Consider the following 143073-nt stretch of genomic DNA (forward strand, 5'->3'; position numbering starts at 1 on the left):
TAGCAAATAATATTTAACCCACTGCAAGAAACAGAAATCTCAGATGATCTTTGAGGCTTAATAGAGAGCAAATACTAACAGTTGAAGGTAAAGCACATATTTTGCATCTTTTACAGCTAAATCCCAAAGTCAGGCTAGTTGGCTGTATGACAGCAAACTACAATAGTTACAGAGTGATACTGGTCTACCATGCCATTTTAGCTTGTGGTATTGAGTCTAGTGAAGAATATGTACCCATGTATATGCTCATATTTTGTTCCCCAATGTACTGAGTGGCAATAAGTAACACTCCTAACTTAAGGCAATTGTAGCATTTACTCATCACTAAGAATTTTTCTTTCTGAATATTAACTTTAGATGTTCTCTTTAATATTGGCTACTGGAAACTTGTTACTGCAGTTAATTTAAAGATGTTTGATTAATTTTGCTCAATATTTTCCTCAAGAATATATTACTTAGGTAATATAATCAGTTTCTGCTCTTTAAACACTATGGTTTATATACAGTGTGTTTGCTTAGTATCACTAACAATTAAATTATTCAACATACTAATAATGAAACCATATCCATGCTGTTCCAGTTTTTGTCTGGGATAGAGTTATCTATGAGGGCTGTCTTTCGAATTTGTGTTGGAAACAGTGTTGATGACACAGGGATCCTTTCAATACTGCTGAGCAGGGCTTAAGCAGTGTCAGGCCTTTTCTGCTCCTGACAGCACCCTACCAGTGAGTGGGCTGGGGATGCACAAGGAGCTGGGAGAGGACACAGCTGGGACAGCTGGCCCCAAATGACCAAAGGGATATTCCAGACCATATGGCATCATGCTCAGCATAGAGAGCTGGGAGAAGGAGAAAGAAGGATTCTTCACCCACAGCTACCATCCTTTCAGGACCAAACCTGCTCCAACATTGCCTTACCTGTGGCTAAATACTCTCTCATGGGGCATACCTACTCTCCCTGGCTACACACATTGAGATGCTCCAACAGTGAATAACTTCAAGGTGTTCTTGCCGCAGCATGGATTAATCCCTGAGCCACAGTTCTCTCAGAAGTGTCTCTGCAGTGGTACACACACAACCATGGCCACAGATGCTTCAAGCTGTACAGACTGTGGCACAGGCATATCCATGCCACAGACACTCTGGGGTGCCCTGATCCCTCCTGTGTGTACTCACTCACGGGTCACAGTGCCTCTCAGCTGATTTTGCAGTGGAGTTCCAGCCTGCCCAGTACAGTAGCACAGAATGAGCAGTGATGCCCTGGCCATCTGCCAGCCCACGCACATCATCATGGCTGTTATCAGAATCCCAGGCCCAGCAGAATAACATGATCAGCAGCACAGCCCAATGGCAAGCAGTGAAAGCAAAAAGCAGTCATTAATAAGCACTAGACTCTAATTTACAGCCGGGCAACTCAGCCCCATGGCAAGCACAGGAGCCTGTTGATTAATAGCTAAGTAGCATAACTGCTATAAATTCAATCTAGCATTTTCCAATCAAACATTATCTTGCATCCTTTAATACTCATGCTGGGTGACAAAAGTGCTATTGTGGTTTAACCCCAGCCATCAACTAGGCCCCACACAGCTATTGGCTTACTACCCTACATCAGGACTGGGGGCAGAATCAGAACTATAAAAGTGAGAAAACTCATGGGTTTGCAACAACAATGATTTAAACAATAAAGCAGAAGCTGCACATGCAAGCAAAGCAAAACAAGGAATTCAATCATCACCTCGAGTGGGTAGGAAAAAGCTCATCTATCCCCAAGAAAGCAGGCCTCCATCATATGTGATGATGGCTAGGGAAAACAAAGACAATCACTAAGAACATTTCTTGTTTGTTCACCTCCTGCCCCAGCTCTATATGCTCAGCCTGACACCATATGATCTGGGATATCTTTTGGGTCAGTGGCATTCAGCAGTCTGGATGTTTTCCCTTCCAGCTCCTTGTGCACCCTCAGCCTTCTTGCTGGTGGGGTGGGGTGAGGAACAGTAAAGGCCTTGACGCTGTGTAATAAAACCAGTAATAAAGCATCCTTGACTTATCAACATGTTTCCACCATAAATCCAAAAGATAACCCCATAGTGGCTGTTACAAAGAAAATTAACTCCATCCAAGCTGAAACAAGAACCAGTGTTTTAATTGGTTGTTGACATGTTGTCATCTTTTCTATCCTGTTTCACTTGTTAAAAATGACAAAGTGTGAAATGTTTTTTATATTTCAAATGTCACCTGTTCCCAACTGCAATTAGCATTTAAAAGTTTAACATCCATTTTCATTCAAATATGCCGCCTCTGTAGTCATGGTAACTTCCTCATCAGCTTTATCTTCCAGCTTTAGAAGGTACTGCTGGGATACTTAGAGATGTTATTATTTAGGATTTTTCGACTCCCTTCTCCTTCCCTTTCCAACACAAAAAACACTTCTGTGCTTGCTTTCATCAAGTCTAAGGTTTACAACAGCAACAAAACAAAAATCCTCCTCTAAAAACAAAAAACCCAAACAAACAAACAAAAGTTTTACCTCTTGGAGCTTCCTGGAAACAGGAATTGGTAAAAAACAGTGGCTTATGAATTCAGATGACTCCTCACACATGTTGCAGTAAACCACAGATAAAGTATTAAAAAGCATATATTCAGCACAAATATAAATAAAAATGAAAACCTAGTCACACCCTCATATGTGAAGGAGTAGAATCCAAATACTTAGCAGAGGTGCCTTCTCTCCTCTCTTTAAAGCAGAAACATTGAACAGCTGTGAGGCAAATGTTGTTCCACTCAAATAATTTAGTTGTTCTGAATTTAACTAGGATATACTCTGATGTTTAATTTTGTGAGAAAAAAAAAAGGATTTCTTTTATTGTTATTATCCTTCTTATACTAATGTAACAGTGCTTATTTAATTCTCTCCTGATTAGTAGGCAGCATTTATATGAGGATGGGTCAGCTGATTCAAAATGCTGAAGTCACTGGTAGAGATACCCATCTGTGAGCCACATAATTTTTGTTACAGATATTGTTGTCCCTGGCATGCAACACATTTTTATTGTTGGAAGAAAAATCTTTGCAACTACAGAGAAACAGATAGATACTAGAATTCAGTATCTATCTGTGGACTTTCAGATATTAGATAATATCATTATAGGGAATATAATAGCATTACTATAGGGGATTTTCTACATATTCTCCCTGTGGTCATTTATAAAAGTCACCTACTTCCAATTTTTAATTCATTTGGGATACTATGCACATATCTCAGCCTGCCTCTGGACCATCTGTGAAGCTGTAAAACCATTTTTGATATTTTTCAAATGTCCGCTTCTCATAGACTGCAAGCCAACAATTTAGCAGTCACAAGAAATTTTATTAGCATACCTACCCTTAATCCCTATCCCACTGCAGAACAGGCACAGGTTGAACATTTAAGATGCATCTACTTTATTTAGGTCTTGCGTATGTGGATACAGAAGTAAATCTGCATTTTAATTCTTATCTATGTGGAGCCTCTAGAAGCATGGTTAAAAGCAATCTCTACATGTGTCCTTGCATCATCCTGAGACTCGACAAAGGCAAGTCGTGATAATCAACAAGCCCCTCCATCAACTGCCAGCCACTAATGACCACCTCCCAGTATGAAACATGAAATAAAAGTGCATTGCACGAGCAGACTCTGCCCTTAATGCACACTTTGTCTGCGTGACTCAGCTGTGGCTCTTACTAGAAACCACTGAAATTTTGGCAATAACGTTCTCTGTAACATTCTACATCTCTTTTGTGGCCACATAGTTTCAAAGATGAATGCTGTACTTTGGTGTGTCCCATTTTGCCATCTCCTAAGTCTTTAGAACTTATGAATTTCCCATTAATTCCAAGGCCAAACCAAACAGCCCAGGTCCTACAAAATGCCAGTGTAGAAATATAAAGAGACTGCGCATGCCAGGCTTACTCTAACAGTCTTTAATTTTCATGTGATGTCCTAATAATACCTATAATTTCAGTGTATTATCACTTAAGATAAACTCTCACATTTTTGTATTCTTTGTGAAGCATCAATTAAGAGTTATTTTCTGTTTGCCAAAGGACGAAATCAGAGTTCAAAATGAAGAAAGTAGAAACTGTAAGAGGTTATTATTTTCCCCAAAGAGACTGAGAGTTCATCTCTTGTAGTAGGGCTTTTCAGAATGTGCAAAGTATGTCATTGAAAGCAGAGAAGTGTTAGTGAGCTCTTTACCAAACTTTCCCAGACCTCAATGGTTGCTCTTACCCAGCCGAGAGCAAATATCCTTGCTTTTGTCTGGGCACTGCATTTTTCAAGAACTTCCACATGAAGTTCTTCTTAAACAGCCCTGAACCAATCAGAGTCTTCCTGGGATGTTGGGCCGCCTACACTGGATTACTTTGGTTTATCCATGGATTACCAAGTAGGTTATTTTAACAATGGCATAGAGGAGGAATGCAACTGGTATGTCAAAAGAGCATCACCTGTGTACTCTAATAGATCTCCAGCATACATCACAGGAAATTAGCTATGGCAGAGCTGCATTTGTAACTGTTTCAATATTTGTGAATTTTGAAGCATTTACTTAATGAAGCGCAGCTTATTGGGGAAATACTAATGTTGAAAACAGAAGATTAAAATAGAAGGGGACAGCTCTGGCTAAGGAATTCTCCTGTTTTCATGTGTGTACAGGGCATCTTTATTGTTCTCTTCGGCAACTTTGAAATGCAGTTTGAAGAAATTTCTGTTCAGCAGTAAATTAATCATAACAAATAACTTAATCATGGATGTGTTGTCATCCTTAAATCAAATCCAAAATGAAACGTCCTTATCTTTCTTGTCCTGATTTCCTTTCATTTGGCATAAAGGATATTTTGACCAGAAGGCCTCACCTTTTTAAAAGAGCCCCGCTCTTCGAGGCTTATTATCTTGCTAGATGCGCTAAATTTTATCTCGCTTAAAACGGCGCCAGCTAACCCAGAGTGAAGGGGAAAAATAAAAGAAATAAATTCCTTGCCCCCCTTGCTTGGCCAGCAACCCAAGTCCCGTGGGGGCGCGGCGGGCGGGGGCGGGGCGCCGCCTGCCCCGCCTGCAGGGGCGGGTCCCGCTGCCGCCGCCCGCCGCAGTCGGTGCCGCGGGGCTGCGCTCGGGCCGCCCGTGCCCGTGCCCGTGCCCGTCCCCGCCGCGCTCCCTCCGCGCCCCTGCCGAGCGGCCGCGGGCCGGCGCGCAGCGCAGCGCAGCTCCGGGTGAGCGCCGGCGGAGTGCGGGGCGGGGGCTGGGCTGCGGCGGTGCGGGGACTCCCATCCGCAAATTCCCGCCTCCATGGGCGGTACCGGCTGCCGAGTAGGGGCCACCGGTGCCCCGAGCCCCCGGTCGGTGCCTGCGCGGCTCTCCGCTCTTGCGGCTGGACCCTCTCCCCTTTCGGAGGTGGAAAAAGTTTGTGCGGCGTGGAGCGGAGCGCGGCGGAGCGGTGCGAACTTGGGCTGAGTTAGGCGAGGCTCTGCGGCATCTCCGCGGGGGCACGGGGACGAAGGCGGGGCGGCGGGGGGCTGCGCTGCGCTCCGTCGGGTCTGGGGTCCGCCGTGTCGGGAGCGGTCTGGCCGAGCTGTGCCGCGGAGTGCCAGGGCAGGGGACAGCAGGAGCGCTTCTCCTGTATCCCGTTCGCGTAATGGCCAAGGGAGCGCGGACACCGGCCCGTGGCCGCCGACTGTGCACGGCAGCGGTGGTGGTGCCGTTCCGGTATCTTTCCTGTTAAATGTTTTTGTGGCAGTCCGTCGAGTGTTAACTCTAGGGTGGAAGATAAATATCTCTGCCGTGCTGCTGCATCTTGCGGATGAAGTATGTCTCTATGACATCTTAGTGTGGAAACTGTTTGAAAAAATCAGGAGAAACTGAGAATGACTTAATAACTTCTAGAGAGATAACTGCATGTAATAGCTGTAATCCTGTATTTGGGAATACAAAGTCAGTTATTCTGCTGATTGATAGAATGTTCAGAATTTAGCTACTGCTACAAATGACTTGAATAAGAGATGTAACAAAGTATTTTTGGGCAGTAATTGCAAAGACTAACATTCAGTTTGATTCAGAAAGTATCTTACATTTTGTTTCATATAAAATACAACTAACTGTGAAAGACACATATGTAACTAACTTTTACATTACAAATCTTCAAATTCCTTAAGCAAAATACCTGCTATTATCTACAGATTTTTTTTCCTGTGTTAAAAGGGCTGTTAGTCAAGAAAGCTCATCTCTGGCATATATGAATTGTAATTCTTGCATAATTCCTTACCGTTTCATTTGTTTCAGGATCAACTCTTGTGTAAATTGAAACAATTTTCTTAAGTATTAGTAAGAGGAGCACTTTTAAAAAGTATCACATAGGTATTCTTAGTAACATCCTACATTTATTCCTGAATGCATGACATAAATCAAAACAGAATGAGGGGAGACTGGAAATTTTGTCTTGACTCATCCAAGACAGTGTCCTAGCTCTGATCAGAAGGAAACCAAGTTCTCTCTGTAAACCTGAGTTGATTTTACAGTGGAGATAAAGAAACTCCCATTTCAATCCTGTTCCAGCATCAGAGTGTTCTACTTACACATCAATGACTGTTGCTCTGTGCATACGTAACATTTCAATTAATGCTGCCTCAGCTGTCTAAATGTCTGATGAGATGCTTGTTAGCACTTTGATTGCTTTTCCTGGCACTATTGTCCCTGCATTTGGGATTTGGACATTACATGTTCATAGTGGAAAGTAATTACAGCAGGTAATAATCTGTGGTGTATCCATTAAAATAATAGTTTCCTCATTTTTGCACAACATCTGGGGACAGTTTTTACCTTCCACTAGGATTTTTTTTTTAATTTTTTTTTTTTTGTCGGCAACTGAGGAGAGCAGTGGCTCAGATGCATATGAGATGCATAAAATGAGTATTGGTAAACTGTTATCCACAGGGTTACTGCATAAACAAACATATAATTGCTGTGTCCGGTGGGATGTGACAGAGGTTTATGTTACATATTCTGCTTCAGATTTTAAATGTAACCCAGTCTGTAAAATGCTTTCATAAGTTTCTAATCACTTCCTGTTTCACTAATGTCAATGTTTGTCCTTTTAAGACTAATGAAGAAAATACATCCTGTGAAGAGTAAAAGTACTTGATTCTGGGAAGACTCTTACAGCACTTCTAACTTCAAAGCTGGAGAAAAGTATGAAGGAACAGTCTGTCTGACTCCCTCAGCGTCTCTCACAGAACACAAAATGGCTCTTCAGAAAAAAACTGTTGTTGGTGTCTTGGAGGAGTGGTGTTTGGCGGAACCGCTGTTCGGTTGCAGGTGGCACCAGAATGTCAGGAAAAAACTGAGACTGATACGAATTGTAGGGCTCCTTGTCAGTGTAGTGGCCATTAGTACTTTCTCACTTTCAATGAGTGCCTTTTTCAAGACGGAACCACATAGCATGGCGCTGGTCAGCAGCCTAGATAGCCAAAAGCTGGTGCATGGGCATCAAAGAACTCTCTTGGATTTCACAGAACAGAATGAAATTGGCACTCCAGATCCACATGCTTCTATGAAATATGAAGCTGGGCAAGACAATGAAACAGGTGATCATGCAAAGGGAGAGTACCCTGAGGACCTTTTCTCTCTTGAGGAGAGAAGACAGGGAGCAGTGATCCTCCATATAATTGGAATGATTTACATGTTTATAGCCTTAGCCATAGTTTGTGATGAGTTCTTTGTTCCTTCCTTGACTGTCATCACTGAAAAACTGGCCATTTCTGATGATGTGGCAGGGGCAACCTTCATGGCTGCTGGTGGGTCAGCCCCAGAACTCTTCACTTCTTTGATAGGAGTGTTTATATCCCACAGCAACGTTGGCATTGGTACAATAGTGGGATCTGCCGTGTTCAATATCCTTTTTGTTATTGGAATGTGTGCTTTATTTTCTAAAGAGATCTTGAACCTTACTTGGTGGCCACTCTTTCGAGACATGTCCTTTTACATCATTGACTTGATCTTGCTAATCATCTTTTTTCTGGATAACTTCATAATGTGGTGGGAAAGCATAACACTCCTGACAGCATATTTTTTCTATGTGACATTTATGAAGTTCAATGTCCAAGTAGAAGAATTGGTGAAGAAATTTTTAAACAGGAACAAGGTTGAGAAGGTAACAACAGATGCTGAAGGAAAGGTTGGTCAATTTTTAGTTTAATTTTATGTACTAATGTCCTTATAAGTGCTAAGTCCTTCTATAGCATAAGGGTTCTAATACAGTGCAGTAGTCAATATAGAAAAGTTCCATGTTTTGCTCAAATGTTTTTTTGTTTAATCAAACTGATATTATTGAAAATAAAAAAACAAGCAGCCTTCTAGTAAATCAATAGCTTTTAACTCCAGAATTATCCTGATCACATAGAAAGCAAGAATTAAAATGACAGCAAAAAGACATAAACCTTTACTCAGCATTTTGGCACATTGATTAGGTCTGAGCTATTTTTTCCCTAAGCTTTTGGATTAAGCAGTGACAATATCTGGGTAGGATCTTGTGACAAAATTTGGCTTTCTAAAGACTTTCAATGCACTTTTTTCCTCAGAGAAGGTGCAAATAATTCAGAACAGTATAGAAAGGTATTTTTTATACATGCTTTTCATCTACTGATGATGATAATGCAACATTAACTTCCTGTTGTAATTAGTGGCACTTTCATGAATAAAACTCGTGAAAAGAGTGACCACAGTGGCAAAAGTCATAGGTTCTCTGTTTAAGGAGGATGGTTTCCCATATGCTATTTGCAACTGTGTAAACAATTTTTGTCCACAAGTAGATAATGAAATTAATGCATGGAGGGCTAGTTGAGTTTTCAGCAATTACAATAATCTTTTAAACAGCTTTCTTCTTAAAGCAAGCAATATTTAAGGGACCTCTGAAGCTGAGCTGCTTAATACTTATGCATGTAGCAATATGTTGGTTGGAATGTCTAGTTTTATATAATTTTGGGTGTATTCATCAGATAAGGTTTTATAATGCAGTAATTATTCAAATTATCAGGGACCTAGCCTCTCACTGTTCTTTTGTTTAGCAGTCATATATAAAGTGGTTCAGAAGAGGCACAATCCCATGCACAATATAAGTGCACAGGCACATAAACAGGAGGAGAGAGACATACCAGAGCTGAATATTTTAAAAGTTGTGACAGACACATTCAGTTTTAGGGCAAGCCACAAACCACCAAAATTAAAGCCCAAAAAAGTCTCATTTTTTCCCTTGTATTCTCTAACCAGGTTTAACAGCTGTACACTTACTTGTAACTTTATCTTTTCCTTTTTTTTTTTCCAAAATCATCATGCTTATCTTCACCTTTCTCAAAATGCATTATTGGGATTTTATAAGTAAATGAAAAGAAGGGTCAACACCAACAAAATACTTACCTTAATTAGCAAGGGGCTTCTATAACTACATTATAGTTGGTTTCTAAATAATCTAAGAGTTCATAGTGCACTGTAAGTCCTTTGACAGTTAGTACTAAAAATATGTCATGATCAAAAGACTCTGGTATATGTAGCAAACACATTCATCTGTCCAAAACTGGACAGAAAATATAAATCAGTAATTGGTCTGAAGCAATTATCAATATGAAAAGCAACTGCCTTGTGTTATCCAGGCTACAAGGAAAGGGAGAGTAGCTGTGTATCAAAGTATTTAATTATTTTTCACTGAACAGAAGAATAAATCATTTGCAAGCCGTATTGAACATTAGTTATATTTGAAGTACTCTAGATGGCCTTGATTTTAAAAGGATACCTTTAGAACCACTCATTTATTGTTTAACATTTTAATTACTTAGAATTTGTTTATAATACAGGTACACAGATTTCAGATGGGGTGAAAAAAATCAAAAATTGGCTACTGTTCCTAAAAACACAAGCTTTGCATGATATGTTTCATGAAAATAATTTTCCTGAATTAAATTTAATTAAAATGATAAAATAATGTATTCATTAATCTTTGAGGAGTGAAGAAAGATGAAAGGTGTTCTAATTTTGTTGCAGTTTAGCAAATACGTATTTTCTGCTTCCCGGGGAAAATGGCTTCTCAAGGTGTCAGACCATGTTTTTACTCTGTGAGCTATGCTGTAAAGGCATATTTTTTAATATTCCACTTACACTTTGAAATGATAAGTCATTATGAATTATTTTATTCTTCAGTTGAACAGCATTAAGCAGGATGAATGAAATTATTTTCTTATAGCAAGGATGTCACAGATTATGTTCATTGGATAAAATCTCAGTGAAGTTCTCTCTTAATTTACTTGCTATTATTAGATTGCTTTTTAAATTAAAAAATAGCAAAAAAACCCAAACCCCAAAACTATTACATGTAGTCCTAAGCCTGATAGAGATGCTTAGGACTTGAAGTTATTGTCTAAAGCAAAGAATAAAGTGCTTTTATAGTCTGAGGTCTGGTGCCTTGTAGTGAATGCAATGCATATGGATGTTTATTTCCTAAACACTGAGGTTTATAAGTATCACAGAATGATAGTCTTGGCTTTTGGTGGCAAAAAATATTTCATTCCTACAGTGTTAACTGTTAGCCTAGATTGCTCCCACTCATCAAGAGTGTGTATGTACAATTGTATGTATCAAATTAGTATACTGAACACAGAATTTGCAATCTCAGTTGTTTCTGATGGAAACTTTTTCACTCTCTTTTCCCCCACTGAGCCAGAGAATTGCTAGGCAGCTATCTGGAACTGGGTGTGTTAAAGTCTCTTGAAATATTTTAATTTTAGGACAGTAGAGAAAATTCTCTTTTCCTCTAACCAAAACTCCCTCTGCCTATCTGTTGTTGATTCTGCTGCTGCCAAACTGGCAAGAATTCTGCTAAAAAAGCATGTGTGTTGTATTTACCTTTAAGGCTGATGTAATCTGAAAGCAGCTCAACAAATTTGAGAAGTCTAAATAAGGCATCATAAAGCTGGATAGTGAAGGGTTAGGTGGCTTATTAGCAAATGAGTACCAAAGAGTAGAAAACTGATCAGATGAGAAACCTCTTGAGATACTAAAATGTGTTTTAATGTTCATTTCCATACTTTTTTTCTCAGTTGTCTTGAGAGGTTGAAGAAAGTTTTACATTCTCAAGGACAGTATTTCCCGTGAGAAAAGGCTTTAGATATGAATTGATTTTTTTGTCTAGCTTTCATTTGCTCTAGGTGTATTCATCAGGTTGCTGGAATGCATGTGTATCTCTAGATGCCTTTTAGATTTCTATCACCAAACTTAAAAATTAAAGTACATCTTTTTGTACTAGAAGACTGTGACTATTTGAACTTCTGATCTTATTTTCTTTAGTGTGTTGGTCGCTTGTACAAATGTGAATGCAGACAGAGTACTCTATATGAATTTTATTGTGCTCACTATTTTCCTTCACATGTTTTCAAATATGTGTAGTCTCAATTATTAAAGTATCAGGTTGAGAAAATCTGGTAGCTTTAGTTTTCGGAACAATTTTGTGGCACTGGTGAGAACAGACTACAAACCTTTTTGCATTTAGAGTGCATAGGGCTCATTGGCAAGGCTCTATTTGAACTGTGGATGTCTGTGCCTCATGCCACCCCCTAGGAAGCTTGATGGCAGTCTGATACTGATGAACTCCAGAGATCACTGTGAAAAGGATGAAAAAAAAGGAGGATAGATGAAAAAGCAGGACAGGATTAAAAGACAAGATAAAAACCAGATGGCTGAGTTCTACAGTGTAGGATGGCGTATGGAATATGCAGATCAAGATGTGTCCCTAACAAGTCACACTGAATGGGCCCTACAGTAGTAAGAGCCATCCCACTGCTGGATATCCCCAGAAGTCCCTTCCAGCTTAACCTATTCTATGGTGTGGTTTTCAGATTTTAGGTAGCTATCCTGTAAAGAACGGATAGGTAAGGACTGAGGTGGATTCAGCTGAACAAGGATATTTAAAAACATAAGCCTGAAATTGATTATAATAGGCAGGAAGAGGAAAACAGAAGAAGCTGATGTACAAACATCTTTAAAATAAGACTTTTTAAAATTTTCTGCTAAGATTTCAGTCTATTCTTCATCATCTGTGTTGGTGAAGGTATGTTGAATGTATTAAGTCACATTAAAACATCATGTGGAACTACATTTCAGTTTTAAGTACTTTTTTTCCTTTAATGTAGCATGAAAATCATTGCAGAAATGCTTGAATCTGATTGTTCAGTAAATAATTCAAAACAGTTCTGTTTGGCAACTAGGAGAACAGAATGTGGGTGGTGCAGGGATATTGTGCAATGACATCTGTTTCACTGACAGTACCATTTTAGATGAATAGCTTATGGTATATACAAGACAGTTGCAGTTTTTCTACATTTACAGAGAGCTGCATTTGGAAAATGAGCTATTTTTACCAACACAGTGTAACTATTATTTTATTGCCAATTTTGTTGTCTTAAGAAACTTGAATAGCTTATGTGTGATACTTAAAGATCCACAATGATCTCAAGTGTTGTCACAGTGTACTTAATGACAGTATTTGCATTCTAAAGGAAAGTAAGAGTATTTTAGGTACTTCTCTGCTTGGTGGTTGTATTAGCACTGCACATGTACATTCACTATTATAATGTCTGATCTAGTATGTGTTAAGGTAAAACACAAATAACCTGCATACAAGAAAAACCTGCATACAAGAAAAACGGAAACTTCCTTTTTCAGGACTTCTTCATTTTGAATCCACAGACCTAGTAACTGTAACTCTATCCATAGAATAACTTTCTTTTCTTTCTTTGTTTTCACTACCAATATTTTTTTTTTCTCATAGCTGTCATTGTTCATAGTGTTTCACTGTTCTTAGGAAGATTTGAATTTTATTCTAGAGACATTTCTCAGTCGGTCTACTTGTGCAAGCATGTGTGTGAATACAGAGCTATGAGTATCTGGATCTTGCAAAATAGGTGCATTGTTTTAAGTACACTTTTGAAACAAAAGCCTCAGCACTGACATTGAACCATCTCTTGTTTAGATCAATGTCTGGTTTTGTGTCATGTTTTATCTGCTTTTATTCTCTCAGAAAACTTTCAATCTACTCCTGTTTTAATTTAATGTTACTCCAGTAGCAGTAACTATGAGTTAATTTGCCTTGAGTTTTTAGCATTGTTGTTTCAATTTAGGACTATTAACTAACATAACCATAGGCTGATACTTTATACTGGAACCATTAGTACAGTGAAATGGATACTATTCTCAGTTTCTTTTAACGCTTCTTAGTAATTTATTGACCACAAATCAATGATTATAGTTTTCACCCCAGGAGTCTCTTGGTTATTTATGTATGTACTTTGGTAATGAGCAAAAAGTGACAGCATGCAAATGTAGCATAGATTAAATGCTCTTAATGCATGGCCATCCACTTAGATGCCACCCTTGTTAAGTATGATGGGAAAAAGAAGTCTAGAACAGTGCCACCATTAATTAATAGCAGGAGGACAAAATATCCATCAGTATATTTAAGAATAAAAAGCATATGTAATTAAAAAGAAGTCAAATGATACATCTTAGAAGCTGTTTTGGCAAATGTTCACCATGCTGTGTTTCAGAACTCCAGACATGGTTAAATTTGTTGTACCAGAAGCTGTACAAAGAGAGGAAATCAGGAGACTTTATAAAAGCTTTTCTGTCCGTTATCTCAGTTTTGGATACTTTGTTCCAAATCCTTCACAGAATGTGAGAGCTATGGGAGACTGTAGGGGGAATGTAAACCAAATCGGTTTATCAGACCTCAGAATCAACCAGTTTTGGGGTGCTTAATCTCTAGAGGAGCTTTACTTTAAAATCAAAAAGAGGTTCAGGATCTGTTTCTTGCTTAGAGGCTTGTTCAGAAATGCCAGACACAGGTGCATCATTATGGTACTGCTTTTCTGTCTGACCCATATTCCTCTACTTTCCCCTCCAAAATAGTTCTCCAAATTTACCTCTCAGATAAATATTTAACAAAATCCAAAGGCTTTTACAAAGCCTTGAGATTTTGGGGATGGAAGTGCTCAACTTTTATGAAATTACATGCAGATCTCCCACATTCCTGGCCCATTTTAAGTTGATGCTGCATTCCTCTTGTAGAATTTTTGAGAGGCAGGGCACAGCTGACTCCCCTACTTTTCTGGTCTTGTTTTAAAAGGCAGTAGTGACCACTTCACAATGTACGTTTTAGACTGGGGATGTGGAATGTGGGTTGTGGAAGCTGCCCTAGGGCAGTGCTTGTTGCAGTGTTGAGGGTGCCACATTTGGAGTGTGTGATGCTCTGAGCACCACTGACTTCAGAGTGACCTTGGCCTTTCTGAGTGGTGACAATTCCCCAGGCAGCCAGCACTACACTGCCAGGGCCACAGGCCAAAAAATTAGGTTTGATGAAGTGCTTTTTTCCTGCTAATGATCTGTGGGTTTTTTGGTTTTATTAGCAGGAGTCAGTTCTCCACTGCTAGCTGTTGAGGTGTGAAAAGAGGCTCTAGTGTGTCCTTTCTCCTCTGATTTTTTTTCCCCAAGAATTCATGGATTTTGCTTTTGTAACTAAGGAATAAGATTATAACAAATTTGAATTTTTTAGTGGTAAGGGGTAGTATGTTCACAACAAAGAGAGCCCTGCAACAAAAGTGATAAAAGAGTGGAGATCAGGAAAGTTCTTAAAAATAAAGTATGGGCCCATGCTTCTCTTGAAAAGATCTGTGTGGGATGAATGAGTATTAAAAGTGTTTTATACATGGCATATAGAACAGATGGGAAGATGTATCAGAGATGAGTGTAAATGAACAGCTGTAAAACCTGTAACTCTTAAGGCATTCTATCTAACAACCTCTTTTTTACTGTTTATAAAATAAACTTCAATAGAAAAAATAAGACTTCCTTATTTCTCCCCAGACATGCACCAAGTTTTGTCTAACCTGCAAATGGTGACTAGTGTGATGTTAATAATTCTGTAGATTAAATGGTGTTTCCTTCACCTTGGCCTAGATCAGCCATGTTCTGTTGTTTTTCAGCCAGCTTTTATTTAAACATCACTTTTTATTATTTTCCTTAATGGCCGCTTCCATTAATCTTTGCAGCTGTACTCGTGCTATTGGCACAAACCAGAGATTAAAATGCTTTCTTGGTACTGACAAGTTTTTTAGAAACTACAATGACAAGATTGACCAAATACTGGGTGATTATGATTAATTTATAGTGCACAGATATGTATGAGATATAGGTGTCTTAGAAAAAGAAAGGTGACTGGTTTTGTGGTTTGTTTTTTTTTTTAATTCAAAACTGCTCATTAAGTACTCCTGAAAATCACTGTCTTCCTTTATCAGTGGAAACAAAATACCTTAATAATACTTAGCTGTCCATTTCAAAATGCTGGAAATTTGGTCTCTCAAGAAGAATGCCTTACAGAACGCTCCTGAAACTTTTTTGTTCTGAGACAGGCACATATTTTTTTTACTATTTTTAATTTTCCTACCACAGTAATGGGATGATAACCTGGTCTCCCCTAGACTAGGTGCTTGGATAACTGTAGGAAATCACAGTTTCCTTCCTCAGTCGAAAGAAACTCATCATGGGAAAAAGATAAATGTGATTCACAGTACCTGATAAGTAGAATATGATTTGTCATGTATACAGCTTTATGTACGGTTAGCATACCATCAGTCTTTTCCTCCTCACCCAAGCTGTCATTGAGTTGCTGATTATTTATTAAACATAGATGTCCAAGAGGTGATTTAAAGAAGTAGTTTATTTCTCTGTATGAACTTGCAATAGATCTTCGCAAGTGTCATCAATGAAATATCTGGTAGAAGGCAGCACCTTTTCGTATTACAGGACCTAAGTCAAAACAGTACTGTTGATACTCTATTTTGGTTTTGGGGAAAATAGTCAGATCAGATGGTTTGGATTTACTTTGCTCTTGTTGTAAATTTGTGTATTTGAAATTCTTGCAGTTGTATTGTTAAGTGCAGGTCAGTGTCAGAGGCAAACTGAAAATCCTAAATTAGAGCAGACTTAGGGCATACTTTCGGCAAAAAAATTGCATCTGACAGATTATGTATTGTAGTACGTTACCACATTTTGTTATTTTGCAGGCAATACCTGTATCTTTGAGGAAATTAGTTATTTGCTCTCATTGGTGGTTTGTTCATTTACCTGTGTTCTGATCTGAAAAAAGGAAATGAAAAAAAATGCTGTGTTGGAATAGCCGCCACTGCCTTGCTGGCAAGAGAAGTGGGCCTCAGGGTGGGGGAGAGCAATGAGAATTCAGTGTGTTGATCATGTATTTGTTTCTACAGCAGGTGGAGGTTTTCAGAGCTCACGTTGCCTCTGAAGCAGCTTTATCTAGTGGTAAAGTACTGCCCTGCCCTAACCACTCACTCACTTTGGGTGATTTTGCCATACCTGTCAGGTACAATTTCATCCGGGCAGCTCAAAGAGCAATTACTGCGAAGTTACTGTGTTTTGCACTATTCCATAACCATTCCCTTGTTGTCCATATTGTGATTTACATGAACAGCCATAAATAGCTGTGATCTTGGATGACTTCCTTTAAGGTGAGTGTGTGAAAACAGGCTTAAAGGTGTGTCTGTGCAATGATATTAAAATTGCTATGAAGTCCTACTCTTAAGGGAATAACAGATTGGTGCAAAATGGTTTCCTGTATGAGGAAGAATAAAGGTAGCAGGGAATTTGTACTACAAACTATGCTGACAAATTAATAAAAAATTTTCCTCGGGAATTAATCCTGCTTTATCACCTCTTAACTGCTTAATGCTGCGAGTCTAGTCTGAAGTCAGCAGTAATACCAGTGACATTTATTGCATAACCAGCTAGTGTAAACTCTTCACCCTCTCACATTGCTGTAAAACAGCTCTAGCTGATATAGATCACTGAGGAAAAGGCACGTCTGCAGTCACAGCCTGTGTTTGGTGACCTTCAGGGCATCATTTGAGCCCTGTCTAGTTATGTAGACTTTTGCCCAAGGAAGAAGTTTGAAGTTTGCAGGGTTTGTAACATTAGAGGATTAGCACCTCTTTTGGGATTAATCAGATGTTAATTTTGTTGTTTGTTTGTGCTGCAAGCTTTTATCAAATTACTAATTAAAGTCCTTCTATTGCTACCAGCACAATAACAAAGTTATCATTTAACTAAAATTTATGGCAATCAAATGTTTGAGTGGAAAACCCCCAGATTTAGAACTCCAAAAATTTCTTTGTCCAGGAGTTGTTTGAAATAATTCATATTAGTTACTTATGGATTTTTAAAGTTAACTGAAATAATTTGAAAGCATCATGCTGTCTCACAGCTAATTTTGTTTCCATATATTTTTATTTAAATATTTCTGGTTTTCTACTTTATTCCTAGTATTAATTGTATTTATTTACTACAGTTTCTTTTCATTTAGAATGTTTCTATTTAGAAGCATATTCTGTTTGAAATCTTCATCTTGGCTGGATTTTTAAATGCTGCAGTGATATAAATATTATTAAATACTCTGCAAAGTCTGAGCTAAGAAGTGGTTAGTGTTTCCTCTTTATATTGCAAATTCTTTAAAGCTGTTAAGTTGTCCAGAACTGAGTTAATTTTTTGGAAGCAGATACAGCAATGCTAGTTTCTCTCCAGAAGTCACAGGCAGAATACCTGAGTCTCCTCTCAAAACCCTTGGCAAAATTCCTTTGAAATTTAGTCAGAGAATGATCCTATATTGCAGACTATATTGCAGAGGAATATCGTTGTTGTTTTTTGTGTTCCATTTCTGAAATAAAATCACTACTTGCTGCTGCTCCGAACCCTACTCTGGACATTATAATGAAGTGATTTTGTAGCCTTTTGATTGCCTCATTGTCAGTGTGTACTGGACATCTCCTGTTCATGTGTGTGCGGGCACACCTGCATGTACGTGTGCATGTGTGGGCGTGCATGTGTGCATGCATGTGTGCACACACTGTCAGTCTGAAAGGCGCCACACAGGAGGTGAACAAGAAATGGTGCTACTCTCTAGGATGGTCATTCGCCTGCTTCCTGCACCATCTCACCTGCCTTCTGCCTAGCAACCCTTTTCTGTAGGACTCACTCAAATATTTAGAGTTTGTGAGCAGCATGTTCCTCATAGGATTTTTCCAGGTTAGTTATTCAGAGAAAAATGTCTGTGTTTTCTTAAATATGTTCCAAGCAACAAATAACAATCCTGCCTGAGGCCGAGCACACAATGTACTGAACTATGGACATATTTTACTGTACCTAATGTATCACATTAATGATTCTTTATCCTGTACCTCTGCAGAGATAGAAACAGGAGGTCTACATCACTTTACTGGAATGATTTCTTGCTTTACAGTGAGGTATTCATGATTTGATTCTATCATGGGAATGGCCTATGGTGCTATTCTTTGCTGCATGACATTTCGTGCAGAGAAAAGGCATTTCATTTTCAGGTGAAAGGCCAACAGCTGTAATTACAGTAACTAAAATTTGTTACATAAGTAAGAAATTGTGCAGAAAGTTGGGGTAAGGATCTATTACTTTCTTCATTTAAAGTTGCCTGTAAAGTGTAAGTCCTTTTAAGCAAGGTAATAGAAATGTTTCTGCACTCATTCCTTAATTATCTCTTGCAATATGTTTGCAAATATATTAGTAATCATTTACAAATATAAATCTTAATAATCAGTATTTTCAAATAGATCAGTATTGAAATTACTTACCAAACTGTTTGGATAACTTCCTGAGTCCATTTTGTCCTTGCAAGAAACACCATAAGTGTTTCCATTAAGTATAGTGTTTGTATATTTAGCATTAACAAAAAAACCCCACCAAACCCAAAACAAAACATGCAGCCTCTTCTTTTTAGGGCTGTGGGAAATAAATGTTGATTTATAATCTCATACATAGACATGTGTGAAGAAATGCAGACTCTCATCTTAAAATAACAGCAATAGGCTTAGTAACAGGCTGGACTGAATTGCTAACTCATGCCTTAGCTTTGGATTTAAGGGTCAAGATGTGGTTCTCTCATTTAATTGTCTTAGAAACCTGTGGTTTTCAAGCATCATAGAACATTGTACAGTGTGCTGTAGGAAAGTTTTATTTCTGGTTGCTTGATTAGGTTACATTATGCAAGAAAAAAAAAAGATCAGTGTATTGATGGCAAAATGGTCTTGAGGCAAAGCAAGAGCATGGTGGCATCTGAGAAAGTGGTGGTCAGGCCTGGTGGAAAGAAATCAGATAGCATACACGAGGCTCTCATTTTGTATCATGCTGGTTTTCAAGCATCTTGATAAGCATATCCTCTTTGCCAAAGCTTTAAATGTTAGTACATTTTCTGCTTAAGAATTCTTCCCATCATTAGCATTATTGCCCATCCTTAAAATGTAAGGAAGGATAGTAGGGAAAAAAGTCAAATGGAGCTTGAATAAATCCTATATGTGCTGATTTTTATAATTTCTACAATTATTTTTTCTTCTTTTGTGAGGGAAAGGACTAAACTCAATGAAAGGTATCTTTGAAATTGATGACAAGTTTTCCTGTTGATTTTGATGAAAGTGAAATAAGCCCAAAAGTCAGGACATTGAGATTTATGATTGGATACTTCTCTGTTCTCTGTGTGCCACTGTATGATTCCAAGCTTCTGAGCTGCTCTCCTTCCATATTAAATCACCCCTGGCAAACAAAGAAAGCAATTTCTTTTGCACTTGTAGCAAGCAAAACTGGCTTTATCAGCTTTCTTTGCCCTTGGACTCAAACTGGAAAAGGGCATTCAGTGTATCACAGCATGATCTGTCCTGTCATGTGGATCATTGGTAAATATCAAAGCAATTATTGTGTGGTGGGATCACAATTGTCTTTTCCCAGACCACTGCTAGAAACCACTGCTGGTTTCATCCTTCTTAAGTGGTGTGTCTGTAAAGGGAAAGAGTGGGCATGGGAGAAGTTAGTTAATTCCTTTCTGAAAGGTAGGAAAAGCCATTACCTGTTTTGTTAATTAGGTACACATACAGGCACATTTTTGTGAGTGATCAAGTGGAAGAAAACTTTTCTCTGTGAATTACGTGCTCTTCACATAGAAAACTACTCCACAAAAATACAAAAACTAATTTTCAGATTTAGTTGATCTACGTTCAAAATTACCAATGAGAAGCTCAAGATGTAGACAATTGCAGAACTCAGCTCTTGGCCGCAGATTCACCTGGCTTAGCTGTGCTGCCTGACCTATGAATATAGTCTTCTCATGTTACTTATGTAATCACTGCAGAGAAATGGGCATTTTTATAGTGTCATAGATTCATTGAGGTTGGAAAAAGCACTTAAGATTACTGAGTCCAGCTATTAACATAACATTGTCAGGTCTACCAGTAAACCATGTCCCTAAGCACCGCATCTACACTGTTTTCAAATATCTCCAGGGATGATGGAGGCCTTCCCGGGCATCCTGTTCCAATGTCTGACCACCCTTTCAGTGAAGAAATTGTTCTTAGTACTCAGATGCAACTTGAGGCCATTTCCTATTGGCCTACCCATTGTTATTTGGGAGAATAAAATGGTCCCCACCTGGCTACAATCTCTTTCAGGCTATGTAGTGAGTAGTAAGGTCGTCCCTGATCCTCCTTTTCTCCAGACTGAACAACCTCAGCTCCCTGAGCCACTTCTCACAGGACTTGTGCTCCAGACCTTTCCCCAGCTCCGTTGCCCTTCTGTGGACACCCTCCAGCGTCTCAACATCTGTCCTGCAGTGAGGGGCCCAGAACTGATTTTGAGGTGTCTCAAAATTTGAGGTGTGGCCTCACCAGTGCTGAGTACATGGGGACAATCACTGCCCTGGTATTGCTGGCCACACTATTGTTGGTATAGGCCAGAATGCCTGTAGCCTTCTTGGCCACCTGGGCACACACTGGCTCATGTTCAAGTAGCTGTGGACCAATACTCCACCAATAGGATCTTTACTGTAATGTTTGATCCTCTCCTGACCTGGAACTGGGCAAAAATCTGGGCTACCACTTGCAGCAATAGATTGGTAAAACCTGAAAAGCTGTCTCCTGTGCTTTTATTGCAATACCATGAGTAATTACCATTGCTGCCTTTTCTAAAACCTGGAATTACATCAGGTTGTGTGAGGTGATAGCCTGGTGTCATTTAGCACAGGATCACCTTTGAGATAGAGGTAATTTAAAGTTACTGTTTTTCTATACCAGCAAACAAAATAAAATGCTTACATTTAAGTGTTAATCTAGTCTGTGAACATTTAATTTGCCCTCTTTCTATTCAGTTCAGTATGTAGATATTACATATGGCTCCAAACAGGTACTTCGGGCAAATAAGCTATTAAGTGAATCTTACTGTTATTTATAGAAAAGTTATTGGCACTGCAGCCACAGATACTGTTAACATACATATTTCATAGCAAATTGTTCTGGATTATCTTTTTTATAAAATGAGGCATCCTTTTAACATTCAGAGAATTACAGCAGCGGTTAACTACTTAATCCATTCTTTAATTGCTCAAATTTTTAACCTTCCATGTGGATAATGGAACATTTACAGCAAATTAATGAAATTGCATAGATCTCCTAAAATAGCAAGAAAATCCTTGTTAGGATCCAGCAGCTCCAGCTTCCAATGGAAAAAAGAGTGATTAATTATAAAAATTCAGATTATATTGTTCTTGCTCCATCTGCTTATAACTGCTTTTGGGTGTTTTTTCTTCACAATTAAATGGTAATTGTTGTTTTCAAATATTTCACAATTTAGTGTGGGAACAGAGTCTGCTGTAAGGAGGTGTGTACATACAGTCCTTAACAAAAGGAAATCAGTTTGCAGTCATGGCTCTTTCAAGCTTGTTTGTTGAATTTCAGCAAGTAATTGATTTCACAATGTCTCGGATCTCCTCACAGTTGTAAAATCCTATGCCTGCCTTATTCATTTGTGAAAAAGAATCCAAACCCTGAATGTCCTTGGATGTCGCCCGATTAAAATAATCAGTGTTACAACATCTGAGTGAAGCAAGAAAATGGTGGCATTTCATTGATGAAATGTAGAGCATCATCTGTTTCTTCCTGTTGCAGTGGTTCTGACCATCACCCAATTTTGACATTATGAATGAATGTCAAAGTAACGATTACACTGTTATATCAGTGTAAGGGTAGAAGAATAAGGCATAAGTGTAGGAGATTAGTATTGAGAAATGGTATTTTTAAAAGGCAAATTTCCTTCCATACAATAAGGATTTCATGCCACATTTCATTGTTATGCCTGTGTTACTTCATCCATGATACTGTGCCATACATATAAGTGTCCATTTGTCATGGAAAACCTAAAATGTACTGTCTTCCCTTTGCCAATCACCCCTTTGAGATATGAGTACCTTCCTTCTAAATGTAGAGGATGGGGTGCGGAGGATTGGCCAATTGTAAGCCTCAGTCCCTGCTCCCTGACCTCTTCTAGGGCCAGTGCTGGTTGCAATTTGTTCACCAAGCCTCTTAGAGGGAGGGAAGAATAAAAACCATCAGGTTCTCGTCAAGGAGCCATTACTGACCTGATTTCCTAATATGTTGACATTTCTGCTTCAATGTGTCAGCTTTGTCGGGTGCTGTCAGGGACTGAGATTGTTGCATTGCTCTTTCCCAAACTGTGAGCCAAGAAACGCTTTCTGGCAGCCTGTGAAAGACCACGTAGCAAAGTGCATCTTGACATCAAGAGCAAAAGAATCTGTTCTTTCAACTCCAAATGTCAGCCAGGGATCGTGCACTGCAGAGAGCTGAACAGCTGCATGGGATCGGCTTTCTGCTCACAGTAGATGGATATCAGCATTGTTGGTTTTAATGGGTTTTGGATAGATTCAAAGTGCTAGAAGGACTTTGTGTAATTGCAGCTTATTCTGTGCAGAAAGTGCTGACCATTATGACATTGTTTGGCATCAAACATTGCAGAAAAAGGAAGGAGTATTTTCTAACTCATCATGATGTCCTGTACCTTTCCGAGTTTTTGTATTGGAGGGGAGTTGTACTGCCCAATATTAACCCCTCCAGCAAGGAGAATTTTGATAGAAATAGTTTTTCTAGACTTGAACTATTACTATAATTTGCAGTGCTCCTGATATAAGAAACTTACTTAAGTTCATGAAAATATGTGGGGTGAATATAAAGCTGAGTGTTGAGCAGAACTGCTAATTTATATGATCAGAAATAACTATGGAGTGTATCTGTGTTTATGAATTTTACTTTTGATAAAATGCAGCACCATTTCCTGTGAAAAATGCTGCTGCCTTTTTCAGTTTAATTCCAAAGTATGGTGCTGCTCTAGTGTCTGCTGGGTGAATTTATTCCTTGTAAATGCAGGGCTCTCCCAGGCCTGTGATGGCTATTCTGTTGCTTTTTGTTAGTTCCACTTGGGTACTGAATATCCAGGGAGACATGAACTCTCCAAACTGGAATTTAGGAGAAAACCTTTTGTTCACATGACCAGTAACATTAGATACAATACCAAAAAGCTAGGCTCCTTATCAGCACAAATAGTCATGCTTCTGCTGTTAGCCAGTGTTTTTCTTCAGCAAGCTTGCTAGCTTCCCGAGTGCAGCACGTATGCCAATAATATACTTGTCATGAAGTAAACTTTCATTAATTCTGCTATCACATGAGTCTCGTTAAAGATTATGAAAAGGTGACTGCATTTTTTCAGAAAAAATTCAGTCAACCTTTTGTGGTTCAGGACTTCTTGTAACAATTCGCCATTTTCATCCAAAGTTCATGGCCTGTTTTTTTCCCTGTTTCAACATTTATGAGTTTGTTGAAGTATAAGATATAGTTAACAAAAAAATTGTGCTGTGAATGGGATATGTGAAAGCAAAAGAATAATTTACTGAGTCTATTTCTTTATTCTGTGAGTCAGGAAAGAACTGTTAGGCAGCTTGTATAAGCTTTCAACAAAGCTGTATCTGAATGATAAAAAACAGCTACAACCTTGAAGCATTAGCAAGTCTAAATTACTATTTTATATTATGCTTCTAACATGCTATAGAACTAATCATGACACACATATCAGGGGATCACAGATTAGTAGCCATAGAAATGAGGAATGGTTTTCTGTTGTAAATTACACATATCAGGAGTTGCTCAGAATATTTGTACATGCTGTGGCAATTAGGAGTGTTAAGGTTAATATTTCTGCTCATGTTGTTAAAAGATGAGCTGAGGACAATCAGGAGAGATTCAAATGCCAGCTTTCATAGTGTGCAGTATTTTTCTGATAGGTGTGCAGATGCGTTTTAATTGGGTCCAAGAAGCACCTTGGATATGCTGGCTGTCTGTTAGTATAATAGAGAAAAGTATTACAAGTATGCCTAGGGCTTTTAATCTCTCTGCAATGACGGCAGAGGGTTTCTGCTTACCAAAGAGGAAAAATCAACATAGGCAAATGTGTGTGTTCCTGCTGTGATGTGCTCCCATTACATGCTAGTCCTTGAGCAGAGAAATGCATAAATAACAGAACAGTCCGTACCTTTCCTCTTTTTGTGTCTGTATTTAAACCTGCAAAAGAACATCTAGTTCTCCGAGGACAGTTCCTTTGGAAGAACTTGTTACAGCTGCAGAGATTAAAACAGAGATGATACTTGTCACACTTGCCCCAAATAGATGTAATGCTACAGTAATAATAACACCAGTTCTTCCACAATTAAAAACTTTCTGTGTGAATTAAGAGACTGAAATGAGGATGACAATGTGTAATAGTGCCATCTGGTGACCTTCTTCCAGATTGTGCCGTGAAAATATGTGATTCAACATAAGACATTCCACTTAGAAATACAACAAGCCTTTGGTTTTTTTAATTCAAATTCCTTTGAAATTCGGAATTATCGAGAGGATATTTTATCAGCCCATTAGAGATAAATGAGGTTAAGCTGTTCAAGCATGTGTACAAAAAATTGGAGCATTTGTTTCTCTAGTGATACTGATATTGAAAAAATACAATTTTTACATATCCTGATAGGTGTATGTGTCTTCTTGCTTCAGCTGAGAACTGTACTACCCTTTCAGTTTGATAAGGAATTCAGATTATTCTTAATGCACTGTTTCTTCAGCAAGTCAAACGACACCTCCTGTACAGGCCAGCTTTGCTGTTGCTGATTAGAGCTGATCTATCATGGCATTTGTCATAGGGCTTAATCTCCTGTGGGAGCAGCAGATTCTCCACACTGCTGCAAGCTGTATGGCTCTCAGTCTCTCAGTCTCTTGCTTGATCCTGAGATAATAGGGCTGAAGATCCTTTTCAACTTCTCAGCTGCAAAGAGCCACAAAAAAAAAAAAAAAAATACAGCCCCTTGGCTTTGCAGATGGATCACCTGGAGATCTCTGGAGTACCCCTGCTGGCCCTACTTAGAGACAAGATAAGAAATCTGATAATGCATCAGATAATTGCTCAGTAGCAGTTGGAAAACAAAAGATCATCTTAAACTTTTTCCTAAATATGTTTCCCATTTTCTCCACCTTCTTGTTTCTGAAGCAGGGCAGAAGTAAAGGAGACACGGTTGAGACCTGAAGTAAAAGAAACTATTGCATGTACACTGTTATTACTATAAAATATGGTGTCATATTTCCTGCTCTGTAATTATAGTCATTTGTAATAGGAAATGTCATTCACCTGTCTATACAGATATTTAGTTAGCCACGCTTTAGGCCAGAAAGCACTAAGTCCCATCACAGATCAGCCATCAGGTGTATTGTGTGCAGCAAATAAGTTCACATAAAGGCCCAGATATATGTGGAGTGATTTTCAGTAGGTTACCAATGTTGCAAGTATGAACAGAAATGTGCAAATAAGAACTTTTAGCAGGCAAGACTATACTCACAAACACTATGATATTTTTTATGGCAGCAGTAAAAAAAGGTACACACCAGCAAAAGTATTTTGTCCTTCAAATCCTTAAATTCTAGAAGTCAGACACCTTTGTTAAATTTTGTAAACTTGAAAGACAAGATGAATGTAAGTTCTATTTTTAGCTTTCTTTTGTTACTGAAGGAGTTTGATTGAATATATTGCCCTTCTGAGCACAGAGACTGTAAGCAAGCTTATTGAAATAAACAGCTTTCATTAAAGTATCTCTAATGAGGTTCCCCATTTAGAATCACACCTGGGTTGAGGCTTACCTACCTCTGGAGATTGTCCAGACTCAGCCCACCTCAGGCAGCTCAACTACTATGGGTCATGTTGGGGCCATACCTGGTTGGACTTAGGAACCTCAAAGGAGAGAGGATCCACACTGCCTCAGAAAATCTGTACTTCTGTTTGACCACCCTTGTAGTTCAAAATAATTTTCTTCCAAAGGTTAAGAAAAAATTTCTTGTATTTCAGTCTGTGCCATTGCTTTCTGTCCTTTCCCTGGGCACTGCTGAGGGGGTCTGGCCCCTTTACACCCTCCTGTCAGGTGCTTTTGCACATGTGAAAGCTCTCCCTGAACCTGCTCTGCTCTAGACAGACCAGACAGTTCACTCAGCCTCTTTTCCTATGACATGATCTCTTCTGCCTACTACCCTGAACATCTAGAATGGGAGCAGGCAATTATTTTTTCTTTCCTATGGGCAAATTCAAGAGTTCTGCCTTTTTCCTGAGGCTAAAAACTGTCAGTATTTTAAGGAGTTGTTGTCATGTCTGAGTATTCATTTTCTGTGGTGTTTTGATCCCACCATTAATTTTATACAGAATGCCCTCACATTTGTTTTATATTTGAAATTAAAAGGAAGTAAGAAGGGAGATTAGGCTGAGTTACATGCACTTCATCAAAGTAACTAATTATGTATTAAGCAGAATTCTTGGTGGTAACCTCCAAGTCCAAAACCTCTACATTTTTAGCCAGGGCAACAACTGTTCACATATTATGTATTAAGTTTTACAGGTGTTCTTGCCTCAGATCAATGTTTTAGATTTTGCAGAATAAATTCATTTCAGTGAATTTCAGCTTAAATAACTTTGGAAAGGGCTAACTTGCTCTGAACAGCATGAGGTTTGGGGGAATGATATGAAGAGTTACTTTAATGTTGATCTAGACTTCTTGCTGCCTATTTGTGGTATCATCGCAAAAGCATCAAAAAATGTGTCTATGGAGAGGCAATAAAAGAACTCATTAACTGATGTCCATGAAGAACATGACATAAGCCAGAGGTGAACAGGTTGTCCTTTTGGTGCAGATGGAATGTGGATGAGTAGGGAATGCAGTACTTACAGGGCCAATAAGTAAAAGATGTTTGTTGAAAATGCTTAAGATATGCTACTTCTTAATAGCACAAACCTATTCCTGCAGGTCACTTTGGCTGTCTTGTCTGGGACAACCTCAAGGCTTTCTCTTGCTGAAGAAACCTTGAGTAGTGCAGAGATGAGTTGCTGAAAGAGATTGAGTTGAGATTGAGAGATTGATTTTCTGAACAAAAAACAAGGTGCCCTAAAGCACCACTAATGCCAAATTCTAGAACATCTGGCGTCCATTATAGTAATCTTTTTATATCTCTGTTCTGTTATTCCATGAGCCTGGTATGAGATATCCTTGCAATTATTACAAAACAAGTTTAACTGAGACTAAACCTACTTTTTTTTTTTTTTTTGTGCGGTTATATTTTAAAGCAGTCAGCCTAATGGCAGCATTGTGAAATTTTGCCTTTTTTAATTGTAGACACTTATATGAAATGGCAACAGTTAACATTTTGCTTGCAGAATCAGACCTTGGAGATATGGCCATAGGAGAAAAACAGATGAAACAATGATGTGACTGTGTTCTGTGAGCAATTTTTTTACCTACTCTCAAATCTTACAGAAAAATGTACCAATCTCTGCTGAAATTTTCTTCAGGCACAACATCAATAAGAACTGAATGAGCTATTTGATTACTTTGTACTGTCATGATGAGTGTCACAGTGGAAACCAAACACTTTCTCTGTGAACAATCTGAAGTATAAACTAGGATTAACTCAATAGGTCTGTTTTCCACAGAAATGACATCTCATTGAAAACTTGGACTTCCAAGCAGCTCTAAACAGTATTAAAATTCAGAGGTCTGCCCAACCTTCCCCCCATTTTTTTGTTGAAATTACTTGTAGAAGAGCTTGTTCCTGAGAAGGTGATATTTTTCTTATGATATGAAAATGAGTTTATTATCACCTTTATTTTATCAACTGTTTCTTCCTCAGTGTATTTATCCTCTGAGCCTCACAGATTAAAATACTTTATACTGTATATATTAAAACACTTTATATAAATTTATAATACATTATATTTACTCACAGTTACAGCAGCATTTGATTTTGGAAAGCAGTAAAAATATATAGAAAGCCACATGTACACTAAGATGAGATTTATCTGGCATAAGACTCTTCTAGTATGGATATTATGACCTGACTCTCTTTATAGTCCATGAATAGAAGTAAATGCATCTGCAGTGTGTATCTAGGAGAAAAATTCCTGTGTCGCACCAAGGACATGGTTTTTTATCTTGTGATATGCAAGGAAGCTATAAAGGTCCATCAGAGTTATATTACAAGATTTAAACTATCTCAGTGACCTGAGCAAAGTTTGTCTTTAATTATGTACTCTCTGCAAGGAATGAAACATTAATCAATTTCAGGGCTAACTTCAATTCATTGAATTGCCTTAGTATCAGCTGATTTCCAGTTACTGGACCATGTCTGACAGTCCCTGAATGTCCCTAAACATCCTTTGAAAGAGACAAATAATCAAGCAGATATATGAGACATGAGGTGGGGTGCTGCACACCACCTTTTTAAGGTCCACTTTTTCCCCAGGAAGACTCTTCAGACATGGCTTCATAAACAGTCCTGATCAAGGTTGCTAATACAGGATTGACCTGTGTCTGGGATCCTTTTAGCTAGCAACCAAATGGGCAGGTAGGACACGATTTTCTGGCTAATGTGTGGCAGGTATTAGAATCACATTGCCATGAACCCTTAAATCAGACTGAATTTCATTTATTGCAAGAAAGTGGTGAGTACCTTCAGTATCTAAATCACAGAGCCACAAGGATTTCAAGAAATTCGCAAAGATTTACCATCCCCTTTGTTCCCCAGCAGAAACCACATCACCACATCAGGAGGAGTAGAAAGGATTAAAATAATTGACTAGCAATGACTGCTGAATGCAAATTGTAAATTATCAAGAGGTGGAAGAGGGAGTAGAAAAATCAACTGGTAGATTGTTGTAGCATTGCTATTTTCTATCTTCTGTATGCTGATGTTAGAAAAATATCCTCAATCTTTGTGAAAATATAACTAGTTTACTGAAGAGTTAAACAAGATCAATGACAGCTGTCAATCAAAAGGGTTAATTTCAGTTTTAATGAGTTATTTGTGAATAGGCAGGAACAGGCAGTGGGTGTTGTCACCTTGGCTGAAATAGACACATACAATTTACTTATTTCAAGTTTTTCTACTCACAGCTTTATGCCTATGTCCTAAATACGGAGGTATTTATGAGAAATCGTCTATAGATACACCAGTGCTTAAACTTCCACAGATATGACAGCACACTATAAGCACCAGGACATGATGCTGAGAGCATGGAAACTGAGGTTTGCTTATGTCTATCTCACCAATATTCAGTGCACTATACTGGTTTCAGCTGTCTGCAGCAGCTTGTTGTGGCCTAGCAAGTGTTCTTTGCATTCAAGGGGCAATTTTAAAGCAATTGCCTTGTTCAAATGTGGTAAAATTTGAATTGTTCTAACAGGGAGATTTCTCTGTGTAGGAGGCCTTACTGAATTAGATCTAACTAGGCATGCTGCACAAATCACAGTGGGACCAAGTAATTTAGTAAAGGCCTCTATGGGGCTGTTATTCAGCAAGGGTGGCAGAAATGTATCTGTTCCACCACGCACTGTTGTAGTTCTGTGATGCAAGAAGACTTTGTGACAAGGCATACTTGCTGTTTATAAGAGCAGGTCCTTCTCTGGTAGCTTGTGCAGCCAGTGCCAGGGTGCCTCATGCTGATGAGCAGTGTGCAGTCACTCAAATATGATGTAAATGGGAGTATTGTTGGAAAAGCCTGCCCAAGAGCAGCTGTGCATCTGAGGATGCTTTGGCATTTTATCTTTATGTCTTACTATAAGATAAAGGCAATGGATGAGGGTAATGGTGAGCTAAGACTGTATGATTCCTGACAGAAAATGTTTGGGGAAAATTAATTCTTGGACAAGACCTAAGTACTGCTAGATCCTATGTTTATTTCTTCTTTCATGGAAATGCGGAAAATATCTATGAAGTAGGTTCTTACAAATACAAATAGGTAGAAGATAATCTTTCTGTCTTCACAGGCAGAGAGTGGTGTTTCACCCTGTATAAAGAACACAATATGAAAACAGAGACATTCCAAGCAATACTACCTTCCATTTGTGACCCCTACTAGACTTAATCTTTTTAGGCTCTTTAGGAGGTTATTAAGACTTGTGTATGATAGCTGAGACAGAATGAGGAGAATATAGAGGTGAAGACAACTTTATTATAAAGGTCCTTAAGGAGTCCTCATCTCTTAGTACAGGAAAGGAGTCCTCACACCCTGCATCATCATATTCTTTGTAAAAATCTGGGGAACATTGGTGAAAAATAGGTAATTAATTTTAAGGAAGCTAGCCAGCAAGGATGATGATCCCTCTGTCATATTAGAAGCATAGAAAGCCGAGTAATTACTTCAAATGAGTATCTACATGGCATCTAGAAATTCAAAGCTGAATTGCTTTATTAACCAGTAGTATCCACATACCTATCAGGTTAACTGGGAAGGGACGGAAGGGAAAATCATGTTTCACAGAATATCCAGTTCTGAAAAGGTCGGTGTGTCCTGGTGATTCAAAGCAAAGCTGTCTATTAACATGCCTTTGTCTTTCTGTAGAAACATCATTTATTCCAGCCATCCAGCAGGAAGCAGAAATACTTGATTTAGTATCATTTTAATCTCTTCCTACTTTAGGCACTGCTCTGCACCTTACACAGACTTAGCATTCATCAGCACTGTTATGTAAACTGAATTATACACAGCTTTGTTGACTGGAGCTCTGTAGAGCAGCTTGCAGCCACAGTTCCTGGTACCTGAACAAACACCGCATTCTGTAGGTTTAGCTTGGAATGGAATTGTTGACATTATGAGGAGCCGTTACTTGTTTCTTAATTAAAGTCTATATTTGGCAGCACTGTCAATTTGGAAGGGTGATTCTTTCAAAAAGTCAAACAGCTGTTTGAGTCTCTCAATAGAAGCAACAGAAACTACAGAGTCTGTCAATAGAAACAATGAAAATTTTAATTACTAAATTGCTGCATTACAGTATCTGTTATCTCATTTAGGTATTGTGCTGATTCTAACCATCAGATAAGCCAACAACAGCACTATGATTCCTTATATTCACGAGCTGATTTTTCTGGAAACTTCAATGTTTCACTTGTAGATGAGTGATGTTAGCCAAGAGCAAATTTCTAAATTACAGTGAATATTGTTAAGAGAGTTATTTATGTAGAAAAGTCTGCACCCCATCATTTTTTAATCCTTCATTGTTATGGACGTGGATGGAGAGGCAGAGGATGTGGGGAACCAGTGAAGTGAACACAAGGTCAGGGGGGCTGTTCTGCTGTATTGTTTATCCTGGGGACCTTGGCAGCAGTGGCAGTGGTGGTAGCATGGCGCCTGCAAACTCTGAAGTGCATTGCTGCACTATGGTGCTTCTGGGTGCTTCTGGAATGTGGGCAGCAGTAACAGAACTGGCTCTTGGCAGGCAGGAGCTTTCTCAGAGCCAGGGCTGACATTCAGGATCCAGCCATAAGCTGGGGCACAGAAGCAGAAAAGTGCATCTTCCTGCCACCTGGCAGGAAGGGTGAGGTACAAAGACTTTCTTCTGTCTGTGTCACCACACTCACCATGTCCTACTGTCTGTCCTAGAAGGTTTCCCGCTCATGAACATGGACTGACCAGGACTTCATTTTTGATGCGCTTGTTCCATGCACTGAATGTGAAGCCAGTAGGCCTCAGTTAGGAATTTGATTCCAGGTTTCTGTCCCTAAGGTCCTCTACTCATGTAAGACCCCACCTGGAGTATTGTGTTCAGCTCTGGAGTCCCCAGCAGAGAGAGGATATGGACCTGTTGGAGAGGGTCCAGAGGAAACCAGCAGGATGCTCAGAGGGCTGCAGCACCTCTTCCCTGTGGAAAGGCTGAGAGAGCTGGGATTGTTCATCCTGGAGATGAGAAGGCTTTGAAGTTACTTACCTGTACCCTGCCAGTACCTGAAGGGAGCCTGTAAGAAGAATGAGGAGAGACTTTTTAGCAGGGCCTGTTGTAATAGAACAAGGGGTAATGGTTTTAAACTAAAAGAGGGTAGATTTGGATTAGATATTAGAAGGCTTTTTAAAGTGAGAGTGGTGAAACCCTTGAACTGGATGCCCAGAGAAATTTTGCATGCCCCATCCCTGGAAACATTCATGGCCAGATGGGATGGGGCTCCGAGTAATGTGGTATAGTGGAAGATGTCCCTGCTGCTTTCAGGAGCATTCAACTCGATGACTTTTAAAAAGTCCCTTACAACCCGGACTGTTTGATAATTCTAAAATATGTTCAAAGGCCTGAAGACTTTTGGAGCTGTCCACAAGTCTCTGTAGTCTCAAGTATGCTTTTGCTCAGTGTTTATTGCAATACAGCTTGTTTGCTGTGCTCTGCATGATAGTAAGGAAAGATGTGGAAAGAGAGATTATTGAAAGTGACATTACATTCAGGAACCGATAGGCCTGCAGAGGAAGAGCTAAACAGATTTTTTTTCCTCATTCATTTAAAATAGGATGGTTTAATCAGGCCTCAAATAGCTCACAATGGCAGTTTTTGCTACAGTGTGACTTGCAAGATAGTTTAAATGAATACTCCTGTTCCAAGAAAATGAGATGACGTGTTTAACTCCAGAAGTTCTTGGCTCACTTGGAGGCAATAGTTTTAACTGAGGATTTTACAAATTCTGCAAAGAATTAATGGTATGCATCTCTATGAGTAATTCCTGTATGTCCAAAGTATAAGCAGAACTCTTGGTAAGATGTGAAAAAAAAAGCTATGCTTATATTGTATTTACTGTCAGAATTTATCTGATTTTATGATGTTTATTTTATTTCCGGGTCTTTTAAGTTTTCACTTATAATTCATCAACTCAGTTCACAAATGAAAAGTTTTCTGTTATTTAATGTTTTTGTTTGAATGTTCACTTCCTATATAGAGAATATTGTAGATGTTAGGTAAAATTATTTCATGCTAAAATCATTTTCCATATTAAGACACAGTGCTTCATGTGATTTTCCAATTTATATTAATTGCCTGTAGTAGATTTATGCAAGTAATTAACTGGCTGCTCCTGTTGAAACATTGGTCATAAAATATTCTTCTATTAATAAGACTACAATCTATTTTACTAGATAATAGGCTGCAATAATACAGTTGGTTAGAGTTTGACTGCTTTTATAAATTACATATTCAAAAAAATATTTAAATATCATTATATAAAACTGATTGGAAGTTAGTCAGCTGTTGTGGAAGTATTTAATTTTTAAAGATAATTTTTTTTATTAAGTGTTCTTTGGGATCTGTTAACCATTTAAAAATAATTTAAATTTAAAAGATTACTTTAAAATGGTAATACAGCAGACCCACAATAATCCACATATTTCTAATTCACAGAAAAATTGTCTGTGTCTCTCCTGTTCTCAGGAAAAGAGGAAAAAGACTTTCTCAGGAAAGACTTCTCATCAGGTTTCTCTAGCCAGGATTACTAATCCATTGTTTTTTACAATGTCTGTTTCATACAGCTGGTGCATTCTGATGTGTTACCATAAACAATTGCTGAACAGCATGTAATTCCTTGTGCCAGTGCTCTTTGTGGCACCTGTGCACCTGTGGAGGTACTGAGCTGTAGTTCCCTACACAGCTCCCCGTTACCAGCTCTGATGTTGAACTGGTTCATTTATTCTTCTTGAAATATGAAATCCTGTTTTTGCCAGCAACTGGAATAATTTCTGAGAATCCACATGAAAGGTTTCCTCCCCTTTCTGCTCAGATTTTTAGGCCTCAGGCATTGCAGAGAAACTGTATCACAGAACGGTTTGGTTTGAAAGGGACCTTAAAGATCATGGTATTCCAACCCCACTTGCATGGGCAGGGATGCTACTCACTCATTCACGCACTCACTCACTCACTCACTCACTCACTCACTCACTCACTCACTCACTCACTCTCACTCTCACATTCACTCACTCACTCACTCTCACATTCACTCACTCACTCACTCTCACTCTCACATTCACTCACTCACTCACTCTCACATTCACTCACTCACTCACTCACTCACTCACTCACTCACTCAACTCTCACATTCACTCACACTCACTCACTTACTCACTCACTCACTCACTCACTCACTCACTCACTCACTCACTCACTCACTCATTCTCACTCTCACTCTCACTCTCACTCTCACTCTCACTCACTCACTCACTCACTCATGCTGCTCAGGGCGCATCCAACCTGGCCTTGAACACCTCCAGGATGGGGCATCCACAGTTCTTCTGGGCAACCTGTTCCAGTGTCTCACTGCCCTGTTAGTAAATAATTTCTTCCTAACCTATTATCAAAATCTCTCTGTTTTTAGTTAAAAACCATTGCCCCATGTCCTATTGTTCTCTGCCTGTGTGAAAAGTCCCTGACCCTATTTTTTATGAAATGTATGTTTATAAAATATTGATGCTATTGATGTTAAAACCACAGGAAGGGAAATTATTTCCAATAATAATAAGACTAAGTTGTGTCTGTGCAGTATCAGATAGTGCTTGGAAGTGGTTGTATTTTATCTCACTTCATGCATTCTTATATTCAGGTGCAATAATGTGCAGTAGTTTTCATTAGCACATTTTATATCCCCTTATTTAAAATAACACTAATGAATTATTTGTTCCAATGATGCAACATTCTAGGGGTTTAATAATATTAGGAGGTCGCTACATGTGTCAGCAAAATGTCTCTGCTTGATCCGATGGGAGGTCCTAGGGGAAAGCCATAGAGCAGGCATCATCAGAAAACTGTTGCACAATGGCTAATTTGTGTCTGAGGCGCATTGTAAAAGTCATGAAATATAAATCAGGCTCTCTCACCAGACCTTGAAAAAGAAAAATAGGCATTCTAAACCATTATTTTTCTAAAAAAAACCCTTTCATAAGATATAATTTCTGATATGGTGATTTAATTCCTTCCTTCTCCTTGCTCCAGAGACATAACTGTTCACTGCTACAATCTATTCTAGCTTCCCCCCCCTCACCCCGCCCCATCTCTGTAATACCTTTATACATGCTTTTTGAAATTTTGAAATATTAAAGCAAAGGTCACAGTTTTATAGAAGTCCATGTCTCTGTCTTAGCCAAAAACTTACTACCATGCCACATAATCGCATTGCAATACTATTGCTGGCAAAATAATATAAAGGTAGAAGTAGTGAAAGAAGTAGATTGGCTATGCGTTTTTCCCAGGACTATATGTGTACGTTTTAAAAAGAGATTTAGCTGCTATTCTTGCTTAAATTTATTTTCAGTCAAGGATTAAAAGGAAATCAATTATACATTGAAATAACTCTGTAGGAATGCTATGAAAAAGTGAGTAGATGCCATTATCAAAAAAGCTTTTTTGCGGTAACTCCCTCTTTAAACAACAGCCAGACAAAACAATTGGAAAAAGGGATAGACACTGCTACGCAGTGAAGCCTTGCAGCAGGTAATCTCTGAGCTGCAGGGATTGAATTTTTTCTCCCTTCTGAAGAGGGGCGGAATAGAAAAAGGGGGGAATGGGAGGAGGAAAATTTTAGCCATAGTTAACGTTTTTTGTGATAAAACTTAACCCTTACTTTTTTATAACCTTATACCTGAGATATAAAACCTAAGAGACCAGTCTCTGAAGAAGTGGATTGGGACAAAAGAACATTTGGCCACTGGAAAAAGAAATACTCTCTTCTGGAATTTCATATCACATGTGCAGTTTTTCCCAAAGACACATCTGCTTGAACTTTCGTTGATCCCATTTCTAAAGGTTTGAAATTCTGCCTTATCAGAAGTTTTAGGGAAAACTGAATGAGGGTTTTTGAAGTAAGTGGCAGAGATAGGAAGATTTTTCAGTCAGTTTCCTTGCCTGTCTACTTCTTAAATCCTTAGCATCCACGGATTAGGCTACAGAAGTGTTTGTGAAGGAGTTTAAGGTACCTGCTGTGCAAGGCAAAATGGGACAATATCTCAAAGGTGTCTTCAGCCACCCAGGCTCCTTAAGGAACCTGAGCTTTTGTCGTTTTAAATGTCATCTTGTTTCCACAGTTTGATGCCTGCCAGACCCCAGCGCTATGACTCAGAACAGCACACTGAATGCTTGCATGAAAATAGGAAATGGAAGTTGGGGGGTTGTGGTGGGATTTTTAAATGGAAAAAAAATTAAGAAATGGTGACATCATCTTTTAGCACTCTTTTAAGGTACATTTTCTCAGCATCACTGGGACTTAAATCTAAGCATTTAAGCATTAGGTGCTTGCACACTTTAGCATTAGTGGTTTTGATGTTTCATAAAATTAGATAAAACTGACTCATTAGAACTAAATGGGGGGTTAGGAGTTGGAGTTTTTTGGCTTTGCTAACTCTTTTTAAAACCATGGACAGCAGAGTGCCAGTACCTGTGTATTACGCCAGGAATAAGGGGTTGTGACATTAGACTTTCAGCTGAAGGTTACCTAAATATTCTCATGTTCAAATTAGAGCATTCAAGGCAGTTGAATACTCCTGTTGTACATTTTACTTCTTATACTTCTTATTTTTGTTTAAAGGTCATTATTTCATATGAGAGCATAGTATATCAGTATGGCCACTTTGCTTTCAAATTAATAATTGCATTCTTTTTAAACCAAATATTTTTCTTTATAATACCCAAATTAAATAATCTGGTTTATTATTGAAGCATTCCATTAATATTTTTGGGGACTTCTTGTCATAATTTTTAGTTTGGCCATGTGGATTTATTTCACAAAATGTACTAGGTGGACTTCTCATTTGAACACAACAACTCAAAGTATTTTTGTCAAGATAAAAATTTCTAAGTAAATTAAGTTTGAATTTTAATTTTTGTTGTGACTTTTTAGTATTTTATCAATATAGCTAAATGTTTCAGTGGACAAATGTGATAAATTGAGTATAATATTACATTTATGCACTTGACTTAGTCAACCAAATTATTTCCAAGGAAATTATTACTGTTTCAACATATATACATATGTTCTGCCCTTAAAATTAAGTGCTAGTATAGCACAGTAAAGATGGCCTTTTGCAATTGCTATAATGGAAGGATTTAAAAGGCAATATGTATAAAGTCCCCTGCTGAGTCCTTTAGAAATAGTTGCTATCTTCCATGGCTTAAGCACAAAATATCCCATCTTGGTAGACATGAAATTAGATATAATTTTGAATTAATGCAAATTAATTGTCACTTCACATCTAATTCTAGTTTGTTCATAGTAATTCTGACTATAGTAAAAACTTGCAGAGGTTTTTGTTTCAAGTTGGTAATTTAGTGTACACAGAGAAAGCAACTATATGAACTTTATTACTCTTCCATCATGAAAATAAGCAGATTTCTCAAAGTGACACATGAGCATCACTGAGATGCAAAAATGTACTCACTTTCTGCCACTGAGATTTATTTTTGTAGATGACTACAAAGCTTTCTAAAATATCCTTTCTGTCCAGAGTTCCTTCCTTAGAAATAATTTACCTCAGTTTTTCAATCTTTCCTTCCCCATTACCATACTTTAAATGGGGAGCAGTGACAAGATCCCATCCTACCAGGAGTCTGCAGAAGTCTAAAAAGTGTTGAAGTGATGAATCACCAGTGAATTGTGTTGACTAGAAGACAATTCAGAAAAAGAAGGTTTTGCTTATTAAAATAAAATGTTGTATTACTAATAATAACAAGAAAAAGAACAACAACAATAACAACCTCCAAATCAAAACCACAAATTCTGCTTCATTCAGTATGTAGTGTTGGAGAGGGAGTGTCTACTTACATGTTTTGAATTTGCTTTTATGAATATCAGCTGTTAAAATTAACAAGAATTCTGCTACTTCCATATCACCAAGTCGATGAAATACTCTTTTGATAAGTCCTAGTAAAATTCAAATCTCTTCCTGGTTTTTCAGCAGGATGTGCTGCAAGTATTCATTGCAGAACCTGATGACATAGCGCTGGTGTGGATTTGTCCTGGTGCAATCAGAGGCAATTATTTTATGCTATCCTTTGTAAACATTTCTCAAAGCCACAGGAAAAAGGCAGATTCAAGTGTGGTTGCTCAGAATTTGACCATTCCTATATGCCAAGCCCCTTCTTCTTTCAAGATTGTTTCTACAACCAGCTTACAACCTTTTGTTCTGTCCTTGTTTCACTGATAAATTTTGGAAATGCCTTTGTGTTCTCATTCTCTCATTTTTCCTATATAGAGAAATAAAGCTTTGAAGCCTCCTCTTTTCTCCTGTTCACTGGCGCCCTTCCCAGCACGTGCCCTAGTCAGAACCCATATTTCCTCTAGGCATAAGACCAGAGCTGTTCACCATCTTGCAGTTGAACCTTTGTCAGTGCCTTTTTGAAGGGCTGCCAGTCTCTGCTGGAAACACTTTTTTGGCACATCCTAGCATTTGGCTTTTCCACAGTGAAAATGTACATGGCTCATCATCATCCTGTGACAGAAAACGACCTTTCTCCTTTTCTTCTATTTCTTACTGATAGTTTCTTGCAACGGTTATGTTGCTACTTAATGAACTGTGATTCCCTAGGTTTTGATCAGATCTGCCTAATTGAGGTAATGGAATGTCTTTATAAAACCCTTTCTCTATATGGACATAATTGTAGAGACCTATCCAAAATATGCAATCTCTTATTTACTTATCAATTTAATTTCAGTGACTTTCACTGTTCACTTACTGTAGGTGAATTCCAAAATTAGATGGCAATCCTTATTTTAACAGCAAGCTGCTGAAGCCAATGAAGTTCTTCTATGCACCAAAACATCATTAGAAAGCATACTAAAGAGTTCCATTATAGTTTTGCTGAATTTTAACAATGTTTAAAAAAACCCAAGACTACTAACAGTTCACAGATCTGTTTTGAATCAGGTTTAGCTTCATCAGTACTGAAGGGCATGAAAGTGCTTAGGCAGTGAGACAGGGACAATATATCTTGATTTGCAGCTTTCTGCCCCAGTAAGTGTCTAAGGACAGACATCATGAATAGACTTTTATTTTCTATTTTCTTCTCATAGGTGTTGTTGATGCCGTGTATTTTGTAACCAACATGTACTTTTTATAAGGTTGTAAATTAGGTTCTGTGAAATGATAAAAAGCTTTACAAATAATAAAAAAAGTCTAACTCATCTCTTAACTCATACACTCCCTTTTTCAGTGTCACAAAACAATTCAAGTGAAAAACAGCAATATCTAAGTATAACTGAGTATTTCAAGGCAACATTCAGTCTCTTTCTTTGACCTTTTGCTGTCCGTTGGGGAACATCTGTGCTGCTTTAATCAAACAAGGACAGACTTTAGTCCGTGTTGTCAGCCTTATCTCACAGCGAGAACCATATTATAACACATGCAGGGAACAACATGGACTGATTTCCAGCACATCATTGGTACAAAGAACTCATTAAATAACTGATACTACCAAATGCATTGCTTAAGCTTCAGTATTCTTCATGAAGTCTAACAAACCAGAAAATGATAAAAGACAGTTTTATCAGAAAAAAGCTGTAACGTTGTTTTGAGAGAATGAATAATCTACTTAGACAAAACAAACCAAAACAAAAATAAAGAACCTCCCAGTTTTGAGTTTTCTTAGCCTTAAGTCAGTAAGTAAAGCCAAAAAAACCCCTCGAACAATTGGAAGATGCACTATGCATACACCTGTGAATATAGTAGTTTGTGCAGAGCAAGAAACAGCTATGACCATGCACATACATTTTAGTAATTGAAAAGTATATATGTAAACTTCTGGAAAATGTGAAAAGAATGTTACACATATTTATTTCACCAGTCCGGTGATGATTCTGCCTCCATTGATTTGGTCCTGGCTTATAACAGGTTAACATGTTGGTTCATGCTTGCTGCTGTATTGTTACAGTATTGAAAGGAATGTTTGTTTTGCAAATTTCATACCATGAAAAATAAATATTTCTGAACATATTTCTAATATGAATTGAATATCTTCAAATTTATACATGCATTGCAACAATAAAAAGCATTCTAGGCATCACACAGAAATAGTAGTTTTTCAAATGTTTTTTTTCATCACTGACCAAAAAACGCTGCCCAAGATGCATGGGATTTAGGTAAAAGCAGATGGAATTAGAAATATCTATTAACAAGAGAGTAGTGAAGATGCTGGATGATTAATCCAATATTTAGTTCATTCTTTGCATTTTTTTGTGTGTGATGAGCTTTGGCAAAGCTCTTTGCAAAAATTCCATATTATTATCTTAAATTTGCAGATGGGGAAACAAACAGCAATACAGTACATCAAAGGGGTAGCCCTTTGGTGTCAGTAAATAGTGCTAGTTTATGGAAATGTGAAACTCTGTAGTTTGTTCTAAATCTGCAGCAATGGTACAACACTCTCCAGAAGGAAAATCATTCCAAAGGAGACAATTTTATCACTTGGCAGGTTGCTCTTGTTCTTGGAATATTTTCTGTGGCTAATAAAAAAGCTACACATTCATTGAGGACCTCCTTCACAAAGGTTCTTAAACACACATTTTAGTGGGATCAGAGATACTCTTAATAAGATTTTCAGTTTCAAAGTAGGCCCCTCAGTTTCCAGCATTTTGAGCAAGCATTTGCAGGGCTGCAGAGCCTGCACATGGAAAACAGAATTTGCCAGTTATAGGGAGAAGGCAGATTTGGTTTTAGGCTTCAGCTAACACTGTATGACCTGAATGTTTTACTGTATTTTGTTACAAATGTTTAACAAAATATCTAACAAAATTTATTTTCTTAGATATATAGATGCACTTGTAAATACCTCTGTTATCTTCTCCACCTCTGCTGGGACTGCCAAGGTCATCCAAATCTTACCTGTCTTAATAAACAATAAAGCTCTCAAAAAAGCCAGGATTCTCCTACTTTCGGTCACCATTGTCCTTGCAAGACAAGAAAAAGTGGCTATAGAATATTTTTAAACCTTCCATTTATTGGCAAATGAAGAGCTTAGATCAGCTTCAGCCTTAGAGGAATATAACCATATTGCCTCAGATAGTAATGCTCATCATTGAATCAATAGTGGCTTTTATTTTGCATTTTAATGAATTAAATAAATCCTTATAGAAATTCTACATAAGTGCCTGCTTAGATACTTTCAAACTGTAAAATGGAAGCTTTCAGTAGCTTGTATGACCATTTTCTGCCCTCAGAACTGTAGAAATTCTGTCCTTGCTTTTGCTTATAAAGGTTGAGAAATGATAGGACATACAAGATTCAGCAGCACTAACTGGTGCTGTGTGGATCTGTTTCATTTAAACCAAGAATTTAGCCACAGCATAAAAAATGTAATTCCATTTTCTGCCTAGAAACTGGAAAATAAGATCTAAATCTAGATCAAGAAGCTATGTTCTTCATTAGGTTTCACTTTTCTTTCTAGCTCTTCCTTATTGTGCATAATTGAGACCACTAACCTGCCCAAAATGAAGGAAATGCTAAAAATGCAAACCTATAAAGCACTGGTATGAAGTGCTGTTGCTGCACTCCTTGCAGCCGCTTTAGGGCTTTGTCTAACCATTCTCCCAGCTGACAAATCTATGACTCTGCCTTCACTTGTAAACAGCTTGGACCAAAATGTATAGACTGACAGGAGAGTACCCCCTTTTTAAAGAAGATGTTAGTAAGATTAGTGCACTGAGCCACATTCTGTGACTGTCGTGGGAAATCAGAGGCTGCTTTACTGAGGTGAATGGGATTCCTCTGTGCACAGTTTTCTGGCATCTAAGTAAAATTGTGAGTTAACACTGTTTAAATAAAAATGTGGGTATATTGAGGGGAAGAGACCTTTCTTCATATGGAGCTAACATTAGGATCCCTTGTCTCCCAGCAGACCAGAAATGTAGATACATAAGTCTATAAGAAATCGTGGTGGGGGAGTAACTTTTGTCTTTAAAAAGTATGTGAATAAGTTTTGAGGCTTTTAACAGAAAAGTGCTAGCACAGACCTGTGCTAGTACACTTGGGAGATGTCCAGGTATAAATACATTCTTGTTCTAATAGAAGAAATGAAAGTAAGGTGTTGTTCCCTCTCATCTGCCAGGCAAAGTTACGCCCCAACTCTGTCCCAGCAAATCTCAGGGAGGAAAGAGATGTCACAAACTTGTCTGGTCAAATACCAGATCCTGATTATCCTTTCCATTTGCATAAGGGACAGCACAGCTGATCTAAGCTGACTGTAAAGCACCTCTGGTAAGAGTGATTTGGATAGCCTAAGGATCTTATATTTAAATGCGACTTAAGTCCACTACTAATTTTATTCCATTTGAAGGAAAGATATTTATGCAAAATTACTTAGAACTTGTCTAGCTTGTCCAGCACAGCAGAATCCACATACAGATGCAAGTGGGATTTCATCTCACATCATCATTGTTTCTGTGGTTCCTGCAAAGAACTGTAGAAACAGTTTGCAGTTTTCTTCACTAACCCTGCTATTCCCCTTCAGTGCTCGTCATCTGTGTGGAAGAAGCAGCAGATCAGTGTTTGCCACAAGTCCATAGAGGACTACCCCTGTTCTCACTTCAGTGGTTTATAGTCAACTGCAGTAAAAAAGCCTTAGCCAAATTTCTGGTTTGTTGGTCTAATCTGGTGATCTACACAGACATTCATTATATTTAGATGTAGGAGGGGACACAACAAGGAGAATTATGTGACTCCTGCCTTTGGTTGTGTGTAGCTGTTCTGAGGATGCTGTGAAAATCAGTACACAGCCAGGAAAGAAGCCTCATCAATCACAGTGTGGACGTGGGCTTCCACTGAGATTTGGGTTAGTCTTCCTGGAACTTATGTAAAAGTCTTTTAATAATAAAATATTGGAAGGAGCAATTCATGTTATCCAGAAAAAGATTCAGTATGAGGAACACTGTAAAATAGATGTAGAGTACCTCACAAACCACTTGACAGATGGGCAAAATTCAGGTGAAACGCAGGAGCCATGTGACAGCATACTACAGCAGTGTGCGAAAATGTAAATAAAAATGAAGAAAACTGTCACACTCTTCAATAAATATTCAATATAGACAAATAGCCCTGCTTTTCTCAAGTGGTTTTTATCCTCTCTCTCTGTCTCAAATTACTGTGCTGTTTTACAGTGAACTCTAGCTGTCTTTCAGAGAGAAGGAAAGGGATTTTCTTTGATAGACAGAGAGTAGTAAAGGTGTTAAAGTCAGTAGAAGTTTAACTTCAGGAGCAGACTTAGTGGTTTTCAGTCTGCTCTTTCAAAAATGGTTTGTAAAATAAACACAATCATTACATTACTTACATAAGGTTTAAAAGATACAAAATGACTGAAATTTCAATGTTACAGTCTCTTCTCCTGAAAGCTTTCTGAACAAATCAAAGGCTTGGTGTTGGGATATGGGTACTTTATTTTACCTTGCACTGTAAATATATTTTTATTAATTTTGTGTGGTTGAGACCAAACCTGGAATATCTATATCTGAAAAATATGAAAACCATCTAACAGTACACTTAACAAGTGCTTATAATATATCCTCAGGAAGTCCAAACTCACCATGCTCAGTTTTCCTGAATACTACTCAAATGTTCAGATGGTGAGCACTATTTAGTGGCAATAAAAATTATAAATATGGTAAAGGAATTATTTTTGTGTCTGCTAAGTTCATCCTCCAAACAAATGGTCTGAACCACTAGTCTTTGTCCTGTAAGACTTTCTGACACATACTGTCATTTGACATGGTGTGTTGTTACAATATCAGCTGGCCTGAAAAAAGTAAAGAGGAAAAATAGTAAAACCAGTGTTACTTGAGAAGATCATCCCTGGCATGTTGTTGGAGTCAGGCAAAAGATGACTTAAGTGCAGGTTTTGTTTATTGCTGCAGTACCCATGTCTAATATGGTAGTTACATTTTACCATGGAAACAGACTCATCTTTTTATTTCCAATCATAATCAGTATAGTATTGTTTGGTTGACTTATCTGTAAAGCATTTCTAATTGTTATTTTTGGATTATAATTGCACATGGTCTTGAAAGTTAAGCTTTCCCAGATTTGGGAAAGGAAAGGAAAGGCAGTTAAAATTAAAGAAAATGTAAAGAAATAGTTTGCCAAAATGGGCCCTTCCCAATTAAGTGACAAACAGTACATAATTTTACTGAATGGCTTCATTTTAACCACATTTACTAAAAGGACAAAAGAATGGCATTTCTGTGACTCTGGAATAATAAATTTTTAGAGATGAGAAATACCAAACGTATTTCTGCCATGAATGCTGCAGAAATTAATGAGTGGCATTGCAGTGATGAATACATTACCATTTTTCCTGTCATTTGATTATGATTATTTTGAGATATGCGTATGAAATCTCAAGTCTGAGAATACAATTTCACATTTATAAAACCAGTGCTGTAAACCATTTTCATTCAGAGGCATGAAAGTTAGGTTTTCAATATAAATTAATTGACTGCCATTGAGGGTAGCAAATGTCCACCTATTTGCTTATGGCAGAAAAGCTAGAATTATTGCTTCTGATGTTAGCACATGACACTCAATAAAAAATGATAAGAAATGTATTCTAAGCTAGCCTAACCTCTGTGATTGGCCCTACTTGATGTACCAAAAGAAGACAAAGGCTGAGGACATGAACACTTCACTGAGTTAAAACAAAATAGCTAGGATGCAAAATGGCAACCTCCAAAGAACATTAGCTAAACAGTTCCTTTTAATTTAATTTTGTTGAACTTGCCTGTTATGATCAGCACAGAAACTTGTCTTTAAGCAGATTCTGAATGAAAGTGAGAAGAATAAAAAGGAAACAAATGCTTGTGGAGAACATCCAAAAAAGAGTGTGGAGCAGTAGTCACAATTAGAGCAGAGATGGCCATGGGAGTAGTGTGTCTGATGCATTTTGCAGCAGGTGAAATAGTGCAAACAAGTAAAAATATAAATAGGCTAAAGGAAGCCTATTTATCCTCTGGCTTAATGAACAAAGCATCATTTTAACAGAGAAGACATTTTCAAATATTTAAAATATGACACTGATATAACGTGTAAGAACGGAAGAAGTTTCTGGGATTTATATTCTTTTCTAACAGAAGCTAAAACATGAAAAATTGTCTTACAGAGAATGATTTCTTCAGTCTTCTTTATATCACTAAGGAGGCTTCATGCTGAGCATTTAGATTGGAGACAGATCAAAATGCAGATTCTTTATTTGGTTACCTTAATAGCTTAATAGGCTTTATGGATTATTACTCTCAGAAGCCTTTTTGAGCTTATAAAATCCTAATGTATTTGCTATTAGAAATTATGAGCTCAGGCCCAAAAACTCTTACTTGTATGAGACCCTTGGTGACTTGCCTGATATTTAAGGGTCTGCAAGATGGCCATTCTGTAGTTACAAAAATACTGCAGAAGACAGAAAGTGTAAGAAATTCCCAAGGGGAGCCAGTTAGCCTATAAAACTACCTCATTCCACTCCGCTCAGTCCCATGCTAAGGATTTTTGCTTCATTTGCATTCATGCTAACCAAAAAACAAATGGATTTGTGCGGTAGATGTTAATCAAAACTGTACTTATTTTAAAACTGTGGGTTTCGGTGACACTGATAAGGAAGAGGAGTCATCACCTAGAGTAGGAATATCAGGCTACAAAGTCTGTTCAATGGCATTTGAATTCTGAAATCCAGCTCTTCACATGCAGACACAAATCTGCTCTAGAATACATCTCTCCTGGTTTGCCATGGTTTTCCCAGGGATAAAGTTGTGCTGCTGTTATCCCCTAAACTGCTGGGTGACCTTCTGTTTGTGTATTCTAGCCTTGCTGTCTGTTTTGTTTTATGATTTTGATATTTTTTATACTAGACCAAGGCCCCTTGGCCTTGAAGTTGATATCAAGTCCCTTTATATTGTCTTCCTTGGTTCAAAATTGATGTTTATCAGAGTTTTGCCATATGACTACACTTCTGGCTGGAGCTACTACACCAAAAGTCTTAAAACATCTTGGAGTGGAGTTACTTGAAGATGTGTAATGAAGAGTTAGTTATGAGAACTAGATATGAAACTTGATAATTCTTCAGTGTTCAGGGCTCTCTAGTTGACAAGCTGCTTTTTTGGTTTAACACTGACAAGTGTTTGTTCTTTGGATATTTTAATAGGGTTTTTTTTCCCATATGTTTCTTTGACTCAGTGGTGTAGTTCAGGGAGGAGAGAATGACTAACCATTGCTGCAGGATGTTCTGGCTCAAGTAGCATGAACGTGTACATTTTAGGGTGAACCAACAGGGGTTACAATTGCATCTCTCCATGAGGCTTATTCAGGTCAAATTCAGCAGACAAATTTACTGCCAGCAGAGTAGTTCAGTCAATCTCTTTTGAAGAAGTGACATTTGCACTGCTTTTCCCACCCAGGTATTTAAAGTTATGTCACATATTTCTGACCACAGCAATGGTCATATGTAACTTTTAGTCCTAAAATCATTGACAGACTTTGCAGAAAATCTGGCAGTTTTACAGAGAAGTGCAAGACAAGACAAGTGAATATGTTAATGCTATAAAAATTACAAACGAAAAAGTAAGAAAGAAATGAGATTGAATCACAAAGTGTTGAGGGGGAAAAAAATAACACAATTAATTGGTCCTTCTTCTGAGAGTATCAGACTGAAGACCAAAACCAAACTAGACTAAGAATCCTGAATGAAGCCTTTTCTGCAGAAGATTCTGAAACCTTTTTCATTAAGCATGTGGAATGGGAGTATTTATGTTTAAGACCCTAAAACTGTAATTCTCTTTAAAGAATTTTAAAAAGGCATAGGAAAAGTTAATTTTTTGTTCATACGCAAGAGTGAGTCACAGACTACTGAAAGCTGAAGTTTCCCTTAGAAGAACCTAAGAAACTAAGAAAAAGTAGCTATGAAGAAGCCAATACCTTTTACCCATAACCTTTTAAGGAGCCATTGCTCTTGGTGCAGTTATTGCTGAAAAGGTTTGCTGATAGTTTGGGGGAGATAAATACAAAAATATGGGATATAATATATAAGAAGAAGGTTTCCTTCTCAGAGTATACTAGAGTAGGTCTTGCATGTTGCCACGCCACCATGCTCAGCTCTTTACTGCAGAAATGAAACTTGCTTGCTTTAACTTGTTTAATCCTAATAAGTGGTTTATGGCTATCTACGTTTACAGGGTTATCCTCACAAGGATAAAGCAGCAAAAATAGAATTTTATAAATGAAACTGAGACTCACCTTCATAGTTTCTGAAATCAGAAGAATTTGTAGGTATTAGACACTAGGCATGACTTTGAGGGAGCAATAAAGGAAAATTTAGGGGATGTGAATGACCTAGAAGATTAAATACTTTTTTTTTCCCACCAGGAGAAAACAGTTCACAAAATTTAGATCACAGAGCAAGTTTTCTCTTCAGCTAATGAAAGAAGGGAACAAATAAATTAAGAAAATTGAATGTATTTTTTTCTACAAAAGTCAGGCATGCAGATACCACAATTAACTGTGAGGTCCTACATGACAAAAGCAAAGTGCAGAAATTATTCCTATTCTCCTTTCTCTAGAGGGCTACGTATTCTGAGAGACAAAATAACTGAAGTAATTAAACAAAATAGTGCTCCAATTATCTGTTGGAAGAATTACATGAAAATTGATAATAAAAGACTTGCTGCAAAGGCTTTAAATCTCTCTATTTCAATTAAATAGCAAGTAGGGTATGATTATAGGAAATTCATACTGCTGTGATGCCAGTGAAAAAACTTCTCTTTTCAAATACACTTTATCTAAGTATAATCCACATTTTTAATCCACAATTTCTAAAACTCTGTGTGTAACATGACTTCTTTTTTGCAGAATATGTGATGAAAGTGATTAAGTTTTGTTTGTTTGGAGCATTTCTACTTCAGGTTCTGTTGGTGTTCTGCTATACTTAATTGCCTTTAGCTACAAGATATGAAGTGTCTTTCTTATTAGGTTTTCACAGTACCTTCATCAGAGACATACACAGGCATCTTTGTTGGGTATTCTTTCATGGCCCCAGAAAGCATAATTATAATTAACTTGTGCCATGAATTTTTCATCATCAGTATGGTTTTCATAGAAAAAGGTGCAATCATAGATCTCAGGGTTAGTCTACCTTGGGAAGTCATGGTTGGAAAGATCTTGCCAACAGGTCTACATTTCTCTGAAAGATTTCTGTCCTGTGTTTCTGAGAGATAAATAACATAAATCAGTTCCTTCCCCCAGAAAATCAGTGGTTCAAATTTAGCCTGCCCCTGCGTCTGTGATTGCCTCTCAGGCAGAAAACAAACACTTTACATACAAAAAAAATATAGGCAGTCATCTGATCTTTTATTTAATAAAAAGATAGGTAAGAGAAAAACACCACTGATTCTGTGGATAGCACATTTTCTTCAGGCACACAAAAATTTGTACTTTCTGTGTCTTGGAAGCACTTCTGCCTATTTTAGTTTTCCATCTCTTGACTCGTTTTCATCCAGGATACCATGTCATTTTATGTGGCCTAAACCAAAGAATGCATTCTTCTATATTATATACAATTGCAAATTAAGCTATATGCAAATTAAGCTATATTGCAAATTAAGTTATATTAGCCAATTTATTTCCATCAATTATATATGTAGCTTCTCCACAGAACTAATAAGAATCTGGAGAGCAGTTTTTCCAAAGGGTGTACCAAAACTTTGATTCTATGTTGGCTTTTAGGTCCAAAGTCTTTGGTGAAATCACCAGTCCATCCGTATGCAAATGTGTGTTTTACTGTTCTCTAGCTGTGCCCAAAAGATTGGTAGGGATTGGAAATACTGTGATAGATTCTGTTAATACAACAAAATCACTCAGGTCAATTCTCCAGTTCTTTTTTCACAGATGGCATCAGCAGACAGGAGCAGCTCCTGTTTATACCCAACCTGAACAAGCCTTCAGCTAGAAATGAGACATGAAAAGGCTGGAATCCTGTTATAGTTCCTGCTTTGCCATCCTTTAATGAGCTCAGAGAGTAGTTTATAAGGTTGTCCTTACTTGCCTGTGACTCTGACTGTGGCGGAGGCCAGGAGTGAAAGCAGTGAGTGGTGTGGCACGTGGCTGAGCCACAGCGTGACTGCTTGGTGCTGTGTGAAGCTGCTCTGCATGCTGCGTTTGGGAGTGGCCTGGCCTTCCTTTGTCTGGCAGAAGCACCAGCACAACCAAATAAGTTTGCTATAGCCTTAGGAGAGCAATTGTAATTGTGTATTGGTTTTTTTAAACTGCCATTGCTGTGAGAGCTGACTAGCATAGGTAGGATATGAAGTGATTTAAATGCTTTTCGCAGAAATATTTAGGCAATTGGTCTTGTTGAAGCGGTTGAACTCTCCAGATTATCAATGCAGTTTGATCTGGCTTGTCAGGGTAAGTAACTCAACCTTGAGCCCTCCATTTTCCCAGCTCTCGGTGTTGTGTGTCAGACACTTGTAACTTTAAACTACACCAAAGTCTTCAAAATTTTGCATCTGGCTGTTTGCTGGGAGGGGCTCCAGGCTGAGCTGACAAAATCCCGACAATCTTCAGGGTAAAAGTAGAGCCTGACAGTATGTCTTCAAAGCCCTAGTCAGGAAAGGTCTGGGAAAAGGTTTGAAATAGGAGATTATCCTACAGATAAACTTTATTACAAACATAATGAAACCATAATTTGCATTGCAAAATGTGTCTTTTATTTTCACTGTAGTTTTGTTTTATATCTAAGAAACTATGTGATGGACACCTTCTTTCAGCATGCTGTTGGAATAAATATCACCTCTTTTCCTGCATGGACAATCAGATCCTCTTCTCAATTAATTTAGTTTTATGCTAATGCCATGAAATTAATTCCAAGCAGTGTGAAATCACACTTTGAGCCAGGTTTTTTTGTTGTTTTGATCTGTTGGGCATATGCCAGTGTCCCCTGTACTTGTTTTTTTTTTATTAAGATTATGATTTTACCTGATCTTAATTTTTGTCATGTAATCTCTGTGAACCAGAATGCAGAGGTTTTGATAATTCAGATTTATCTAGAATGTTGAAAACTATTGAAAACCATGATTGGTTTGAGAGAAGATTTCTGTGATTGTAAATAGGAAAGTTCAGTTTGCAAAAAAAATACTGTAAGCAGGAATTGAACAGTGACAGATCTGATGATTCTGTCCCTTTCAATAAGCATGGTTTTGAACCAGAAGGAAAAAAAAAACATTTAATAATAAATAAAATTATTTAATAATAAAAATATTTAATAATAAATAAAATAAAACAAGTACATTTCAGGTATCACCATTGATATACACAGCACACAGCGCACTAACTGCATACTTTTTATGGAGCATATTAAAAATGTACATACACAGAGATGTCTACTGCAAAACTGCCAGCAAAGCTACTGTAAAGCAAACAGGAGGCAGACAGACTTCGGGAGTTCTAATCTGTGTTTCTCCTCATTCTGTCCACACTCTGTTTTACAAATGGAAAGATGACTCTAAAAGATTCAAATACATTTATTCCTTTGACTCTCTTAATCAGCATCACAAACACAAAAGGTTAATGTAAAAGACCATGTATATAAAAAATATGAAGACCATGTAATAAATAAAAGACCATATAATAAAAAATAAATTCATAAAATCCTGATTGGATAGTCACAAAATCTCCCATAAAAGAACCATGCTTACTGGCAATTTAGCATGAAACAGACTGCAATTGTCCAAATCTCAGGTGAATATCATGAAAAGAATCATCTGTGCATTGTTCACTGAAGTTTTTATATGCTTGCAGAGTTGCAAAACTAGAAACATGTAAAGTCATAGCAATGGGAGTCTGGATTACTTCCAGATGGATTAACAGTGCTCAGCATATAGTGATTTCTGTTTTACCTTGACTAAAAGTTTTCTTTTTATGACTAATTTAATTGTATTGAAATTGTATCCTAGGGAACTAGGCTGTTCCCTCCTGGAGCAATCAGATTTTTGTAGATCCAACAGTATGTGCGCTATCTGGAAACACATTTCTTTTGGGATGTTAAAACCAAAAACATGCTAACCTAGAACATAGCCACAGGAAGTGGCTATTGAATAATCCACAAATGTATATACTAAGGCTCAGAACATGGTTTTATTTGTCATAATAGAATTCATACGCAGTGTATTTCATTATGAGGGTCCATCTTCACTGTGCAAGTTCAGCTCTTAGTTTCAAATCCCCTCTGTCTTGGGTGGCTTCACTCAATGCAAGGGTATAGTTTTTGTTAAAAACTATCCCCAGTCCTTCCATTTGGTGTACCTTTTACACTGAAGAAGGACTGTTTGGGTTGGGCAATATGGAAAGTAATGGGATGTAATAGTCCTCTTGTTGCTAAGTGCAGATAGTTATGAGCACACTTCTTAGTGAAAGAAGATAGCTGAAAGAGTGGGAACATCCCTCTCAGGTGCAGAGGTGTGCCAGTCCCTCAAACAGAAGTGTTCCTGATGGGCTGGGTTTCCATGAGCATTGTGTGATGTGCCTGCCAAGGAAATGGGAGAAATGAAAAGGCACCAGGAAAGTCTAAGATACAATGAAAGAAGCACAGGTTCTGCAGGAAAAGTCATGAGAGGAAAAGACCTCCTCATCATTGTCTACTACTTCCTCTCAAGAGGAAGCAGAGGGCCAGGCAGTGATCTCATCTCTCTGGTGACCAGTGGCAGGATCTGAGGAACGCTATGAGGCTGTGTCAGGGAAGGTTTAGTTTGGAAAAGGTTCTTCACCCAGAGGGTGACTGGGCACTGGAACAGCTCCCCAGGGAAGTGGTCATAGCACCAGCCTGACAGAGCTCAAGAAGCATTTGGACAGTGCTCTCAGGCACATGGTGTGACCCTTGGAGCTGTCCTGTGTTGAGACAGGAGCTGGGCTTGATGATCCTTGTGGGTACCTTCCAACTCAGCATATTCTGTGATTCTGTGATTTTATGATAGAGACAGACTGCATTTGGAGAGTAACTGATGGCTAAAAGGATGGTTACAGCTAGGAGTAATGTCACGGTTTTGTGCTTGTGACTTCTGCAGTTAGAGACTGCAGACTTAGAGATACCAGACTTTAATTTTTATTGTGGTGGAATGGAATTACCTGAATGATGGATGGGGTTACTGTGAGTTTCTCTTCTCTTGCTAATTGAAAGACCTTGCAGACTCTGATTTTGGCTGGTGTCCAAAATAGCATTTCTCAGCAGAAGTCTCAGAGAAACTTCATGTTTTTAAGTGAAGCACATCTGGCAGCTTACAGGTGAAGAAATGCTTTTGCCATAGGCTGTAAATGGGATAAAGGGGTGAAATACAGCTAAGAGCTTTACTGGGTAGGACAAGTACTACCACCCTCACTACTTCACCATGAACTCTCTCTTGCTGTCCTGTAGCTATGGCTTCCTGTTACATCCATGTAAGTCCTTCCTAACTCCAGCACATCTGCTTTCCTGAATGCCTTATTCTCTTCCATTCGGGTCGAATTAAGGGGAATTATCCCACAAGGGGAATTATCCTTGGAGCTGCATTTTTAGCTTAAATATTAATTGGAAGCTGTTTTGGGAGGGCCAGACTTTGCAGGGAAGAGCAACAGAGACATTGGCAGTGATTTCCCTGCAGGTATCTGGTTCATAATTCTAGGGACAAATCAGTAGTGTGAAAGGCAGTGTGAAATAGCACTGATGAAGGAAGGTGAGCACAAAGATTTTCTGTCTGTCCTCAGTTATGTTGTAAAGGACACAATTTCTCTAATGATCCAGACACTGAGAGCCAAAATGGGGGAGGTCCAATTTAAGGTCTCAATGTTGTGACCCTTGGTTTAGGAAGAACAGTGTCATTTAGATCTTTCTGCCTCAGTTTCGTCTCTTAGCTCTAAAAGAGTTGAAAGTAACCTGGCAGGTGCCTACTGCAGATTGTCCAGAACATGTCTGTTGGTCTCTAGAATCCCGGCACACAGGGATGCTCTTGATTTCAGAGTCACAAATCTTAGATCTCTTTCATCTTAATGCCAAGCAGAACACTGTAGAAAAATAGTTAAAAGCAGGTCTAATCAGAGCAAGACAGAAGCTAATATAGTCCTCCTTTTTCTTCTCCTAATCTGAAGAAAATTCTTTATTTTATGGTTGTAGATGAAATTTGGAAGCTCCATCAGGGACACTTGCAATACAGTGCTGGTTTCTTATCTGCAGGTTCTTTTCTAAAATTTCTTCTTTATTTCTTCATAAAATATTTTCTCCCTACCATTTCTTACCCCTGAACCAGGTATAAGACAAGCCCTTAGATGGCATTTCCATGTTTCATATGATAAGAAGGACCTAAGAGGCAGTGATGGAAAAGCTGAAAATGGTTATCTGAAGGATTAATATAGAGGCAAATGGTATTCAGTGTCTGTTAGGAGGACAGCGAGCCTGAAATACTGTTGAGTCAAATAGCAAAATTAAGATACTTTCTTTTAGTAATACTTTGTCTTGGACATGATGTCTGGTTTCACATTGTAAAACTGAGAACATGTAACATAATCCAGTTGGTGGGTAAATAAAAAAAAATAAACCATCATATTTTCATTTGTTTCCCTCTTACAGTGTTGAGGAATTAGTAACATCCTAGAGGATGTAAAAAGCACTTCTACATCCTATGGGATGTGCAAGTGTTATGTGTGCTTTGATTACATGAATTATCATATAATCTTGTAAACCCTAATCTAGGTTCAGACTTGTTAGAGACATAAATAGCACAAAAAATTTTAAAATCTTAGATGTTTGTTAGCTAAAAAAATATTGTAGAAGGTACATTTTGATCCTTTACCTATAGCTATTGGAGATGCTGCTCTCAAAGAAGGTTTGCTTTGTAGCTTATTGAAATGAACCTCTATGTTGTGCTCAGCTGGAGATACAAAACCCAAACGAGCACAGTTAATTTCGGTAGAGAGGGCAGTTTTACCCAGTAACCTGCCCCTAAAACAACCAGCCTTCTCCATAAGAAAAACGTTCTTTGCAAACAGTGTCTCTATTCCTAGTTAACTAATGATGAAATGGAGGAACAGAAGCTGACTGCTAGATTTTGCCTGTTACACTGGTGTAAAGCTGATACCCATGTTCCTGCAGCCCATAGCTGCCATCATGCTCCCAGGGATCATGATTTTATGTTTTGAAATACAGTTATTTGGAATGTTTGTACCTCAATACCTACTGTATTGGTGATGGTCTCCTTTAGACCTGCTCTCTCTTTTTTTTTTTTAATGTGTGAATTGGACCACTTTTAATGTTATTACTGCTTCATGGAAAAGGTACTCTCACAGATAGCCAAGACTTTCCCTTTGGCCAGTGTTCTGTGTTCTAGTGTCTGTCCCTTTCCAATACTGTGGGAAACATCCACTGTTAGCAGTACTCATCTAGTTTTCCAATATCATTAATTATTGTACATGCCCCTGACACATTTGCTTATCCAGAGAGCTTGATCAGGCATTTCTGCCAGCTGACAATAAAGTCAGTCAGCAGAGATCCTGGTAACAAACAAGTCTCCTGGAGGGGAAAGGCAGATGTGGAATAAGATGAGAGAAGTGAGCAGATCTTGGTGGAACAGGGACATAACAAGGGCAGCTGAGGATGTGTTGATTCAGCATTTCCTCCCTATGGGCTGTGTAGTCTTCTTCTCTGCAGCTGGAGCTGTCCTTTAGGATCTCCAGGGTGCTTGAGGTGGAAAGGCAGTGGAACTGCAGCCTTCTTGCCCATGTGATGAATCCTCTGCAGTATACAGCCAACTGACTGCAGTAAAATTTATTCAGGAGCTGCAAATCAGTGTAGCAGCAGCCACAGCTGAGATTTGTCAAACAATTTCCCCTCTGGGAATTATTGTGACCACTTCGAAGGCAAACTCTGAAACCTCCATTATCTGTAGCAGATCCTTTGTGTATTTAGGCAAGGAGAAGTACCAGGAAATGGGGTTTTTTTGCTGGCTTCTTACTAAGCCACTCATGTTTTATTGACTTACAAGAAATGAAGAGCAAGCGTTTCCTGTCACCAAGTGGTCTCTATGGTGTAGTTGCAGTTCAGATTAAAACCTTCCCTCCTTACATTTTGCCTCTTTTTTTTTAGGTGATTTTACTTCCAAAATTTCTTACATTTCATGAACTTATACTAATGCACTCACTTATGCTTTCTCATGTAATGTTGATGCAGTAGCAGCATATTAAAGACTTTAAGTCCATGTATTTTAAAGTTATCCACATAAATCCATACTGAAGTACTTAAACTGTCACTTGTGAACACATGTTTTGTGCATGTGTATCTAATGACTGCTAAGTACCTAGATTTGGATTTTTATTTATTTATTTGTTTGCTTAAGGATTCTTTTTCCCTCCTGAAAGTTACATAGACATACAGAGCTGTGGTGCTAAATTATTTGACTCAAAAAATAGCAAAAGGTGACTTCATTAGTAAGTCTTGAAATGAGGATAAGAGGGACAACTTAAAACTGCATAATTATTTTTGACACTAAGGTGATTAAAAACTCCTGAAGTCTTTAAGCTTGAGCTATTACATTGCCACCCTAAGCCAAAGATACCTGACTTTAAGCAAGTTCAGAGAAGGTAAGAGACATGGGGCAGACTATTCCTTACACATGATGAGTAACTAAATACCATATAATTGGTTATACAGTCTACAGACTAGAAGAGCCTTATTTCACACAGTGGGATACACAGATATCTGGAATTAAATCAGTTGACCTAACTTTAGCATGTGATTTAGCAACTGATGGCTTACACCATCTATTTGTCACTGCTCAAATCAACTAAGATACATCTCTCCAGAACATTTATGAGGATTCAGTATGTGTATGCACATTGGGTAATTGCTGGCATAAAAGAAACTACTGATCTGAAATAACAAAGCCATTTTGCTTGTTCCAGAGCTACAGCTTTCACACGTCTAAACAAGCAGTATAAATGTAGCCAGATATTCCATTTTGGTGGTCCAGGTTAATGTCTTTGGAAGTTCAACCTCTAATTTAATAAATTCTTCATTTTGACGAGTAAAGCAACTTTACAACCTCAGGTTAATTTTGGATGTGGTTTTGTGAATCATATTTACCTTCTTCAACAATAACAATACAGAGATCTGCTTCTTTAGGTAAAACTCCCTGTTTCATTTTATATTTAGGAAAGGTGAAAAGAAGAAAGAAGGCAAAGTTAAAAATAACTTTAGCGTATTTTTCTATAGTGTAGGTACTAAAGCTTTTTCTTCCTCTGTTTTAAATAAGATCCAGGGTCCTGTATGCAGTGTTAATTCACAGTCTGGATTCAGATACTGATATCTAAGCAGTAACATATAAGTTAAAATCTTTACCATCAGTTTACTATAGAGGTATTCCCTTGCAGCTACTTACAGCCTTTCTACAGAAATATTCTAGAGAGTGGGGTAATGAGGTGTGTCACCTTCAGTTTAAAGTTGTACTGGCTCCACTGCAGCACCTCACAGAGGTTCTGCAGGTGGTGATGGTAAACTTTTATTTCCATGGATACCTAGAATTTTAGTGTAAGTATATTGAGACCACTAGGATTTGATCTTTTGAGCCAACCATCAAGTAGGCAAAGGTTATAACTTTGGATTGTTTTGAAGTATTCAGAGAAAGGAACTCTAAGGGATTCTAATTTGGGAAAATTCAAAGATCGATGCACTAAGAGAACTAGATAAAATACTAGCTTTGTTTTTTGATTCCCTCACTAAACTTATTAGGCTTATTTCTGAAACCTACCAAGCTGAATTTGTTGCTAGGATTCTACTTATGTCTTAACTTGACTTACCATATAATTTCAAAGAAATGCAGAACAGTTCTATTCCGAGTGCATTACTAACACTCCTTAGGATACTGGTTTTTAGAAATTAACTAAACTCTCTTAGGTTAACTAGATTGACTTCAGTGGCTGGCTTTGAAATCTATCTCATTTTTCTGCAGTTCAGTCTAGCAAAATACCCTGCAGACTTTAAGTGTAAGATTAGACAATCCCAGAAAAATGAGCCAACAAAACTTATCTTCTCTAATTAACTTGAGAACTTACAAGTGGTGACTCACTGCCAGCTGTAAAGTTGCTGTGTCCAGATGCCACTTTTTAAAGCAGGTGTAAGAGAGAACTGCAGAAGTCCTGGGCTTGAAAGCATCTTGAGGAAATTGTGCAAATTCCTGTCTGGGCTCATAATACAATAATTGGAGACACCATATTGCATTCACACCACACTGTGAACCAACAAATATCACTAAATGCCATTATTCTCAAAAAAGCTTGATTGATTGATTGATTGATTGATTGATTGATTGATTTTTAACAGCTTTTCATTATTATATTTGGAAAATGTTTATCAAGCAAAAAAGAGATGTGAAACCACACTGCAGAAAGGGTGTTGAAATCCCATTACATTTTTACTTGCTTTTGTTTGACAACTTACTTTTCTCATATTAGGAGAACAGAATGTGCAGTTCAGTTCACTGATTGTTTCTGGCTACTGAACCTTTAACATGGAAGCTTCAATTAGGGCAACAACTGCTCGAGCTGCAGACAGTCAGCTTTCTGATTCTCCTGTGGACTACACACTCTAACAGATGATTCTCGTTACTAGCCATCTTTTGTTAACAGGGATGCTCTATGTCAAATTTCTAGAGCTTTTTTAGATTCTGCTCCTCGTTTGACTTTTATGATGCCCTTTATGTCAAAGGAAAGCACTGGGATACTCACCAGGCACTTAGTGAGCCATCACTTCTTGCATTAATCACTCAGAACCCCTGTTTTCAATAACATATGTTCCCAAACAAGGCAAGGAAGTTGTCAGGCTCAATCGCTGATGAACCTAGTTCACTGAGGAAGAGAGACATATAAAAAGAATTCCAGAAACCATTTCTCCATTGTTGCAGACATCTTTTTCACTAAAAATCCTTTCTTTAGGATTTTCCCTTCTGGGAAGCTGAGGCCCCAGAAAAAGAATCTAAACAATGGTTATCTGCTGCTGTGGAATGCAACAGGTGGATTTTTGATTGGTCCATCTTGGATGTTTATAACTAATGGCCAATCAAGATGGAGCTATCTTGGACAGAGTCTGAGAGAGCTGCCTTTGTTATCATTCTCTTCTTTTCTATTCTTAGCTTAGCTACCTTCTGAGAAAACCTTTCCCTTCCTTTTCTTTTTAGTATAGTTATAATGCAATATATATATAAATATATCATAAAATAATAAATCAAGCCTTCTGAACATGGAGTCAACATTCTCTTCTCTTCCCTCATCCAAGAACCCCTGTGAACACGGTCACACTCCATAGCAAGTAGACATTTTTAATGCATCCTTCCTGAAACAAAATGTTTTAAGACTTTTAGCTCATCTGGAACAAGCTTGAATACATGATCATTGATGGCGGCAGAAGGATGGACAAATTCTTATGTCCTGCCATGGGGAATGGGAGAACTAACAAATACTCCATTGAATTCTCAAAAAAAATTAGTGATCTGTTTAATGATTAATCATTTTATAATTCTGATAAAAACAGGATAATGGATTGTGCCCCAAATATATTGAATAAGAAGGCATGCTAGAAAGCAATTTTTTCACTTTGCAGAATCATAATAAATTAATGGTTTTAAAGAAATTAAAGCATGCAATTGCAAACGATAATTTTTACTAGCAAAATCTTCAGAAATATTTGTAGTTTATAAGACATGGAACCTTCATGTCTTTCTGATCCTAAGGGAACTAACATGCAACAGTTGCCATGATTTAAGAACAAACCTATCTTTTACAGAAACTGTGTATTTTCTTTTAAATATTATTGTTGAATGTTCCACAAATGCAGTATTTGCTCCCAGTGCAAAGAAACACCACCAACTGGACCAGTTTTCAAGTGTTGCCTCAAATTAAGGTGGCATAAAATGCCTGAATACTCAATGTTTCTGTAAGGGAAAAATGATACTTTAAGATGCTTTCCCATACAGTGTAGATACCAAAACTAAATAGCAAAGACCATGTTCAAAATTTGCTGTGAACAATAGTAAAATAGTTTAATTTTCCATCCTGGTTTGGACAAAATGCCGTCCAGTACTGTGGACAGCAACACTGATTTTTTCACTGTCATAGTTTAAGACACTATTTAAAGGTGAGTTTTTTAATTGTTTCTCCAGGATAGAATCCAGGAAATATAAGTATTTAATATCACCAGAATGTCAAACAATTGTTACATTCCTGTTTTTGAAATTGTCCTGAATATTTCTGCTAAAATATAACTTGACTGGCAAGTTAAACTCAGAAACAATTACATGGCTAATCAAGTGTGGAAAAAATAAATTAAAAAATCCATTTCATGGTGTATGCCCCAATTTGTATTGGCAAATAATTAAATTATTTCACACTTCTGCTTCCTTAATGCGTATGGAAAATGTGTTTCATTGTTCTTTCTGTTTTTTATATAATTATCTTTTACCAATTGAATTGTGTGGTGCAAATTATCAACTAGCTGTTTTTATGCATTCATTTAGCTTCATCTCATTCTTTTTTCAAATAAATGAGAAATGTTTCATTCAACATGAAATTTTGAAAAGTGATAGTCTTCAGACCTTTGTCAGGTAGAAAGTACAATTTACTCAGTTTCATCAATTATACATTCTCATGTCTTTCAATATTAAAAATAAAAAATGGATTTCCTATCTTCAGAAAATCAAAGTTCCAAATAATACATTTTTTAAACTTCTAATCAAGTTCCAGTTCTGCACATTCATCCATCTATCACAGACATTACTTCTATAACTACAGCCACTGATCCTTAGGACTCAACTACCCTAACCTCCTTCTTTTTTGGAGACAACCCCAGCTTGTCCTTTTTGCCTTCTTGTAAATTATGCTGTGAGATGGATTTTTTTCCCTTTTTTTTTTTGAAGGTTTCTCAAAATACTCATATATAAATTGTGGATTTGTTCATTTTTGTGTGTTTTTATCTGAAACGCATGAATATGTAAAATATATAACCATATATATGTACACATTAGGCCAACATTTTCTAAGATGCATCTACTTTTAAAATGACATTTTAGAGCACAGATTTTGTATTTTCTTTTTGTTTCCTTTTTATTACTTTCAAAGTTCTTTTTGTGATAGTTTTCTTCAATAGAGCATAAAACTTTTTTCCTATTTTATTCTTATACAAGGATAGATTTATTTTAGAGGTGACAGGTGTTCCTTTATTAGAATAAAGATGTTTTTGTTGTCTGATTATCTTTTCTTTGAGTTAATACTCAGAGCTGTAGCAGCACATTTTTGACAAGGAGTTTGGTTCTCATTATCATTATTGTTGTATTTATTATGGCACATAAAGGATTTGCTCTGTCATTAGTGTTTGTTCATGGCTGCTTGCCTTCCACTTAACCTTCAAAGTTAGTTAGCCCCAAAGGCATGCCCAAAAAATCACTGTTGATGTGTGTCCAAAAACTGTGTTTTACTGAATGGGAGAGATTGTTCTGTGGAACAGTTGTGATGTAATTTGTTTTCTGTGTATTACATAGCACTAAAGAGTCTTTGAGATGGAGAAAATAATTTAAGACCCATTCAGAGTCTCATTTTCCTTCATGGCAGGGCAGTGTGTGCCATGCTGCTTGCCCTTAATCAGAGCTAAATGGTAATTTGTAGGGTGTTGTAAAATGGAAACACATTTTTTCATTTCCTTGCCTAGTCTCTTCCTGCAAAATACAAAGGTTACTCCTTTTTAGACTTTTTTTTGTGGAACAGTTGGTCAATCCTGAGTTTCTTGTTGCTCTTAGTCTTCTATCTTCACTCTCTCAAACTGGTTTCTGTACAGGGAGTTTGCCTCCCTGGGTAATTTGTCTGAAGTGAACATTGTGATCTGCAGCCCAGCTCCTTTGCCAGGCCTGAAATGAAAACAGTTCCTGTCCAAGAAACTGACAAGAGTAAAAGGCGCTTGCACATTGCAGCGTGAATTTACTCTGATTTACTTGATCAGTGGGATGCCTTGAGTTGTTCAAAAATCTATCACAACAGAATTCATAGGATCAGACATGTGTGATGTTCTATTGCCTTTCCATTCCCTATGTGCTCCATCTGACACTTCTTTTTGTTCTTTTTCCTATTCATGCAGTCACCTAATGCTGGAGACAAGGATGACCAAACGTTGACGGTAGGCAGCAATTATACATCTGAGCATTTGTTTCTCAGGAGGGTGGTGAGACAAGCCTTACATTAGTTTGCTGTGCATCAACATTTTTCTAAATTGCTGGGATTTCTTTCTCCTCCTATACTGCTACAGAGTTGAAATAATTTCTTTTCAAACATAAAACAGTGAATTAGTATTCTTTATTGTTTTCTATAATTTATCACTTTGTATGTGTATGATACCAAGACTAATCCATGTATTTTTGCCAAATATTATTTTCTTCAGTGTTGGTTTTTTTCGTCTAATTGGATTTCAGGGTCTTTCTAGTCAGTAGTCTGTTGGCTCTCACTATCCTTTTTATTGAAACCAACAGCCACAAACCAGTCTTATTCTGTGAGATATATACGATGCATTGGTTATTGTAGTAGACAACTGCTTGGGGAACAGAATCTCAGACTATGTTTTGTATTTCATTCCAAGTATGCAAAATATGCTTGTACATTAGATTCATTGCTGCAGATGTCTGAACTGCCTTACCACACTTTCAGTCTCTTTTTGCCATGAGACCAGTGGATCCAGCCAAAGCAAGGAGCATGTTTCTGACTGAGTGCCATTAAAAAGGATACTACTGTCTGCCCTTTTTCTCCATAATTTTGATCATACGCATATATGCAATGTACTGAAGTAATAAAAATTATAACTTACTTCAGTGATTCAAGCAAAAGGTTCTGCAAAGAAACAAATTGTTAGTTCTTCCTGATGCAAGTCTGAAGTTTTCATTTTCTTAACACTTTCTGAGTTTTCACAAAGAAAGATTCTTTTTGCCATATTTTTTCCTGAGTCCTAAGAGACTAATGGCTGTTCTGACAATCCATCCCCTCCAGAGAAATTATAGTTATGACAATGGATGATAAATTCTGTAGTTTAACATAACCTGCTATATTTGATAGTTCAAAATGTTTCATCGTACAGTGAGGTGTGAGATTAATGCATACTGTTTCAGACATTGTTCCACACAAAAAACAAAAAGACCCTAAATTCTTCACCATATTTTTTACCCTAGACCAAGCCACGTCTCCAGCGGGGAGGAAGCTCTGCATCGCTCCACAACAGTCTAATGAGGAACAGCATCTTCCAGCTCATGATTCACACACTTGACCCACTTGCCGAAGGTATGTCTATTAATTTTTTTTTTTTTGCTTTCCTGATGCAAAAAAACCACAAATGCTTTATTTTTTCTTTCTCTCCATGAAACTGTTTTTTGCATTTCTCTTGCTTTTATCAGTCTTTTCTGAATGTGTCTAGATTTTCTGAGAGAGTTCTGCACTTTTATAGTGTGATTTACATACTCACATCAAGACTTTCAACTTAGGAAATGTGTTCATTACAGTAAAACTAAAACTGGTCACCTGGTCACTTGGTCAGTGCATAAATACTGATTCTCTTCTCTCCTGGCTTCAGCAGCAATGTAAAAGCTACAGAAACTGGATTGTCCTGTACTTTCATAAAGATTTTTTTTGTTTTCCTCCCTGGTTTTGATTTTATTTAAAAAAAAGTCACAGCGATGGATAATTTGTCATGAGCACTGTAGAAAAGAATGAGAATCTGTTGATTTGACTTCGGGTTGTTTAATGCTGACTTTAATAAAAATGCAGCCTATATACCTCTGTGTTACATGTATGCAAATGATTTATTTGCTTTATCCAAGTGTGGTGTGATTTATTGTTTCTTTGACAAATTAGCAAGAAGACCATTGCTTTGATCTGAGAAGCTGGCAGATATTGGCTTTGTAATTGTGGAGTGATCTGACTCTCAGATTCTAGTAGAAGAACCAAAAAAAATCAAATCCATGTGTTATTTGATGTCTGTGTATGTGTAGGACTTCTCTTGCTGCACTAATAGTTGTCTTGAGAAATAGCACATGTGAAAGAAAAGGGATGTTCTAAAGAGACCTAAAATGTTACTGACAGACCTTTCAAACTTCAGTGACCAAAAACTATGTATAGCACTTCACATGAGCATACATTACAGATTGAAGACTACAAGAAAGCTAGAATACGTGACTGGAGCACAATTTGAACCTAATGTAAATTGAGAATAAGATCATGTCTCAGGCACTTTTCCATTGCTCAAGCTTATTTCACTTGTTTCCCATACATAGCTTGTTCAATGTTCAGACTTTTGTGCTATAGTAAGCTTGTGCTGTGTAGTGTGATCCAGAGGCTTCCCCCTTCATTACAGTGAAGGACAAAAGGGGTTTGAAATTTGAAATTCATCTTAAGGGAGACAAAACCCCTACATTTTTGACAAACAGGTATTACTTATAATTAAGTTTGTCAAGTAACTCAATTTTGGTTTTCATATGTCAGTAAAACTATTGATACAATTCAAACAATGGATTGATTGTTGATTGATGGAGATGTTTGCAATGCATAAATCTTAGATTAATCCAGTAACATTTTCTTCAGGGTTTTTTCACATGTAGTACTTCACTGCTTACAGATTTTTTCCTTTCCAAAGTCTTTCATTTCTCCTGGAAGTAATACTCTTTAAAAAAACTGGGAATAGAAATGTATTCCTGCCTTCAAGTAAGTGCATTTCATTATCTGGACATTTCATTAAAACTAGCACACTAAATTTACAAAGGGGCAAAAGAATCTACTTACATTTACTGTAAACTCTGTATTTTAATTCAAAATTTCCTTGAGGAAATGGCCTAAAAGCTGCTGGGAAATAGCCTATGTATGTGCAGATATTTAAGTTGGTATAGATAAAGAAGCCAGTATTTCAAGCTTTTGCTGACTTTACAGAATTCAAATTTTAGTTCATGAGAGCATGAAAGTGCAATTCATTCAATTGCTTGTGGAACACTGGTTTTAGCTTTTTATAAACAGACTTATGACTAGGAAAAATCTGTGAAAAATGCATCCATGTTTCGGTCACACATTATTAACCTTTTCTGAGGCACCACCTCATTTGTACACAGACTCAGCTTTCAAGATCTTTTGCACAGCAGGCATTTTGGAGGGCATACATGAGGAGTACTGAACAACTAATGTTGTTTTCTGAGATTTTAAGCTTTTGAGTGTCTGTATTAATTATTCTGTATTCAGCTTATTCTGCAAACTTCTATTAAAGAAAAAATTCATTTTATGTAAATAATGTGTCAGGTTGAGGCAGGTAATCCTAGTTACTACGTTAAATGTCATTGTATTTTAATCTGACATTCACTTAAAAACTATATGTGAAAATACATGTGGGTACCTACTGTATACAATATTCATTAACTTCTTGGATCTGTATGAATTTTACCGACCAAATTTCTCCCCATCTTTTTGTGTTTTAATCTGTGTATAAGACATTGAAGAACCAAATTGGTGCATCATCTTTATTTTAAGAGTCTTTTACCATGCCAAATAAGTAATTTTTAAGCTGATAGCATTTCACTATTACAAATTGAAGGAAATAATATTTATTAAGTGTCTGAGAAATCAGTCCTTTGCTCTATAAACCCATTATCTGGGTAGATGTAGAAATGTAAATGAGTACCACCAGGCCTTCTCTGGCCCATGTGGCTCTCTCCAATTTACATGTCCTTTCCTTTCCCAAAAAAACGCAACAGTTCTGAGTTTTGCCTAAGCAAAGAAAATTAGCTCTGCTGCACTCATGTAATGGATGGTGATGGACCTGCTGCGTGACCTATGGGGCTAAAGGGTTTCTTCCAAATCATTTGATGCAAGTATGGATCACACTCAAAGGAAGAGCAGAAATATGTTATAAAAATTTTTCATTCTTGCTTTAGTCAGCTTAAATTTCCTCATATTTCTGCCAGATGATGACTTAGATCAATAGGTCAAAAAAATTGCATCCTTTGCTGAATCTGTTGGATTTGCAGAAAAACAGTTTATGAGAGCATTAAAAGGTGCCACTCTGAAATAAAAAAATAAGTTTGAAAGGTGTCTATCAAAGCTACCACATACACAGGGACTCTGGCAGACCCTGCACTTGGGCATACTCCTGACATCTTCCTCCTTCTTGTCTCATTTCCTTTTACTGCATTTCTCTAGCATTTACTTCTTGGCCCGTCTCATACTGGATCTCACTCACCTGAACCCTCCTTCTTTCAGCCTTCTCCCATAAGATGGCTTCTTCAGCACTTGCTGTCTTTCTGGACTGCTGGGTCCGTTCATCAGATCACTTCCCGATCAGTCACCAGCCACACTGCAGCTGTCACAGCCAAGTGAACTGTCTTTTCAGTGGCTGGAAAAGTGTGGCTAAAGTCTGGGAGCTCTGTGCTTGATCCTTGAGGGCTTCAGATCAAATATTGCCTTTAGAAGTTACATTTCTAATTTTTGCACTGCTGCTGAGAGATCCAGCTTTTCTTTCTCTTTAAGTCAGTAATAAAATTCACTGTTACATTCCCTTGAACAATTGCAAGGGAAATGGGGGCATCAGAAGGCACACTGCACTGTCATTTGGAGTTATGTGGATTTTGCAAGGGTGACAGAAAAGAAGTCCATCTGCATCCTCTTGGTAGCAAAAGCTGTATAGAGTGTATAAATAGGCCATATGACTGTTAAAGATCAGCTTGACCTACACACCATTATTACTGCATTAACATTCAGTGTATTTATAGAAAACCAGCTCATCAAATTTACTTCTGAATAATTCATTTGTGAAGTCAGAACCAACCTCTGCTGCAATTGAAAGCATATTAAAAATGCACTTGATTGCAAGTAGGATAACATGAAATGATAGAGTAAGATTTACTTTCCAAAAATGTCGATAAACAGAGCAGTCCCTATATACTATTGCACACTTATGACCCTATCCTTCTTTTCCCTTTTCACATAATAAATGTGGCTTTGTATGGCTTGTGGCTGTCTTTTAAAAGCCAACTTGCAAACTCTCCAGAATCAGCAGGCTTGCAAGGCGTTCAGCCTGCCTCTGACAGATGAGTAATATCTGAGATCAGTGGGAGCTGCTGGATATTTGGCTCTTCATAATCAGGCAGGTGTGCAGTCATGCTGTGGATTTAACAGTCTAGACAAGAAAGGCTTCTCCCCTTCAAAATCTTGGTCTCAGCATAAAGCTTATAAGAAGATAAGAGTTCAGCCACTCTAGCAGGTGAATGTATAGGATGTTTGTTAATGAGATGTGAACTTTACATTACAGCTGAGACATCATCATTCATTAAAAATACAAATATCTGTATGACATTAGGTATTTGTTTGCTTTTATCTAATTACAGAAATAATGACCTTGATAGACATCATTTCCTGAGGATTAAGATTAATGACTGCCTGTGTTTCTGGCTATCATCAACTCTCAGCCAGTCATTAATCCCCAGGAAATCCTATGCCATATTTGCTTCTGCTTAAGTGCTAGCCTTGCAATCCAGCTGGTCTGTTCATAACAACATTACCCATATGAATAAGGATGGCATCATCTGACCTGCTGTGTTGGTCAGGCCCCAGTCCAAAATCCAAGCAACCTGAACATAAATCATGACAATCATTGATCATTTGTAGCTGTTTTCTTCTGAGTCCTGAAACTCAGATAACTTTGTCCTAGTTTTGAACGGGATATTCCTGGGTTATGGAAGTGTAGGTTTTGCAAAGATCCCTTTACATTTTTTAATAGAAGATGGCTGTTGTTTTGCAGTGGGAGCAGGGCAAGAATAAGATGGTAGGTATTTTTTATGAAAGTGTGCCGTGAATAGTAATCCTACCTTCTCCCTATAAGCTGTAGGTTGCTGTAAAGATGATTCCTTCAGAAGTGTGGAGGGAGCATTTTCCCTCTGGAGGCTTCTGCTGGTACTCTGTTGAGCAGGGAAGATTCCAGCACTGAAGTGAGGATTTAGACCACCAGTGCAATCTGAGGCTACATTGTTTTTCTTGCACAGCTTTTTCAAGACACAGGAAGAATGAGATTTTTTTCATTATCATAGCACCCCTTTTCTGCCTGCTGATAAGGTGCTACAGGCCAGCAAAACATCTCCCACAAGTGAAGATTTAGCTAGTTGCTGACTTTCTTTCTCTTTGTGACAAGGCTATAACTCATATGCAAATGACATCCTCTGCATGAAAATGGGTGTGATATAAATCTCTGTCATGGCTTAGTCCCCAGTGAGAAGCAGGTATCTTAAGCAATTTTCTCCTATTCCCATCTCAAGTCCTGTTTCCAAAATGGAAAACTACAGGATGTACTTCTGCAGAAAATGAATTGTTTATCTTATAATCTGTAGGGTTTTTTTGAAGATATAAATATGGTGCATGTTATTGGTGAGAGAAGTAACCTTCTGTTACATAAAGCTGAGCTTACAATTCTGTCACTTCCTTCACTGAACACAGAACAGTACAGTACTGTCACTGTTTTGACAAAAAAAAGAGAAAGCCTGCATTCATACTTCTCAGGAAAATAAAGAAGAATACTCAAAGTTTTTGAGATAGTAGTGAATTATTCATAATGGCTTGGTAGATGCTGTTGTTTTCCTACATATTGGTGTTAAGAATTTTCCAACTTTTCCATTCACTGCGAGCTGTTCTGCTTCATTTGCTCCTGCTGCTTGGATACTTTTCTTAGATGTCATGAAAACTGTCAGCTCACCCAAAAGACATCTGGCAGAGGTTGGGTGGCCTTTGCCTGGACGGTTACTCAGCAGCCTCCCAGCTTTTGTCTCATTTTGCAAAAAACTTATGTTTTTACTCTGCCCATGGCCTAGGTGAGATCATGTCTGTTCTCACTGCCATTGGTGCCATTGTTTGCCTGAAGCTGTTTATTTGCTGTATCTTCAGAGAAGTAAGGCCAGGCAGCTCAGTTTACACCAGCTCAGGGGTAATGCTCAGTTCCTGCATGGCTGAAGTAGCCTGACCACTTCCACTTTCCTCATCTCCAGAACATGGGTCTCAAAAATCTTTTTCAACCTTAACCATTCTTTGATTCTGTTATGCAGCAGGACTTGAGTGCACTTCACAAAAGAGCAGAATCAGAGAATGACAGAATGAACTAGGTTGGAAAAGAAATTTGAGATCATATGGTCCAACCTATACCTAACACCTCCTCATCAACTCAACCACAGCACTGAGTGCCACATCCAGCCTTTTTTAAACATGTCCAGGGGTGGTGACTCCACCGTCTTCCTGGGCATACTATTCCACTGCCCAATCATGCTTTCAGTTGAGAAATTTTTCCTGACATCTAACCTAAACTTCCCTTGGCACAGCTTAAGACTGTGACCTCTCATACTGTCAGTGGTTGCCTGGGAGAAGAAACCAACTCCACCTTTCAGGAGATTGTAGAGAGTGATAAAGTCATCTGTGAGTCTCCTTTTCTCCAGGCTGAGCCACCCCAGCTCCCTCAGTTGTTCCTCACAGAGCTTGTGTTCCAAGCCCTCACCAGCCTCATTCCTGTCCTCTGGACGTGCTCAAATGTCTCAATGTCCTTCCCAAACTGAGGGCCCAGAACTAGACACAGCACTCGAGGTGTGGCCTCACCACTTCCTAGCACCATGCCAGAGAAGAAAGAAATACATCTTCAGAACTATATAGGCACAAAAGTATTTTATTTAACATGAAGAAATACACAAATCTAGACAAAATTTATAGAAGTAATATTGTATGTTATTAACTATCTCTGCTTTAAATAATTAATAAATCTTGAGCATCCTTTAGGCATACCCATGGGCCTGCAAAGAACCTGAGCATCCTTCTTCTTGCAACTTTGTTCCTACTCTGCTTGTCCTTGGCTCTTCTTCTGTCCCATCAAGGAAAAACAGTCCTCTGAGCACAGTGCTGAGACCATTCTAGCTCTCCTCTCAGCTGCAGACTGAAATGTTGGCAAGGGATTTCTGCCAGAGAAGATGGGGGCTCCCTGCCAGGCTTGGATATATATTAGTAGCTATTAATCAGAATACAGTGTTTTCTCTTTAATTCCTTCCCATGATATTCAGTCTGATACGATGGTGAGAAACCAATGAAAAAGACAATTAGGCTGACCTTCAAAGTGTAGTGTCATGTCAGGCAGATACTCATACTCTTTTTATATGTCTAGCTTTCACAAAAGTGAGGTGGTTTTTCTCATTTAGGTTGAAAGGGACATTTTGCATTACAGAATCCAGCTAGTACAATCTCCTGCTCAAGCAGGATTGGCTTCAGCAGGTTGACTATGACAGCTTCCAGTCATGATTTGAAAATGTTCATAAATGGAGACTCCACAGTCTTTTTGGGAGACACATTTCAGTGTTTGCTCATCATCCTAATATGTGTCTGGATGGAATTTTCTGGTTTTTAGTTCATCTCCATTGACTCTTCCCCTGTCAATGGGGACTTCTGAGGGAAGTGTTGTTCCCTTTTTTTCTTTCTGTCCCATCAGGCTTATACATGGGGATAAGAGCTCCCTGAACCTGCTTTCCTCCAGGCTGAACAGTCTCAGCCTCTCTGATGAGAAGTGTTCCAGTCATAATCTTTGTGGCCCAATGCTGGACTGGTTCTGGTATGTCTATGACTGCCTTGTACTGGTGAGCCTGGGACTGGTCCCAGCACCCACCTATATCTCATGAGCGCTGGTGTAAACAAAATACCACCTCCTTGACCTGGTGGCAGTGCTCTCCCTAGTGGAGCACCTTAAGGGTGCTGCTGGGTCACCATTGCTGCAGTGGCACTTTTCTTGCTTTCGGTGGCATGACTCTCCACACAGTCATTTGCAGGAAGAAAGCTTTTTCCTGGGAAAGTTTTCAAACATCTAGATGAGATAGGTGAAGCAGTGAGGCACATCATTCTCCAGCAAGGTCTTCTTCCACCTTTCGCTGCATTTCAGCTGTGGTAGAGACCACCAAAATTGTGCTTCTAACTTAGATACCTGTGCTTCCATGATAATGTAGATGAGATGAGTATTTTAAAAGTGTCTCCAACATCAAACACCCCATAATGCCAGCGTCAGCAACAGCATAAGTAGAGTAGAAACCCATATGGGCTACATGCAGCTAAGGGCACATCTATTTAAATAGGCAGAGACAATATTTTAAATAGCCTAGTTCACATCTGTCAGAAAGAGAGAGAGAGAAAGAGAGAGAGAGAGAAATTAGATAGCTGTTTCCTCCAGTATTACTTAGGACTTCAAAGCCAAGAATGGATACACTTGTATTTACAAACTTCTTTGTAACACACAGAAGATATAAATGTCACTGTAACAGCTGTGGAACCTGAGCTGTCTATAAAAATGTGTGATTTTGGCATAGAGAAAAATGATATCTTGGGCTAGTGAAGACAATTTTATTATGAGGTTTTGGTTCCACTGACTATTTTTTATGTCAATCATAAATATATAGTGACAATCAAAGAAGTAGATATTCAAAGTCTAAATTATTTTACTGAGTGGATCTATTTAGCTTACATACAGGAACCATTTCATTCTTGTCATACTTTGGGCATGTAGGTCTTGCTTTTTCTAGGTAACAGAGGTTGCACTTCCATGACTATAGGGTGAGAAGGCTTGCAACTTTTATCCTACCCACAGATATTAAAACTCTCTGTGGTTTGGTTATACATAACTTTGTAGGCAATGAAAGCCTTGCAGATTTTTCTCAGAAAGGGCAGTTCAGTGGGAAAATTCAGCTCTTTGTTAATGCTCTCCAACTCTGTAGCAGTGTCAGATCTGCTTATCTGCAGAGGTTCCCAAGACTCAGAGAGAAGGCACAACTCATTGTTGTGTTAGTGTCATTGAGAAGATTTCTACTTACATAAAATTGAAGCATAGGTCTCCCTTTAAAATCTGTATTGATCTTTGTAGGTGGAAAAAGTTAAATAATGAAAATTTTCTAATGCCTTTTTAATTTAGTTTTGAATCTGAAATGTAGTCCTTGTGTTGGTTTTGTTGTCAGTTTTCACTATTTACTTCTGCATGCCCTGTTGTGTTAACCTCAATCTACTCAAGCTGTACACTGCAGGCAGAATTCTTGTTTCTCTTCCTCATAATTTTTTCCAGTGTTGCCCTGTTCTTCAGACAGTGTATTCTTGGGATTTCCTACAGAGAATGCAAGGAAGACATATAGAATACAAACATGATCCCAGCACAGGGTACACTTTTCCTGATTATGTATTTACATGCTTAATGGTTTTAGCTTCATTTTAAGTTTCTTCCTAACTTAGTATTTCTTTGTTAAAAATATGAACAACAAAGAACATAAGCAATGTATAAAGCTGTACAGATCAGGGAATATTAGTGTCTGTGAGGGACATTCCATTGAAGCTGAAAAGTGGGAGATTTCCTTTAGTACAGCTTGTACATGACAGATGATTTCATCATCCACAAGTTGATTGGATTTTATGACTGGCTACTGAAAGGAAGACATGCTGTCTGCTGTTATTCTCCTTGGGTATGCTGGAAAGCAAAACATCTGAAATTTGATTAGTCGGAGTTGTAGGTTTCCAGACCCTACAGTGTCTGGCCCAACAGACACTCAAGGAAATCCTGATCCCACTGGAATCAGTTGTTGGACTCCCAATATCATCAGCAGAAGGAGGCTTTCACTTCTACACCTTGAAATTCCCATTTTCATGAATATTTGAAAATTGTTTGAAGATAAATATCATCTTCAAAGTCAGCAGGAATTGTGTTTGATCCTGGCTAACTCAATTCTGTTGTATTGGTTGTCTTTTGGAGTTACTACATTGTAGAGAATGTTTGATGCTTGTCTTCAACAGTTGATGGCAGATGGAAAAAGGTATCTTATGATGGGAGAAGAAACAAAGCTCTCAACAACAAGCAATTTCATGTTTTTCTTTAATTTAAGTGAAATAAAAACACCTAAAAATATCAAAATCTGGGTCTGACTTGCAGTAGTAATTTAATGTACTTTCTGCTCCATTGCATATGTCATTGACCATCCCCTTAAAAACATTTGCTCTTCAGCCCATATCAATTATAACCCCAATAAATTTCCATTTGTCACCACAAGGAGATTTGTTAGATAGTATAGACTGAAAACAGTGGATTTTCACTTTTCATTTTAAATGTTGCACTAAGAGCAAAATAACAGGTAGATCTAACTTTTGGATGTTGTCACTATCTTAAGCTGCCCAGAACGCTGCTGATATGATTGTAAATTCATTTAGTTATATTTCTATTCACACTCCAGCTTGATAAAATTGCAATAAGCCAATTATAGAAAAGCAAACAACTCTAATAAAATTATTTTTATGGCAAAACCACCTAAAATTAAAAAAAAAAAAAAGGCAAGGACACATGAGGAGAGAGAACAGGAATAGAAGGCTTGCAATTTAAAGGGATGAAAGGTGACCACATGTTACTAGATGTGGTCACCTTTCATGATGCACAAAGTAGTAAGTGATTTAGTTACTCTCAATGTACTGCCAATAGCCAAGTACCTGAAAGACTTTATTTATAATATTTTCTGCATTTGTTTAGGATCTTTAATAAAGCACTACTAGTAGTAGTAGAAGCAAAAAAATATGTAATTCTGAAATTCAATGCAATTTTAAACTTTATCACTTATATCCAAAAGGGATCTTTTTGTATTTTCCACTGAAATAGCTCAATGGCAAAGCCTCCATTTTTGAAGAACTGGCAGCTGGAATGTCCACAAGTGAAAATGTAGGGTACAGCATCTGATTATCCAGATGTAGTAGGAGAATAAGTATTTTGCTTTTTAAAAGAATTTTTGTTTTGTCCTGCATTCTGCAATGATACTATGTACAAACTCCCATTGCAGTCCCAGTCTGTCCCAGATGGGATATAATTACTCAGTAAGAAAGCTAAGAGGTTTAGGAAGTTTGTAAATGATAGGAGTCAGAATAAGATTAGATTCACTGAAAAAATTATTTCAAATAATTGTTTCTATTTAAAATTCACAATTCCTGTTAGCCTTCAGTTTGTGGGATTTTTTGTATATTTTTCCTCTAATAGTGTAAGTAAAAAGGCATTTTCTTTTTTTAAAGATCTCTTAGAGATTAGGACTCTAATTTTAAAACTGTAACATTTAACAGTTTTAATCTTCACTAGATCTTTCAGAAGTTCTTAGCATCAAGAGATCTTTGTTCCAATCTAACATCACTGCTGAAACCAAATCCAACTTTGATTCCAGTTTAGTTTGGATAGTCACTACAACTTATCTAGAAAAGTTTTAAAGTGGCCTCCTTTTTCTGTTTTTGGCTGAGACTGATCATCTAATTAAATTTTCTCAAAACCTTGACATCTAGCAGAAAAAACAGTAAAGACATCCTTGTGCTCCTTGATGTTATTATATGAATTCCTCTAATTCCTTTGACCAAATTTTTTGCCTTCTTTTTTAAAAAGGCAAATTAAAGAAGCCTTGACACCTTCATGACTGTAGAAGTCAAACAAAAGGAGTGTTTAGTAAATACAACCATGTAATTGTGCTAAAAATTAGAGGGTTGCCATCAGTAATTTCTTTTTACCAGTTTTGTTTTAGGTAATAGATATATCAACTTTGAAGCTTTTAATGAACTTGGAGGAGTGTGACATGAATTCTCATACAAATATGTTTTTTATGAAAAGTGAAAGTCTCATGCTTGTTGAAGAAATCCACAATTAGTTTCTTTCAGTCTGACTTTACATGAAGGGATACATGTCTGACAAAAGTCATCGTCTGACTTTTCCATGAAGGGATACACACCTTTAGTAATGCAGGTTGCTGTCTCTAAAATAGCTGTATGGCTTATAAGAAGTTCTAGAAACTCTGAGACAGGCTGATTTCTGGCCTTACTTGGGTCAGCTACAGTCTGTAGCCAAGATCTTAGTTGCAGGAGAGTGAAGAGAAATATTGATTCTGCTTTTCTTCTATGGCAGCCTGGGGCTATATACTTAAAAGACAGAAATTAGTATTTCATTACAGCCAGTATGTACTATACTTAGTGAGAGTAAAATTAGCTGAGTTATTAGCTATCTTATTTAATAGAGTCATAGAATAGTTTGGTTGAAATGGATGTTTAAAGATCATCTAGTACAATCTCCCTGCAACTAGCAGGGATATGTTCAACCAGTCAGGTTGCTCAGAGCCTTGTACATCTTGACTTTGAATATATCCAGGCATGGGGAATTTACCTCATCTCTCTGAACAACCTGAGCCATTGTTTCAACATCCTCCATCTAAAAAATATCTTCCTTATATATAGTGTGAATCTACTTTCTTTCTACCACAGCAACTCCTACTAAAAAGTTTGTCCCAATTTGTTTTGCAGTTCCCCTTGAAGTGACAGGCTGCTCTATGTTCTCAGAGCGTTTTCTTCTGTATTCTGAACAACCCAAATGTTCTGTCTTCCTAGGAGTGGTTCTCCATCCCTCTAATCATCTTGGTGGCCCTTCTGTGGATTCTCTCTAACAGGTCCATGTCTTTCCTGTGCTGGGACCCCAGAGCTGGATGCAGGGTTCCAGGTGGGGTCTCAGCAGAGCAGAGCAGAGGGGCAGAATCCCCTCCCTGGCCCTGCTGCCCACACTGCTTTGGATGCAGCCCAGGACACATTTGACTTTCTGGGCTGTGAGTGCCCATGGCTGGGTCATGTCCAGCCTCTCATCCCCCAACACCCCCAAATCCTTCTCCCCAGGGCTGCTCTCCATCTGTTCATCCCACAACCTGTGCTGGAACCAGGGACTGCCCCAACCCAGGTGCAGTGCCTTGCACTTGGTCTTGTTAAACCTTATGAAATTCCCATTCCCATTTGTCAAGGTCCCTCTGAATGACATCCTGTCCTTCAGATGTGGCAACTGCATCACTTAGCTTGATGTTCCTCAAACTTTCTGAGAATGCACTTGATCTCCCCTGTCAATGTAGTTGATGAAGATATTAAATAAGACTGGTCTCAGAGGGACACCACTCATTGCCAGGTGACCCTCTGGATGCAACCATCTAGTCAATTTATTTCCACTTACACAGATACATTCTCTCTCCAATTCAGTGAGAGGGAGCATGAGGGGATCTTACAGAAGTCCAGGTAAGTGGCATCTGTAGCTCTTTCCTTGTCCACTGATGTAGTCACTCCATCGTAGAAGGTCACTAAGTTGGTCAGGCAGGATTTTTCTCTTGGTGAAGCCATGCTTGGTGTCTTGAATTTGAAATCACCAATAACATAGCCCCGTTAACCAACAATATTTTTCTGTTTGCTTTGATGTGGTGTGACACCCACAAACACATTAGAGAACAGTACGTAGTAAGACAAATGTTGCTGTAATCCTTCAGGAATGTCAGTCAGGATTACTAGGAACCTTCTGTTCTTTTCTGGTGTAAAAATATGCAGAAGGGAACAAATTAATTCAGTGACTGTAACTGTTGGGGATCAGCTGTTAAGCTGCATCTCTGCATCCTCTTTGTTTCATGTGACCAACAGGGATGCAGGTACTGGCTGCCATCCAGTCTATCTATTATGACCTCACCATGGGAACTGCATAGCACGTTCACAAAAACAGAATTGTCAAATTTTAATTGTATTGGATTTGGGGATAATTTTTCAAGTACCCTTTTCAATTCCATTTCAAACAAGATTACTTCTAAAGCTGTGAAGTTTTTCCAATTTAATATTTTTTTCTAAAAAGTACTTCATTTTCTATTTACTCAAAGTTATATTAAACAGGGTATGTCTTGCTTAATGGGAGAACTCAAAAACAAAGAGCATATTTAGTCTAAATTTTACAGCAGAAGTACCATATATTGGAAGCAGACTGTGCAGAGGCAAATCTGTCATGCTGCCAAGCAGCACTGACCTAAGTAATCTTAAAACCCTCAAATATAATACATGTGAATATGCAGCTGATGTTTTCTGGGTAGTGCATTGCAGTCAGTGGGCTGATGATTGTATAAAGAGTTCCACTCTGGGTATAGGACTATAAGCTTTGGAGAGCATGATCCTACCAGCAAGATTGGAGTTTTCCTGGAAATAATTTTGCTAACTGCAGGAATTATACTGGTATAATCCTTGGTGTGTTGAATTGCTGAAGTTCCCAGAACATGATTATCATCAGCATCATTCACTGTCATGCACCACCTTGTTTCTCCTCTCTTTTGGTCTCTGTAAGGTCAGATTGACCCTTTTTTTCTTTACTGTTTGTCTTTTATCTCTCACTTCAGATGGGAAGTAAATAGATTTAAATGGGATTCCCAGTGTGTGAAATGTCCTGCCTTGCTTCCACTCCATTTTTTCAGTTTTTTGTTTTGAGATTTAGAATTCACGATTGTTGTTGGTTTCCTCTGAAATCTCTTCTGCTTCATCTGCAGAGTAAGAAGCCTCATGCTATTCTGTTAATTCTGAAGTTTGTTGCTGTGGTGCAATGCTCTTCTCAACTTCATTCATGCAGTCCCTCTCTGCTAACATTTTGTTCTCCGTGTGCCTCCATTTGTTTTTTTTACTTTTACCCTCCTTTTGGCGGACTCTTTCTGGAATGTATGTTCCAGTCCTGTCCTCAATCTCCAGTGAATGCCTCAGGCCTGGCTCTAGCAAAGCAGACCCCAGACACATGAAGGCAAAGATCAGTGAGAATAAATACAAGCAAAGGTGCTGCCCGTAGATTCAGCAAATATTGAGCTCTAATTAAATAGGACAAGTAGTTCCAAATGCTGTATATAGGGGTGCCTATATTGAAGTTATTGGGAGCTCTTTCCAGGTAAGGACTAAAATTAGGATGGTAGGACAATAACTTCTTATGTGTACTAGCAGCTGCAAAGATTTTGTTGCAAGACTAAGTAAAATTTAAAAACAGTATATGCATTCTTTATTGCTGTAAAACAATATATTAAATTCTGTCTTTAAATTACATTTTTCTTTGCTTTTAGAGGGACTTTGCCATAAGAGGGACTTAATGTCCTATTCTATTTGGCTTACTTATGGGCAAGTAAGACACTACATTTTATTAGCAAGAGTGTATGAATACTTGTAAGTTTCTTTATAATATGCCTATGAAAAATCATTACAACCCAATCATACTTACTAAAAAAACCCCAGTGATAATATCCTGTATATTTTAGTTACATGGCGTAAGGCATTCTCTGTCCCTGCAAATGATGTAAGATTTCTTTTTCTTTTAAATGTATCTCTCAAAGTGTCAGATTTTATATCATCACAGTATTTTACAGTTAAAAACTAATAACCATGTCTCTACTGAAATTCACCTTTGTGAAAAATTGTTGAAAAATCATCATGCATCATTGAAAAACAAAATAATTGGATATCACTTTTGCATTTAATTGCTTAAGGTGTTTCATAAATATGAAAGACAATATTTGCAAAGAAAAAAGCATCATCAAACTGTTAAGTATTCACTTTTTAATGGTTACATTCTGTCAAAGGTTAGATGCTCAGAAACATAATTGCAAAACTTCTCATAAAAATTATGAGTGGTCATGCACAAATTCCTCAGCCAGACCATTAACAAATTCCTCCTTGAGACTAATTTTTCATTGTCCTATTTTGTAGGTTTATATTAATTATTGTGTTTATGCATACAATAACACGTATGCCAAATGTTAATAAAAAAGCGCTTCAAAAAATAGTGTAAAGCCACTGTAGTAAAAAGGTGATTTTATGCAAAATTTTATCACACAGAAGCAAACAGTAGTAGCCCTAAAGATCTGGAGACCTTTGCATTCCATTCTTTTTAATGCCCTGATAGAATCTGGTAATGCACTATTTTCAGATAGATTGAATGATTTAATGAATTTAGGTGTCATATCACCTGATGAGGCAAGTAACTATTTTTCTGATTTCACAAGTGACAAGAGAGTGGTTAAATTAAGTAGCCCATCTAAAGCCAGGCAATATCAGCACTGGTATCAAAACAGTGTTTGGGAGACTGCATTATGAACAGCTCCTAAAATTATGTGTTTTGAAACTTTTTTGTTTGATTTGGATACAGACGTATTTGACTGTCTGACCCGGGGAATGATAAATGAGCTTAGTTTGCAAAATTGCTGCTGTTTAGGTACTCTCAAGGTTTATTATCTTTTCCCAGATGTAAAGACACCAAATTGGCAAGAAACTTGAAAAGGCTAAGTTTTAGATTTCAGTGCTTCTCCTACATCTCAATTTAGCAAGTTTAACACTTTAGCTAAAGTCAATGACTTGTGAAATTCTGGAGGGGGAAAGCAGTGCCATTTCTGTAATCTGTGTTTCGTTGTCCTGGAAAATGTTTTGCATAATCACTGTTCCAGTTTATGAAGCACATGCAAAAACATGTACATTTCTTTAATGTCTGCTGGTTCCTTATCTCTGTGTCTTTTACTGTGATGTTATAGAGCTTGGATCATATGGAAACCTAAAATATTATGACACAATGACTGAAGAAGGTAAGAAATATTTTAGAATTGTTTGTATGAGCTTTTTTTGAAGCCCTCTGAGTGTCTTTTTTGTGTTTACATTTTTCTTTGTTTTTCTTGGTCCTATTTTCATTTTCTCCATTTTTGAATAACTCATTTTTGCATGTGTTTATTGGTGGCTCAGTCAGTTACAACTCTTTTTTCAAGTCTTTGTTTTCAACATTTCAGTTCTGCTATTTCAGGTAAGAAAATACAATGGGATACTTTTTGCAAAGAACATATGCAAAACCATACTTGCAGGTTATATGGCACAGTATAACGTGGATTGTAGGTGCTTATTTGATGCCATGTTTTACAATGCATTCAAGAAGGGAAATTAATTTATCGATTTTTAAATCACTTGAACAATTGCTAAGTGACTTCAGTTTACTGTATTATTGAAAAGCAATGAATAACCTTTAAAAACTAGGCGTGTTTATTCCTGGAGTATTAATTGTATGCTTGATTGCAATGCAAAAAAAAATTGCAGTTTGAAATCCTCATTCTAGCAATTTAAGAAGGAAGTAATTAGGGCCTGAATCAGGGCTCAGTGAAATCTCAGGAAATTTTTCTGCTGATTCAAAAGCACTGCAGTTCTATCATACTAATTCAGGAAAGCAGTTAACTCCATACTAAATTTCCAACACATGCTTTTTGTCCTAGTGCAATTAGCATTTCTACAATTTGGAATTATCCCTGAACTGAGACCTGATTGTAGGATCAAGGCCTCTTGTCCATCCTTCTGATTATAATTCCAGACAGATGTTTTCATTATGTTAAATTTAGAGATTAGCAGCCTGTTTGGGGATGGGGAAAATCTTGAGGCCTGTAGAAAAGTTAGCCACCTATTCACACTTGGTTTTAATCTTGGGAATTTAGGACAAATAACAGTATTTGTATAATAACAGTATTAATTCTCTCTTTTTAAAAACACAGTTCCTTTCTAGTGTTGAGTAATCTTGAAGATTTTAAGAGAATCTTCATTGCATGACTTACTCATGATCATTCCTCAGGGAGGATGGAAAGTGATAAGGCCTGTTTCCCTCTTTCTGTATTTGCTGTTGATACACAAATATAACCATCTGGTTGTGGGGCAGGCTGTGGGAGATGGTCCTGTGCACCTTTGCACCAGGTGTTGGAAGATGCTGTTTTCATCTGTGTCAGGCCTGAGCTCGTAGAATGGTCTTGCTTTGCTGCGCTCCATTGCCCAGATTAAGCATCTGGTTCACAGGGGTGGTACCAATATAAAAAAAGATGTCTGAAAGTAGATTTTAACAGGTGAACAGTAGTGTCTATGTTGCTTAAATACACCTCTCAAGAACCTGTAAGGAGCCATTAACCTGGGCCACTCCGATATGGCTACCAGAGATAAAGCTGGTATGTTTTAATTCAGTCTTCATTTTGCAGTATGTTTTAATTCAGTCTTCATTACAATCAAGATAAAAAGGTAATTTCTTATTGTAGCCTTAAATGTGAGTATGTTAAGGTTTTTATTTTTTATAGTGAAGTATCATATCTGTTATTTCAAAAGTAGCCTTCTGAGATTCATCAATATTCTATTGGCAAGTAAATGTAGTTGTAGGGAAACACTTGTTGCAGTATAATACATACATAGATGTATATTATTCCTGTGCCTATGCAGAAGTAATGCTTTTAGTATTCAATGTCACCTCAGAATGCATTTCTCATGAATAAATATTTCAGAACCATAGTGTAGCCACAGGAAAAATCCAGTAGCAGAAATAAAAAGTAAGCTCTTTGTCTTTAGAAACACTAACATTGACAAGAGTCTATGATGCAGTCTATTACCTTCTCAAATACAACCATCATAATTTTCACTTGTCTTTCACGAGGCAAGTAATGATTAGTATATCTCACAAGTTGTATTTTGATTGAAGTGTACTATATTTTCAGCTTTCTGTTTGGATTTTCTGAAGTTTAGTTGCTATCACTCTGCATCACACTTACTTGTGTTACCCATTTACTTCTTTCTCTTCCTTTTTATGACTGAGGATTTTGTACCTTTTGCACAGCAGCTTAGTCACAGGAATACATAAATCCAGTTACAAATCCATTGATTTTTTTGTGACATCCTTATGTCCAGTCCTCAAGCCTGGAGTGGAGATACAGAATATTCTTTCAGTCTCCTGCAGTGAAGAAACTCAGGTGCATTTATTCTTCCTGCTGCATCAGAACAATCAGGGACAAGAATCAATAGTTAAGCTATAATACACAATCAGATTCATCCTAATGGCCAGAGAGCCATTGTGCTCCATATATTAGAAACTGATTTCTATTGTTTTGATCATTTCTCTTTGGCCTGAAAGTGACTTTAAATTAATTTTAGATTAATCAGGTCAAACTGAGAGAGTAAATGTGCCCCACAAGATGAGAAGAGACGCTCACTCTAATCTTGTGCTCCACCAATAGTCTACAACATGACAAAATTGCAAGTGTTTTCATTTGATACTTCTGCTTTATCTTAAAGGAGAAAGCATGTAAGGTGGATTTCTGGATTTAGATTGGTAGTCACTCACTAGTTATCATCCACGGCACATCATAAGCAGAATTAGTAAGTACAGTTCAGAGTGCTCAACAGCCACAGATTTGATATGTTCAGGCTCGTGAAAGCTTGGCTATAGCTAGATAGATGCAGTATGTTTCCTTTGATCACAGACTGAAAACAAGGCAAGTGGTAGAGTCCTGAATTTTTCAAATGAGTGAATTTCTGAAGAACTGTTTTCACGTCAAATCAGATATTTTTCTGACCCAGGGAACCTGTAGACTGCAATTTAGTTTGTAGATAAAGGATTGGCTTTTTAATATATCCTTTATCAGGAGGAGAATCTCTGCCAACTGATGCCAGCTGGAGTTACTCATGCATATCAATGCATATCTACATTATACAATAATGATTTGTTTGTATCTATTCGAACAAAAACCAATGTAGTTTTAAGCTACCTTCTTTGGTAATCATCTGGCCTTGATCACCTCTTCCTTCTACTTCATTCTTTGCAAACTAAAATAAGCTGCCAAATCTGTTGGAGTTTAGTGAACCTAGATCTGTCCTATGGAAGCATGCATTGTCATTCATCTAAACTCTCATTATGCCACCTGTTGTGAAAAGCTCTGTTACATAGTCAAACCATAGTACATAGGACTGTTCCAGAGGAAACACAGGCACCTACCTTCTAGAAACAAGAAGAGTGACATAAGATGCTTGCTTTATTTAATGACCCCACCTAAAGATAAGAAAAAAGACACGAGAGAAGATCTGTGCCTAAGATTGACATTTGTGGCTTTCTGAAGATTTGAATGACTTAGATACATCCTCAGCTGATCCTTTTTCTTGGTGGCTCTGTGCTTCCCCTTCAGTGAAAAGGTTTTGGTTTGGTTTAAAGGAGGAAAATGGTAGAGAAAGGGATGGAGGGCGGGAAGGAGGGAGGGGGCATTGCTCTGTGGTCTTTTCTATATTTCAGTACTATCTTCATGCAGGCCAGTACTACTGCTTTTGTCAGTTTCATGTTTTTGATAGTTAATTATGTTTTTTAATAATTTCCTTGCACTTTTGTTAACTACATTGAATGAATTTAATCAAAGGTAATGATGTAAAACAATGTAAACTGAATCATACATCTACTGAGAAATAAAAATAAAACAAAAGACATTTTCCATTGCATATGTTGATTTTAACTTTCATGACAGTGACTTACAACTGTGAAACAGTCTCCTGAATGAAATGGTGTAACTTAAAATCATTAAAAGTCAGTGTCAGAAATTCTTTCTAAATATGCTGAGAGGTTTTTGTAAATGTGAAAAAAATGGATGTCACATTCAATTAAGCTAATCTAAACCAGTGTGAATCTCTGCGGAGACATTTTCTTTTCAGTTCAATAGTGGCCATGTTTCTCTGTTAAGAAAACCTACACAGTTTCACACAGTCTCAAATAAAATACTAGAATATCCTTAGGTTCTCAGAATATCCTTAACCTCTAAAACTGGACCTTTAATTGAAAGGTCCTACACCATCTTGGAATAAGTGGGGACATGGATGGCTCCACAGATATTTTTCAGAAATGTGCTGGCTGCATCAATTTCATTGCTTGCACAAAATGCATTTCTATATATGTGGCATCACAAGCTGAATTCTCAAACATATAATGCTGAATTGGAATCTGAAAGCTAGCACAATCCTTTAGGGGACTGAAATTATATGAGGCACCTTTTAATATCTACTCATTCTTCTAGATAAGTAGTTTTAAATGCCGCTACTCTTTCAAAATAAGTTAGGAACCACCATGACTCAGCATTTTGGCCTAAAATATTTGAGGATATGATTCATATTTTTTTCTGTTTTTTTCTCTTTTATGCTATCCCAAAAAATTCCTGTTCTTTCTCTCACTCTCTCTCTTTTTAATTCTTTGTTACTTCTTCCCATCTAACTAGAATCTCTGCCTCTTACCCTGCGCAATAAAATAATGAGATGCTTTGTTATTTATGATTGTGTTCTATGCTTAAATACTATTCTGCAGGCGTTTAACTCTGGGTGCCAAAAAAGATAATATTTGCAAAACATTGTGAATTGCTAATTTTGATTTTTTTTTCTTTTTTCCTTTTTTTTTCTTTTTTTTTTTTGGAGCATGATGTATTTGTGAAAAGGTGGGGACTGCAGAAAGGACAGTATGGCTCATTAAATATTTGTGGTATTTTTATTACTTTCCAAGTGGTTTGCTGTTGAGAAATTAGTTCCACTTCTCAGCAAGTGATAGCTGCTAGTCACTGTGAATTGCTCATATGCTTCTCCTTATGCAAAAGTGTGGGTACAGGGGTGTGAATCTTCCATTTTAAGGAGGGAAGAGAGGATTTCTTTCCTGACTAATGATTTATCCTTGTATGCTTGGAATTTCTCCAAGTTTTTAGCTTGGCAAGAAGTGAGTGTTATCCAAATAACTGAATTAATTCATGACTTCTTACTTTTACTTTCCACTGTTAGTCTTTCATATAACTCCATTGAAATATCTTCTGGTCTTAAGTCTGTGCTGGTTTTGCTGCAGGGACACCAACAGTTTTCAATAGAATTTTTTGACTGGAGATGAAGAATTAAAAGAGCTACAGGCCCTGTATTGTAATAGTATTTTTAATTAAGAAATGTGCTGTAAAATAGCCACCAGTTAAACATCTAAAAATATTTTAAAATGCTTAAAGTGCAATAGCAATCAGGATAAATCAGTAAAGGCAGATACATCAACTTTCTACACATCATAGGCTGTCATAAGATGTCCAAAGAGTCCTTACATAGAAAGAGCTATGAAGGCAGAAAAAGGTTTCGTTTCACCTAATATTGACATCTTTGACATTACTTTGTTTTGGTGTATCATTTGGACACAGTGGTCAATAAAGAGTGACAAAACCTGGGACTTCTGCAGAGTGTGTTGCCCTAAGGAGTGTAGAGGTTGAGCTGCATGGTTAACTTCATGGGAGACAAAAAAAGCCCCAACCTGGCGGGTTTAGAAGAAAAATTATCTCTAAGAATCTGATATGAAAATCATGTATTCTGGAGACTTCTTCTTCCCCTTCTGAATCTCAGAATATGCTGAGTTGGAAGGCACCCACAAGGATCATCAAGCCCAATTCCTGCCACAGGAAAGCCCCAAGAGTCACACCGTGTGCCTGAGAGCACTGTCCAAACACTTCTTGAGCTCTCTCAGGCTGGTGCTGGGACCACCTCCTTGGGAGCTGTTCCTGTGCCCAGCCACCCTCAGGGTGAAGAACCTTTTTCTAACATCCAACATAAACCTCCCCTGACACAACTTCAGACTATTCCCTCAGGTGCTGTCACTGTCACCACAGAGAAGAGCTCAGAGCCTGCCCCTCCTCTTCCCCTCACAAGGAAATTTTAATGGCAGTGAGGTCTCCCCTCAGTCTCCTGTTCTCCAGGCTGAGCAGACCAAGTGACCTCAGCTGCTCCTCACACAGCTTCCCCTCAAGGCCCTTCACCATCTTCGTAGTCCTCCTTTGGTCACTCTCTAACAGTTTCATGTCTTTCTCATATCGTGACACTCCCATCCAGCCCCCAGCACTGGAGGTGAGCCTGCCCCAGCTCAGAGCAGAGCAGGACAATCCCCTCCCTTGCCCAGCTGGCCATTCTGTGCTTGATGCACCCCAGGACAGGGTTGGCCCTCCTGGCTGCCAGGGCACTGCTGACCCATGTTCAACTTGCCAGGACCCCCAGGTCCCTTTCCATGGCTCTACTTACAGCACCTCATTCCCAGTCTGTCCATACATCCAGGGTTGTCCCATCCCAGATGCAGAGTCCAGCAATTTATCTTGTTGAACTTTATATGGCTGGTGATTGTCCAGACACCTTATTTGTCAAGGTTTCTCTTCAGGGTCTCCCTGCCTTTTGAGGGAGTCAGCAGCTCCTCCCTTTTTGGGAACTTGCTGAGTATTCCTTCCAGTTCCGTGTCCAGGTCATTTATGAAGATGTTGAAGAGCAGAGGGCCGAGCATGGGGCCCTGTGGAACCCCAGTAGTGACAGGTCCCCAGTCTGATGTCACCCCACTCTCTGGAACCCTTTGTGGCTGACCTGTGGCCCAGTTGCTCACCCATCCCATGATGTGTTTATCCAGCTGTGGGCTGCACATTAGGTCCAGAAGGAACCTGTGAGAGACAGTATTTAAAAATTTACTGAAATCCAAAAGGTCACATAAATTAGTTGACGTTTATCAACAGGGTGTGTTACCTTATCATAAAAGGAAATCAGGTTTGATAAGCAGGACTCATGAAGCCATGCTGGCTGTGAAAAGTGATAGTGTTGTCTTTCAGGTGTTTTTCAGTAAATCCTAGAATAATCTTCTTCATAATTTTACCAAGCACTGAAGTGAGCAGAAGTCACAGACACATAAATAAGTCCAAAGTGACAAAACTGACCACACTCACTCTAATGCAATATATGTGTTAATATGAAATTTTGTTCTACAGTACTACTAAATGAGAACTGAAACTGTTTGTTTTTATTTATGATCTCTTGATTCATCTGTATTCATCATCTGCTTCAGCTGAAATCTTACACCAGCATATTTATAGGTGAAAATGTACTGTCTTCTTCCAAAGAAAAATCATAGCTTTTGGTTTCAATTTCTTGTTCTATTCATTGCCGAGTTCTCAAAAAAAATTACATTTTTATTTCTACCAAAAAAAGAAAGAAAGAAAAAATCCCCAACCCTGTAAATGGGAACATGAGATAATGTTTAATAGCATATTTGCTGTTTGAGGAGGAATTGAAACGGATTATCAGCAGTGATCTATGGAGACTAAGCTATGGAAAATAAACTTAGCGTCTCAAAATGGCTGCATTGTAATAACAACAATGTTTTCTTTTAGGAAAGTTCAAGGAAAGGGCCTCAATTCTGCATAAGATTGCCAAAAAAAAATGCCAGGTGGAAGACAGTGAAAGGCAGAATGGAGCAGCTAATCATGGTGAGTGCAGCACTGCAGATTTATCCCCTGCCTGAGAGTCTCTTTCACTGTTTTATTTTGTTTGAAAATTTTTAATCATTACTTTCTCCTACATTACATGTGCTATTTTAGTAAAAATACTCTGATTCTCTGTACCAAAGAATCTGAAATTTATGGATGGAACAGAAGTTAAATGCAAGAATAGAAAGCCAGTCAAGGCATATAGAAAGCCTTCTAGGCAGGTTGAAAAGAAAAAAAGCAAAGCTGATTTTGGTTATATGTTGAAGTGATAGAGAGGCAAAATTTCCTTGCAGTATATACAGAAAAATTTAATTAATTTATTGAAATGCTCTAGTAGAACATGTGGTTTATATGGTACCACCCTCATCACAAAAAGCATCACCTTCATATTTAAGATTTGATTTGTCTGTGTACTGCTTTCTGGGAGTCATTGAGGCCCATTTATGCAAATTGTGGAAAATTGACTTACTAGAGTTTGCCATTAAGGCAAGAACTTTTATTTTAGTTCCAAAGTTCCTATGCTAAAGGAAAATCTGTACCATGACCTGATTTCTCTACTTTACCTCATCATATTATCTGCACTAGAAAACCAGATACAAATGTGTCCAATAAAATCTGAATAATTTTATTACTTGACACTTTTTCTGACCTTGTGTTATGTTTACATAGTATTTGCTTCCAAAATCAGGCAGTTGGTTGGGACAGTCTGTTAATAAACAAAAATGCTGAGTGTGGGGTTAAGAGACAACACACATATACTGAAATAATTACAGATAGTCTGGCACTCTGCTGTGGCTGTGATCTCAGATTTTTAATTTAGAAGAATCTCAGGATAGCAGTAATGTAACTAGACAGCTGTATTTACTTCTATGTACAAGAGCATGCCATAAGGCATGTTGAACTTGAGTAAGGCATTTCATATTGCTATTTCCCCTTACTTTGTATTGTCCAAGGGATTTTGGGCCATTGACACCTTTATGTACCACATACTTATAGAGGTAATTACCACTTAGAGAATTCCAAGATAGTCAAAGTAAGAATAAATTTTAATAAATTTGGCATCATAAATCTAAGGTCTGACTTTATTCCTTTAATTCCTGTGCAAGTTTAGAACAAGGACTGCAGGATTCTGGTTTAAAGATCGTCCTCTATTATTAGATATTATTAGATATTATTACACCATATGTTTACTCTTTCCCACATTTTTGCAGGGAAGACAGCAGGATTACAGCTTTGAAGCTTTGAATTTACCAATTGCAGGGGTTAGTGTGTTATAAAACTTTCATTGCTGAATATATCCCCTTACCTATATTCAGGATGGTGCATTCTATAAAGTCAAGGGTGAATGCTCTATGTCACTTTCTACCTGAAGTATTAGGCTCAGTGCATTTAGCATAAACAAAGAGCACTGAATATTGCAATGAACTTAAATATTTCTCAAAATGCTAGCTCATTGCTTATAAGATTTTTATTGAAAATGTGTACTAGGCAAATTCTTTTCTTTCTCTTTTAACACAGATGTTGACTCAACATTAGTATTTGATAATTTGCTCAGACTGAATATATGACAGCTATTTCAATAGTATATTTGTAATTTAATATTCTGATCTGTTATTTTCCCTCTCTTATCTATGGATGGTGCCACAGAGAAAGGTGCAAAAGTGGAAGTTGCAGTAACACCACCAAGTGATTCAGGACCAGTGCAGAATGGAATCGCCCATAATGTTGAAGAGGTTAATGACTTTTTTATTCTTCTTTTTATTCTTGTGTTAGCAAATATATTGCATGTTTGATTGTGCTTTTCACTGAAAGCAAACATCTTAATAGAAAGAAGCTGACAGTATGAAGTGACTACATAATATTTAGTTTTCATTTACAGCTGAACCCAGTTTGCCATATGTAAAAGATCTTGCCTTCTGTCCCTGCCCTTTAGTGTAAGGTAAGGTAGGAGTCTGGAATCTATTCTTTTGGGAAATGCATTTTTACTTTACAGATAAGATGTTTGAAGCCATAAATATAGCTAATAGAAATTGCTTGTCACATGGCACAAAACCTGCTCTCTTAGAGAGAACCTGTCATGATGTGCATCATGAAATAGTCAAAATTCATTATGAAAGATGACCTGTACACAAACTTCTGCATTCGGCCTTCTGTTATCTTGCTTCATAAGGTTTTTGTCCCACTGAGTATGTTCAGTGGAAACAATGAAGAAAAAGCAATCTTAAGCAATCATGTATCACAGCAATGTCCACATGCTTTTAATTTACATTGTAATAAAACATTTCCTAGGCTTCAGAAATCTGCAAGGTCAAAGAGCTTTATCATTTGAGATAATGTTTTCAGTCTCAATCCACTGCAGGGGAAGAAGGGAAAATTATTGCAAGAATACATTACTCAGCAATGTGCAATTCCTTTCATCTCCCTTTAACAGTTTAAATTTGCAGTTATGCAGGCTTTGGAACTTTTATGTTAATTTCAGCAAGTATTAGGACATCCTGAGCAATGATTCTTCTGTATTAGATGTGGGATACATTATTTATCCTTATCCAAATGGCACAATAGAGCAAAGCAGGGCAGTTTGTTCCTCCTCTGGTGGAGGAATGAGTCTGCAGATTTAGCTTCATCAATCTGAATGAAAGTATTTCAGGTATCTGCTGTCAAAATAAAAATTAGCAGTCTACTAACAGCATTTTGAGATGGTTCATGCTGGATTCCTCCCTAGTGGCCTTTCCAATTTTGTCCTCTTCCAGTGTTAACCTGGCAGCTTTCTTAGGCTGCTTGAGTATTGCTGAAACACATTTTGTAATTTAAAAGTACATACTGGAATTTTTGAGAAGTTGTAATACAAATAGTCTACTCATCCATGGAACAAGTAAATAGGCTTCCATAATACTTAGGACCTTACTTCCTTGTCAGGGTCTCTGCCAAGTCTGTAGTATACCAGAGGCTCCCCTCAATGTATTGCCTGGCTTTTTGTATATGGCTTCCTTAAACATCTTTCCAAACTCTAGCATCATTTTGGAGCTAACACTGGGTGGTTCAGTTTCCTTCTTCTCTGTGTATTGACTTAATGGACACTAATAAGATTACTCTCAATTTATAGAAGACAAAGTTTGCAGGCAACAACTCATAGCATTTCTGTAACCATTTCCATTGATGAATATTACAATTTGAAGAAGGTAACTTGGTCATTGCCCTCCTAGGCCTTCTTTTTAGCTTTTCAAAACTTTACCTACAAATGGTCTTGAATTTTGATCTTTTTGTAACCAAGTGTTCCCCGTTGTATATTGATACCATTTGCTTCTGTTTCTAAGTAGAATTCAATCAAGCAGCTTGAAATTTAGATTATTTTTCCTTACTCTAATGCAAAAGGGATTGCTGTAGTGCCAGAATTTGGAAAGACAGTATAAAATTGCTTGTCTCTGGTTTTCCACTTGTGTAGTCTAAGGATAAGGTTTTGTGATCCATAAGTGCTGCTTACAAAAATCCCTCCAAAAAAATGTTAGTGCATCCATATTGTGGTAATGATAATTTAGAACTGAGAAAATTAGAGACAGCTGGCACTCTGGACTGTCAGTCTGGACTGACAAAGTTTCAAGTATGCCTTTGGGGGGAAAAAATGCTGTCCTGAAAACCGCAGGATGAGAAATGGCTCTAAACACATGGCAGGCCAATGTGAAGTTTGTTTGCCATGATGGTACAGAAGACCTGCATAAGCATCTTGTTCTTTCTCCTCCATTGTCAAGTTCCACTATGGTCTTCATGCTTTCCCATCTTGCAAAACAGGCATATTTCTGGGTTTTTTCTTACTTTTTACTGATGCAGATTATAGTGTCTGGGTCTAAATCCCTGGAAACAAGCATTTTAGAATATCAATCTCTATATTGGAGCTAGAATTGTCTGAAAATAAGTACATTAAATATTCTATGTTCCTCTAGTAAAAACAGAATATGCACATAAGTCCATTTTACTTATAAATTCCCTATTATTTTAAAATTACAAAGTTGAGGAAAAGACCCTTGTGAAAAGATGGTCCAGGCTAAGACTGCAAGCAAAGGAGAAAAAAATAGCTTTCATATTGTATTTTGATTTTTATATACTTGAAAAATAATTTTTTTTAAGGTTAATACTCCCAATTGCCATTATGTAGTTTCCTGGTTTCTTTAAGGGCTTTTAAGGAACCTCTTTATATTTTTTCCCCAAATTCTTTGTCTTTTCTCCTTTTCTTCTTTTTCTAAAAGAAGGAAAGGCTTACACAGAGCTGAAACACCACAAAAGACAGATGCTAGGACACTGTCAAGTTAATGACTTCTGCAAGGTGTCATAACTAGGTGGATTTCACCTAGTTTATTTGGGAGTTTGTTTTGTTTTGGTTTAATGTCTTCATTTCTCTCTTCCAAATTCAACTGTCTTGCTTTTCCCTTTCCCTTTTTCCTAGACTTTAACTCTCATTTTTCTTACTCCACTGTGCTCCACGGAAATTCAGCTGTTCTCTTTCTAGCTCAAGCCCTTGAGCAACAAGAAAAACTCTCTCCTAATGTAGAAATTCAAAAAAGGTGTCCAGAAAATGTACCCAGCAACATTTCTGCCAGATAGTGAGACTCTTATCGCCCCACTTTACTTTAAGTAGCAGCTGATATCCTACTCTTTGATAAAACTGGGATCATCAACTAAGAAGGACAGACGGCTACAGTCTCCTTCCTATTTCTTAGCCAGCACAGGAGGGAACAATACCTCCTCCCACCATACCATCTGTAAGACATTACTGCTTTATTTGAAGTCAGAAATTGCCTTCCTTTCTGCTGGATATTGCATCTTCCTTGGGGATTTTGTTCTACTTACAGCATTCTTTCTCTTAACCTTTAGCAGGTTGCCACAGAGGAGAAGACTCTGTTATATAATACCACTTGATAGAGTGGTACCAAACATGCACAAGAAAATGAAGGAAGACTGAAAGGACACTTACTAGCTCATTAAATGTTTTATAAAGTGCCCTTCAGAATGTGATCCTTCTGAGAAGTCCAGTTCCACCCCCTGCCACCTTCTTAACTAGCATTTGGTAGCTGTTTTAACCTGTGGCTTACCTAAAAATAGTTTCCAATCTGAAGATAACACCTTTTCCTGCCGCCCCCACACACACGCACACATGCACGAACATACACACACACACACGCACACATGCGCACCGCTTTTCCTGTTTCCGTGGAAACCCCACTGGAAAGTATTTACATGCCAACCATGACTGAGATAACTTTTCCATGGAAATATAAGGCAATTTTTATGTCATAGGAGAGTGGTGCAAAGGCTTCATTGCTTGCATTGCATTTAATCCACTTACCTGAGCAACAGTCTGGCAAAGCATGTATTGCCTTCCTTACTGAAGAGCAGCAGCACCATTTCAGGACAGAGCATTGACTGGGACATATCTCCCCTGCCCTGGAGCACTCATTCCATTCACAGCAAGTTAGTTTGGTGAGAATGTGAGGAGCATTGCATTCTCTGTCTCAGGGTATTAATCTGAGTTATGTTAAACATTACTATTTCATAGAGAGATAGCATAAGAGAAGATTAGCGCAGCCTTTGTCGTAAGGCTGTGATTTATTCCAGCATCCCTGGTAGTTGTTTGATTCATCATAAAAAGGTTATTTTCCAAAGCCCAAATATTTTTCAGTTGCCACACTTGGCCTAAAGGAAATGTCTCCTTCTTGTTTGCTCATTGCAACTTAAAGAGAAGGTGCTGCTATCAAAAGGAGTTGATCTTTATTTTCACAATGTACTCAGTTGCCTACTCCACATTTTTTGCTTCTGTATGACCCATTTGACTTACTTGAAAATTAAGTAGAAGTATCTCCATATCATAGCTGTTATTTCTCCAGGTGAGCTCACTGCAGGTTTGTGTGTTACATTCTGAGAATTTCTTCTCAAATTCCCCTAAGAGTGCTGGCAATAACATAGCATAAAAACAAGCATATCAGTTTTGGAACCTGTAATTTTACTTATTTCTTCAAGTGCCCAAGAGAACATAAGCAGCAAGAGGAGAATCTGAACCAAACACCTACCTGACCTTACTCCTTCCTGTAGGGTCCACTCTAAAGGTAGCTCTTTTCAGTAATGGTACAGCAAGGATTAGCACAAATTAGCTGTCCTATGAAGAGTATACACATATACAGAATGCATTCTGAAAGCTAATGGATTTAATATTATTGCCTGTTGAATTTTACTCAAGAATTTGTGAGGAAAGATGTTGTTTTCTTAGTCACCCCGGAAACTGCATACTCTTCTACTAACTTACTATCTCACCTTCTTCCCCTTTTTTTTTTTTTTTAATTACTTGTAGGAGAAGAAAAATGAGTGATGTGGCTTACGGATAAGAAGCAGAAGGCAGAGACTTGAGGCTGTTCATAGAGTATTGCCTACACTCTCTGCCTTTCTAGTGAAATAGATTAATGTGAGATGTGCCCTTCTAAAGAAAAAATAAACCTCAATTTTGAAAATCACTATATACCTCTCAGATAGAGAATATTTGAGATGACAGTCACATCTATTTTTCTTGACTTACTCATTGTGAAAAGTTGGGTTCTACAGAGCTCATTTCCAAAAAAAAACCTCACAAACAAGCAAACAAACAAAAATCCACCCCAAAACAAAAGAAGACCTGAGCAGTCCTTTGCAGCAAAGAAAGAAATTGCCTCTTTATAAGTGGTACAATGTCCATAGCATAAGCATAAGCAAATGGAACTGTGTATAATTCCTGTCTTGAGTTTCCTTTCTTCTGGAGACCTCTGGAGACCTAATTCTTTATTGATTAATTGTATCAGCATTCAGAATGCACAAGAAATGTAGAAGCATGTGAATTTATAGCTTAGTTCTTCATTTTAGGTGGACTAAGATTAATCCTCAGAATATGGTATTTATAGTTCATATGTTATAGCTGTTATACAATAGGAGTAGTTGGTGAAGAGTGGCAGATTCAGTATTTCTGGTAAGTTTGAGGTGGTTCTTTGTACTTGTTTTCCATTTCCTCCTAATGTGTGGAAAAAAAGTGTAAAATTCTGTTTCATGTTGTGCCAGAAGAGCAACTGTTTTTCCTAATGTAATATGACTGTAAGCCTCTATGGAGACAGTGATTTTTGTGGTGCTTGCTAGAAGGAGTGACTACCTTGTGACTTTGGCAGATGGAGCTTGCTATAAGCTGTTGTTTATAAACAAAATAATTGTGGATGAAATGTCACTGTCTGTTTGTATTGTTTATGTAATGTGAGCACACCATCATTTCCTCTGTTTGGAAAAATTTTACTGGGAAAGTTGGATAGGTTTAGATTAGATACTAAGAAGAAATTGTTTATCTGAGGGTAGTGAGGTACTGGAAAAGGTTGCCCAGAGAAGTTGTGAATGTTCCAGTTGGAGCTGTGGAAGTGTTCAAGGCCAGGCTGGGGCTTTGAACAATCTGGTCTGGTGGAAGAGGTCTCTGTCCATGGCAGGGAGGTTGGAACAAGGTGATCTGTAAGGTCCCTTCTAACCCACACCAACCCATGTTTCTAAAAGAGTCCTGAGCAAACAAGTGCTTTCTTCCCTGGGATTACAGGTAAGTATTTGATAGATGCTCTTGCATAAAGAACCGTGAAATATGGAACATCCATAGATTTTGTATCCTTTTAATTGTTTTTAATGATTTAAATAAAAGAAGAGCTGAAGTAGCAAGAATAGAGTTTTGAAGGTATGTAGATTGGTTTAAAAGAGTATTTTTTACAGGTATATGAAAGAAAACACCAAGCAGAATAGCACTTCTAATCTGATTTCTTAAGATGCAAAGAGCACATTTTCCTAATAGGGGATTTATTTCCTTATTGTCATTAATAATAATAATAACAATAATAAAATATATGCCAGGGTACCACAATTATCCCATCTAGGCATTAGTATACGTTTGATATTCAGCACTGCAGATGTCTCTATAACAAAAAGATAGTCTCAAACATCAGCAAGAAGAAATGAGGATCCTATGCATAAAGAGTAAAAAGAATTATGACAGAATTAGTAAGGATTTCATAGAAACATAGTAATAACTATTATATGTGAAGATCAAATGCATCTATGCCTAAATCTTTAAAGACTAGTTAAGAGATGAGGGGTACAAGTATGTCATTCTGTATTCTTCCAGTCACAGGATATGTTACTGGAAGAAACAGGAAGACTCAGAAGGTAAATAATTTGCTCCAAGAATGGTATCACCAGCAGAATTTTAGGGGGTTTTATCATGGCTTGGCTTAAACAAGCCTGGGCCTGCTGATCACAGACTGGGCACACCTGTCTCAAAGGGGCAAAGGGTTAGCAGGGCTTACTGAAAGAGCCTTAAACTAGATTTGAAAGACGAAAGGAATGAAACCAGGCACGTTAGAGATAAGCCTAAGAGTGGCACATCAATGTTTGAGGAGCAGCGTGCTATTGCAGTCCTTCGGTCTGCTCCGTTGTGTGCTGAGTATACCTAAGTACATTTGAAATGTCCCTGTCCTAATTCACATTGCACCTTCACCATCTCAGTGGAGGTGGCAGGTCAAGATCCATATACAGCTGCAAAGACCTAATCATCATCAATCCATTAGAAACAACAAGCACCTGAGAACAGTCATATAGTAATTAAGGCTCCTTCCCACCCAATATATGACAGGATTGATAGCCCACCTAAAGTGCATCTACACCAATGTATGCAGCATGCACAACAAACAGGAGGGCCTGGAAGCCATTGAGCAGATGGAAAGCTATCACGTAATTGCAGTAACATAAACATGGTGGGATTACTTACACAACTGGAGTGATGCAATAGGTGGCCATAAACTCTTCAGAAGGGATAGGCAAAGAAGAAGAGGTGGTGTGGTAGCCCTGTGTGTTACAGAGTATTTGACTTTCTAGAGCTTGATGATGGTGATAAAAGGGTTGAGTATGTAGAGGTAAGACTAACAAAATCAATATCCTGGTGGGAGTCCAGTACAGACTGTCTAACCAGTTCAAAGAGGAAGACAAAAATATACTAAAAGCAGTGGAGGAAGTCTTACAATTGCTGGACCTTTTTCTTCTGGGACATTTCAGCATACCAGGTACCTGCTGGAAATACAACATAGCAGAAAGGGGACAGCCCGGGAGGTTTCTGAGCTGTGTGAAACATGCCTTGGTACTTCTCTCACAGTGGGTGAGCCAGGGAAGGTGCCCAGCTGGACCTGCTGCTTGTGAACAGAGGATTAGAGGGAGCTGTGGTGGCCAGAGGCCATCTTGGGCACAGAGACCACAAAAGGAGAGCTTCTTTTTATTCCCAGAGCTGTAAGGAAGGGGTCAGCAGAATTGCCAGAATTGCCTGGGACTTCCAGGGGGCAGACTTTGGCTGCTAGGACTGGCTGATAGCGTTCCTTGGGATGTGGTCCCAAGGGGACAAAGGAGTGCAGGAAGGCTGAACACTGTTTGAGAAAGCAATCTTAAAGGTGCAGGAGCAGGCTGTCCTTCGGTGCTGAAAGAGGAGCTGTCTGGAAGGAGACTGGACTGGCTGAACACAGCTCAGGCTGAACTCAGGAGAAAAAGGAGAGTTTATGACCTTTGGAAGAAGGCACAGGCAGCTCAGGAGGACTATAAGGATATTGTGAGGTAATGCAGGGAGAAAATTAGATGGGCCAAAGCCCATCTAGAACTTAATTTGGCTTCTGCAGTTAAAGACAATGAAAGGTGTTTCTAGAAATAAAAGGTGTTCTAGAAAGACATGAGCAGCAGAAGGAGGGTTAAGGACAATCTCCATCCTTTCTTGGATACAATAGCAAACGTTGCAACAAGGAATAAGAGGAAGGCAGAGATAAGGAATGCCTTTTTTTGCCTTATTCTTTAACAGCAAGATTGGCTGTCATCAGGGTCAATCAGACCCCTGGGCTGGAAGACAAGGATGGGGAGCAGAATGAAGCCCCCATAATCAAAGGGGAAATTGCCACATTTAACACACATGAATCTCTGAATCTTGAGTGGATGGGATCCACTCAAGAGTACTGAGAGTGCTGATGGAAGTGCTCACAAGCCACTTGGCATCATTACCAGCAGTCCTCCCCTAACTAGGGAGGTCCCAGTTGACTGGAGTTGGCAAATGTGATGCCCAGCTACAGGAAGGGTTGGGAAGGAGGATCTGGAGAACTGTAGGCCTGTCAGTGTGACCTCGATGCCAGGGATGGTCATGAAGCAGATCACCCTGAGTGCCATCACACAGCATGTGCAGGACATCAAGGGGGTGGTGCCCTGCCAGCCTGGGTTTGTCAGACACAAATCCTGCTTGACCAACCTGATCTCCTTCTATGACAAATTGACTCACATAGTAAATGTGGGAAAGGCTATGGATGTTGTCTACTTGGAGCTTAGTAAAGCATTTGACACCATTGCCCACATCATTCCTCTGGAGATACTGGCTTTCCATGATGTGGAGGAGTGGACTGGGTGTGGATGCCAGGGCTCAAAGAGTGGTGGTGAATGGAGCTAAATCCAGCTATCAGTCACCGGTGGTGTTCTCCAGGGCTCTGTACTGGGGCCAATCTTGCCTAATGTTTTTACTGATAATTTGGAGGAGGGGATCAAGTACACCCTGTCACTTTGCAGATGATGCAATTTGGGTGGGAGTGTTGATTTTCTGGGAGGTAGGAAGGCTCTTCAGAGGGGTCGGACAGGCTGGATCCATGGGCTGAGGCCAGTGGTATCAGGTTCAGCAAGGCCAGATGCTGTGGCTTGCCTTTGGGTCAGAACAACCCTATGCAACAATGCTACAGGCTGGGGAATGAAAAACTTCATGGTGGGAAAGAAGGAGTCATTTAGTCTAGATCTTCAGAGGTCCCTTCCAACCCTGATATTCTATGATGCTGTGATTCTGTGCTGGCCTACAGCAACTAATCATGAGCCAGCTGTGTGCCCAGGTGCCCAAGAGGTCCAGTGGCATCCTGGCTCGTATTAGCAATAGTGTGGCCAGCAGGGCCAGGGCAGTGATTTTTCTGCTGTACAGATAAGGCCACATCTCAAATCCTGTGTTCACTTTTGTGCCCCTCACTACAAGAAAGACATTGAATTGCTGTAGTGTGTCCAAGAAGGACAATGGAGCTGGTCATGGGTCTGGAGCACAAGTCCTGTGGGAAGCAGCTGAGGAAGGTGGGTCTTTCAGCCTGGAGAAAATGAAGCTCAGTGGAGACCTTATCACTCTCTACATTTCCTGAAAGGAGGGCGTAGCTAGGTAGGGGTCAACCTCTTATCCCAAGCACCAAGTGACAGCACAAGAGGAAGTGGCCTCAGGATGTGTCAGAGAAAGATCAGAGACAACAACAATTGCTTCTTGGAAAGAGTTGTCAAGCATTGGATCGATTATCAAGCATAAAAGTGGTTGTGTCACCATTCATGGAAGTATTTAGAATATGTGTAGGTATGGTGGCTAGGGACATGATTTCATGATGGAGCTGGCAGTGTTCTGTTCATGGCTGGACTTTATGATCTAAAATGTCTTTCCCAGCCTAAATATTGCTATGATTCTACGAATTGGTGGAAGATGAAAAATATGCCATATTCTAATGCTTAGTCTCTGAATGCCCATATCTGTAATATACTGGTGTAAATTGGCTTTTGTTCTGACCTAATGCCGCAGTTTCTTTCTAATGGATTATTGCCAGAGTTAATCAGGTGATAATCCATTAGAAAGAAACTAGAAAATCATATCAGGTGATGCAGCTTTCCCATATGTCCAGTCCAGTATAATTGAAGTTAATTAGCTACTGAGTCATAGCAGGGAATGAGTTTTGGAGTGGAGATGGGTAGGTAGTAGCACTTTGGCTACCCTAAAAAAATTGAGATCTTTGCACAGTGGTGGCAGGTGTGCCATAAAGTGAGCAGAATATCCTTCACTTATGTTAGAGCATGTAGAGGTCAAGGCAGATACCAGAAGGTATCTAAAATGTATGTTTAGGCAATTGAATTCCTCAGTATATATCATGTTATAATTGCATTTTCTTCTTAGCATTGCAGAATATAATCCTACTGAACATTCCAAGTACAGAGTTTTCATTGTACAGACTGAAATAAAACTATATTTTCAGGATTAGTTTCTACAGACTGTGATAGTGCATATTCAGTATGTATGTGGCTGGAGACAGAGACAGTGCATGCAGTCTCTGCCATAAATCAGTGCTGAGTAATTTTCTGTCACTGCTGCTTAGTCCACAGCATGACACTCGCATTTGTGTGGTTTTAGAGCTGCTGAAATGATTTCCCATTCTTTTCTTCAACATCAGTGGAAAATTTAGTATTGCTTTGAAATTCATGGAAGCTAGATCCACAAATACTTTGAAGTTCATTAATTCCACTGGTTTCTGTAAGGCCAGTGTTGAAAATCAGATGCCAAATCCATTTAACAAAATGGGAAAAGAATATCCATTCTGCAACATTGTAATATATCTGGGAGTTAAATAGCAAGAAAGTGTTTTTCCTGCCCTGTGAGTTTGTATTTGGCATTAGATTTTGGGTATAGTTGTCTTGGGGAAAGGGATGATGGAGGACAACTGGAAGGGGAAAAATCTTGAACAGATAGATCAAGGTTTCTCAGGAGACATCTGGCAATGCCCAAAAGCAATTCTTTATGGCTCTTTGCTACAGCCACTCACACTGCCTCTGTGCTCATGCACACCCAGAGATGTTTGACACAGACATGAGAATAGAACAAGGCCCAGTTTTGAGCCATATGTGTGTACTGTACAGTATTGCATGAACGACAGTATAGGCATTACTGTCTAGATATTTTTAAGACTTATGTGCAAACTCAGACTAATATAAAGTTTTGTTGTGATTAAATATAACTGCTAATCATGGCTAATCTCTAAAGATGGCAATTCAGGAAGTACTTTGCCACTCAGTGCTGTTTATGCAGCAGTCACTTAGAAAGCTTTATTCCAGCTGAGTTGGCTGATTGAATTACACAGAGGCCATTCAGAAAGAGTTACCTAGGCAACCCTTCAATTGGTCCTTTTGTGCTCAAATTTTATATCAGTCATCATGATTCAAAGCTGAGCCAGTGTCTCAGGTTGATTTTCCCACCCCAAATGCATCAACCTGAATGGAGAGTGAATGGATTTGGGTTTAGGAAGTAGCCTCACAAACGTCTCCTCCAGCACAGCTCCTCTGAATTCAGGCTTCAGTAGATTTCCAGCAATGAAGCATAGTATGTCCATTTCAGTGAGGAGCTGAAAGCTAAAGGCAAAAGCTAGCCTCTTAAGCAGTTCAGGAGTCTCTGAAGTACTGTGTAGAATGCTACAAATTGTGGTCATACATTTTTAAAATGTTTTTAATGATTATAGCCATTATGACCTGTGTACTGTGTCATACAAGCGGGCAACTTGGGAGTTTCACAAAGTATAGGGCTTAGCAAAATATTGTCCTCTGTTAACATTAACACACAACTCAAAAGTAGCTGCAACTCATTAGTGTGTCAAGAGGTAAATAGGAGTTTGCTTCCAGTCCATTAATGTCAGGTGATACCTTCATAGTGAAAAAGCCCAAGCTAAGAGCTGAGCTTGCTTCTGTAAGTACTGATCAGTCCAGGTAGTTCAAGAATTTGGAAGTTCACAATAGTGGAATAATCAAGATCAGTTCTTCAAAACTGGCAGTAAGTAGAATGTTATTAACAATATCAACATATGGTGACATTTCATCAATAACTGTTTGCTTAGAAAAGAACAACTGGTGTTAAAATTTAAATGATTGCTTTATATAGCATTGTCATAAGGTTTATGTAAGCAATCTTAATACAGGGCAATAACTGAAAAGAAACTGATTATAAATCTATGGGGGGAATAACATGCATATTGTGGACATATCTCAATTATTATCTTTTTTTCAGAAATAAAACCCAAGAACACTACCTGAAGAAGTCATCATATATCACTCATGTTGTCAAACAATAATCACTGGGTGCTCTTTTTCAGACTTTTTTAGCTTTCATTGAGCTCTGTAGAAATCTTTCCAAGGTTTAACAGCATTTGCATTATACGCATCTGTGTGAAAGTACTATTCAGGCTGTTTTTTCAGTTGCCTAATTCTGCAATTTATGTGCAGTTCTGGAGACATCACCTACCTATGTTAACAATTTAAAAGTTATTTTAATACCTGCATGCAAAAGGCTGAGTCATGCCCACTATACTTGCTCCATTTTATTAGCAGAAGCAGTCTAAGGAAAGAGAAGTGTGTGGAAGCCAAATGTTTGCTGTCATAGGAGAGGGTTCCTATACACCTACTCTATAACAGGGATGACAGGTGGGCAGCTAACACATAAATGGAAACTAGGGACCAGTGTGAAAATCAGTGACACAAATTGGAGAGGAGTGTCTTCAGTTTTAGCACCAAGTTGTTAGGAACACTGCTGTGTTGTGACTGGTCTGAACACATGAGTCTTTGGGTAGAGACAAGGAGAAGCCCTTTCCTCATACAGACAACCTGACAACAGTGTTGGGGTTTAGAGAAGCTGGGCCATCACTGTCCTTGTTGGCTTCACAGTTTGAATGGGCAGAGCCCTGAGCAGCCCAGCCTGACCCCAGCAGCTTAGCACTAGAGCTCTACAGGTGCCTGACCTACCCTATCTCCCTGTGGAGAACACCACACATACCAATATACGTATGCATGTCTATTTAATAGTAAGGTTTCAAGTTACTCTCAGAAGCTTAAGTTAGATACACGCACACATCTACATGCACACATAATGGTGACCGTGTGTGTGTGAGTGTGTGTGTATGCACACAGGCACGTATGTGCACATGTGCTCTCTCTCATCTGTGTGGCCAGGCTTGATGCAGCCCAGACAAGTTTTAACCCATGACTAGACTAGCCCACATCCCAAGGGAGAGCCATGGGAACACCTGTCAGAGACACCCTGTGCATCCCAAGGGATCACCCACATTGTCAACCAATGGACGTGCTCAGGCAGCCTGTGCCATAGGGATCCCTCGCAGTCTGGCCAGAGTCTCTTTTGGTGTGGCCTGGCTAATGTTGTTAGGTAGGTCTGGTGTTCATGCAATGTTTTCAGATGCTGTAGTTCTCCCTGAAACACAATGCTGTCCTTGAACTCTTTTTGAAAGAATCCCTAACTTCATTCATCCACTTTGATAATCTGCACACTGGAGCTTTTCTTACAGAATGAAGAGGATGAGGAGGAGCAGCCTCTCAGCCTGGCCTGGCCTGAAACCCCACGCAAGCAGGTCACCTATCTTCTGGTGTTACCCATTGTTTTTCCACTGTGGGCTACCCTGCCAGACGTCAGAAAACCTGTAAGTAACTGTTGTTGTAAGTCAGTGTGTACTGCACAAAAGGGTGGCTGTCTAGGTAAATGCCAAAAAAGAACTAGAGCTATTAGGTTTTCCTAATTGTTTCTTCTTTGAAGAAGAGGTCACAATGTTAGTATTCAAATCTTCAAATGGCAAATGGGTGTTTATGAGCAGCTGGTTGTTAATAGCTCTATAAAAATTATAATTTGTATTCACTTATACTTTATGATATAAAGTGAATGGTCTGAAAAATTCTTTGGGGCCTTCACATTTGTATTTTTGAATCTCTGCAGAACACATGAGTGCTGAGTATCTGTCTATCTGCAGTGCCCTAAAGGATATGACTGGAAGGCTTTTACACTGTCTAAATCTTTTCTGTAGTTCAAACATAATTTATGTTCTATTAGACCTTTTTCTTCCATCCATAATCTTGTAATTTTCATACTAGGATGAGATTTGTAAGTCCTTTCATGTATAAAATACTTGCTAGTTTTGTCCTAAAATGGCTTGAAGTAATGTAAGACTGACAGGTTACCAAGGCTTACCACTTTTATACTTACATATACAAATAGACCTGACTGGGAAAGCTCATGGAAAGTAAAAGAGAGAGCCTCAAGACCTGGAAAAAAAAAATTAGTGGTGTTTTAATCTCTTTTCCTTTCTGGATCAAAAACAGGTTTAAAACTGGTGCAAGAGAGGCATGCACAGCATGTAAGTTTATAAATCAACACCCTGAATTCTTCTTTTCTCCTCACATACAGTGAAAAACCTTCCTCCCATCCCACACACTGAAAAACTGCAATTCAGTGCAAGAAAGAAGCTAAAATAAGATCTCTGACTTTTTTTAGATAAAAGGTTCCAAAGGCTATAAAGTGACATTTACCCTTCTTTCCCTTCTCATGCTTTTTCCAATTTCTAAGCTTTCTTTTTCCTAAAGATTCCAGAAAACTCTGGAAATCACTTTTGTTACATAACACACAGAACATATTGCATGAATTTAAAAATTATTTATTTCTGAATGTATGCCCTCCTTTCATCATTCAAAACCATCCTTGTAATTTTTTTCATAATTTGATATAAAATTAGTGAGGAATATTTATGGGCATTATTTTGAATTTTGAAAATCTGGAGCTAATAAAATTAGACCTGTAGCTTTATTCAATATTCTGTACTGTACAAATGAGAACATTTTTTCAAAAATAGCTTTGGGAAGTGAATATCTTGACAAGTTGCCTGCAAGTTTATGATGCATGTAATTATTAACACTAGTACCATTCACAACAGAACTCCATGCTGACATCCAGCAGCTGGAACACCTTGCCATACCACAAAAGATAAACATGGATGCATGTTCCAAATAGGCAAGTTTTAAAAACAAAGTTTTAAAACTCCATTCACTGAAAGGTGTAGTTTGTACAGAAAAAAAATGTAGTTTGTAATTACATGTGGATTAACAGAAGAGGTGATGGGCTGTATCAGTATGACAAGCTGCTTACTTTGAACATTGTTGTCAAAGAATTAACCAGATAGTTGCACAAACTATCTAACATTTTAAGTATGCTTCATTAATGTACCTTCAAAATATTCTCACTTATTTCTGTGTGCCATCCCCACTAATCCCTTCCTAACAAAACTGATGCCTGCTATCACAGCTCAGCATGTGCATCAGAAAACAATTTTCAATTAAATCTGTGAGATAAAAGTTAAAGAAAACCTAAAATCATACTCAAATAGACTTTTTAGACAGGTCTGCCATCAGGGACTCGATTTGCAAGTGTGATAATTTTAATCAGAAACCCAAATTCTGCATCAGGATGCTCAGATTAGCATATGCATATATAAAGTGAATGCCTGTGTATACAGATTTGAAAGACCATATGGAGCCTTTGGCATCCTCTGTGGGTGTCCACTTTTCAATAAGTTCTTCCATCTAGAGTCTTTTTTCTAGTGTATATTTTGTCTCCACACAAAGGAGATGGTTTCCCTGCATTTATTTGTACTATTCTGAGGTACATTTAGTTCCATGAAACCCAGGAGCTCTAGAAAAATTATTTTGTAGACAAAGTCTCTGGTTCTAAAGTTAGCAAAATCCTGCTCTCTTATTATGCTGTCGTGCACATATATGCAGATTTTTGTATACTCAAAGTAGATTATGCATTGGTTCAGCTAACTCTCAGCTGATTGACTAGCTGAGATGTTTTAATGTGTTTAATTCCTTAATAACACCTGCTCACGTTAAGCCAGTATATATTATAATCCTTACCATAACATCAATAATGTTGTTGGCATATCCCAGAGGTAGGTGTGCCCTTAGGGAATTTTTTTCCTGAGTTCTTGCTCAGGTGTTTTGACCACTAATGGCTATTTTTCCTGTACTAATGGCTTGTTTCCCCAGTGGCTCTGTAAAGGTCACATATGTAACTGCCCATACCCTGGAGGAACAGATATTGAAAGACTGAAAGAAAAATTATGTGACCAAGGTGCCCCAATAGGTCAGGAGCAGATACTGAACACCACCTCTTTTATTATAACCTTAAGTTATAAATAACCTTAAGTAAGGTTATTTATTATAACCTTACTCCACTGTCCATCCCTTTGGATTACAGGCCAGAAAAATGGCTCTTGGGGCTCCAGTCCTGCCATCACTGGACCCATATGGGTTAGTTGCTTCTATCTCTGCAAATTCCCATTATAAACGAAGAGCTACAACTTGCATGAACTCTTGTTGCCATACAGAGATGCACTGTTACCAAGGGGACAAGGACAACATGTTCCTGTACAGATCCAGTTAGAAGAGCAGATTCTGAGTAATCAGAGTTAAGCACTGTTAAGTGTGAAAGAAAGATCAAACTTTGCAATGCAGATACATTTATGAACAAGACAAACATGAATCATTCAGGTTAAAGATGTTAGTAATAATGCTGGCTAAAATTAAAAGAGTTACCTTCTACATTATTCAGCCTTCCAGGATCAAGCTCTTAGAAGAAAAGCCTTCATATCTAGATTATTTTTGCTACTTATAGCCCTGTTTTTCAGACACTGGCACTAAATAAATATATAGAAATGTATCAAGAAAAATGTTCTTAAGGTTTCTGATAGACAGGAACAGTACAAATCCATCTAATCTACAGTGGAACTACAAAATCCTTCTGCTTTTGTTAAAGGAAAATAGCATATGAACTGAATGAGCCATGGCTTCTCTCATTTATCTGTTTCTTCGACCACAAAAGAGCCAATTGCTAACAATCCCTGCACTCTGTCTTTACCAGACAACCACCACAACAACTACTGAAAAAGATGGAGAGAAGTATTGCTGTCTGCTGTCTCTGACTAATTTTTCTAGGAAAATGCTTAGAATTGGCAGCTCTCATAATCTATATACATAAAATATACATAAATCTATATACATAAAATACATAAGAGAATGCTGAAACTAGTTACAAAACAAGCATGATATTTTTTGTTACAGTCTGGAATAAAATCCAGCATACAGAAAAGAATCAGCATTCTGGTTATAGCTTTTCAAATTTTCATCTATATGCATATTATAGAGCAGTATCTGTGGATTCCATTTTTTATTTCATCTCCTGTAAAATGTACAAGCTTTTAATTTTGCCCTTTCTGAATTTAAATGCTCCCCATTTTAAAATAGGTAATTTAAGTGTTAAGCCTATTAAAGTATCTTAGACTGCTGCTTATCAGTTAATTTTAGTGGGAGAGGATTAGCTAAGACAGGCGAGGAGTACACATGCTGCAAAGTTACTGACTTGTAGTTCTTAGCCATCCAAATTCTCTGGGTGTCTGACTCAGGCAGTGTCTCCTTATTTTGCCAGAACCATTTGATGTATACAATCACACCATCAGAGAGCTATTACTGACCAGCATGTATTGTATTAGTTTTGCTTAAGCCAGGGTATGCTTAAATCTTGAGTATTGTGCAGTGATCATTCAAATTGCAGTGCTGCAAGGTGCTGTGTGCAGCTTTTGTGACCAGTTCCAACAAGTTTATTGCTTCATTGTCTCATTAACCATATGTCTTGCCAAAAGATCGGAGCTTTTACGGGGAAGATGGAAAATGTTGGAAGTTGGAAAAGTTGACTACAAGGAATGGTGAAAAAAAGTACTAGCTGCTTAGTTTTAAAAGAGAAATGGCTATTTAGATTAATTTATTTCTACCAGTCTTAATTCTGCTCCCACTGGTGTCAGATCATTATAACAGCCATTGATATGTTTCTTTCAAATTGTGTTCCTTTTCGCATTAAGGTCTTCTGTATCCCAGTGCATATAAAATTTTGATTTTAAACTTAAAATTACATCTGAGTAGGTTCCATCATAAGCTCATTATCATATTTCCTGGTTTGACAGAAATTTAGAACTCTCTTTTGAAAAAGTAACTCTGTAATGAGTTAAGAAGCAATTAAGAAATAGATCAACCAAAGTACTCTGAGTACTTCTAAAAACAATACTTGTGACAGTAGTGGAATTTATATGAAAAGAATGTTTCCAGGTGCTGTGGTGGTTATTTAAGGGTAATCTATTTAAAACACCTACTGGACCACTTTTACTCCAACAGGTGTTCAGTTATTTATATTATGAGGGAGTTTAGAATCACAGATTCATAAAATGGTTTGGGTTGGATGGGAACCTTAGAGATCATCTAGTTCCAACCCCCATGACATGAGCAGGGACATATTTCACTAGGCCAGGTTGCTCAAAGCCTGGTCCAACCTGGCCTTGAACACTGCCAGGGATGGGGCGTTCGCAACTTCTCTGGGCAGCCTGTTCCAGTGTCTCACCACGCTCATACTAAATGCTTCTTCCTAATGTCCAATCTAAACCTTCTATTTTTCTACTTTTCTAGTCCTCTAGTCCTGTCATTACATGCTCTTTTGAAAAGTCTCTCTCTTTCTCAGAGGCTTTCTTTAGGTACTGGAAGACTGCAATTAGATCACCACAAAGCCTTCTCTTCTCCAGGCTGTACAGTCCAAGTTCTCTTAGCCTTTCCTCACAGAAGAGGTGTTCTATCCCTTTGGTAGTGTTGTTAAATCTATACCATTTTTAATGTGTATTTCTGTGTATATTCAGTTGTGAAATTGTATAGGTTGTGTTAGTCAACATGCTCAGTTTTCAGGAGGACATTTAGCATTATGCAAAGTACACACAGGGAATGAGTTAGTGCTCTGTAGCACAGCCAGCAGCTGCATCTGCTGCTGGAACAGATATGGACCTTCTATTTGTCCCATGCTGTAGATGAGTGTGCACAATTGTCATTGCTGACTTTACCCTTTTTACATCTGTTAACATCCCGAGCTCATTCTAGTTCCATCAGCAGAAAGTCTACACAGTCTCACTGAGCTACAGACAGCCTCATTGTTTCCAGGTTCAGCTGGCAAAACGCAGTGACGTTCCTGCTTGACCGGCTCTAATGGCCAGCCCAATACACTGATCATCTTTTGGTCTACAGCCACCCTCTGATTCTGTGCTAATCAGTTCCAAAATGTGAAACTGTTTCATACAAATGTCTGTTGAGTTTGTTATATAAGGAAAGCTGACTGTGCAGCTCTGTAAACTCCCTAAAAAAAGAAGTGTTTATTATGGCTTGAAGAATCTGAATCAGAATGAATGGTATTTTGGACACACTGAGGGAAAGCCCTGCAATCCCATATACTTCCACAACACCTAGGAATGATCCACAGTCTTAGTGAGCCTCTTGGTGCAGCAGGGGCATGACCTGCATTGAAAGGGGGCACAAAAATTCTGGAGTGGAAGTGGATTTAGTGAGGACTAAATGGGAAGAAGTACTGCAGGACTGAGCAGCAGCTGCAAGAGGCATTCAGAGTGGTATAACTTACTTCCATAGGCAGTCTTACTGGTTATTCATTTAAATTTGTAGGACTCTGCTAGTCGCATGTCAGAAATCATCTAGGGTAAGATCTGCATTCAGAAGGTCAATGACCATAAAGAAAGACTGTTAGAATTCATTCACAGGAAAAATTTGATTTTTAAGTACTAATTTGATTAGATAGTGTTTTCCTGGTGCAGTATTGCAATTTTGTTCCCTTCCTTTAGTAGTTAGCTTCTTTTTGTTACATAGATTCAGTTAGTCAATAGGTAATATGGAAAATGCATAAGATTGGAAAGAACAGAAACCAAAATAAATCATTAATCTGAATATAACCCATTTGTTGGCTGCAAGAACACAAAAATTCTGTGTTCTTCACAAAAATTCTGTCTGTTCAAAATCTGACACAAGTAAGGGAAACAGTGAAAATGAAAATTAAGTTTCTTCGGTCTTAAAGAAAGTTTTTAGTTCATTGAAGGGCCTGGCAGTATGTTTTGCATGCTTTTATAACATCACAACATTAAATTTCTCTACAAAATGAAGCATGGAAAATATGTGTTTAACATATCTTCTATTGAGAAAGTATGTAGTTTTCACAAGCAGAGTAAATGCTGTAATAAATTTTAGGTGTATGTGTTTTTACCTCTGCCATATGGCAGTCTTTTTTATACTGACTGAAATTTGTCGCAAAAAGTTACTAATGTAGGACAGAAAGATATGGGCACCTTTTGAAGCAATTTGAAAACATTCATTCTGAAGAAACACGAAACTATTAATAAATTTAGAAGTCAAACCACTATTGAGCTAAACACATGCATATGCAAACTGCATCATAACAAATAATGATAAAAATGACAACCCAGAACTTGGCAGTCATCACACAAGTTTTTAGGAAATCTTATTTTGTGACTGAAGCAATTGGAAGAATGAGGTAATGTCAGGGCATCTGTTTCTTACTTTTCTTGACAGGTATTTTGATCATCTGATGATGATCAGAACAGTTGCTTAGAACAGGCCATCAGAAAAAATGAAAAGCCACTCTCATATTGAGAAGGAATTAAGAGTATGTCATATCACCCTTCAATATAGGTTTTCACTGTTCCTCCTTCTTTCTGTTTCAGACTTCAAGAAAATTTTTTCCTATCACGTTTTTTGGTTCTATCAGCTGGATTGCCTTCTTTTCTTACTTGATGGTCTGGTGGGCACACCAGGTAAGGAGGTGATACTCTTACAAAATAAAAGCCCCACATTATGTTTTGCACTATAAAAGATCATTTCTAATCAGAGTCCATCTATCTCATGCTGGGTGCTGCTTTATTTCAGGAGCTGTAGCCATGGGTAAAGTAAATCAGTACTCACTGAATGATAAGTAGCTCAGAGAGCTGTGGTTGGCCTGACCACAGGACTTGATCATTCTTGTAACATCAGAACTATCAGCAACTGCCTGTCAATACCTTTTGCTTCTATTTGAAAGCCTTACCTTTCTCCTGATACATGGGAAAATCCATGAAAACTAGAATTTCGGTGATCTTGCCTGGTGTTCTCCAAGCTAGTGGGAAAGTCCAGGACAGTTGAAAACATTTCTTCACTGCAGGAAACTTTTTTCTGGTTTTATTTAAACTCTTCTAGGTTGGAGAGACCATTGGTATTACTGAAGAAATCATGGGACTGACTATTCTAGCTGCTGGCACATCCATACCTGACCTTATTACCAGTGTTATTGTAGCACGCAAAGGTCTGGGGGACATGGCTGTATCCAGTTCTGTTGGAAGCAACATATTTGACATCACAGTGGGGTAAGCTCTACACCAAGAAAATTGTGTCTATTTTAAACAACTCTTTTGTTCTTAGCACATTGCTGTGGTATTGCCCACAAGCAGCAATCTTTAAAAACCAGAGTAATGCAAATATGAAGCGAATGTTACTGTGGCAAGTGCTCTGAAGTTTATAGATGTCTGCATGAAAAAATATTATAAATTTGTTGCCTAATCCTTGCTTTGATATGTCACAGAGAGGCTTAGGCAAGTGAATTGCACTTTAAAATTGTGCAAGGGCATCGTTCCGAAAAGGAATTTCAAAGCTTTTCATACTTTTGTGTGGTTGCTGTTTGCTTTCTGCTACCACTCATTGGGCTTATACTAGAGCTTTCTTTATAAATGATGATCAGGAATAATTCATTGCCTCTGCAGTATTCAACATGTTTTCTGTAATAACAGCAGAAAGTTGTTGTCTTGTGTAACTGATTTAGGCTGCTGTTGCCATGTGATTAATTTTTTTTCTATACCTGACAAGTCCAAAATTACAAACCAACTCTCTGTTAACAAAAAGGACCTTTTTTATAGCTCTGACAATGTGAAGGTACATGAGATTGTGCAAAAGTTTTATATTTACACTTCACTGCTCCATGGCAGCTCTAGGGTAATGATTTGTGGCATACTGTTGTAATTCAAATTCTTTTCTGATCTTTGGAGACCAAGGTAGATCAGATTCAGAAACAGTGTAGTCCATGCCTCAGTGTTTCAAAAGTGTGCAGGAAATACACAGATAAATTCTGTCTTTGTTCCCACATTACCATCTTCAACACAGAATGGAGGTACTGAGAATCATGTCCATACTTTCAATTTCTCCATCTTTGGTTGCTTCTTGCTATCACACGCAAACAGAAGAACAGGTCTAGTCATAGTTACAGTGCCAGACAGCCTGGTTGTAGAAGAGATCCTGGTTTTCACAGCTGGAAATATACCAGCATCTGCAAAAAGGTACAAAAAAGGATCCTGAAGTTTGAATGTATAGTAAATATATTTTTTACTTTATCTGTTAGCTAATGGCAGTACTTTATACATAGCAGGAAAACTTAGCCAATTTTGTATTAATGCAGAAGCATTCAGTCTTTGAAATATCTATATGCAGCAAACCTGTAAAATGCATGAAAACCATGTCCTCCAACTTGGAGTACAGAGCATGCATTACAAAATTATTTCTCTTTTGCAGTGCTTTCTTACTTTTAAAAAAATGTTTAATCTTCCTGCCAAAGGAAATGGTTTTGTCCTGCACCAGTCTGCTACATTTACAACAGAAATGGCACAGCTGAGCTGTAGACTGGTGTAGTTAGTACTGCAGCTGTAATAACTTATTCTCTCCTGAGCTGCTTATTCAAAGTTTTAATGTTGTGAGCTTCTGACAACTCACTTCATGCTTTCTAAGCCTGCTAAGCTCCAGTCAGTTCTTAAATATTTATTTCAGCTTGACATCTTGCAGAGGGATATTGTCTCCTTCTGTGGCGTGAGAGATGAGAAATGCAATGACAGCAAACACAGAAATAGAAGTTAAGCTGAAGTTCAATTGAAGTTCACAGTTTAACAGAGGTTTATGCAGTAAATGTGGACAAAGATATTTAAGGGCGAAATTTTGCAGGCAGTGCCTTGCAGAGTGCTGGTTCTTCATGGCAAGGTCATGTTTCTTTCCAAGCCACCCTCCTGTCAGGCAGGCTCTTGGAAAGAGTGTGCAAATAGCTTCAGCAGATAGTGTGAAATCTAGAAACAAATGAAAGGGGTTTTCCTCTTCACAGACAGGATGCCAGGTGATTTGCCAGCCAAGGGAAATATAATTCACTACTATAATTGGTGGAAGAGTGGGGGGGCAAAAAATCCCGTGTTTTCTCTCCAAGAACCATGAGAAAGCTTACAATTTATATTTATGCAATTATTAGAAGAGTTGAACCTCTTCCTGCCTCACTTTATGCAGGAGGCCTTTGGTTGTGTTTTGATTTGTCACCAGAAACCTTTTAGTGCTCCCTTCTGGACTTCTGCAATGTTTTAAATTAATTTTTCTGTTTCTTAACAGCCTTCCTCTTCCATGGCTCCTGTATGCTGTGGTTAACAGCTTTGCCCCGGTGACAGTCAGCAGCAATGGTCTGTTCTGTGCGATTGTCCTCCTCTTCATCATGCTGCTCTTCGTCATCCTCTCCATTGCTTCCTGCAAGTGGAAGATGAATAAAATCCTGGGTTTCTTCATGTTTGGGCTTTATTTTGTGTTCCTGATTGTCAGTGTCCTTCTGGAGGACAAAGTGATCCAGTGTCCTGTCTCCATCTAGCGGGAAGTGGAGAGTGGAAAGTTATTTTTTTCTCAACAGAAAAAAAAAAAAAAAAAAGAAAAACCAAAACAGATCTATTTATTAAAGAAAAGATACATATGTCAAAACAAAACAGCAGAAAAAAAAAAAACCACAGTGGAAAATTGCAGCAGGAATAACCCATGGATCTGTAAATTTTCTCTTCCTCGATTTCGAAAGAATTAAAGAAAGAAAAGGACATAAAGGGTCAGTCTCAGAGCTGAAGAATGGCTGCTGCTGGACATTGCAGTAACGCCTGAAGGGCTGAGTCTGGGAGCACCAAGGGTTCCTCTGCTGCAGAACATCCTCGCTGCTCAGCACTGGACACGCACCGTGCCCACGGCAGCAGTGAAAGTTACTGCTTCTCCTCTGCCTACAGTACCTACCTGCAGACTTCTCCTTCTCTGTAGTAGCATACACAGACACACTGTGTGCTCAGTTCTTAAAGCTCTCCTCTTCCATGGGGAATGCTAATATTAACTTTGTGGAGGCACCACCCCCCACACACCCTGGTACAGGATTTTTCCAATAACCTGCTGAAACTCCTCAGTGGAAAGCATACACCAAGCGATGAGTCACAAACAGGGAAGGGCTTGTATGTCTCTTCACGTAAGTGGATTTATGTGATGTGATTTCAGCTAAGCCAGGGAATTCATCAGTGTTTTGATCATCTGCATCACAGGTCCGTAAAGGCAATCAGCAGGATGCTAATGGTGGTTTCTTACATCTTGCAAAACTCTTCAGGTTCCAGAAACTCTGGCACTGAAGCACTCATGATGCCTGACCATTTTGTAACTGGTGCAGATTTTCATTGCATTCTCATGCAAAGACCAGAATGGGGATAATCTTTCTTCTCTAATAGCAACGCAGCATGCAGTGACATCATACAGCTATGTGAACACACCATTTTTTCTAATGCAGCAATATCAACAGTACCAATGGCTTTCAGATGCTGTTATGAGTTTGCCTTTTCATGCCAGAATAAAAAGGCTAATTTGCTTATGCATAGTATTTCATAAAGAAAATAGAAGTAGTTATAAAGTGGCAGCCTAATTGCTAAGTGAATATATACTTTATAGGCTTTCACTATTACTTGGAGTGTAAGGACCTTCACAGCTACATATAGTTATTTGCTGGAAGAGATCTCCAGCTGTTGTATAAAGCTGGGGAAGTTCACATTTGCTGTTATAAATCTTGAAACTAGGTAGGAGAAACACAATTTAAATACAGTGGAGCTGCAGGAAACTTACATGAAAATTCTTCAGTATTGCTGCAAGTGTACATGTCTAAAGAAAGGAAGGAGTGAATATGCAACAACCTTTTTCTGAGATACTGAGAGAATGAGAAAGTCCAAACCTAGAGCAGAAAAAACCAAGAAGGGAGAAAGCAACTAACTTTCTGTAGTTTGGCTGATTTTTTTAAAAATGAGAGGACTGGAATGAATGTTAAAAAATTATTTCACATAATCATCATTTGTTTATTCAAGTCTTTTGTGCAATTAAGAGCTCGTGAAGTTTCAGTGCATTTCTGTGACCTGTTTCATCATTGTTTTATATGTGTATTGTGCTCTCAATGGCAATGACATTCTCACATCTGTGTAACAGAAGTCTCAGCACATTTTGTCTTGGCTGTTTTTCTCTGCTCCACACCGTTTGTTTCTCATTCATCCCCTTTGTCCTTTACTGTTTTCCTGTTATATGTGTTTTTATGTAACAGTGTATGATTAGAAAATAAGGACTTGACAGAAAACAATGGTAGAGAAATCATTACAAAATTCATATTAGGAATATTAATATTATGTGATATCATTAAGAAAAAAGTGAGATGTTCATGAAATAAAGGAAGGATACTAGGAGTTGCAATGTCTGCTACTCATATATTGTCCTAAGTCCTAGCTACATGCAGAATCAGTATTTGATCTTAACCATACAACAAGCAACATCTGTTACTTCTTAGTGCTGTTTAGAGTGAGCTTCTCACATTGAGAGCAAAAACTTGTCTTTGTAGTCAAGATCCTTCACTGGTGCAGAATTGTTACCTGTCTTAACGATAGGGCTGCCCATCTTTAACATTTGTTCCTAGGGGTGTACGCCATGGAAAGGTGGGTGGATATACATACCTGTGGTGCCCTCTGCTGACAGAACAGCAGCCTAAAGCGATTTGTAACCCAAATTCTGACCTCAACCAAAACGTGTGTCCCAAAATACAGAGCTGACTCCGCAGTACAATCTATTCCAGAGGAGTCACCAAATGCTTTTGTTTCTGATGACAGTGCCCAAAACTGGTAATCCTTTCCCAAGTAAGCAGAATCATACATAGGAGTGATCCAAAGTAAGGGCTGTGTATGTGGGCACTTACAACATACTGCAATGCCCAGATTTCACTGATCTGACATTTCAAATCGAGAAACCAGACCAGATTCCAATCTCTATTTAGTACACTACTTTTTTTTTTACTTTTTTTTTTTTTTTAACTTCATACCATCATGGTGTAACAACTTCCATACTGGAAACAGAAAACTCCTACCTGACCTTCAGAGCTCTAAGAGCTCTTTGGTGCACTCAGGGCATCTGCAGCAGAGACTGCTGGCCCACTGAGGGCAGGTAGGGAGTAGAGAGTAACTGGCATCAACAGCTTATAGGAAGACCTTTATGTACACCATTAAGGACTGATATCCTGTAATGGCATTTCTATACTGTCTTAAAATGTGTCTCATTTCTTTCCCATGTCTGTTTGTCCCTATCACATCTTTATCTAAGGTATTATAAACAACTTCTCCTTCTCCAGAATAAGACACATCATGTCTCCCACTGCCTTGTATCTGTTGGGCAGATCATTTTTCAAATGGTTGAATAACTGTGCCAGTGGTACCTCAGATCCAGAGGTAATAGGACAGATTTCAATTGTGTGGTGCTTTCTGTGAACAATGTTTATACTTGCCAAGGCACCTTTCTACTGCTGGGGTAAACTGTTTGAGGATACTTGAATGCTGATGTGCTTTTTGATTACAAGACAACAGCTCTGCTGGCTAGTAAAGAGGAGTGGGATGGAGGGAGAAGCTTAGTCCTTTATCCTGTACAGAAGGAATTCAATCTTAAACTAGAATGCTGAGAAAACAGTCAAAAGCTGCTCCAACCCAGTGACTGGATGTCAGTGAGTGTTCCAGACTCAATGCTGCCAGAAACACACACAGTTGTTGCAACATTCCTGTTTTACAATTTCAACAAATTTCCCAGCATAAAGTGTTTCTCATGGTTCATAATTATTTCAGTGTAGGATCACGAACTCTTCTCAACATTGCACACCTAGAAATCAAGCATACCTAAAAATCAAAGTTCTATTTTGTTCAGCCAAAGTTCTGTATAACTTCACTACGGATCCGGTCCTTCACACTGCCCAAATTCTATAGTGAACTAACTGGTGTTGAAGCCTTTTCCCCCTGCCTGTATGCCCGTGCTCACTAACTCAATCACTACTGCTGTCTGCATAATCCTTATGAAGTATAAATGAATAATTAATAGAAAAATTGGCATTGATAAAGGTCCTGTTCTAGCTTAGCACTTTCAGGACACCAGCTTGGAAACATAGAAGTAAGAAAAGAATGCAACTTCAGATTAAAAAACCAAGCCTCTGTGGTACCATCATCTCTGAATAGAATCAGTATTGAACACAATTTTTGGAAGGGATTTCTGGTAGCATTTGAAGAGGATCATGGCTCAGATTGTAGCCAGTTTTAAAGGTCTTCTGCACTAACTTTACTGGAATTAAATATGAGAATGGGCCCCATTGGTACGAAATACCACTTGAGTCTTACTACTATTCTGTTTTCCCTCTGCATAAGCCACCCTGGTCACAACTTGGTAAAAGCTATAGAAGTGTGATTAAAAGTGTGGTGTGAAGATTCTCTCCTTAAGAACTACACGTAGACATGGAAAAATCTTTCAGCAAAGCTCTATGTATTTTAAATTAACTATTTTACTGAAAGCTAGTGCTTTCTTATAGTGCAGACAGGCTCTTGTGTCTGTATGCTTCTGCTTATGTATCCAGTTGATGTGGCTGACTGCATAAACTTCATGAAGCATAAAGCACAGTGGGTGACAAACAACCTTATCTAGGTGTCATTTGTTTGTAATGGCAATGAACCTACCATATAATTTCAACATACACTTCTCTGAAGTAGTTGACATGGTCACTGTCACTCATGGTACTGTTGTGTGTGGATATGAAGGTCCACAAAGTGGTAAGTTAAACATGTAGTTAATCCAAATACAGTGAAAAAATAGATGCTTAGAAATATTATTAATGTTTGGGTGTTTTTTAAGGGATTATTTCTCTGGTTGTCTTTTACTTCATTACATATTTTGCAAAAAAGGGGATATTCAATGTTTTTTAATTATTATTCTTTCAGCAGTAATTCCTTAAAATAGCATCTTGTGGTCCATATAACTTACGTTCTGAGTCAAGTATGAGTCTGTATCAGATGGTTTTCTTTATTTATAACAAGGAAATAATCCCTTCTCTAAGAACTGGCCCAATGAAATACAGAAGAATTCTGCCATTAACCTGGACAAGATACTTTTATCTTAAGTTCCTGTGTTTCATAAATGCTGTTATATAACAAACCTAATTGTCCTGGGAGCTATGTACAAAGAGATAAATTACATTCACTTGTATTCTTGGAAACAATTTTACCTCTTGTAAATAACAATGACACAACTAACTGAGGCATGGTTTGAGCAGGTGATTCTTTTTTTTTTTCTGCTATTCCTGGAAAGTTAAATTGAAGAAAAATACTTGCAGAAAGTGAATTTGAGATTATCAAATGGGATAGTTTGCAACAGTGTGGAGAAGAATCCTGCTCCAATCCTCCAAAAGCCATGGGTTTCATGCCTGGTTGATGGCAACTGATCTTCTGGGTCTGTTGCCATCAGCTACAGGAATATTGGTATTGAGATGCCCATCATTTCCATTGGAACTGTTGAGAGTCACCTCCAAATGGAAGTTCTGCAGTTCAGTGCACCCATCCAATGCAGCAGTCACACGTGGCTCAGAGCCCCGTAGCTCAGACAGGCCATCCTGTAGGTCTGCAGTGTGTTGCTGGGTGTCAGTTCAGCATCCCAGGACTTGTCTGCCTGGATGGGTGCAGGTAGTTTGAGCCTTCCCCTGCCTGTGTTCCTGCTTGACTGGATGCAAGCCGTGTCTGCTCCAGAAGTCATGTTGTCACATTAACATGGCACTGAGCCCATGCTCCAGCCAGCCAGACACAGGTCAGCCCCAGCCTAGAAGCCATGTAATCCCTTGGAGTGTGGGTAGACCAGGCACATAATTGGCCATATCGTTCCTACACGAGCCATAAGTGAAATAGCCCAGGACAAGAATGAGTAATTCAAGACTGGTAAATGAACTGTACATTCATGTAGATTTATTGTAAATTCTCCACTCGTGAAACACAAAACCAATCCCAACAATGAAACTTGTACACATTTTTAAAGATTGTGCACTTTACTATTTTATTTTTATTTTTATTTTATGTCACATAGTTGTCTTAATGCAAAAAGAAGCCATAAAGAACCCAGAAGACTAGTATGGGGTTTCTAAGTAAGGGGATCATTAATTTTAAAGTAAAGAATCAATTCCATGTCTCTGTTTAAGGTATAATGTCAAACACTGACAAATAAATGTACAGTAAAGCAGGATCTGGTTTCACTTTAGTGATACTGTGAGTAAGTCGGGGAGTTTGCTCCTCATCTTCTTGAGTTTTCCTATGGGGCTGTACAAAATGCTGCACACTACCTTTGCAGTAGGGACTCAATCCTGCTACCCTTGTTCACCCCAGGAGAAGGAATAAAATGCTTGCAGAGTCAGGCCAAATAAAGCAATTAAATCATTCTGCTCCTTTGATGTTTTCTCCCACTGAGATCACAGTAAAGGAAGTTCCTTATGTTTTAGTAAGTTTGTAAGAGATGAGTTGCTTCTGTCAATTTTTCAAAAAGTTTTCAGGGTCAGGTTATCCAATAGAAATAAATCATTTATTTTAATCCCTCATCAAAATTAAGTAATGCCAAAGGATTTCACTTGGTTTTGTGTTCATTTCCATTATCAAGATCTCTGTTGCAGTTTTAGTTTTGCAATCCTGACTCTGGGGAATTGACTTACATGAATTAAAATTATTTCTGTCACTTAAGATGGCAAGATCAGGAGATGGTATTGTGATGTGAAAATAGTGTGTTATAACTGACAATCAGAGGCTATTTTTGTAATAAAGTGTTTCTAGCATGTTTGTTTCACTTTGTAGTTTTCATACTCTTATCATCCATAATTTTCAGCCTATTGTAAGAAAAATCTGAAGTCCCCCATCTTCACTCGTTTCAAACTTTAAAAGTAAAAATACATTTCCTTTTGCAAGTCCAGGCAACCTCCTGAAAATTCCAATTTTTCTCATGTGTTTAAGTGTATGGATCATTATTCACTAGATTATACTCTTGTATCTCTGAATCAGTATATGCTCTGTGAATATGTTTGTATATAGTATGAAAGTTACCTTTATTTGTATATAGGCTCTTGGAAATAATCCCTTCTATCAAGGTCCTACTTCATTATCTACAGAATGTTTCACTGTGGCGTGTACACTTTCTCACCTTATCATATTAATACAGAGCTCTTCATATAAATCACTTAATGTAACTGAGTTGTCTAAGTGTGAATAACAATAACAATAAATACTAATAAAAAGAATGAAGAGTGTGTCAATTTGCTCAGTATCTTTTGTCTTGGGTCTTGGGTTTGCTGTTGCTCTGAAAATAGTATTTTAACTCCCTTCTCCAGTTTCAGTGATGAGCTGCAGTGCTGCTCATCATTACTGGTGTTCAAGCCGTGCTGCTTGCCTCTTGCCAGTGCTACCTTCTGTATATACACAGAGTAAGGAAATTGCCTGTCTTTCAGTGAGCTTAAAATTTTGTTAGACAAGGATTTTTCACTTACTGCTCAATGTAAATCCAAACTACCTGGAGGGGTGTATGTCTGGAGCCCTGTCGTTCTGTTCAGGATCAAGTTCCCTTACATTTCTTTACTGATACATTTGATCACAAGATGTTTTGAGTTCCATTCTTTACTTTAACATTTTGTTTAATCTCCAGGCTGCACAGTCTATTGTCCTTGCCAGCTAGGTGGTGGTTTTTTGGGTTTTTTTTTGGTTGGTTGGTTGGTTGGTTGGTTGGGTTTTTTTTTGGTTTTTTGTTTTTTTGGTTTTTTTAGTCTGCCCTTGGGTGAATTATGCATTTAAATAAAAGAATGATCTTCATTAAATTACAGTAAAAGAAAGTCAACAATACTAGCATTTTCTCATAATCAACCAAAATTTCCATCTTCACAAGTTACAAAACATTGCACATGGACATTATTACTTAATATTTCTCCCATAGTAGCCCAGGAAGTTATCCTCCCCAGTGAATTAAGGTGGTTTTTGTGAGGCATCATGCCAATGCTGAAGGTGTGAGCTCAGGAGAGTGGTTTTTCTTTCATCTTTAACTTTACTAGAGCCTTAAAATTTTAGATTGAAAAACAAAGAAATTTGCAGATAGCTTAGGAGCTGAGAATGATGATTGTCCTGAGACATCCATGCCTGCCAAGCAACAAAAAACAAGGTAAAACACATCCTACAAAAACTAAAATTGGCTCCAAGTCATGGAGGCACATGTGGGATGTTTCAAAATTTAGATTGGAGATGGAGAGTTTGTAAAAAGACATTTAGTCTTTCTCTGAGGAGTGAACGTGCATACATACACAGGTGTTCACAGCTTTGCTCTATGGGTCTGTGTTTTCTTACCCTACTGCTTGCTAACATTTGATCCCTTTCTCAACTGCAGTGACTTTTATAAAATGGAGGATTTTAAATCCTTCAGTGCCTTGATGCTATATGACTGGGTTGAGCAGGAAGAAAAGAAAAACAAATTATATATCCACCACAATCCTGCCTGGGGGAATGAAGGCAAGTTGACTTACTATGTGTCCACAAGCAAGTACTTCACTGTCCTACCTGTAGTGCTGAAAAAAACATTTACTATTACTTTTCTCCTTTACAAGTAGTTGCATTTGGAGTGTTAATTGACAAGAAGAAAAGCAATGTGCCTGTTAAAACTGAGTTCAAGCTTTCCTTCCCTGGAAACACTTCAGAATTTCCCTTTAAAACAAAGAATTTCTTTTCTGTCAACACATACCTCAGAGAAATAAACATTTGTGCAGAAACTTGCAAAGAGTACAGATTTTAGCCCTGAAAAGATGTTCATCCCTTCATCTCTTATTTATGCAAATTTTCACATCACGGTTTGAACTACACATCTATTTTATGGACAATGGGGTGTTTTTTGGCAGGATGAAACCTACAGTATTGCTTCTGAGGCATCAAACCCAAACCAAACCATTTCTTGTTAGCTAAATATGAAGATAGTCAGAGAAGTTATCGGCATCCTGTAAGTTTAAAGCACTCCAAATAGGATGTTTGAACAACAGTTTTACAATGAATGAAACTTAAAAGAAGAGGTGTCCCACAAACCCTTGAGTTGCTTGCAATCACTTTTTGCCTGTCCATCAGCAATGATGAGCAAATACTGGTCCTCAGCTACAACCTTCCACTATCTGCTGCTAAAAATGTGAAACTGCATGTGCTAGCTCTTCTGTGTTGGAGGATTTCCTGTAGTGGGGTTGTGTCAGAGCAAAGAGCAGGTCTGGGCTTGCTGAGTGGGGCAGAGGGGGTAGAGGAGGAGGTGGGTGGGAGGGTGGGCACTGTCTGGCATGGGAAAACAGGCCACTTCATTGGATCTTGAATTGACACTGTGATCCAGAGAGCAGGAGGGAAGACTATGAGAAAAACTGACATAAAATTCAGTTTTTATGAGGATTTTCCCTCCTGGCTCCCTTCAGCCCTGTTTAATTTTGTTGTAAAATTAAGGAGTACAACCCTGAGTAACATTCTCTGGGGGACACTGTGTAAGCAGGGAGGTTGGACTCGATGAGCCCAGTGGTGATGCCTTCCAACCAAATTCAGTGATTCTGTGAATGGTTTAGTGAAAAAAATGCTCCCACTGCCCACTCCCCACCCCCACTTATTTCCTATTCTTTGTCACCAACTAGTATGAGGGAAAAGGGAAACTACTCCCAGAATTGTCTAATTCCTTGTGAAGATCTGGACCTGCTCTTGCACTGCTTGCCTGCGTACCTTGATATCATGCCATAATGATGGTCAGAATTTGCCTCTCACAGCAGCCACCAGCTCCTGCCAGTTTGGTGGCTGGATTTTCAAGACTAAGAGATAGTAGTCTGATCCTCTGGAACCAGGACGTACTGCTGGCCAAAACTATCTCGAAAGAGTTTCACTGAAGTTCACAAAACACAGGACTGTTGAAGAAAAATCAGTTTGAGTGTTGGAAAAATTAGCTTGTTCCAGGCTAATGTGCTGTAGGATTCAGCATTTGTGCCTCAGTCAAAAGTATTAGTAAACCCATTTTCTGTTATATTATATAATGAATTTTTGAAAAATTATTCCCTAAAATTCACTTTACTTTCCACTCAGAAGAATAACTTTCAGCAAAAATTTTACCAGAAACTGACTGGAAACAGAAATTGCTAAAGATTCATGATTGTTAATATACAATTTTTCCAAAAAGACATTTCCCGGACAGCTTTTCCCCACCACCTGTCTTGCTAAAAACCTATTTAAAACATGCCAGGGTGTTGTTCTGAGAAGAGCCAGGACAAGCATGGTGAAGCCAAATCTTCCCTGTCCTAAGGCCTGTTTTTACTGCTCTGGCTCCCTCTACACTCCTATCCTCTCTGTTCCTCACACTACTCAGCATCCAAAAGAATTCCTGTTACAAACGGTGCCCCAGCAAGTGGAGGCAGGTGATGCTCAGAGTGAGAAGGTCTCAGGCCAGGCAAGGCCAGTTTTTCCCAGCTGGCACCACAGCTGACACCACTTCTAGCTGTCTGTGGTGTCACTTGGCAGCTAAACATAGAGTGGCAAGGTCAGCTCTGCAGGCGCCACCAGGCGCTGTGGAAGGCCCAGAGAGCAACTGGCAGAAGCAGGGCGCCCTCAGTTGTTTCACAGAGGGCTTGTGCAAAGTCTGGGTGCCAACAGAAAGGTGATGCCAAGTACGTGCACCCACTGCCTCACCTGCCCTGGTGGGCTCTACCATTCCTGCCCTCCAGAAAGAAGTTTACTGGCATGAAGGTACTTTGGCACCTGTACCAACCTGTCTAGAGCGGCTAAAGTAACAGACCCCAATATGCATGCCTTGTGAGTGGACACTTCTGGAAAAGGCCAAAAAAAACCATCTCTTAGTCACTAAGTCTGCCACAAAATCAGGAATAGGTGAGCACAGTGATCTCCCAGAGAAACATTAATCTTGTAGAATGTCAGGGGAAGTAGATGGACTGAAACACTAACAGGTCATGTCCTCAGTGCATGAAAGGCAGCTTATCTGGATTAATAACTTGTGCTGGCATGGTTGCTGAAGCTTTTATTTTCTTGGAATTACCTTAATAACAAAGTGTCTGGTAGCAGGTGTGCTTGCGGACATTTGCAGGCAATTATCTCTGCTGACAAGGAGATATAATAAAACCCTTAATGCAGGAAGAGAGCAAGGAACAGACAGGCCGAGGACATTAAGCAGGGCAGTACATCTCATCATGTCCTTGTTCCAAATATATATTTAGCATTACAGCAGCTGTTCTCCAGTCAAAACCCCTGCTGGCCTTCATTGCAACAAAAGCATCCTCCTCTGGGCTGATCTCAATACTGAATGTTAAAGCATAAGGGCAGTGATAGAGATCATAAAGAGTGCAGTAAATTGTTATTACATTTGCCAACACAGGGCTGGTGCCTAAACAAATCTCTAGGTTTCTCTAGGCTCCTGCACTAGCCCAAGATATGATAAAGAGCAGCTGGGCTTGGATGGAACTTTGCTTTTTGTTGTAGGGACCCATGTAGGGAATGTCTTCCCACTTAACTCTCACATGGGGTGAATTTCCTCAGCCCCACCAATCGCCTCTGAAGAGCTGTGGATTGTATTTTCCTTCTAGACTGAGGTTCAACAGATTTCCTTCTGTTCACTATGTGTTCTGGCTGCCATGCCAAGCAATGGAGTGAATCGCATCATTTCCTGGGGAAGGGATGGTGAAGGTCTCTGCACCTCCAGGAGGGTTCTGGGTGAAAGCACACATCTGCTCAACATTCCAAGCTACACAAACCCACTGTGCAACATGCAGCCTGCCAGCAGGCTGCAGGGAACAACTTGTCCAGACTGGTTGCATCTGAAGGCCTTACTGATTTTGATCTGTATTCTGAACAATGAGTCAGCAGCAGAGTAAAAAACTGATGTCTTTGAGAAGCTTGTCAAACTACACAGAGCTAGAAAATTCCAATGAAGTAGGTTCAATGAAGCTCTCTCTTTCTTCTACAGCGCTGTCTGGTTTTAATGTAAGTTAATATGCAGCTAATTTGAAAGAAATAAAAACCAGGAAAGTCAAATTCATATAGGAAAAATAATTTTTCTACCCTAAACTATACATCTTCCTCAATTCCTTATTTATTGGGTACAGAGTTAATCTGAGAAGATAACACCTTTCTTTGGCACCAGAAAAAGCAGTCTAACCACAACTAGGAGAAATCAAGTGAGTGTATTTAAACTGGCCTTTCTGTAGAATTGGGAGAAAATATCTGGTCATGAATTTCTTGCTTGGAAGTTCGGCTTTGCATGCTAATATGGAGATATTGTCACCAAAACTGAAACTCTTCAACAACATATTTTCAGTGTTAAGAGAATCAAGGTGTTACCTTATTCTGGCCAGGATGTGCGACTGAAATCATTCCATGCTTCTTTACCAGACTTTTCACATACCTATACTGACAAAACCCAAAGAAATTCTCATACATGCATCTTTAATTACACAGTTCTTAGTATTCAGTCTCCTATTGGCTATTGATCCCTTCAACTCCAATGCTGACTTGGTCCTCACTCTTTGGTTCTCTTATCAATCTTTTCCCAGACCAAGCGTCTCTGACCTCTCCAGAGGGTGACGTTTGGGGTAATGTTCATTAATGTTCATTTCTGTCATGTGCATCTTCTGGCTACTCCCTATCCACAGATCTTAAACTCATCAGGCCTCTCCCTGAGAACAGTCTTTTGTAGAGAAATTTCAATTCCCCTGCCCCTGGGCAAAGGGCAACAAACCCTTTACTAAAGTTACAGTAATTTATTTTTTTTAAGTTGTATAATTTCCAACAGTATCTGCCGTGGAATAAGGTAATTTTTTTTTTAAATATGAAATTGCAAACAAAACCATTCCAGGCATACAGCTATTTAGAATATTGGAAATAGCACAAATGTATGTTTTCCACCAGTATTACAAAAGAATTATTAAAAATATATCTGGCCTTTATTGTACATAGTGTCCTTCACCTCGAGTAAGACTTGTCCCCATGTAACAATGTTCCTTAATTTACCCCCTCCCCTGTCCCTGTCTCTCATGAACCAGAAGATGGAGTTACAGGATGTCTGACAATTTGTTCCACATGCACTGCTGGAAAATAGCTTATGCTGCAATTTTCAGGCATTCAGTTGATGCCCTGCTTCTAATAGGAAGGATTGGTGCTAATCTCTTTACAAACAATTTGATGGGTGAGGGTCTTCAGGAGAAATGGGTGTTAATGTCTTTGAAATGGATCTTAATGTCTCTATGACCCTCAAGCCCCACAAGTTTGTTACAGAACCTGGTTAGTTTGACTCCTGCACTTAGGTTAATAGACAAATGTGTTGGCACAAAGTCTATTGCAGAGCCCAGGTAGCCTGAATTTTTAAACAGTGGAGGAAAATGACATCTTCAAGGGGGAATATGTGGTAGGTGGTTTGGGAAGGCTGTACCTTCCTAGTACCTCAGCCAATGTGGAAAGGAAGGGGGCAACATGTGGCTGAGAGTTGAGGACAAAGGGAGGCTGCATCCTCTGAAAGCTCGAGAGAGGGAAATCCCACAGGACTCCTCTGCCCCAGTGGATGGGCGCTCTACCTTTATACAAATAAAGTTGCTGGACTCCTCTGTCTCCTTTATGGACTGGCTCTTCATAGTGTGATTTTCCACACACTTCTTTTGCATTACCTTCATCAGATTGGTGTGGTAAATGTTTTCGAGGTGTAACTAGTCTTGCCTGCCTATTTTTTGACATGTGGACAGTGGCACAGTGAGCTCCTGAGGTTACAGCTCCTCATCTTCCTCTGGCTTATGAAATGGTTAATCTCCTGTTTTTTTCTATTTAAAGTCATCTTCCAGAGATTCTCATCTTTATGTTTGTGAATATTTGCTTTAAATAAAACGCTATTCTGGCATAAGGTATCTGCTGTCTGTGGACTATGACAGGAAGACATACAGAAATCTAGGGGAGAGAAACACTTGGATCCCTTGCATTGACAGGCCCTGTTGACATCTTTCTGCCCTTACACTCCAGCAACTAGGATGAAAATCTAGCAGAACAATCATGTTTTTATTAGGCTGATAGTGTTTTTCAACCATAAAAATCAAATGCTGCTGGAAACCACTATATATTTCATTTTTCAGGGCAACATATGGCAAACAGCAAAGCTTCCTCTGCCAAAACAGGTTTGAGGTAGGTGACTTTGTTGGAAATTATATGACTTTTAATATTCTTTAATGTAACTTTAGCAAAGGGTTCTCCTTTGCCCAGGGGCAGGGGAATTGAAGTTTCTCTACAAAAGATTCTGTTCTCAGGGAGAGGCCTGATGAGTTTAAGATCTGTGGATAGGGAGTAGCCAGAAGATGCACATGACAGAAATGAACATTAATGAACATTACCCCAAACGTCACCCTCTGGAGAGGTCAGAGACGCTTGGTCTGGGAAAAGATTGATAAGAGAACCAAAGAGTGAGGACCAAGTCAGCATTGGAGTTGAAGGGATCAATAGCCAATAGGAGACTGAATACTAAGAACTGTGTAATTAAAGATGCATGTATGAGAATTTCTTTGGGTTTTGTCAGTATAGGTATGTGAAAAGTCTGGTAAAGAAGCATGGAATGATTTCAGTCGCACATCCTGGCCAGAATAAGGTAACACCTTGATTCTCTTAACACTGAAAATATGTTGTTGAAGAGTTTCTGGTTTTCCCAGTTTTGGTGACAACTTGACTGATAGCATTTCTGCAACTGACTTTTTTTTTTTAAGCTGATACCACAAGCTCTAACATGCATTTCAGATTGTTGTCCACAGCAGTATGACTGAGAACCCATGAGGAACGATGATCTCTCCTTCCTGAGACACCTATCTGAAGCAATACATAGTACATTTTTGTAATTGACAATGACTGTCTGAAGGAAGGTATTTCTGCTGTGTATAATCAGTGCTCAGTCCTGGAAGCTGAAGAACTGCTGTGAATTCTCCTAACTTTGGGACGTTATTTGGGTCAAGGGCAATACTGGGAATCATAGGATTAACAGAAAGGAGGGGAAAATGCTCCCTGAGCAGCTGCAAAGAACAATCTATTCATTTTACCTACAGTGCCTTTGTCAGAAGAACAACTGGGGAAAGTTCAGGAGGCAGGAGACTTCAATGACAGAGCACTCTAAAGCCCTCAGATCAAAGCCACAGACAGTACAGCTGTGCTGCCTGAGTGATGATCATCTTCTTGCAAATAGGTCAGGGAGAGAATACAAAAGGGAAAGAATTTTCTTCATGACACGGTCCCTTGTCTTGTTTCTGTCAGGTCTATAGTTCTTTGTTCCTTTAAACTGGTCTGCTTTACTCCTACTGGAGTCTACATTCCCTTAATTTTGTAGTGCAGCCTGAGTTAACCAAGCTAGCTTATTTCACAGTCTGAACAGTGTCTGCAGGACTGGCCTTGTCATCAGTCATAGCAAAATCCCCATGAACTTCACAGTGGGAGATGAAGTAGATGCATGAAGAGTGAGCCTAAAAGAGTGACTTTGTGTCTTACTTGCTGGACTGTTGCATTCAGAGATTGCATAAGGAGAACTAAAACCAAGATAAATCCATTAGAGCCAACAAAAGATTAAAACTGCTCTCAGATGAGTATAATTTGTGCAGTACTTCTTCATGAACAAAAGGGCTAGGGAGACAGTACAGAAGTTTAAATTCATTGTGTTGCTGTAGGGAACAAAAAGACAAAATGCATCCTGTGGAATGGTAATTGCTGATTTTAGAGAATTACCTCAGTCTTCCAAAGTATAATGAAGAAATATCCAGAAGGTATGAAGTCTGTTGCAGTCAAAACAAGAGGGGATCAACAGAAACATATTTCCCGATATCTCAGTTATCTCTCTTTCCTTTAAAAGTCTAATATGATTTCCTTAGAAAATATGACAGGATGCCCGCCTCTTCAGTGACAACACATTCTTGTATTTTACTCATTGGCTAGTTTCACTCAGATTTGACAGAAGGGTGAAGATCCCAAAGGCAATCCAGTTTCCATGAGCTCCATGGAAGCAGATACCTTAGTGCAGAGCAAATAGTTGCTATCAAGTGCCTCTGTTTCAAAAGAGGTCAATGACCTTCTGCACTTTTAAGCATAGAGAATTCATGGGAGGGAGAGACAGAGACATTTTAAATTACATGAAGGCTTTCAATTTGTAAGGCAGAGAACTGTTCTAAGTTCAACTTCCTCAGCTTGTGGAGCTCTCTATGTTTGCTTTTCCTGCCTGGCTAGCTGGCTGGCTTTTGCAGTAACTAAAGCCTTTTCTGTAGCAGCAGTCATGCAAGTGTTGGGGTTAGCAAAACCAGGGAGTGTTGGAGGGTATGGTTCTGAAGACAAAGATTGCCTGCTACAAGTTCCTCCCCAGAGACCCCAGGCTGGGGCTGAGGTAGGCACGAGTCCAGTGGCAGTGAAAGCCATAGGCAGGCAGCAGGGGGTGGAGGACTGATGTTATCCCAGGTGATTGTTCCCCAGCAGGGCTAACAGTTTAGCAGTGCTGCATATACAGTCTCCTGAGTGGAAGATCTATATGAATTTTTAAACAACAAGAAAAACCCGAGCTGTGTATCATGCTCCATTGCAATGGGGCAAGTAGATGCCCAAGTCTGCAAGACATGCCCAGAGCCTTGAGAGGATACAGAGGTCAGCAGGAGAGCATCTGAAAGGCAGCTTTAAGGAATTCCAGCCGCATCAGACAGAAAGTCTGCCTCATTGGGGGCCCAATTTAAATGTCTCTATGCTAATGCAGACAACAACATGGGGAATAACCAGGAGGAACAAGAAATGTGTGCCCACCTGCAAGGCTATGGCTTTACTGGCATCACACAAACATGGTGAGATGATCCCTATGACTAGAGTGTTGGAATGGAAGGAACAGGCTCTTTAAGAAGGATGGGCAGGGGAGGCAGGGAGGCAGTCTTGCCCTCTATGTCCGTGACCATCTGGAGTGAATGGAGCTCCACCAGGAGCTGGATAAAGAGCTGAGAGCTTATGGGTCAGCAATAAAGGGAAGGCAAGGACAGGTGACTTTATAGTGGAAGTCTGCTACAGGCCACCTGACCAGGAAGACTGAGCCAATGAGGCCCTCTAAGACAGAGAGGAGCAGCCTCACATTCACAAACCCTGGTCCTCATAGGGAACTTCAACACACTGACATCTGTCAGAAGACTTGGTTGCCCAAGACATGGAGAGTGCCAAGGTACTCAACTGCTTTTTTGCCTCTATCTTCACCAGCAAATGCTCCAGTTGCATAAAGGTGAGATCAGAGACTAGGAGAATGAAGAACCGCCTGCTCTAGAAGACTGGGTTTGAGACCATTTAAGGAAAATGAAGGTTCACAAGTCCATGGAACTTGATGAGATACATCTACAGGTTTTGATGGAACTGGCCGAGGAAATAGCTAAGCCACTATCATATTTGAGAAGTCGTGACAGTCTGGTGAAGTTTCCACTGAATGGAAAAGGGGAAAAAGGTGTAGTATATGGTAGAGATAATTCATGCTATTAATGTATAAAATATTGTAGGATCCAAACTATGTCCTTTGACCATCCTGGCCAGGAGCAGTGTCTTATTCATATACATCTAGTTCCCGGACTTCCGTTGAGATAAAATCAGGGTCTGTTAACGTAAGAATAGAAGCTTCCAGGATGATAATCACCGGCTTCCCCGGGTCACCAGGACCACTCAGGAGTGATGATCGCCTCTACGATTACATCTACCATCATGATGATCAATGGCACCACCCTGATGCATGTGAATGCTGACTTCCCCCAAGTTCTCTGACATCTACACACCTGGACTGAGTTTTTGTCTACCTCTGCACATGTAAAGCCATAGTTATGCATGTGAAGAGACACAAAGAACATTTGGTCATCTCTGCCTCGGGCAGAATAAACTGTATAAGAACTCGCTGCGTGAAGCAGCATTTGTGAACAGGGGGAGACTCTGCCATTCAGGAGGTCAGATCCAGGTTCACCCAGTGCCAGTCCTGGGCTCGACACTGACCCTTGGCTGTGGTGGTTTTGATGACTGAACTTCGGTCTCACGGACAAATTAATAAATCTTTGCTAAATTTTCTTATAAGTTTGGGTCTCGATTTGATCATTTATAACAAAGGGGAAAAAACACCTCCTCTTTTAAAGGATAAATAGTCATGTGTGACATCCTTGTTTCTCAGTCGGAAAGACATGGATTTGACATATCGACTATTCAATGGATAAGGAATTTTCTGGAGTTGCAGTCAATGGTTTGATGTCCAAGTGGAGAGCAGGGATGAGTGGGACTCCTCAAGTGTCAGTATTTGTAGCGGCCCAGTTTAATGTCTTTATCAGTGTCATGGACAGTGGTATTGAGTGCACTCCCAGCAAGGCTGCTGACAACACCAAGCTGTGTGGTGCAGTCAACACACTGGATGGAAGGGATGCCATCCAGAGGGACCTTGACAGGCCTGAGACGTGGGCCTGTGTGAACTTCATGAAGTCCAACAAAGCAAAGTGCAAGATTCCACACCTGGGTCAGTGCCCTATCAAGTACAAACACAGGTGGGGTGGAGAAGGACTTGCGGTTGGTGATGGATGAGAAGCTCAGTATGACCTGGCAATACTGCACACTACACTGCTGTATACTACAGTACTTGCAGCCCAGAGACACATCTGCATCCTGGGCTCCATCCAAAGCAGTGTGGCCAGCAGGGCGAGGGAGAGGATTTGCTTAACATGGTAGGATTTTTCATCTGGGTACTAAGCAACTTCAGATATTAAATAGACTGAGAAATGCCTTACATTTTAGAAATTTTTTCCACAGTCTTTATTAAAAAGGCTATCAGGATTATATCAAGAAGGAAATTTGACATCTGTTTTCTCCTATTGAGGACATATGGAAAGAAACATACAGAAAGACAGCTGACCTTTATATTTGAACTGCAGACTTAATACTGATGGAGGGTAACAGTTTTGTAAAGTCTTCCTTCTCCAGTGGTTGCCTATTGGGTTAACTCCTAGTCTTCTGATTAAAGTTCAACTAAGCAAGGGACAAAATATACAAATTTTCTTTCTCTAGTGAGAAACTTCAACAGAAATGTGTGATTATCTGCTACTTTTCATGGTTTTATCATGGATCTCTACTGGCAGAGAATTACACTGAGAAGACATTTCTAGAGGCCTTTCCCCAATGGTGACTGAAAGCAGGAGAATCCTTGCAACCTGTCTTCCTCCTAGTATCCAATTAGCAATGGCCTGATGAATTTGCATCATAAGCCTCACCCACTGAGGTTTTATTTGCTTTTAAAGCCTTCCTTCTTGAAGCAAGGTGTTGTGATTTGACACTGGCCAAAAGCCAGGCACCTACGAAAAATTTATTCACTCATTCTCCTCTGCTATAGTTGAGCAGAGAGGGGGGAAAGAAAACCCAAAGGGTTCATGAGATGAGATAAAAATGAGGAAGAAACACTCTAAGGGCAAAATAGGCTCAAATTTAAATGGTATAGAAAAATTTATTAATAAAATTAAAAGATGACAGTGACAACTAAATTAAACCTTTAGAACACCTTTTTTTCCCAATCCCTCCCTCTTTTTCACCAACACCATAGAGAGACAAAGCATGGGTTTTTAGTCAGTTTATTTCTACAAATCTTCCCTCCGTTCACTTAGGGAAAGGAGGGTTTTTTTATCTGCTGTGCTGTGGGGTCCTTCCCATGGAAGACAGTTCTCTGTGAGCTTCTCCAGAGTGGTTTTAATTTTCACAAGCAGCAGTCCCACCTGACCTGCTGCAATGTGAGTCCCCCCCATGGGGAAACAGTCTTCCCACAACTGTTTTGCATGGGTATTTAGTCCATGGGGTGTAGTCTTTTAAGGATGAGCTGTTCTACTTTGGAAGCAAGGGTCCTCTTGCTTCCTTAGTTAAGGTATCTTCTCTCTCAGTTTGAGTTTCCCACTAGATTATAGCTTTTCAGCATCGACTCTTTCTAATGTAAGTGTGGCCACAGCTCTCCACAGAGAACAGCAGGCACAACTTTCCCAGGAAAAATCCTGGGGAAGGCTGTGAGAAAGCGCAGCAAAAGAAGAAAAAACAATTCTTATCTTCACTTGCTTCATCTGTTGTTTGGCACATGTGGAATGTGTTATGGAGATTGTTTACCAAAGAGGGACTTCTTAATTGGACTCTGGTGATGGTTGCTTGGATTGATTGACCAGTTAGGTAAAAGCTGCGTTGTGACTGTCTGTAAGGGGTTTTTCATTAGTATAGCAGTAGTATAGTAGTAGTACAGTGTAATATAGTATGGCTTAAAAAAGCATTGAACAGCCTTCTGCAATCATGGAGTCAAGGCTCTTCATTCCCTGACAGAGGGTCGCTTTGCAACAATAGATGAGGACCTTTACTCATGGGCTGCAGGTGAATTCTGCATCCCTCCCTGCACTTCCTGAATTACCGGGGAACAGTTTGTTGTACTATAGTCCTCACCACAGTTTGCAGAGGAATCTCACTTCCAATGTTTGGAGCACCTCCTCTCCCTCCTTCCCCTCATTGACCTTAGTGTTGCCATGTTGTTCTCCTCATGTGTTTCCACTTTTTATTTTCTCTGACGCAGCAGAAAATTGTTGTCCGCAAGTTTGTTTGTTCTCAAGGTCCATCAGTTGAAAAGTTCTCACAGGGTTTTCCAGTGTTGAAAGGTAATCTCCTCTGGGCTGCATACCAGGGAATTGCTCACCATGCTCCTTGCTGTTGGCCACGTGGTCCCTGTCAGCGCCAGATGGGCAGTGCCAGACTGTGCTGCAGCAGTGCCTCCGTCCATGCAGGGCGCTGAAAAGGAGAAGCTGCTGGCATTGCTTCTGCCCTTCTGCTGGCAGCACGGCTGGTTAAAAGTGGCTAAGCAGACAAATTATCTGACGAGCCATGGCGGTGGCCACATGACCCGGGTGCGTGGTACTGGCTGTGACGCCTCGGCTGTGTGGGTCCAGCAGCCATGTGGCTGCTTGTGGTGCCAGGAGGGCTCCAGCCACGACACCTCCCCACCCCTCCCAAGGAGAAGAAGGACTGCTGTTTTTTTCCTTCTTAAATATGTCAGCACAGAGACGTTACCAACTTCTCTAATTGGGCCAGCAAATGTCCATTGTCAGAGTCTTCACATATTGGCTCTGCTGGACATAGTAGAAGCTTTGAGGAGCTTTCTCTCTCAGAAGCTGCTCTGTGGCGTCCTCCACCCACACTAAAAGGCAGCACACAAGGAATGAATATCTGCCTCACAGAGAACCAATCCTGCATGCTATCAACAGGACTTCTCTAATAGCTAGCATGAATTTGGTATTCAGGTACTATGGTGTGTACTGTCTTACCCATTTTTCTTAAAGCTTTGGCCTTATAAAAGCAAGGTCCAGGACTGTACAATTTTTTACTTGCACATTTATACAGTCATAAATAATGCCATATATGCTTACATTTACCTATGCTTTACATGTACAGTATATGCTTTACATTTACGGTTTTCTATTGTAGGAGCCATCTTTTTCCTAAAATGAACATTTGGGGTCAGAGAAGGGAGGAGCAATAGGAATAGAGAAAAAAATGAGACGACTGCAGAATATTTCAAATTTTTTTCTGCTAGAATATCCACTTTTTCCTGACAGTGTGGTTATTGCTAGGAACAGTTTAAGGGTCAATCATATATTTCAATATGAATGGAGGAGCAAAGAGCTGGTTTCACACAGAGAGAGCCTGACATGAGGTCTCCTGGAGCACCTAAGCTGTCATTCAGCTGCAAAACATGTCAGTGATTTCAAAGCTGTTCCACAGTCATGGCATTTTTTTCTATGCATTTTCTTCACACTATCAAGATGCTATCACCCACATATTCCAGTTAAATGTTATAAAAAAATGACAGCTCATACTGCAGTTCTGCCCTTTCCATTTCTGATTCCAGCTGAGAGACTAAATGGGCTGAAATTCCCTAAGTTGCAGTTACTTCCTAAATGCTGTTTAGGTTCAAGAAATAACATCACTGACACTGCATACAGGGTCTTTTCTAAAATGTAATACTTTTATCTGCCACAAATGCCACCAGGGGAAAAGACTTCTGTGATTTCCACTGGTCCATCTTTCACTCTATGTTACATTTGCCAATGTCCTGCCTATGCTATAGGTTTGATTGCTGCAGTAATCAGCGAGATCACAGAGTGACTTGTATTACTAACACCACATCTAACCTTCCCAAAAGGAAATAGCAGTAACAGCAGATTATACTCTTCTCTACCCTAAATATGTAAATAAAATGTGGTTAATTAAGATAGTAAGAATCATTTGCTTATCTAAATGCTCAGCTTTATTAGAAACAGTCATAGAGCCTTATAGGAAAAACTAACACTTGCATTCAATTGCTGACCAGGATAAAACATGCATTTTTAAGTTATCTTTATTATTATTCATATTGCAGATAATTATCAGCTATAAACCAGCATGCTACAGTCTGAGGACTGGCTGATCTTTATTCCTCAGTTTTCCAAGTTGTCTTGGTTTAGAGGAAATTTGGCAGGAAACTTACAAAGGGAAGTTTTCCTCTAGAAAGCAGATTCAAGCAGTCCCCCCCCCCCCGCCCCCCCGCCTCACTGGTTCAGGAAAAGATTTCACCTCATGAAACAAGTATAAAAATATTGAATCAAAAAACACTTAGCACTTGTAAAAATGAACAAAATCTCACACTTTACAATTAAATTCTGATATTCATAGTTAAAGGTATATTTGATTTGAGTCAGGTATTCATCACCAGTCCTCAGTGGAGGACTAGCGTTTCATATAATTTACAGCAATGTGCAGTATTAAGATAACATAGTCTTTAGAGAGCAGCTGATCTCCCCCTTTGCAAGTGATGCAACACTTTTCACTTTCGGCAGAGCACTGCTTGTGGAAGGGTCTTTATATTATGAATTACATTAAAATGCTCAGGTCCAATGTATATTATGTATTTAGACATTTCTATGCTGCTGAACACTGCAGCCACAAACAACCACCAGTATCAGCAAGTTAGAAGATATCTAAGAGCTCTGCTGCCTGTATTAATTCTCAGTGTAGCAATCACTGGCAGTGGTTGCACAGACAGAGAATTAAAGATTTAAGAACTCAGTCTAGGACAGGTATGAGTTTGAAAGCCAGGACACAGCAGTTTTATTTGCTGTGGTGACTAAGAGAGAGAGGTAAAGAGGAGAACTACAAAGACACTGACTTGTGAAAGCACACATCAGGTTAACTAGCAAAATAGGTAACAAGCAAGGGAAGATTTGATGAAAAAGTACCAAGCAGTAAGGTCAAAGGACAAGGCTGCTTTGCCACATGGTCTGCGATTGCAAAACACCATGAAAGTGCTCACCAACATCACTTATGACACTGTGAAGTATTTTCCTTTCCTATGCATTTTATTCCTTGTGTATTTCTCCCTTTCTGCAGTCAAGCTAAAACTGGTATTGTCAATGCATGTTGCAGCTCTTTTCTGTCACACAGCTTCTTCCCTCCCCAGGTGATTTATTCCTTTCCTTCAGTGGTAAGACATACTGCTATCTATCATAGTTCAGGGAGTGACACAAAATTAACACAGAGCATGAAGTAAGAAACAAGTGTTTGTTAGACAGACAGCAGATGCAACCTTGCCTTTGGTGGATGCCTCATGTCATGCTCTATGAGGTGCTGCAGTGCCATTAACCCTCTCCTCCTCCCTTGTGCTGTGGAGAAGACATGAGCCACTTACCCAGTTTGCTCCTCACAATCTCAACTGAACAGACTTCCTGTGACAGACACCCAATACAAGGATTTTTGTCTTCAAGAGAAGACCATTTATAAAGACACCTTAGTTTGACATGGGTACAGCACTACAGTGTGAAAATAAACATGTGTTAAGCATGAATTGATGCCATGCTACATTCAGAGACCAGGAGAACCCAAGCAAGAGAAGCTCTGGCTTCTTCATTCATTCTCCTGAATGGGTGAAGGATGGGTCACCCTGACTTCTTGATGGTAGGCCTCAGTTCTGCATACGGATTGTGATGTCTGGCTCCACAGAAGCAAAATGAACTGTTGACTTTAGGCTCAAAGATATAGCTTTACTTAAAACAAGGAATGGAAACATTGCACGAGTATGTAAGGTAATACCAGAAAAAAAGTCTTAATTGTCTAAGCTTAAAATAGTGTAGTTTTTGACAGAAACTTCATGATCTTGGGGAAAGACTCACAATAACCTATATAGAGCCTGATTGGCTTGACTTCATACCTGGTCCTCAGATGTGTAAGATACAGGATGTGTCACTGACTTGAAAGGGAATTTACCTAATTACCTGCAAGCAGAGTTGGACTGCAGCATATCAGCAAGTCTCTGCAGGTATGGGATATGGTTACAGTAGCATTTAATAGGATTCACACAAACTCATATTTGAATATGCCAGGGTGGTCCTATTGTGGTAGGTTTTTAAAGATATTAGAAACTGATTATGCACTGCCAGAGGAAGGATATACTTTCAAAGATAAGACAGCACCTTAACACAGACAAGAAAATCAATTCAGCAGCTCTTCAAAACACTGCAGCTTCATGACTACCAGGAAAACCACTAGTTAGGGCATCCAGAGATAGAGAATCCTGCTAACAGGTTTAACATTTCATTCTTCCAGCAGCCCTAATAACTGCCAAGAGTTTACAGTAATCAAGATAAAAAATTCCATTAATAAAACTACTGCAGGCTCTGGAATCAGATTGCTTCAATCCAACTTTCAAATTAAACTTTTCTTCACATCACTGCCTCTTTATTTATTTCAAATAACATAATAGTACTACAAAAATAGTCCAAATTATGTACTCCATTTTTCAGGATCAGGGTTTATTCAGATTACAGAAGTGGATTAGTAAAAGTCCTGTTGTGATTACACCTCTCTATTTCTACAGGAAGATATAATAGGCCTCACTAACATACTGAGTGACTTCTGCCATGGCTTTTTTTTGTTTGTTTTTTTGAGGGTTTTGGTGGTGGTTTTTTTTGTTGTTGTTGTTGTTTTGTTCTTTTTTGCTGTTTTTGTTTTCTTTGTGGTATGTATTTTTTCGTTGGTTGGTTTTAGGGTTTCTTTTACAGTTAAATTCAGAAGGCAAGCCTAAGTTAGCATCTTCTCACCCGTAGCCTGATCCATCCCTTTCACTGCAGTTCACAAAGGTGGCAAACTAGCTAGTATGTTACCCAGGGGACTTCTGCACCATTAAAGCCCTGACTCAGCCAGACATGTGAATGCAGGGCAGCAGGAAGCCTTCCCCTACGAAATCCTTCTTCTTCATACTGCATAAATGTGCTGGTAGTAAGTCTTGCACTCTGTTTGCCCACTGTTCCCTTCTGACTGTGTGACTGGAACAAGGGGAAAATGTAGCTATTACAGCACTGGAATTTTTGAACAGGCTAGGCAAAAACCTTCCTGAGGCTTTTTGAAGAAAAAAACCTTTTGAAGGGCTGAACCTACTTTTGAGCTGCTGTTGATTTACGTGACTTCCTGAGATGATTTCTAGCCCTATTTTGCCATCATTTCACGACAGCAGACTTACACATGGGTTTTGCTGTATTGATCAACTTCTCTCCTTTTAGCAAAGTAGCTTAGCAATTGACAAAAGTGGTCCAGATACTGTGGTTGGTGAGACAGACCACACCACTTTGCTGTGGAGATATTATGTGCAGCTATGACAGCACAATATTGAAACACTGAGTTGTCTGTTTGCCTAGGACACTGCAATCCTTGCTTGGTGCATGGCCTGCAGAGAAGCAGACCACAGTTCTGTAGACAGACTTATAAGGAGTGCATCACTCCAAAATGTGTTCATGTGGAGAATCACGTTGCAGTGCTGTATGGGTTTCTACAAAAAACTAGGTCATCTTCCCTCCTCTGCAGTCCTCTTACAACGCCTACATTTTGTTTTAGGTTTTTCCCTTCATAGTCTCTCCCTAGGCAGCTGTCTGCTTGTGACTTTTCCCCTCCTGCCTACCAGTAAGCCCATCATTCACCATTTCCTTCCCACTTCTCTCACAGAGAACTTAGAAACTGACCTCTTGTCAGCAGAAGATATTCCCTGAACAGTCACCTCCATCACAGACCTCTTTTCCCCACAGATGTCTAGTAAGGCACTTGTTTTGCATCCCAGCTGTTAAGTAATTTCTCCAAGTAGTCATTATTTTCAATAACAGGTATCACTTCTATACAAACACAATATCCAGCCTTGTGCAGATTTTGCCCTCTGGTGCATTGCACTCTTTTCTTATTTCTCTCAGAAAACAGGTTTTTTCAAGATCATGTCACTCATCACACTGTAAACTAGCATCTGCAAGGGCTTGTAACTTCCTTTTTCATGGAGAAAGTGTACCTGACACAACGTGGTCACAAATGATACATTACAAGCAGCGTGAAGTCCCACAGCAAATTCCGTAAATATTGAGTGTATGTAGCGTTTTCAAGTAACTTTTATCTTTTTTTGTTAAATATATGGGTTTTTTTTATCCAAGTGATTTTCCTTCTATTTTGTACCTGTGTGGCTGCTTGAATTGTCCATGCTGTGACCATATTGCATCTTTCTTTCTTGATCAAAATATGTTTTACCTTTCATCCAGTCCCATGAAAGTCATCCAGAGAAAACTTCCAGACCTTTTATATTCTTTGAACTCTCCACAGTCCTCCTTGATACCAAGGTTATATGAGAATATGAGGAACAAAACAACCCCCTTAGAATTTTGTTCTTATTTTTGTAGGTTGTTGATATTTTCCTTCTTTAGTATTTATTAAGTGGATCACTTTCTAATTCTAAGAATGTTTCCCATGAGCTACATGAAAAACAGAGTTAACTGACTGTGTTGGTTTGGCACAGCCTGGTTTTTGGTAACAAAAGGGCCACTGTGAGGAGCTGCTAGAATCTTCCACCATGTTTGACAGAGCCATTCTCTGATGGCTCTGAAGATGGACATGCTGCTGGCCCAATTAGAAAGGCTGGTAACGCCTCTGTGATAACATATTTAAGAAGAAAATCTAAACAGTGCAGGCGGAGTTTTTTGCCAGGGGTGGTGAAGCACCATCACTGGGAGCCATCCCTGGCATGGTGCATGGCAATGCGCTGCTGCAGCCGCCACCATCTCGGTGCAGCCCGTGGCTTCTCCCTGCCTGGATGCCCTAGCCAGCTGTGCTGCAGGTGAAAGGGTGGGGTGGCAGCGGCAGCAGCTTCCCCTTCCTGGCACCCTGCAGGAAGAGAGGTGTTAAATAGCACAGCACCGCGGCAGCCACCACTGCCTTGCAATGGCAGTGGGGTCATCGGGCCGGTAGTAGAAGCATGACAAGTGATTTCCCAACACAGAACCTAGACAAAATCAACTTCTTGGCACTGCAGGATCTTGCAAGAATCTTTGAATTTGTGGGACTTGTTGAGAATAAACAGCAGTTTTTCTTCTAGTAATAAACAGCAGTTTTTCTTCTAGTCAGAGGAGGAAGTGAGGACATGTGAGGGAAAACAACATGGTGACACCAAGGTCAGTGGAAAAGAAAGAGGAGGAGAAGGTGCTTCAAGTGTCAGGGCCAAGATTTTTCTGCAAGCCATGGTGAGGACCACGGTAAAACAAACTGTCCCCTTGTAATGCACAAAGTCCATGGGTGATGCAGAGATCCACCCGCAGCCCATGAGAAAAGTCCTCACGCTGGAACAGGCGATGTTAGAGAAAGCTGTGGTCTAGTGGGAGACCCAAAGAGAGAGAGAGAGAGAGAATGAGAAGGCCTTTGCTTCCAAAGTAGAGCAGCTTATTTGAGGACTGCATCCCATGGACAAGTGACCCACGCCACAACAGTTTTGAGAAGACTGCCTGTGGGAGGAACCCCACAGCATAGCAGAGAAACTACTTGCTTCCGTGAATGAACAAAAAAAATACCTTCAAATTTGAACCTGTTTTGCTCTTAAGAGTGTTTTTTCTTCCAATCCTTATCTCAACCCATGAACCCTTCATTAATCTTTTTCCCTCTCCTCTGCCCAACTATAGCAGAAGAGGGTGAATGACTATCATGGGTACCTAGTGTTTGGCCAAATATCAAACCACAACACTGACTTAACAGAACCTTTGGAACACAATAGAGTGCTATACTTACTTTGGCATTGAGGTAGGAACCCTGGCATAAAAATACTTAAGAAAATGGGAATAGAGACAGAGCCACACTACTTCTCAACATGTTTTGTAAGAATCTTTAGAGAATGGTACATTCATAGAATGCTAGGGTTGAAGGCATCTTAAAGATCTCCTAGTTCCAACCTCCCTGCCCTGGAGAGGGATGCCTTCCACTGGACCAGGCTGTTTAGAGTCCCATCCAGTCTGGTCTTGAATGCTTCCAGAGATGGGGCATCCACAGCTTCTCTGGGAAACCAGTTCCAGTGTCTAACTGCCCTCACAGTAAAGAATTTCTTGCTAACATCTATGGTAAGTCTCCTTTCTCAGTTCATTCCCCCTTGTCCTGTCACTATGTGCTCTTGTAAATAGTCTCTATCTTTCTTTTAAGCTCCCTTCAGATAGGCCACAATTAGGTGACCTCAATGCCTTCTCTTCTTGAGGCCTACTAATCCAAATTCTCTCAGCCTTGCCTCATACAACAGGTGTCCCATCCCTCTAATCAACTTGATCCTTCTCTGGACATGCTCCAACAGGTTCATGTCCCCTCCTGTGCTGGGGACCCAAGAGCTGGACACAGAACTCCAGGTGGGTCCCAGAGACTGAAATGTTATAATTCGTGGCTGAAACATTGTTATAAAGATTTTTGCCCATTATGGCGAAATTGTATAACAAAGCTGCAGCACCAAAGCCCACCCTGAATGGGTCTCCTGACTGAAACCCTGAACTGTGAGTTAAACTGCCTAAGGCTATTCAAGATAAGAAAAGTGACACTACTGTTCAAAGCATCTCATGCCTAGGAAGTAATGGATAAGGCTAGGAGAGCTTTCACAGAAGCACCAACCCCAGCAGCTTCAGGATGGAGGTCACAGCTCCAGGCTTATCTGTTGCTAGGTTTGCACAGACACCCCACCAGGGGAGAAGGAGGGTTTTGGCTGCATGTGAAAACCTCCGGTCAGAGGCAGTGAGCATCCATCCTCTGCTGTGCACATCTACATGACATTCATGTGAGGGGTAACTGAGGGTCTGTCATGGCCCATCAAAGGCCCTCCTAAAGGGTTCCCTAGACCTGCACCAGAGCATTGCATGTGATGCAAAATAATACAACTGATCCAAAGTCAAACCTGGCCATGGCTCTTCTTGAGAGACAACTGTCCATACTGGATTGACTTACTGATGCAGAGGGAAATTCCTCCACCACTCCTTCCTCCCCTGTACATTCTGAACAGCCTGTAGCCATCCACAGCTGTACTACAGAAAGTTATTTCATGGGATTCATCCCACCAACTTTCAGTAATGGCAACAAGGTTGTAACTTTCTAGAAGCACAGTGGCTTCCAACTCCAGCTTATTGCCCATGCTGTGAGGATTGGTATAAAGGCACCTCAGCTGGAATGTCAGCAGTGCCACCTTCCTAGAGCTGCACCCCTTAATTCTTTTCAGATACTTCCCTGGTGTTTCTCTGTTGGCTCCTCTTACCTCAGGAGTCTCTGGCTCATCTCTGTAAGACGGCAGGTGCGCTCCAGCACAGTTCAGACTCTGAGGGCCCTTGCCAGCACCCTGTCCCTCTAACCTTTGCCTCTCATCCTACAGCTTGCCAGGGACAAGACTGATATTGTCCCCCTCTCCCATCAAGTCTAGTTTAAAGCTCTGCCAGTGAGCCCCGCTAGTTCCCAAGCAGTCTCTCCTCCTTTGCTGAGGAAAGTGAGTCCCATCTCATGTCAGCACATCCAGTGCTGCGTGGGCCTTTCATTTTTAAAAATTAGCTCAGTTGGTTAGAGCATAGTGCTGATAACACTATGGTCAAGGGTTTGATCCCCATACAGGCCATTTGCCTAGGAGCTGGACTTAATGATACTTTTGAGTACCTTTCTAGTCAGAATATTCTGTGTGATTTTGTGTATTCTGTGCTCTCCAAACAGACTGGGCTTTGTAAACTGTCAGTGTCACAGCAGATTTCCCATAAGCATGATCATGGCTTGATCTTTGTGCTCCTGGGGTCTTCCTAACCTAAGAATCTACACAAATTTCAATGGCAATTACTTTCCAGTAATGCCCACAATTATGCTGTTATGTACAGGTGGTACTGCTCTGCCAGTGCAATCAGGCCAAGTACCCATCTTTACCTCTGCCCACAATCCATTCTGTCCAGCCCATGGGCATAGCAACAAGAGGAAAAAAAATATCAGTGTCTGAGTCTCCGAACTGCCACCTACTGTAGAATCCTTTTAACCCCTCAGGGAAATCCTGAGGGCCTTGCTCTGGAAGAATATACCACAGAGTCTCCACCTTGGCTGAAAGAAAAGGCTTCCCCATGGAGCCTTGCAACACTGATCCACCCCAGTTTGCCTTCCCCATATGTCCCAAATTCTCGTAGTTTCTCCTTTCTCTGTTTCCTCATTGGTTGTGGTACCCCTAGTGGCCAGCCCTGTCTTCCCTGTAGGCCAATGCCCTTTGCCCTGCCCCTTGTGCTGCCCCTGTGCCCTCAGACCACTGACCCCTACTTAACCTTGTGCACACATGGCCTAGTCTTTTGTGGCTGATTTCTCCTTTGGGATGCTGGAATAAACCTTAGCTGGAATTTATCATACAAAAGGCCCTTCTGCCTCTCTTCACTGAGCTAGCCATGGTGAGTGGGGTGTGTGGACTTGACTGCCTTGCCTGAATGTCTACCCAGGCGGCTTTTCCACAGGAGATGCTTATTGGGAAATAGGTAGCAGCATCCACCATCTAAACCCCCACACAGCTACAACCAACTACTCCACATCTCTCTCCCAAGGCCGGATCAGCATTGTCCATGTCCTACACAAATGCCTACAGCTTCTCCAATTGCTCCTTAAATATCTGTCTTCATGAAGAGATAGAGATACTGACCCTCCACAGTCTACTCCTGTTTCTTGCACCTACCCTCTCCTAATGCCCTGACTCTTTGCACACTTCCTTCTACATACTTGCATCACATTCATATCTATTTCACACTGGTTTTTAAGGCTAAGTCTCTTTCTCCATACATGCCTTTTGCTTTTTCCAATTGCTGGTAATCCTCATCGGTACACTCTGAAGGAAAGGGTTTCTTCCTGTCTTAAAGGATTTTTTCAGAATGATTTTGGGTTTTTTCTTTTTAATGAGGTGGTGTCTTATTGTATTATATTTGGCTCCTGATCCACACTAGTCCTTCTCTTCTTGTACTAAGAACTCCTTTCCCAGTTATTCTGCACTTGGCACTGTCAATAATAACTATACAGATTCAATACATTCTTCTTGGTTTTGGTTCTTGGACTTTTTTCACAATTCAGCCAACCACCTTTGAATTTCAGACTTCTTTCTCAAGGTATCCACAAATATTCCAAGACTTTATCAGTAACTTTTATGTGTGCACTGCTGAGCAATTAACAGAAGGTGACCCAAGAAGGACTCTGCTGAAGTGCATTTTATACCTTTTTCTTATTTTATAATGGAACATCTAGGACAGCTCAGGAATAGCTATTCAAACAATTTTACACAAATCCACAGACAGAACTTCTATCAAAAACAGATTTTCTAGCATTTTTATAATAATGTCCTGTCAAACCATGCTAAAATGCTTATGTGTCAAAATCTAACAGTTCCGTTTCTTCTATAGCCACATGGACAGAAAATACCCCGTTGTAGAAGAAAACTAAATTAGGTAGACACAACTTGTTTTTAACCAACACCTACTCATCTCCTCACTACATGCTGGAAGTTTACAAACAGATTTTTATGGTTCCTGAGTTTGTGACATGGAAGTCACCTCCTTCAAACTGCAGTCTTTCTCAGCTTGCACTGTGTTTAACTGACAGCCTGGAGCACAGCAATACAAGCCATTGCCAACCAACCTCATGGGGGAGTTTCTCCCTAATAAGTTTGGAGGAAAATGTTGATCTCTGTGTGTTAC

General features: G+C 38.9%; 1 protein-coding gene across 1 annotated transcript; it reads left to right on the forward strand.

Annotated features, from left to right (window-relative positions):
- The first annotated feature begins 5408 nt into the window (after positions 1–5408).
- Positions 5409–111531, forward strand: SLC24A2 (solute carrier family 24 member 2). Its single transcript, XM_066569286.1, has 11 exons — positions 5409–5470; positions 7129–8203; positions 61457–61495; positions 62535–62643; positions 78732–78782; positions 86175–86270; positions 87918–88003; positions 101450–101581; positions 108542–108631; positions 109050–109216; positions 111264–111531. Exons 2-11 carry the CDS (start codon positions 7271–7273, stop codon positions 111511–111513), a joined length of 1953 nt encoding a protein of 650 aa, XP_066425383.1. The 5' UTR covers positions 5409–5470; positions 7129–7270; the 3' UTR covers positions 111514–111531.
- Positions 111532–143073: the final 31542 nt, after the last annotated feature.

This window comes from Molothrus aeneus, chromosome Z, assembly GCF_037042795.1.
Source record: "Molothrus aeneus isolate 106 chromosome Z, BPBGC_Maene_1.0, whole genome shotgun sequence".
Lineage (NCBI taxonomy): Eukaryota > Metazoa > Chordata > Aves > Passeriformes > Icteridae > Molothrus > Molothrus aeneus.

Coding starts and splice junctions, on each gene's coding strand:
- SLC24A2 (XM_066569286.1), top strand. CDS start 7,271: ATGGCTCTTCAGAAAAAAACTGTTGTTGGTGTCTTGGAGGAGTGGTGT. Junction 8,204..61,456: donor CAACAGATGCTGAAGGAAAG/GTTGGTCAATTT, acceptor CTATTCATGCAG/TCACCTAATGCTGGAGACAA. Junction 62,644..78,731: donor ACTTGACCCACTTGCCGAAG/GTATGTCTATTA, acceptor GTGATGTTATAG/AGCTTGGATCATATGGAAAC.